This window comes from Gavia stellata, chromosome 9 (assembly GCF_030936135.1).
Source record: "Gavia stellata isolate bGavSte3 chromosome 9, bGavSte3.hap2, whole genome shotgun sequence".
In the NCBI taxonomy this organism is placed as follows: domain Eukaryota; kingdom Metazoa; phylum Chordata; class Aves; order Gaviiformes; family Gaviidae; genus Gavia; species Gavia stellata.
In genome coordinates, this window is record NC_082602.1 from 20097871 (window position 1) to 20242049 (window position 144179).

Sequence of the window (144179 nt, forward strand, 5' to 3'; positions counted from 1 at the left end):
TCTCCAGCACTGTATAACCAGCTACCTTTTGGGTGATTTTTTTTTTCCCCAGAGGAACCCCCATCCAAGGAGTCATGGGTCTGCCCACCGCATGCTCCTACCTAGTTAGAAACAGGCTCTCTCTCTTTGGGTTTATAAAAGCAACTATACCATTCAGCCATCACCACTATATAATGACTCCTAGATAAGCCACTTGATTTTCAGCAGCACTGTATCTTCATAAGTTTTCAGGAAAGCTGCTGGCAGCTTTTGTTCACTGACTGACCAAGGATTAGGAGACATACTCAGGTACTTATTTCTGACCACCCATCTCTCCCATCTATAGCCCTGCCTCGTCTTTTTGGCTAGAGTGATTTCTCATTTCAGAGGCTTGGGAGTATGGGCTCTGCTCCATACCTTTCAGCAAGTGTGTGGCACTCCTTGTGCACAAGATGGTGATGAACTTTATCTCATCAGTGCCCCTTATCTTCTCCCCAGCAGCATAAAGAATCTGTAATTTAATCACACAATTGTTAGAGAGATGCTTTGTGTGTGCAGCTAGTAAAGGAACAGTTTGGCTTAAGGTACTGCTAGCATAAAGGGGTTTGAAGTAACCTAAAACACTGTGTGAACTAGACTTTCCTGGAATGGTTATGAAAACCCTGGACCATGCCTTCTAGTCGAATTGGAGCACCATCTCCACCCTTTCCAGCCCTCCTGCAGCAGCTGGAGCAGCAACAATAGTTATGAGGTTTCTTCCTTACGGTGGAGTGGGACAGCAAAGAGTATCTGTATACTTTCACATAGAAAAAGCAGCTGAGCCCAAGCCCAGCTGTCATCGCTCCTCTTTGGAACAGCAAGGCTCAGCAGTGCAGGCAAAATTGAAGAACCCCAAGTTGGTTCTGCTTGAAGACCACCCCTCCCCAAACTATAGGGGTTCCAAACCCTCTGCTGACCAGGACTCTACTGCCCACTGAAGCACTCTGAAATTCAAGACAGATGGGATGCAGGCATATCACTGATCACAGAGTACCTCTGCATCCTGGACAGCCAGTGCTGTGTCCACGTAGAGAGTGGCATTGTCCCTCTCACCCTATGAGAAGAAAAAGAAAGGCAACCATTTTGTCTCATGAAGATTCTTCCACATATGGATCACAGCATACATTCTGGGCAAAGATCAATTATCCTTCTTAGCTATCTATTTCTGCAGAGTACTCAAGCAGTAATGTTTCAGACAGCACAAGCGCTCACTCCTTCACTGAAAGGCACTGAAATCAGTCATATGAAGCAGTGCCAAAAATTGCTAAGTTATTCTGCTGCTAGGCAGGAAAATTCGGAATACATGATAGGATAAATGCATCCAAATGTACTCAGCATTGAGGGGACAGACCCTAGAAGAGTGGTGAATCATAGTTGAGGGTCATTGTTTTCTAAGACCCTCCTAGAGTGCAGTGGCTTCACGCATACGTAAAAGTGAGGTGTCTCCCTGCAGCAGAACCGACTAAGTTCCCAGCTCTCTTACTGCTGCTAAGGGAGGGGGTTCCCCTGCTTCAGTCACATGGACTGGATCTGTGTTTCAGCTTCAAAGTGACACGTTTGTCTCTGAAGTTTATCTGGTGATCACGACTGTAGTACCTCTTCTATTGCATGTCTTCTCCAAAAAGGAAGAGAAAAATGTGAACATCTTTATACCCTCATTTCTCTTCTCTAGCATTACCTGAAGAAGGCAAACCAAAATCTGTTCAAAGTAGCCACTTGTTTCCGATTTTATGTCTTCTTCCAGATCAGAACCGTATTCTACCCAAGGGAAAGAGAAGGACAAGGGAAGGATTTGTTATTTGGGCGATACAGTCAGGATATTACCAGTCCCCCAAGTACACACACAATAGCCTGACACTAGTCAAGAAGGTCACTAGGGAAGAAAAAAAAAAAAAAAAAAACAGGGCTGAGATCAGCTCACACCCTCAGTGATACCCAGATCAGCATTTGCATCTGACTGAGTCACTAGCTCCACTGATGTCCAAGGCATAAACACAGAGCTAATGTTAGAGATATAGTTTAAGGGACCAAAGAGATACCAAATATTTACAAATACATATTTGATACACTCTAGATAGGAATTTATTTAACGGGCAGAAAAAGCCAAGTGCATAGACATAGATTTGTTTGCTTTCTGACAATAGCCTGTGTGGCCAAGCTGAACCAAATTTGTGATTTGCTGACCTTTTCCTCTAGCTGGATGGAGAGTTAGAAAGGGATTTGCAAATTCTCTCAGCATAGCCATGTTCTGTTTGCCAGGCTGAAAGCAGAGTTAGGTTGCACCTTCTTGCTTTTAAAAAATCCCATTTTCTTGCTGACAGTGCTAGTTGGTAACACCATTCCTGCTGTGCAATCAGGCAGTCAACACATTGCTCTGACCACACAAATCAGAACCCCAAGCACTTTACCTTCTTTGTACGCCTTGATTATCTCTTTGATCTGTGCTTTTGTCCGGGATGCCAGGATCTCTATGATAACACCTTCACTTGTTCCTACACCCTTTAATAGAAAACATAGTGGAGAAATAAAGGTGGAGAAAGGCATCTAGTCATGGAGTGTAATTTATTGCTGGAGAAGTATGGTCAAGTGAGGAGTCAGGTGGCAACAAAGTGTTAGGCTGTATGCTGAGCTGTGAGGAACTGTCAGGATGAAAGCTGGAGACACAAAGCATATTTGGTTTGAACATGGTTTCTTTTATTGAGGTGCCTAATTCGTAAAGCATGATTTTATATAACCCTGTACTTCTGCAATGCATTTCTGGATCTGGGTCTTTGATGACAGTGCTAGAGGGATGTGGGGAAACCAATGCTTGCCTAGTCAGTCCATCTTCGTACCATTTTGATAGACCTGTCTGCATCTGAAACTTGAAAAAATACTGTATCAATAGGTAGGATCCCAGCCAACCCCAGCCTGGCCCTCACACCACCACTCCTTGATTTCTCAGAGGTTTCATGTCTCAGGGGGGGCATCAGGGCAGCAGCTTTGTGTCACTGAGCTCCATTCACGAGAGGCACGGCAGAAAGCAGTGAAGAGATGATTAGCTGAAAACTGTTATTTGTGGATGTTCATTCCGTGCCAAAGCTGAGTTCAGTTTTGCTGTTGCCTTCCCCAGGCTCTGAGACATGTATGTACAGAAACTCTCATACACCCTTAAATATTAAAGCAGCATTTTCCCCCAGATATGCATTAATAGCACAATTAACTATTTCTCAAAGGCTACCGCTAATAACAAACTTAATCATGTAACAGTCCAGTTACTATCCCTTGTGTTAATGAGCACAGTTACAGGAAATTAACACTGGACCCATGCTGCTACTTAAGTATCAGCATGCAATTCTCTTACCTTCATGGCATCGTGGAGCTCCTTGGCATCATACTTGAATGGGGAGTACATGAGAGCTACAATGAGCCTCTCAAAGTTGCCACTCAGTTCCGACTTCAGGCTTTCAATCAGATCCTGTGAAACACGCACCACACAGTTATGTAAAAAGCCTCGGAGGACCTCTTTACTGCCTAGTGCTGTTGCTATCCCCACGGCCTACAGCAATGAAGGTGAACAACAGTATTGTGTTGATAGTTTATCAGAAAAGGTCCTGGGACTGAAAAAGGCACCTAACTCCAAAATGGGATTTGTCTAGGTCCTTCCACATTCCCTGTTGTCCCATTACTCAAGCTTCTCCCAGGTACTAATCAATTCTGCAGCAGAGTAGGGAAGATAAAAATCTTCCTCCACCCTGCTTTACTCAGTGAGCAGAACCAGGCAGCTGAAGGCCTTGAATTGGGCAAGGGATTAAGCTTCAGACAGAGCCAATTCCCAAAGCCTGCATATAAACATGCACCCAGCACTTCTGCAGAATCAGGCATACAGTATGTTTGAAGATAGACTTCAAACTTCCCTTCACTATAATGCAGGTTTTTTAGGGTATGACTCACCCTGTTTTAGGGGGATGCAAGCACTCTATTCATTGTCCCATACTTACCCCCGCTGCACATTTGCTTCCCTTGCTTAGGCCCTTGCATAGCAGTCCCCCTTCCAGCAAGGGTCACTGGAAACTCCTGTTTCTCTGCTGACCCAAAAGCCTATATTGCTCTTTCCCAATACATTTCCTTCTTTCCCCCTCTTTAACTGTGACTCCCAGACAACTAGCTGCAGAGTATGGCTGGTGGAAGAGTTTGCTGGCAGAAGAGTTTTCCCGATAAAACTAAGATTTTATCAAAGACAAAGACAGCCACAGAAAAACATAGTTGTCAATAACCACAGTTTGTTTTCGTTTTCAGAATTTCTAAACAAATTAAATAAGTCTTTAAGTTGAACTTTCTTTGGCATTTAAAAGGGCCCCAAACCAAACCAATATTTTACTCAAAATTCCACTTAGAAAGGTATCAATTTTTGTTATAACTTAGAAAGCAATAAGAAGTTACATTTCAAGTTAAAACAGATTTTTAAAAAATATTTCTGGTCAAAATGCATTTTACAAAAAAATTACAATCTTTGGGGGAAAACCAGTTTTTCTGATGAAAAATTAATTTCACACATTCACCCCAGGCCTTATAAATAAATATTAATCTACTTATTTGTAGAAGACCTGCATATTGTTTACACCATGCTTGCAGGATGAACTGTTCACCCATTTACTACAGCCTGCATGCAGTGAAACAGTGACTGAATATGGCTTTGTTTTAGAAGAACCTTTCCAAACTGTCCTTTGAAGGATTTGGCAATCAGTTGACGCTGCATATTGCTCCGCTTGGTTAGGACATCAATTATAGCTTGTTCATCAGTCCCTGTGGAGAGCAACAATAAGCCATAAACACAGTGCACAGAATAAGTTGAGACTAGTCCTAAATCCCAACTCAATTATTCAGACAACCTTCACTAGTTCACTGTCTTCATAATATAGAAGTTTAAGTATGTATCAAGGAAACAACATTTTTTAGTGTGGAAAATGAAAAATTAATCTCTGGCTGCAATTTTCTTAAGGAATGGGTTTCAACTGGGCAATTATAAGCAAAACATAGAATTTACACATGTGGTTAGAGTCAACTCACCAAGCCCTTTCATGGCCTTGTACAGAGTCTGGGCATCAGGTGCAGGGTCGAAGTTTAAAGCACCTGTCACAGACTTGCCCTCTGCTTCACTCTGAAAGAAGAAGAAAAAAATGGGACTTTTCACCACTGCTTTTTGTCAGCTGAAGAAAAAGTATTTTGGAAAGTAAATTAGTATTAGTCATTGCCTACACACGGGGAAGGCACAGAAGAGTGGAGGGGTTGGTTCAAAGTGTCCCAGCAGAGCTCTGAAGAGAACACAGGTTTCCTGCCTCCAACTGCCTCTCCCAGCCTTCGGTTCCTGGCAGAAACGTGAAGTGCAGAGCATGACTGACACTGCTGCAACAGACATTAGGTGCAGGCAGTCTGGTAGAAAAAGCTGAGCAGGTTAGACTTTCTTAGTCACTCATTAAATACAATACTTCATAACATGTATGTTATTGTATTACACTGCTATTAGGAACTGCATTTCTCAGTGGTTTGGCGCAGGGTAGTTTTTACCCACAGTTTTTTGATTTCATGAATAGTCATGCTCTCACAGACCATTTGTCTAGGTAGCAGCTTTATTCTCCTGCTGCTGCTTCACTTGTGCCCAGCTGGTTTCAAGAAGGAAGTATCTCCACTGGAAGGATTTGGGCCAAGAGACGACTCTGAAGGAACAGATCCATCTGGAGAAGTGCAGGTTTGATGTTCCCCCCTGAACTAAGCACCAACTACACAGGAATCCTCCAGACAGACCCCTATGGCACTGCCAGTGCTACAGTCCCAGGGCAGAAAGACATGCGGAGACTTACTCCAGTCACCACAAGGTAGTGAGGCCATCAACCAGAACCCAGGCTTAAGCGCCTGAATTCAACAAAAGCTGATAGTCAAGGGACTGGCTTGAATATATTGACACATCTGTAACGATAAGGTCCTATGAATAGAGGAGTACGAGCGTTTAGTCATAGAGTTATCAATACTTTCTTCCAATAATGGACATAATTTTCTCTTCCTTAGCAGCAGAGAGAGTTAAGTTGCCCCAGGAAACTACTATATTCTCATAAATTTACTTGCAGGGATATGGTTAATATTGAACTAATGATATCAGTATGACTTGATGGATTTTTCAATGGGGGTGGCCTCAGAGTCAGGCAAAAAGCACCTTCAAATCAGAGCTTACAGACCAGAAGGAATCACTATGGTGGTCCCATATGACTTGCATAACATGGACCACCAAGTGCAACCCAGCAGCCTCCTGCTATAATGCAAATCCCTTCTGTTCTTACCTCCTGTGCTAAAGAGGGCTCTACCCCTCTTCTCCTAGAGTCTCATCTAAGTCCTCCACAGAGAAAAAGCCTTCAAGGTGATCCTTGCCAGGTAGAAATGCTTGTGGAAATTCCCTTCAGGACCTGCATTCCTGGTTTTTAATGAGAGTCTGAAAGATTAATGGCTGCATGCTCAGAAGTGCCTGTCAACAAATGCCAGGTCTAGCCTAGTGCCACAGCTGAAGCATACCCACACTGTGCTGCACAGATGCTCAGGCTGGCTCTGGGCAAACCAGCGAAGGTGTCCTTGTTGAGTGCTTTACCAGTAGATATAGCTGGCACATGCTTGCATGCTGGCCCCTTTGCCAGCCAAGCTCTGGGAGCAGTGACAAGCAAGCAACAGGCAATGATGAGTATCAAGACAGGCAGTATGTTCATCAATCAGGAAGATCTGGAAGAGGTCTTCACTTTGCAGAAGTTTGCTTTACAGCCAGCACAGAGACAGACTCTTGTGCTACCACACCCTGCTCCCAGCAGAGAGAGCAGCTGCAGAGCAGACAGTATCAACAGGAAACTTCTCGCTAGATGCAGCTTTGAGTCCCAATGACTATTGAGCAGCAAATTTGGTCGTGAAGCTGTCCCTGCAGAAAGAGCAATGACAGACTAAAGCACTGCCACCCCCAAAGGTTTGTTACCAGTCTGGAACAGGAGGTTTGGCTGAGCTGGCAGGAGCATTGCAAGCACTCCTTTTCTGCTCCCCTGTGAAGTCAGCCAGCACCATCACAACTGTCCAGAAGAGCAGGTTACTCTCAACCATCTGATTTTGCTCTTAAAAAGACAATCTTCTCTAGCTGCACGTAAAGGCTCCGGTGAAAGAAACACTCTGGACCTGTACCTGGTGACTCAGAGAAAGAGGGAGTGCAGAGCTCAGCTTTCAGTTGGAGACAGTGGAAACAACTTACACAACAGTCTTTTTCTTTGGTACTAATTCCAATAAACAGCCCATCCTGGCTCAAGTAGCACACCCATGACTCACTCATACACCTCATTCCCCATGTATTTAATTGTTCCAGCACAGGTACAATCACAACAGGTTTCCAGAGTAACTCTGTTCAGTTTGGTCTTGTTTCTCAGATGAATCAATCCTACAATTACCTAACTTAAACTACTCAAGGCATCTGTGTAATGCTCATCTGAAGATGAATAATTGGCACTAAAGCAATGGATTCAGTGTACCTTACAGCTGATGCTCTGAGAAGTTTTACCTCTAAATAAAAAGGAAGGGAATTAAAAGTTTTCCTACCAAAATATTTTCTAACCTAAACAGTAGTTTATTGAAAAGCTGGAATTTGGGGACAGGTGGGATTACAGGGGGTTTTTAGTGGAATGTTTCTGAAAAAGTTTCAGATTTTTTCATTCTGTTTGCATTTGAACTCTACTTTTTACGAATTGTTTGGAAAACTAAAACAATTTTCTACCATCCTTCCTTTGCCCTCTGATCTTCTCTTCATGCCTCCACCCCCTACAACACCAACAGGTAAGAGATTGCTGGAGCTTTCAAGGGCTTTTCTCCTTCTCCTTTTCTCACTCTAAGTTTTCAAAAGACTTCCAGCTTGGGGGGGTATGAAACAGATCAGCAGAAAGGGAAAAATTAAAGTCAGAGCTACTCCAAGCTTTGGAAAAAGTCCATTTTACTGTACTAAACTTCCAAGAGGAAATAGGGAGGCAGAGGGAGATCAGCACAAAGGAAGATTACAATTTTAATCTTTTTGAGGAAAAAAACCATCATGTTTTGAGATCAGGAAAGTTGCCTATCTGAAGGAAAGTAGGAATTGGCTTGGCATTCCCTAAGCCGCAAGGTGTTTTGGTTTTGTTTTGTTTCTCCAGTTCCCACCCCTCTGTTGCAAAAATTGTAACTGAGAACCTGAAAAATGGTCATGTCCATGCAAAGTGTTTTTTCCACTGCTTGATGATATATTGCACCTGACATACACTGCAAGACAGCTCTCCTATGCTTCCTGGGCACCTTTGCTGGCACCTGGCAGCAGAGGCCCCCTGCTCAGCTCACCCCTTGCACCGGCCGCTGAAACATGAAGCCTTCTTAAAAACAAGGCAGAGGGGGGGGACGCAGGCTGGATCGATGGGCCAAGGCCAGTGGTATGAGGTTCAACAAGGCCAAGCGCCAGGTCCTGCACTTGGGTCACAACAACCCCACGCAATGCTACAGGCTTGGGGACGAGTGGCTGGAAAGCTGCCCTGCAGAAAAGGACCTGGGGTGATTCTGCAAATCTTTCCAAAGATGGCCCAAAAGCAGTTCGGAGAAAGCCTGTACACTACTGGCAGTGGTGCTGGGCAGGCAACTGGACTGGGAAAGACTTCTCTAGCAGTATTCCTGCATCACATGTCTCCAGCAGGTCTCCTCTAGGCCTTGGCTTATAGGTATCTGGAGATAAAGTCTGGGGGCAAACCTGGCTTTCCGCATAGGCTAATGGGAGAGCTGCCATCGATGGCAACAGAGCTACGCACATCGCCAGAGCTGCCTCCCGCCTGGCCTGAGCCATACCCTGGAGGCTGCCTCAGCACACCCCACGAGCATCCCCCCATCCTGCCACATTCCTCCCAAAGCCACAAGAGTTTAAAAGAGAACACACACAGCATTTCTGGCTCCTAGCAGACAGACAGGGTGTCCAAGTCCACATTGTCATTGCAATATTAAAAACCCACCAAGAAAAATGACACTGTGGCTTGACCACATCTACCCCCGTGACCACAGCCTGCCAGCATAACAGGGGACCGAAACGGGGACAGGCTAGTGCCCTGAACTCAATGCCACAAGAAAAGGGAGTGGATGAAGAGCCTGCAGCTTTCAGACTGAACGCAGAACGAAGCTGTGTTACTTTGCTGCTCCCCGGTACTGTCTCCCTGTGTACACAGGCACACAAACACCCCTGCACCACTCTCAACTGAAGGACCAAGAACAGTCTGCTCTTCTTAAAGCCAGCAGTCATGTTAACACCTTCCTTAATCAAGGTTTTGGAAAGTGCTAAAAGCTATTTTATAGTCAGAAAAAAATTAGTAAATAGGCCTGGCTGATTTTTAAAGGGAAACATTTCATCCCCACACAGTGCCTGATGCAACTTATAAGTCAAGGTGTCTTACTTCAGTATTTCCTCTACTTACCCAGGCCTTCCACCATGCCATTGCAGTCTCAGTAGTGATACCTGGGTCTGTTGGTGAAGAAAACCACACGTATGACACCTCACAGTTAGGGAAACTGAGATTTGAAGGGGGTGGAGGGAGAAGAGAAGGAAAGAGAAGTTCTTTTCAATAAACTTACCACAAGAAAACTGGAATAACTGTACTCCTCAGGAGGATTATACCCTCTGGAAGCTGCAGAATATAACTGACCTCTCTGGGCTGGGAACATGCAGGTATAAACCATTCTTATCTACACATTTCATGGGGCAACGCCCTCAGACATGACTCAACCTGTTTTTTCACATATGATCTCACAGAGAGAGATCAAGTTGCTTAATAAACGAGGCTTCCCTTGTGAGGAGCCCTACATTCAACCTCATCGACTAAAGCTCATTGTAATTTTTCCACTGCTTCTCCCCACACACACCCTTCCCCACTAACATTTTGGCCTCTGGCACTGACACAACATGCAAATCACAACCAGGTAATTTCTCAGCATTAAACTCCAGTGAGCCTCAGTGAGTTCTGCTACAACAGAATAAGCCACTCACTCATTAGTACTGACGCTATCTCTACCGATGTGGAACACAGCAAAACAGGACTCTAAAAACTTAACAAACTCTCCTCCGTCCTTCAAAAGTGTATTAAAAAAACCAACAACCAAAAAACAACCAACAAACACAGCCACACCCCACACCATACATGTCCTATATCGTACAGTAGAGCTCAATAAAACAGCAGACTGTACAGAGACTTGGGAGGTCCCCCCACCCCATACCTAGACTTGAGCATGGCATGAGTCAAGAAGCATCTCTAGGCTAACATAGGACTGGCACATTTAAGGCTAACAACTTTTGGTAATGCCAACCCCAGCAAAGTTGTCACAGGGCTTGCACTAACTGCTGTGACATGTTAAGGCTTAGGAGTGGAGTGTGAAATGTTGTGGCGTTTTGGGGGTTTTTGTTTGTTTGTTTTTTCCTTTTTGTGTTTGTTTCAAGAAGAGCTGAACAGCTCTTAATACTTTAATTTGGAGAAGTGTTTCTGTGAGATCAGTTGAAATATCTTATGGTTATAGCAATATTTTCCTGTCTAGACTTTTGTCAGAATCCACCCATGCCACCATTTATTTATTGTAAAAGAAAAGCTGCCCTGATGGAAATGTTCCCACCAGCTATATCTTAACCCTTACTGTACAGGAGCTTTGTCCCTTCTCACATTTACACACCCACATGGGACACTGGGTAAACACCAAACTATGGACCTCTCTTATTTCCTTCCTACACACTGCTATTTCACTTAACCCATCAGGGTCCCCCATAGCCTGGGAAGCTGCCCTGGCTATTCCCAAGAGAACGAGCTATGCCAGCTGCTCTACCTCAAACACATCCGTCATATGCCAAGGGCAAGTTGTGAAGGAAGAGGCCTTGGCATAATAAGCGTGCTGCTAGGGTCTGCGCTGGCTTGGTTTCTAGCCATGTTTGAGAAGCAGGTTCATCAACAGAATACAGCAAGGAGAGCTCACCAGTGGTCCTTCGTTCCTCTTCCTGCAGGTAAGGTGGATTCGCAAGCAGGGTAGATTTGCTTTTGCCGGATCCCAAGGCTGTGCCTGGCTGGCTACATATGCCTTTTCCCTGTGTTGGAATTTAATCGGGTCAGCTTGCCATGGAGGTCAGCTTTCTTGAGGACTCCAAGGACAAAGAAGCCCTTCTAGACAGAAAATCACAGAGTCACAGCAAACAGCTGTAGGTGACAGAGGGAAGCAGAGACTAAATCAGACAGAAAATGGGAAAAAGCCCAAGTGAGCATTCTTGCCAGCATGAACTAAAACGGCTGTGGAGGGACACCACAGGGGATTTTAATGCAGAGAAACACTGGCCAGATTTTAAGAAATCAATATGGGTGGGCTAGGAAAGGTCTGGAGAACCTGAACCCTTCAGCAATGCTCAGAGCAGTGCTGCACAGTCTTAGTACTTAGTACTCTTAACAGCTTTAAACATGAACACACTCATCTTCACTACACTTCTTGTCCCTCCCTAACATATATGCTGTGTATGTGAGTGAGCTTATCTGTGGTTCATTGCCCTTTACTACTGCGTACCAGAGAGACACATACATCTTTTACAGCACCAGTAAGCTATGTAAGGCACAACCTCACATATAGCTCAGTAATTACCCTCAGGAACATGCAAAACTTCAGAAAAGGGACAAAAGATGATGCATATGTTCTCCCAAGTCTCACACACACACCCGCCGCACCCCTGCCAGACATTTTTGCATCTCAGGTCCTACTCCTTTTTGGAAAGCTAACTCCAAATGCACTAACAAGACTGTCAATAGAGACTCTGCCCAACATCATATTAAGGTGGTTAGAATTTGACTCAGAAAGTGATCCTGTTTGCTTGTACTGTGGGGTACTTGTGGTACTCCACAAAATACAGTAATCTCTCAGCAAGATGGTTACCTGGGCAGTGGATCAATCATGCTGTGGGTACAGAGAGATGTAAAGTGTCTTCATAGTGAATCTTTCTCAAGCCTCATCCACAGGCCCCCTCTAGGCTTTCAGAGAGCCCCTGCTCCTGCCATTATACCCAGCACAGCCATCAGCCAGCAAGGGTGGGCAGAAACCTCCAGCAGAAGAAACACATGCACCATAATCAGGTTTGACTTATGGGTTTTTAAGCCATTTGTTCCAAATCAATTTTCAGCTAGACAAAATGAAGACGCTACCAGGATACTTTGCTTTTCTTGACTCTGCCCTTGGGACTTTCCAAGCTTGAATCAGTGACATTGGAGCTGCCCCTGATACACACTCAACAAGTGCGAGGAAATTTATAAAAGAAATCACAAGCAGGATTTTGCTCAATCTGTTTCAAACCCCAAAAATATTTAAGGCATGAAATAAAGGTGCTGATAGCCTTAGAACAGTGCTTTACCAGCATTGTTTCAAGAAGCTTTTACAACCCATTAAGTTCCGACTGCTCTGTTTTAGGTCAAATGAGAGCAGTCTAAAGGATACTCCAATTTAGATTGAGGGTGACTAAAGTCTTCTAGGACACAGAGGCAGCCTCCTTTTCTATCTGTAGGTTTCTGAAGTCTGGCCCTGTGCCTAGAAAGTTTCAGGCTAGGAGCTTACTGCTTTGCAACATGAAAGCTTATGAAAACCAGGTTCTCAACCGCTCAGCAATTTCACTTACTCCATGGCTTTCACTTCTACTAGAACTTTTTCAACCCTAACAAGAACAGCACAGCCCATTGGGAACGTCACCCCAAAGTTTGTATTTGTTTGTTTTTTCAGCCAGGAACTTGGAAATCAAGTGGAATCATTGTGGAAACAACAGACCAAACACACAGAGATAATTTTATGCAAAGCAATAATCTGATGAATTGTATAATGTAACTACTTAAATTTGAGGAAATCAGAGCTCACCCTTCAGACCAAACAGGAGAGAGATATCCTGTTACAAGACTAAAAGTTTAATAATTTTTTCCAGTCCAGTCTGTAAGTAATACCATGTAGAACTGTCGCTCTGATGAGAAGACAGTTCAGCAAACTGCAGAACTTTCTTTTATACATAAAAGAAATCACCAAACTCATGCAGTACTATGCTTTCCAGGTATAGACATAACCCCCTTGCTTACAAGTCTTTTAGGTCTACACCCATTATTAACAACACTATGCCGTACCTTCCAATGACTTACATCAGCCTCTTGCCCCAGCAGCTGCTGTGTTTGCAGACAGACTTGCACTGTGCAAACTATACTAATTTCATCCTGCAGATTTTAAGCCACTAAGTAAACAAGTCCAGAGACCAGGCACTACCTTCTTCATCTGCTTCTACTACTCCCTTTTTTTTTTTTTTCTTTTCTTCCTGTTTATCACTACTTAAATGGATAGGAGCAGCTGAATGCCCTCACAATTCTAAAGAGCAGATGCCCTTACATCTACTAATCAGCTCACCATCACCTGAAATCAGATCATTATATGGGAGAGCTGTGTAAATTTGCCAGCATGCCAATCCAAACAAAAAGTTATTGTCTGTCTATGAAAGAGGTGTGAGCTGGGGAAAACGAGCAGGTGGGGAAGGCAGCAGTTTTGAGTAAGGAGAGCATCTGTAATGCAAAAGTGAAGTCACTAAAGCCTAAAAAAATTGTACTCACATACCTGGGAGCTCAGTGCTCACCCTGCCCTTTCCTCTTGTGCCTTTGAACCATCTTTTACAGTGAAAATAACCCCAAAATAGGATTATTTCCATTTGAAAATCACTACCGCAGCTTAATTTTCCAAGTTTCCTTTACTACCGCAAGAGGCCCTGTGCCAAGTATCATAAGAGAAAATTCATGTCTGTATGTTGTGGGGGGTGTTCAATCACTGAAGCGGTGAGTGAAAACTCAGGGCTTGATTCCCCTCAGCACCTTCGTAGCCCAGGAGGACAAGCCCTGGGGTCAGCGGGGACAGCCAGTGCTGCAGGGACTCTGCACAGAGCTTTGCACAGGGTGTGTCGTGTGTGTCGACTTCGCCTTTGCAGAGCACCTTTCCTGCACAGGGCCCCTCTGCTGCCGGTGGGAGAGCCGGGGTGAGGCACCAAAACCAACACAGCAGAGCACCTCCCCTTGGCTTGCTCGGGCTCTGCTCTGCTTCTGGCTGGCTCTGGCTGAGCATTTTTCTGCTCATTCCTTTCTTGCGCTAGGCTGGTGCCAAGGAATTCCTCCCAGTCGCCCTGACAACCATTCCTCACGCAAAGGAGGCAATTGCTGCTCTTGTTTAACCCCAAAGGCCAACAAAGAAAGCACCCTCTGAATCAAAATGGGCAAAGGCCATGATAGGGACATGACAGAAGCCAGGAGGTGACATGCCAGCAGCGGGTGGTAGGCAGCATTCAGGAAGCCTTTGGATGTGAAATATTTTGTGCATGTCCCCACCTACCTCTATGGGGATTGTTTTTTGCGTAGTCCTTGATGGAATAAGTACAGGTGTCTGTACACAGTTAAAGACAGTCCTGCTGCTTGAAATGACCCTGCGATGGAGACAGACTTACACAGAGCAGCCTAAGGGAGAAAAGAAAAAGTCCCTGGATGTGTCCAGCTGTTTGTAGCAAGGCAGCAACTTTACTGCTTGCATTGATTGCCATGTTGGACAGCCTTTCTTGGCAAGATAGCTTTTCTCCAGCTTTTACACACTTATTAGTAGTGATGGAGACATAAATTACTTTTACTAGGGGTAGAAAAATAGCAGGTTTGCTACACTGCTGGCATGGCGTATAACGTAGGTGTCCAGCCTTCCTGATCAGCCAAGATATCTACCAATATCATTATACAGCCAAGAGCCACAAATTGCACACTACCTAGCTCAGAGACGAGATAGAAGCTTTTGGTTTGGGACAGGAGACAATAATAACTCTTCAGAAATCCTGCTGTCCTGCTGAGGGCTGGGGGAGGCTGGACACAGCTGAGACGAGGGGCCACCACTTGATGCCATCCTCTGTAGCCCCTACTGACTTGCAGCCCTGACTACTCTGCAACAGGAATTAAGCCAGCAGCCCCTGTCACAGGCTCACCCTGATGCTGATCATGCAGTACTGCCCCAAAAGCAGCAGCTGCATCTGGATGACTCGACGTCCACACAGAATTCAAGCATTGTGGAGTGATTTGTGCTGAAAGAGGTTGAGGTTAAAAAACAAGAGAACACGGTGTCACTTCTGATTTCCTGGTAAAATTAGAGGTAATACTAGTGCTTCAGGGAACATCCAGCTTTGGCATTGACTCCTTTTTGATTGCATTTAGTGTTCTTTTTCACGTTCTTTTCTACAGCTAGATTTGCTTTGAGCTTTGAAGTGGCCATATTCCAGCCCAGAGCTGGCTAGACTGAAAACAGCATCCCGGAGCATGCTCCTTGAGATGCTACTAGTTCGGCTAGGCTAGGAACGATGGCTTGTAATTGCTCAATGGCACAGTCTGGCAACACTGCGTAGTAGTACTATGTCTGGGTGCTAGTACCAAGGGCCTGAAACACTTCACTTCAGACCATGGCCCTGTTGACTTTGAAGATGTAGGGAGCCAAAGAGCAATTGCTGGTTTAAAGAGCTCATAAACTATTAGGGCAAGATGTTATTCTGACATTGTCATCTAAAGAAACAGGTATAGGTTGATAACTAGGAAGAACGTTTCCATCTGGTGCAGATGTTTCTCCGTGTTCCTCTGTCACCTCTAAAACTGGTGGAAAGTCTCTCAATGATTTCAGTGAGTGCTGAGCCAGACCCATGGCCTTTTGGTTGACTTTGTTTCCCCTCCCACTGTTGCAGAATTGCAGTGACACTACTGAAGTCAGCGTGGCCATGCCAGTTGCACCAGTAACACTGCAATTGGTATCCGGACCTCTATTTGTGTACGTTCAGGTGTCTTGGTGGACATAGCAAAGGCATTTGTATCCCAAAATCTTGACAAAGGAAAACAGAGGCAAAGAGACATGAAATACAGCTTTCCTCTCTTGGGACATGACATTCAGTCTCTACTCAAGTACCTATGATCTTCATCACCTAAGCAGGTCATTGGGGACACTTTACGTGAGCACTCACTTGTGCTCATGGGCAGAAGCAAGGCTTTGATAAATGGGTCTGCCTCTGACAATTTGTCATTCAAGGTATAGGCAGGTCGCTGAGCCAGATCTCACAGCAATGTGGACACTTACACATCCTCCCCCTCACTGGAATGCCAGCTTCTAGGACCTGTTGAAGAATTCACAGCTACTGGGAATGTGTGGGGGGGAATTTTTTGGTTTTGTATTTTATTGTGTGCCTACACAACGACTTTCTAAGAGAAACCAACATACTTCACAAATTGGTTTTATAGTAACAAGAACAGAAATCAGGGCAAATAATCTTAGAGAAGACTTTTGCATTAAAGGCACTAAAAATAGCAATACTGCTGCTAAAACAGCCATCTCTCCTTAAGCTGAGGGCTGTGGTCTAGCAGTGTTAGTTAAAAATCTTTCAAGTGTTCAAGTTTTTTCTTTGAGACCTCTGCCAGATATGGATGGGTGGTCTAAGACAAGCCCCTCTGTGATACTGAGGTGATTAGAGTCCACTGGGTCAAACCAGAGAGGATGTGTTCAGGGTCATGGAGAGAGCAAGAAATCAAAACGAGCTCTCCCAAGAGCCAGACTCACAGTGCCACAGTGTCTCAATTGCAGAATGGCATGAAGTATTCATTCATGCCTCAACAGACTACATTGTGTCCCAAATGGTGGGTTATTTTCTGCACCAATTTGTGTCACAAAGGTGATAAATGAGGGCTGAACATTTCAGACATGAAATCGTTGTCATCAGCTCATAGATCAGCTCAGTTAGGTGCAAGAACCAAAGAGGATTGACAGTCAGGGCTTGTTCGCGTGGAGGATTTTACTCAGCACGTTTCAGGGTTGAAATGTGACTCTTTGACAGTGACATAGCAACCAGGTCACAGCTCACCAGTGAGTGTGCCTGCATGAAGTGCAGTGTAGAAAACACAGCACGGGCTCATGCACGGTGCCGCATTACCACCTTGGCTCTGTATGGAGGCTGCAAGAGGCAGGGGCATGGCCAAGGAAGGAGTGGCTCTGAGAAAAGTTAAGGAAAGAGAGACTGACCATGGAAGGAGCTGAGGAGGGACCAGTTGTGGCAGAGGTCTGTGTGTGCTGGAAGCAGGAAAGGTGGCAGCCCCAAGGCCTGCCCTAAGCTTCCTTCAAGGGTCAGCCTGCAGTGGAAACAGAGAGCACTGAGCAGTGGGATTACCAGGCTACAGTTACCAAGCTGCAGTTCTGCTATTGAATGGCCCAGAAACGCTGAACCCTTCCTGGTTCCAAGAGCTGAACCTCAGTGGAAGCCTTTAGCCATCAGACCATTTTTAATTGCAGAGATCTAGTCTGGTGCATGATGCATAACAATAGCTGCTGTTGGCTTAGGAGACAGTCATCTTCTCCAATGCTGGGCGTTAGGGAAAGCATCACATTGCTGCAGAAGCTGTGTGATGCCTGGAGGATTGCTTTTGTTAGGTCAGCATGTCCAGTTCTGGTCCTATGAGTTTCTGGGAATCTCAGCAAAGATTTGGGCATTTCCTATATAAGCAGGAGAAGTACTGCATTGCATCGCAAGTTGATGATAACTGCAAAACAAATGAAAACCCTTATCCCAGGGGACATTTACAATTCCCATTTCCAATTTCCATTTCTGGCAAAAGGCAGTTCTCTCTCCTGATGTGAGTGTGTGTGCATGTGTCTACATGAAGCAGGTCTATCACACAGATACACATCTGCATTAAGTACCTTCTAAGATTACAAGCATGCAACACTATGGACAAAAGCAACCTGATCTACCAGGGTGAGCACCTATTTCCAGCAGCAAGCTGTTCCCTGCTCTGTAACTGTGCAAGCCCCAGCAGAGCAAGTGGACCTCATGCTCATGGTGGCTCAGATGGATGCTGGTCGGTGGTGAAGGTGAGGAGGACCAGAGAGAGAATGGCAGTGATGTTTTACGGCCAGGGCCTAACTCCTTGGCAGGACAGATGAACAGAGAGCACCTGAACAGCGTGTTCACTTTGTGGGTAGTAGATGAGGCTGTTGATGGAGGTGGAACGGCCAGTTTAAGCAGGGTTTCCACAGCAAAACCAGCTTGAAACAAACTTCTTTTGTTTTGAAGCAATGCCGATTTTCCACTCTGCTCTGGAGAAGTCCGAGCGGGCTGCTCCGCTGCGGGAAATAGGCTGTCGAGTCCTGCCCTCCAGCGGCAGTCCGGCCAGGCCTGCCCGCCCGGCCACCATGGCCACCGTCCCCTCCTCAGCCCCGGAGAGCCCTGCGCTGCCCTTGCCAGAGCACTGAACGCTGTCAGCGGGCCACAGCCTAAATGGCCACTCTGGGGTAGTGCCATGTGCCGTAATGTCCCCGCGCCTGTGTGTGGTGACCTCCCTTCTGCAGGTGACAGCCCTGCCAGGGAGCATCTCCCGGCTGGCATCAATTGGGGTCTCGCAGCATCCATGCTGGGAAGTGGTCTGTCAGCCCTCACAGGACAAACACCCATCAACTATTTCCTTGCTGCGTGCAGCGGGAGGGTCAGGATTCCCACCGGCGAGGAGCCGGGGAAACGCTGTGTTACCAGGCCCATCGATGAGGCAGGAGGAAGCGCTGGGGGGGATTCACCCCTCGGCAGAGGGACAGGGGAGGCTGGGGCAGCCGGGGGCCTGGCTGGGATTCCAGTCCCCACATCTCAAAGCGACGCCCAGCCAGGGTGACAGGGGTGCAGTGCAGCTGCAATCGCTTACAGCCCCTTTTCCAGCGTGGGCCGTGGAAGAGCTCTGCTCAGAGCACGGCCTCCACAGCAGCGTCAATCACCTCCTTCTTCGTTGTGCTGAAAGACAGGCAGTGACAGAGCATCTTGGGGCTCACCGGCAACCCTACAGTAACAAGCCAACAGGCTCTGGGGAGCTGACATTTGCACCCAGCATGTTGGCTGAGCAGCAGCTGACTTTCAGGGGCAAGTGCTTCTCTGCAGCTTGTCCTCTGCATACAGCTCTCCAAGAGCTGTTTAGGAAAGGGGCTGCTGGGGTCAGATCCTGGCAGAGAGACATCATGCACTTCGCTTGGCTGCAAACACACCAACGGGCTATTTTTACACTTATTTCCTGCTGGGTTGGGGCTGCTCCTGACCTACCAAAAATACTGGAATGCCAGACATGAGTCATACGCATGGGAAGCACCAGGAGCCTCTCCCGCCTCTTCCCCCTGCCCCAGGGGGAGCTGCAAAGGTACCCAGAGAGGAAATCTGGCAGCTGCTGAGTCTGAGAGGAGCCGCCATAGCTACAGCTGCAGCAACTGCCTGGCCAGGAGTGCTGAGCTGTACAGTTCAAAGAGCCAGAGCTGGGCTGTCTCCTTACAGCAAGGGAAACTGAGGCACAAAATGGAGGGCAGAGAAACAGCCAAAGCCTGATTTGCCTGCTGTAGCATCACAGGAGGGAAGGAAAGGCTTAATCCTGGCTGTGCTACTCCACAAAAATGACTCTGCAGAGTTGGTGAACCCAGGGGTGCTCCGTCAACTCCTCAGAGCCCCTCTTGGCACCAGCAGGCTGCAGCTCAGGCCCCCCGGGAGCAGACAACCACTGCCTGTGCATGGCTCAGGAAAAGGAGAAGAACAGGATTCACGTGGGGTGCAGAAATTTCACCTTCCAGATACACCTTCCAGGAGACCATGGCAGAGCTGCTGTCTGAGGCCACCTGGGAAACATCCCGCCTGCTCTTCCCAGGGTGGTGCTGGGTCCAGCTGGCCTGGGTTAGAGGCAGACCTGCTCCTTCGCGTGGCCAGGAGGGAAGTGAGCTATTTCCTATTTTGACCTGTGAGTCACTTCAGTAATGCAGAAACCATTAGTATTGGCAAAAAATAGACAGAGGGCTGGGAAACTCCAGAGCCTGCAGAGAGCTGCAGTTTCTCCCTGCCCACTTTTTCCCCTAGAGAAGGACAAGTGCTGCGAGGCACCGGTAGTACCTGGCCATACCTACTAGCTTGGGAAGAGACAGACCCCACCAGGGTCTCTGTGACTGTCCTTATGGATGGGCTGTCACTCGTGGTGTCTCAGACACAGGCTGTGTGCATTCCTGGAGCAGGTGGCTCCTGGTGACCCATGGTACACCCAAGTCTACTGTCATGATGACGATGGCTTGTAAGGGTTATTAACTACCTTCTGAAGGCACCTATCTGCGGAGGACATTGCAGCATTTCCCAACTGGCACCAGGCCCAACAGCACCACCACTGCACTGGCACCCCCTTAGTGCCAAAGATCCCAACACACCTTACACAGGTGGATCAGAAATCCGGAAAAAAATAGGAAAAAACCCTAAAGCTGACCAGCACTGACCCCTACATCTAGGCATGTTCACTTTTAACTAAGCTATTCCTGATGCACAAGGAAAGAGAGGCACAAAGCAGCCGTAGTTGTGTTTTTGAAAAGGATGAGCTGCCACATATGCTTGCCATATTTTCCCATTGGTTTTGGTTTGCCAAATACGCCTTTGGCGATGATGGGGAACCTTGGGACTCCTGTTTTCAGCTCAAAATATCTTCCTACATACTTAAAAAAATGGAGACTAGAAAATATTTAAGGGTACTTAGTATTTTACCTTAACAGTGCATGAACCATGATCAATAAAGAAAAGAGTCACTTTATTTAGTAATGTGTGTCAAACGCATGTGCGTTTATTACATGTGGATATGTCTTGACTGCTATGTTCCCCTGTGCCCTCTGCGAAGAGTCATGTTCTAAATCCATATCCCTCTGCTATCAGAGGGAAAAGCGTATACCTCCAATGTGAGGTGTTCTGGGTCACAGGACATTTCTGCAGGGCCCCTATTTCTATCATGAAGAAACAGAGAGTCTGCAACCGAGAGTCAAGGCCCAGAGTCTCAGCAGGATGCAGGAGGACACCATCATGGACGAAGGGCAACTCAGCTGCTACGTGACAGTGACAGGCTGGCATGAGTGGAGCTCACTTCAGTGAACTCTGTGGCAGAGACACAGATGGGGTTATCTAAGGACCTTCAGTGAAGTATTTATCCATGCACAACAATCCTGCATCTCTGAAAGCTTAAAAGGAAACATTTCTCAATCTATGTCACAGGCAAAACTCTTCAGCAGGATGTTCCCTTTCTTTCAGGGAACTCTCTCACCTCATCTCATTGTCTCACAGTTCTCCTGAGATGCAGTCAGAAATCAGAGTAATACCTGGGTAGGAAACTTCCAGCGTACCCTCCCTTGCTGTGAAAAGGGGGGCTCCTCAATGTGCAGGGAGGGGGGAACTTTGCTGAAACCCATGAAGCTTGAGATGAGTCCTAACCCAAAGGGCAAAGCATGTTCACAGAGCAAAGATCAGAAAACTTCCAGCACGGGCAACATGCTCTGCCTGTGGTTTCTTAAGGAATGGGAAGATAGGGGGAAAGGGCATTCTTTCAGTTCCTGGCTCAGATTGCTGAAGCCAGTAAAATTCTTGCTGCTGACTTCCATGCAGCCAAATAAGGTATGCTGGTGTATGTTCACATGTAAATGCCACTCCTGAGACTGGAAGTATGTTTGATGAAAGATGCTAAATCAGCACTAGAGGCTATTTATGGACAAGTCCGTAACCAAAGCCCTGGATCTGCACATTCCCAGTCTCTGGGGAAGTTCAGGTCAAATCTGAATTTTGTTGTCTCAGGCATGCATAAACTTAACCAGCCACAGCTGCAGCCAGTGTCGGGTTTTGTTAAGGCAGAACAAAAATGGCAAGCTCCAGGACCGCTTTTGTTTACCTGATCTCTTTCGAGAGCCCAAGCCTGCCTTTTGCATAAGAAGCAGATGGAAGAACAAAAAAGAGCGAAGGCCACAAAACCATTCTGGGTGAGCATTGTCTTGTCAGCTTGGGGTGCGGAGCGAGAGCAAGCCGGGCTCTTTGTCAGAGCCCCTGACTTCACCAGGGAGGAGCACAGCTCCAGGCAAAGGATTTCGGCTCCCATTAGCAGCATGACCAGTTGGAGCTGCCGAAGGGAGGGGGGTGCCCAGCTCAGCCACAACTCAGCTCCCACCTGCTTTGCCACGATGACTTCAAGTGTCTACCAGACCCCCAAAAATCAGTGCCCGCCATTTTTGCAGATGAGGCTCACATGGGCTCAGGGGGCTGCGTGCGTGCAAGGACCATCTTCCTTTCCCATTGCACACAGGGCTGTGGCTGCCATGCTGGGCAGACTGAGTGCGTAGCACAGCTCAGCCACTTTACAGCAGCCTTGATTACCCATAATTGCAGCCTGCTGGGGCTGGAGATTTTTGTGGCCTACCCCTGTTGACCTTCTTCCCTGTCTTATGTTTCCACCAGCCCCGCACACCCCCAATCCTCAATGGGGCTTGAAGAGATACAAAGGAAGCATTAGCAGCAGGGAGGGAAGAAAAAACTAGCTTCAGAGACAGGGAGGGAGAAGGGGTCTTACAATCCAGTCCTGTGTCCTTCAGGCAAGACTCCTAAAAATCAGTAGCTGTATTTGAAGCCTGGTGACACCAGTGTTTTTATAGGTGTTGGATTTGCCATAGAATTTCTCTTTGCTAAAGTCTTGAGCTCTAGCATGTTATCTTGCATGGCTTTTACTTTGTTGTTTCTATGTGTTAGATGACTTCTCTTCGAGATAGCAACAATAAGTTCAGATCCTGTCCCATGTGTCAATCAATGTTTGAGCACTGACTCCAGTGGAGTTTACTCATCATTTCTACCCTGCTACCTGAGATCTGAAAGGGTTTCCAACAACCAATGGCTTACCTTTGAATTAGGCAAAGATTGAAATTCTCAGGCTAGAAACAGGAAACTGAGGCACAGAACATACACTTGTCTCTAGTCAAATAGTGAATCAGCAGCAACATGGGGATGAGAATTCTGATAGCCCAACCCCACGTTCTCCTCCTGACCATTAGACGGCTGAGCTGATTAGAAACCAGGTACAGACAAGCTTATCCCCTCGTAAAATAACGCTGCAATGAAATTCTCTGTAGTGTTTAACCAGTAAGCACTTTTATTGTTGATTTTGAATCCATTAAGACTACATTATCTTGGATTATAAGACTGGCTACATCTCCCACATTTGCATGCGGCATTACATTTGCAAGGTTTTCTCAGAAAAATGGAGCAGGCGCATTAAATGCATAAAGGTTATATGATTATAACACGGAAGCAGCATGTCAGTTACAGAAATTTGTACCACATGTACCAGTAACAAACCCACACCCCCATGTAAAACTTCTTTGTCCCTCAAAAATCCAACTGCTTCCTCTGTCCCTCATCTCCATGCCCCAGCTGACTATCAGCCCACATCCCCACTGTTTCTGAAAACACACATCTTTTTCTAAAAAAAGTTTAGTACAGTACAGTACATTTTTTCCCTTTAAAACTAAAATATTTCTCCTTCACTACTCCCTCCCCCCCAATGAAAAATCTATCATAATCTACACATCTGTTCAAGCACTGTTATATGTTAGGAATCTCTATTGCATTATTCAAAAGTATCAGATCAGTAACAAACTTCTAAACAAATTAGGATGACCCAAAAATTCCCCTTCCCCCAAAACTACAGAGAACTGAAAATGCTATACTGCATTATCACACTTGCATGCATGTATCCTGAGCCACCTGTATTTATTCACCTTAAGCCCCTTTTAATAAATAACTGTCCAGCAGTAACATCCAGAAGTGTGCTGTCTCCTCCAAATTAAACTCTATATTTACAGAAGTAGGGCTGTTTTCTCAGTGAAATGTGTTTTTAAAAAAAAAACAAAACAACAACAATAAAAACAGCAAACGATTAAAGAGAGAAAGCATATTACTGATCGTGTTGTCTAAAGACCAACAGGAGTAAAAAGCATTAGGAGCACCAGGTGCACATGCATTTGAACTGGTACAGTTCATGAAATAATGTAATTCATTGTTATGCTCGCTCATTCAGATGAGGAGCTGATTCTTTTCCTTTGTTTTTTTTTCCATTTTACATTTAGGACCGTCTGCTCTGCAGGCTACTCCCACAGATGGCAATACATGCACTGAGGTTGAAAGATGGCCATAAATATGCTTTGATCAATGTGGTTCTGCATCAGCTTTAAACACATGGGGTTTCCCTCCCCACTGCTTTGCACCTTGTGTCATTTCACATCTGTGCTACGTGTGAGCCAAAGATCCCCTGAATCCACATTTTTCTCTTGGATTTGGGGAAGCATTAGATACTCACTTTTTGCAAGTTTCAAATGATGCTATATGCTGGAAAATACAGGGGAATGATCCCACATGAGAACATTTCTTAGCAGTGTAACTACTGTAATCACAACTGACACACCAGCATACCACAACAAACATTGAAATATCAAGCCAGTTGTTAGAGGGATTTTGTCCCTTCATTTACTTTGAGCCAGCTCTCAGCTGATAGACACCAGTATTACTGCCTTGATTTCAGTTGGCCTATGTTAATTTACACCAGGTAAGGATCAAGCTCAACAGATGGTAAAATAGCAACCAGTTTCTCCTACTGGTTTGTTATAGTGCCTGAGATCACTGCAAATGGGTACATTTCTACACAACCAAAAGGCTTTTCTGTAGCCAGTGCAGCATATTCAGTGCCCCCACCTTTGCAAAGGCAATTCAGTTCAGCTTCACTTTCTCTTCTTCCCGCTTTACCGGCAAACTAAACCTGCAGTGCTCCCATCACAGAAGCTGCAGCCAAAACTTCAGTTACACACCAAATGCTTAATCGTATGTAGTGAAAATGCTGGGAACTCCATTTATGCTGAATCTAATTTTCAAATTCATGGTGTTTCCTGCTTTATCATATACGGATCTGATCACCTGGAAGCCCAAACCACTCCTATACTCTTTGCACTTGCAAGTTGTGTAGAAATTGTCAGTATCTGTTATCTCTGCAAGACTAGCTGTTCCAGTAAAGAATATTCCCCTTGACTGCAAACAGCAGACATGTTGGATGTGTGATTGTGAGAAGCCCTCCCTAAGTCAACACCTCCATTCTCACTGGAAGTGAGTCAAATTCTACCAACATTAACATCAATGCAAATCTGCAACAACTCGACTGACCCTTCTCAAGATCTGTACAGATGGAAGACAATACAAAATCTGGCTCCCAGGCTTTTTCATTAGCTAAAGTTTACTCCTGACCCATGAGTTCAACTTTATTAGCAGATACTAATTCTGTAAGCAAGTTTTCCCTTGCATTATTAGATCATTTGTGAGCTCCACCATTGTTTCAATCTCATCACTGCCTACTGATAAAAGACTTGGCATCTACAGAGCAGTGGTCTGCCCCACTCCCACAAGCAGCTAAACCTCAAATGCCATGTTTTGTCCTGGCAGGGGAATCGGTTTTATTACCCTCTACCATTTCAGTTCCTGGTTAGCTTTTGTTGGCTAATTGTTCTTAGACAGCAAACATTAAACGCTGTTAGCTTCAACAGTACGTACACATTACAACTGGTCTTAGACCCAGCAAGTTTATTTCACACAGGCTTCCATACGACCAAAATAATGTCAGCCAATGATCTCTGCTTGTAAAGCACCTTCCCCCATATCCAGTTCCTTTCACCGGTGTCAAAAGTGGAGCTTCACCAGAATTGCAGTGGAAAATTGGGCATGTTTTAGTTTCACCTTTCAACTGAAAGAAATGGAGATAAGTAAGTGATGACTGTGAGTCGCACTGGCTGCAAAAGGCCTTTCCATTTATAGGAGTGCTACTCTCCAAGCAATTTTTGTAAAGGAAGAGAAACCAAACAAAAACCTAGACAGTTCCCACACGAAAACACAGACACACGCACACACATACACACACACTTCTCTCTCCTCCAAAAAGAAATCCATTCACATGGACCAAATTATGCAGAACCTATTCAAGTGACTAAAAAGAATGAGGATAGGGTTGAGTGCATCCCAATTCTCCTTTCTGATCACAATGAAGTCACAGGTCAGCAAAGTATTTGGGCATAAGGATGTTCCTCTTGACCTGCAGGACATTTTAATGCATGCAGAAGTGCTTTGCTGGCTCAGGCCTAAATTAGGAACAGCTCCAAGGCCAGCTGGCACCCACGAGTGTGATTCCACTACCTGCACCAATGTACATGAGGTAAGAGCGTAACTCAAGAGAGCAGAGCAGTGCAAGAGCAGAAAGAGGCTCTGTGGTTCTTCTGAGTTTATCTTTGACAGCCTCAGCTGCATACACACGGCATGTCACAGTGATCAGCATAGACCGATGAGAGCTTGGTATGGTGTTCTGCAAGTGGGACTTCCACTGGAAATAGTAAGCCTGATTTCTATTTGTACCAGTGCAACTTTATATGCCTGTAACAACTGCATGAAGAGGCCTTAAACCTGGAGTAACTGGACGATACAGTTAGCGTTTTATCTTGGACTTATGTGCCAATAACTATTGTGATGTGCTACACACCCACACCTACACACAGATGGAGAGATAGGTATATGCTGTGTCATAATGCAACATAAATATTATTTCTACAACTATCCTAGTAACACAGCCAGTGCCAAAGCGAACCAGCATAGGGATTTGCAGCCACCCTCTCCAATACAATATAATAGGTAGTGGTGGAGAAAAAGCAAGCTCAGGTGTTATTTTGATTCACTAGGGAATGATCTGGGCACAACCCACTCAGGTATTGCTTAGTGAACACTATTCATGGGCTGTCCCACAGTCCCGCGTCATAAATTCCCACCTCTGTGTGGGTGTTTACATCACTTTCTGATGACACAGAGAATTGAGGTCATGGGCAAGCAGACACAATGTTTGGGAAATCCTCTAGCCAAACATTATATAAAACAGGGATAAAAGCTCATACTGACACATCACGCCATGCCTCTCAACCACAGGTAGACTGCAAGGTTACGTATCAGTGGGATCTGGGCTGTCTGAAGAAAGATCTACTCATAGAGGAATTCATGTTTGAATCACAAGAGGATCTTGTTCTGCTTGGCAGTAAGATCAAAAGGAAATTTATCTAATTAAATAGCAATGGAATCAGTCCCTCAATGCTGCTGATATAAACAACACATGCTGTTTGCATATCACAACATTCATGCTCACATTGCTTGTATATTTGCTCAATTTTGGACCATGTCTTCTGTAACCGAAAACTAAACGCCTAGCCAAAACGTTTTTCTCAAAATTCCTCTGAACTTTGAACAAATCTGAACCCAGGTCTTGTTCAAGGTTTGGATTTCTAGAACCAATATCTGGCCTTCAGTGTCTACCCCATGCAACCAAGTCTAAACATATGCAGAGATGGCAGGCTCAAAACTGATTTTCTCAAGAGAAAAAGATACCTCTCTTCTACGCTAGATTACTGTTGCTAGATTATTAGCACATAGTCTCATTTTACCTCATTATTGTTATAGCTGTATAAACTTTCATGGAAATTCCACCTGCAGAACCAAAGACAGAAAGTTATCTGCAATTATTGTTCCATATTAACATCTGGATGCAGTACCGTTGGGGAAAAGAAAGCAAATTCCTCAATGAACTATGTTTAACCAACTTGCAGGTGGCAGCTATCAAAACAACTGATGCACGTGTACCAGCTAAAGTTATTAATGAATGATCTGACATACCAAGTCAGACAAATGTCATATGTAAATAGATCTTCAAATGTATACATACAAAAGCTGCTACTGTATCTACATGATCATTTTGGTTTGTTTCTATACCCCATAGCTCTGAATCTATCCACTGAATGTTTACTCAGCACGTGTGGTATAAATATATTCATACACTAAAATTGACACTTGGCAATTTTTCTTTTTTTTTTTCTTCTTTTTTTGCTGACCAGCAACAAATTCTGATATCTTTAACTGTAAACCAATACTCAATAAATATGCTGTGTTCAGCAAAGAGACATGTTTTGTCGATCAGGGTTTTGCTGCACTCTAAGCCATGGGCTGCGGGGGTGGGCGCGAAGGAGGAGGTCCAGGAGGGGCTCGGGATGGGGGTGGTCCAGGAGGTGGCTGCCTGGAAGGGGGCTGCAGAGACACAGGAGGAGAAGGGTTTCTTGGAGCATTGTTGAGAGGAACATCGTCACGCCGTGGCAGCTTCGGTGGTGGGCTGTAAGGGGCAGAGGTTCCATCCGATTTCACCCGAGTGAAGTTTATGCATCTTCCCTAGAGGTAAAGAAAAATTCATTATTCATAAAAAGCAGGTGTTTTGATTCGTCAGCAGCTAGCCAAAGGGACTATAAGCAGAGAAGCCAGGCTGCATTTAGAGATCTTCATCCAGTATCATCCACTGGGTCCTAGATATGACGTTCAGACTATGCTGTACTGAAGGTCAGCACTAGAAACCAATGCTTTCCTTGGGTTTCAGAGCTCCTGCCTACAGAGAATAGCCTAGGACTGATTTAAACCAAAAGGGACCCCAGTGCAACTTCGCTCACACGTGCCCACTGCTCTGCTACTAGAGATATGCAGAACATGCCTAAAGCCACAGCTCCACCAAAGTCATGCCTGCCTTGGTGAAATCCTTGACTGACAAAGCTATGCTTGAAAAAAGCTTATGGCAGAGACAGGATTATACCAGAGGAACAACCTTAGCAAAGACACCATCTCTAGCTTTCCTTTTCACCGTGATGCTAGGCTAGCTGGTGTCCATGCTTTGAACACTACAGTGGGATAGTACATCTGTCTTCTGTGCTCCAAATGTAGATGTGGCTTCCCTCACAAACACCAGCAAGGTGCGGGACTTGCACAAAGGGCTCTCCGAGTGTGTTTTCAGAATGGATGTGGGATGCAGGCAGGCAGGACCTGATGGGAGAACTGTGGATGGAGATTTTAAAACAGGAGTAGCTTGGGTTTGAGAAAACAGCAAGCACTGGGGATGTCCTAGTCTACTACGGGCTAAATGCAAATATGTCAAGGTTTCTTTTAGCCAAAACAAAGCTTTGCATAGGTTCCCACTAACCAAGTTCCAGACAGAAAGAGAGACAGACCCCAAAGACCACCTAGCCTTCCCTGTGGGGAGCAGCCAGAGGCTCCTGGGCACTTCAAAACCTACATGGCAACCTCAGTCAGACACCAAGATCTCTGCTGTCTGCTGTACTTGTTCCTCCCCACAACCGCTAACTTTTGTTATGAACTGTCCCACTATTTCTGTGGAGGCCTCATGAAATCCTGCAGACACTACCTTGTGTGAGGAGATGCAACACTTGGCATGACCGCCTCCACTGCCTCACCTATGGAGGTGGGAGGAGATGCTTATGCAAGAACCCAGCTGCCACAAGCTTGGCAGAAGCCTGCACCTGGAAGTCATAAAGGCCTTTCATCATCATGTACAAAGGCTGGAGACAAAGACTGCCTGAAAATGCAGGAATGACACTGCCAACAGCCCACTTACAGGAGCTGGGATGTGGTTTCCAAATAAGTAACTGTGGGCTGGAAAGCACCCATCCCATCAGTGATGAACGCCGTTTGCCAGCACCTTTTCCTTTGTGCAGCAGTCCTGCTTTGTTCCATGTAGCAATCATCCTAATGAAAATGGCCTCTACAGTTCAGCACGGAGGGGAATGTTACCTGTTTCTCTCTTTCCAAGGCAAACACTAGCTGGGGGGAAAGGAAAAAACCTGTTTGGTTTGTTTAGAAAGTATCTGCCCCAGAAGGCATCTTGCCTCCATTGTTTTGAAAGACCCACAAAGCCATGGTGCCCAGCCAGAGGTTTAGGCTGTACGCAGGAATCAACAAACCAAATTCAGCTCAAGGTTATGCTAACATTCCCCAAGCAAAATTCAGGAGAAGGACTCCAGATTTAGAAAAGCTTTTCTCAGAGCTAAGCAGCTGTAGATCACAATCCCCACAGCTACCAATGAACAGGGGAATACAAGAACTCACACCAGCAACAGATCACTGCTAGCTCAGTGCTGCCTGGCATAAGGAAACTCTGAAGGTGTTTAGGAAATGGGCTGAGTTTCTGTGGAAACCCCACAAATCACAATTTCCCCTGAAATCCAGGCAAAAGCCATCACAGCTGAACCACAACTATGTTTTGTTAAGTGACTTCTGATGGCTGCACCTTCGTTCATAAAAACTATTCCTTTAAAAAGAAGGGAATCACTTAAGTCTATCGTTTCGCTGAAGAAAAGTCAAGCAGAGTATCAAGAGAAGCTTGTATAAACTCTAGAGAGCTCAGAAAATGATTCAACAAACGTACTAATGCCCAAAGGGTACCACCCTACCAATTACTTAGATTGGATGGCTCAGGGCTTCAGGAGCTCAGGCTGCAGCCAAGAGTTGTTTGAATGGGTGTGTTGTTGCCTCTACATGAGACATACTCTGTAGTTCTCAGTCCCAGCTTTCACCATCACCACTACACTTAAACAACAGCCTCAATAAGTAGGACAAAATCCCCTTTCTAAAAAAGCAGGCTTGTTACAGCAGACTTTGGTTATGAACCAAAGGGCCAGAGTCTCTGCGTGGAGTTATCAAAGGGCAAAAGCCAAGGTCTTGGTTACTTCTGCAACGAAGATAAACCACTGGATCAAAAAAACCCAAGTCAGTGTTTTACTCTACTCCGTTAGAGAACTCAAGTCCTCACCAGCATTGCAGCAAGCATCCTTGTCAGCTTACAATAGCCATTTGCATTCTGCTGTGCTCTGTCGTATTCAGAGCAAACTTGGAAATTCAGCAATAATTACCTCTATGCAGCGAACACTACAGATATATTAGATAGCTGTACTGCAAATATATTTAAGAAAACTTAGCCTTGATATTTAGAAAGTTATGAATTTAGACAGGCTAAATAATCACTCAGGACACAAAAAAAAAAAAGAGAGAAAAAAGTCAGAGGTATTCAGTTGCGATGCAACATATGTGGAGGGAAAAATTAAGAACAGAACAATCTCCCTCATAGTAAATGCAAAGCTGCAAACCCAGCACTGGTGCTTTTGCCTACAAGCCCTTCCTGCCTCTCTGTTGTGTCTCTCTCCCAAACATCAATTCCAAATATATTCATAGTCTATAATCAAAGGGGATCCCATAAATCTGTTTGCATTACTTTCACTTCAGTTAAAGTGATAGGCGACGTCAAACTGCTGCCAGTTTCTGCCACACTCACTGATTTGTCAGACAGATGGGTAATTTAAAGGCCATGTGCCGCATTGTGTCATGAAAAATACGGTTGGGTTGGGAGAGTCTGACAGATAGAGGCTTAGATGATCGATGTATGTATTGTGACACTTCCTCACAAAAGATTATCAGTGTTAGCCTACAATCTCATGTATCAAAGACTTCTGGTGAATACTGGAACAAATCCTCCTATGCATCTCAAGTAGCCATTGATAAAATGAGGCCGAACTCTTAGCCAGTGTTAGGATTAGCAGCCAAAAGGGAGGAACAAATGATAATAAATCATAAATCATAGTTTGGACTTACTGAGTCTATTTCATCAAAGGATTTCTAGGTTGAAGAATTAAGCCCTCCACTCATCACACTTTCCTAATAACAGAGTGCCACAGCTATTCTACCTAACATGCACGTCCCTCTGGGGTTAGTTTATAAAAAAATCCATTATGTTTCTCAAATAAACATGCTAACTATAGGATTTTTAATATTCTGTGTTTGAAAGAATTAAGTAATTTCCTCTCCAAAGGCATATAAAGGCTTTTAAACCATAGAGAACATGGACAGAAATCAAGTATCCTGCACACTCACCTATGCTCTCCCTGCACAAGGGATTAACACGGATTAAAAGCCACCACCACTTTAGTAGTGGTAACAGTATTTTTTTCCCTGAAGTCTGGTATATACTAAGTGTTTTAGGGAAGGTGTCAGAGTTGCAAGGTGCAGTAACAACATGAGGATCTCAGGCACAACAGCTGTCGGGAGATGCTTTATTGTTTTCTAGGAAGCAGACAATCTGTGTAAATCCAGTTCTGTCCGGTTTCAGCCCTGCTCCCAGTACAGCATCCCTCAGATGGTGCGACCCGTACCGCATACTGTCATTCAGGCACCAACTGAAGGTCAGCAATGCGCCATATGGAGTTACGCCCTTACTTCAGCTCACATCTGCACAGTCTTCCTAATGCACAATTATTTTGCTTCCCCATATGTCCATCCACTTGTTAGGCTCTTGTTATGTGGCTTGCCAAATTGGCTTTCAAAAAGTACAAATACTGAAGCAGCGCGATCTGCCCTTGTCCCGACTCCAGCTTTTATCCCAGTGTAACAATCACATATGCAATTCAGGCACTTTGTACTTCTAGGCAATGCCTCCTTGACCACCTAGGATGTGTTTTTGTGTGTGGTTTAAGGGGGAGAAGGAAGGGAGGAACCTCTTGAAAGCTGTGACATCTTGTTTCTGGGCTACTTTCATCATAGTGCTCAGTACATCATCCCTCAGCGCTTGTTCCCCCAAAATCTTTAGCTACGACTCAGCAAGTTTTCAATGGAAAGGAAGACTGCTAAAAGGATCCAGGCAATTCAAGGAGTGCCATAGGCAAGTCTCTTCACCCATGATACTAAGAGCACTTGAGCAAAAAGAATTTAAAAAATCTGCCCCATCTGCCAGTAGCCGTCCCTTTTCTCTATTCATTTTAATACACGCATGGATGTTTATTTAACAAAAATCAAATCCAGTTTCATCTCTGGCATGCACAGAGTGTTTGTGTACGCAAAAGTACGTCTGTTTCTTATTTTTAGCTGCATTAGTTAATCTAATAAAAGATATCCTTCTGGTTACAAATTTTGCTTGAGTTTTCATTCACTTTTGGTTTTGCTCATGGAGTCTCAGTGCTGCCATTCTGACTAGCAGAGGGGGATATCTGACCGAGGAAGAGTTGGCTTCACTTAAATGTTTACTGAAATTTCTTGGTCTTTGACTTTGTAAGAATATGATACTTACCTTTACATTTTAGAATGGATTAAAATAAAATCATTCCTTTGAAGTTTGAGCATAGCAATCCAAAACACTGGACCACCAAATTAAAAAAATAAAGTAGCTCCCAGTCAAAGGTATTACATTTAGGATGCTGAAATCTGAAATGAACATAATTTCCTTGGGCTCAAATGAGTAGTCACCTTCCTCCCCAATTTTGTTTATGGAAGTCACTGGGATGACTCTGCCAGCTTGCTATGGATGTGGTTCATCAGCATGTAGCTTCACTTCCTAGATATCTATCAATAGTTCAGTGTAGAAGTGGAGCTCTAAAACTCAAAAGAATAGATTCAAGTTTTTATGCTACCTACAAAACCACAAGAGCAAGCATCTACAAAAAGTCAGAATCACTTTAGCTAAGTGAAGGTTTTGATCCACACACCCAGAAACTAATGGGTTATATACCTTTAAGATCAGTGACTTTTGCAAAAGTTGAATCTTGGAAAAATTAGAAGACAGGGATTACCCTGTCCTCTAATAAAGAACAAAAGTGTTCTAGCAGAAACACCTACCCCGAGTATCCTAAAACAGCAATGGTATGGGAAATTTGTTTGGCAAATATATTTATGAATGAGGTAGGTTATGGGTAACAGTAATTTTATAGAGAAAGAGCTGAACCAAGGTGGTACAGAGTTCCCACTATGAGAGTTCCCTGGGCAAGTGTCGGGATTAGCAGCTGGCTCCTCAGGAGCCAGGATCTATGCGCATCAGCCTTTGCCAAAAGCTTCCTCACACTGCACTGCTTCATGCTGACTGTGCGCTGAACATGTCACGGCTCATTAAAACCTTCACGGATTTCCTGGGAATTGCACTGATTACCCTGCAGCATACAGGCTAGAAATTAGTGAGCCACTGAAACAGTTTGTCACGTAAAACCTAAGCCTGCCTGGTTTTCAGGCATATTCAAGTAACTTTTACTAACTCCCATTCTTACATTTGGGACTCAGATATTGTTTTTGTGATGAAAAATAAAGTATTGGAAATGTCAGAGATTCCCATATCAGCAGTTTGGTGGCTAATCATGCTTTCAGGTCAATAAATATGTAGCTTATAATTAATTTCTAATTATTTATTTAACAATTTTAATAATCACCATTAATTATACTATGGTTATTGCATTAATCATTAACAATTATTTTATTAAATTGTAATTAATTTTTATATGTAGGCATTTTAAGTTATTAGGTCTCAAATCAAAACATTAAATATCATCAACATATTTGTTTGCATAAGAACCTGACTCTTCAAATATCTTCCAGTTTAATAAGTCCTCTCTTGTCAATAACAATTTTCTTGGGATCTGTTTGGCAGCTCAGCACTGGTGCCTAAAATGATGGTAATCCAAAACTATGAAGAGACAAGAGAAAATGGGGTTGACTGAAGAGAGGAGGATTTTAAAAGTAAGGTCCAGTAAAGTGGCAGTGTCCAACAGTAAGAATACAATTTTCTTTAGTGCTGCTTTTAAAAAGGAGAATCAGTTCAGCCCGTTCTTTATCCAATGTATTATATGGCCTCTTTATAAGTAAACTCGTATCACTTCTGCTCCCTCCTTCTGTGATGGAGTTATTGGAGGGGAAGGAAATCACTGCATTGTGGGTTGTGAATCACTCATATTGTAACAGTGAGGACCCTATAATGGCCTTAGGTACATCAGATAAATTCAGACTGAAAACTACAAAATGATGAATGCAAATGCACAAGGATGATCCAAGCAGCAGCAGAAAACTCTGTTTATAGCACAGTGTGAGCTTTAAGATGTGGGAGGTAACAGAACTTTAAACAGGACACATGTCCTGACCCAGCTGAGGCATGTGCGGATCCTTCACACAGTCCACAAACACACTCTTAAGGCACAAAATTTGCTTAGTTCTCTTACTTTTAGCAACCAAACTAAACCACCCACAAGCCCCAGTCACTGTCTCACTGGTGCAGCACCAGGGAGAAAGGGCACAGAACGCTTTTTCAGAAACTCTGATGCCTGAGTCACAAATGAGAAGATAGCTGCGTACAGACCGGGAGCAGAGCACACGGTGACAGTGAGACATGGGTAAGCAATGCCTTGGGCTACTGACACATTCAGAGAAAAACTTGTTGACTTAGCCAAAGCATGGCCAGAAAGCCCAGGCAAGAGGCGAGATGCCTGAACCCCTTCTCACAGAGGCAAAGGGGGCAAAGCCTTGCTTTGTAAAGGGGCTGGGAGAAGAAATACTTCAGAAGCCCAGTATGCCCTCAGACACCCTGGCTATGGGAGCCAAATAGCTGAGAAAGTAGGATTTATGGGGTGGGGAAGGGAGGAGAGAGCACAGGAGCTCTTATTTTGACACCAAGTGTGTGATAACCCTACTCAGGGGATCCCCCAGGGGCCAAGGAAGGTAGGTTGCCAGGGCAAACTCACAAACAGGCCCATGGCATGCACCGCACATAACAGTGGCAATAAAAGTCATCTTTTGGTTCACTTGCTGGCCAAGTGAAAAGTCAATAACAACCAAAAGTCTTCATTTTTCAGGTAGAAGAAATATGTCAAAATAAATTTCACTTGGGCTTGAAACGTATATGTTGTTCAAGTCAAAACATCTTTTCTTTGAGTTTCAGAGAGAAAAGATGTTTCAAAACAAAAACTGAAAATATTGAGACTTTTTCAAGGGTATTTTTTCCACTTCAGCTAATTCCACTAACATGCAAAAATATTTACAGACCATCTAAAGAAGCAGTTTTTAGCCAAAACAAAGAGAGTCATGTGGAAAACGGTGTCCAGATCTACTAGGGAATTAAGATACACATAGGAACTGTTTTGCAGTAAGATTAATAGCTGCAGTATCCCAGGCTACTGTAGCTTCGTTAATCAGAATACTGAGAGTTGAATACAATCAAGTACTGATAGGTTCCCAAGACATGCATGACTGCAGACACTACTTCCCAGTTCACAGTCCCAACTGTGCATGGCACTGCTTGAAACCAGGGGTGGGTCCTCTGGGAGCAGTCTATTCAGTTAGTTTGAAGACCAGTACAGGAATACACTGAAGAGAAGTGGGCTACTTCCAATCTACCCCCGGAGAAACTAGCCAATAATGAGGAATCTGAGGGAGGAATAGCTCAGCCAGGGAAACCGGCCTTGTGAGCTAGGACCAGGACCCCTCAGAAAGATAAACTTTGTGCTGAACACATCCCCACCATCCAGCTCTCACATGCCTGATACCACTTTTCCAACTTAGACACACAAGGAAAGTGACATGGAGCAGGTGACATGGAGAACCCATCCCAGTATTGAAGACAGGGCTATTCAAATAATTTGTATCACACTCCATTCAGCAGGGAGCTGCATGTTGTTTCCAGCCCTGCCTTAGCAGGAACATGCAGCAATGGGCTACAGACACCTCCTGAAAGAATGGCCAGAGTGACAAGATATCTTGCAGGAATGCACAAAACATCACATGTCTCAGACCTTGCTGAGGCTGTGGCTGAAGTGCAGCTGTGGCACAGTGCAGATCCATAACAAAGCCTGTTGATTCTGAACCCTAAAAAAGCTGAAGTGGCAAAGGGAACAGAAAGGGTAACACTGGGCATAAGGTTAAGGTCTATCAGGCATACTTTATATTCAGTACCGATCTCAAAGTACGGTCACGCCAGACCAAATCCCACCCAAACCTGAGAGAAATATCTTAACCTAAACCTGCACTCACAATGCACAATTTACTGCCTTCCTCTTTTCTGACAGCTTTTATGGATGAGGCTCCCAGAGTGGAGGAAATGAGGACAGCCACTGTCAAGTCATGTCATCTACCCAAGGTTATGCAGCAGCTTTGGGAGGGGGAAAAAGGGAAAAAAAAAAAAAAAGGTATTTACAAGTTCAGGACTCGTGACTCACATCCCTTGTTTTAACCACAGCACCACACACTTCCACACTTGAATGCTGACCAGACTAGAATGTGGTTCAAGAAAAAAACAACAGCGGTTGGTTTGCAAAAGATTTTTCTCTTTCCTTTGGTGTTTTCAGGGAAAAGGACATTGCATTTGTCCACCACCTAGAATGGGGAGGGCTTTGGAGCATAGCAACAAAAGCAACAAACATTTGCTGGGTGCAACAGGCTCAGCCTTGAGGTATTGGCGGCTTGCTGGGAGAAGCAAATTAGGCCACAAAGGAGCATAACTGGTCTTGCTCAAACTGTAATTAAGTGTCATTGTGCTTTCCAGAGTGAATTATTTGATTGTCTCTTCAGGACAAGCTGGGATTATGGCGTGCACAGAGGAAGAGCACAATGCTCTTTACCCGCCTAGGGTATAGGATAATGCTGGAGACTCAGAGATTTCTGGTGAAAATGATTATTATTTTTCCTTGCCTCAGCCAAAAATGTAAGATCCTGGCCCACCACACAGAAAAGCTGCCTCTTTGTTTAGAGTCTGGAAACAGATAAAAGTATCCCCAACCCACCTCTAGGTAATTGGCCCTTAAATGGCTCTGCTGCTACCTAGAGCAAGTAGATGGTAAACCCACAGTTCCCAGGTTCCTCTGTGCTTACCTCACAAGGATTTTCTTCTCTTGGGATGAGACTCATACACTTCATTATCAGTGCTGGCATATTTACAAAGCACAGAAAACCTCTCCTTCCACAAAAGCTCCTATGTTAAGTTGGATGGAAGAGCTCCTTGGGACACAACCACCTTATTATTTCTAGGCATGAACACACCGGGAAAGCAGCTCAAGTACCAAAGTTGTGACATGGAGCTCTCCTTCCCATTTCAGGTATTCTATAGAGACCTAACACTCTATGCAAAGATATGCCTGCCATGTTTCCCCTATGCAGCTTGACCAGTCTCTCAAGTAACCAGCTCTGCATTTTGAAGTTACTCTTTTCCATGAGCACCCCATTGCCACCTCTCTCACACAAACTCTGTTATACAGCCTGGTACCAACTTGCCAGAGACAGTGGCCTGTCCCCCAGCAGTAGAAAAAACCCCAGGTACACCTCCTCTCACTTTTCAAAGCTCTGCTCCACTCAAGAGTGCCTGGCCTTTAGCATTGCAAGAAGGGACACTGCTCTTGATAGGCATCGCTTCTGTTTATGTAGTTTCTGTATATCCCACTCCTTAAAGTTATCAGCCAGTGAAGACTGAGGTGTCTACTTGGGTAATTATGTTCCCTAGAGGAAACCCAAAAAGGAGGGGAAAAGAAGGGATACATTCACATGCCAAAAAAAAAAAAATAAATAGAGCCAGAAAGATCTTAAAATGCTGCAGAAACCACCAGTGTTGCTGCAAAGAGCGTGAAGTATTTGCAGTCTTGTTGTTCCATGAACAGTTCATATCTGAGACTAACACTGGCATATAAAACAGGAGGATTTTATTATTAACCTGAGGTTTATGTTCAAAGCAAGATTAAGTTAAGATTAGGACTTAAGAGACATAGCTCATAAGCTCTTCAGGTTGTGTAGTATCTTTGTGTTACTCGTACAATGGCAGACACAGTGATTTGGGTTTTCTTCTGGTACCACAACATGAACCACAGTAGTTTATACAAGAATAGAGGCATCCAGAACTACAGCTCCTCTGTAGAAAGTAATGATAGAATACCTTTTGATTTTTAGTCATCACTCTGTACAATAACTTCAGTATGAATAATAGTATCAATACATCACCTTACAGCGTTTTTTATTTCTAGAGCTCATACACCTTCAGAGGAAGGTCACAGCATTACTCATTCTGCATATGAGGAAAACGGATTCCTACATAGTTACTAGAAGTATGTAAGCAGAGAGCTAAGGAAGGATGGGTAGGTTAATTTCTGGACTGTTACCCAACTCGGAAGACAACGAGGGATGCACAGCTCCCAGCAATCCAACTGAAACAAGGTAACAGGGGGTTCAGCATTGATCCAGGGGTGCTGCCAAGAAACCAATAAACATTGGCTGCAGCATATCTGTTCATTTGCATGTGCAAATCGTGTATCTGTACATGCAGTCCTAGTAAGCAACTGCATGTGTATTTGTGCACTTGTCTTCTCAAAAATTATGTACCTTCAATTGTGGGCTTCCTCCTAAGCCTCAAGATACTCACCTGACTCCAAGCCAGGCCCACATGGCTTAGAGTCGTACTCTTAAGTACGACTGTGGAGCATCAATGAAGTGCTGCCTGGAAAACTGTGATAATGACACGCAAGTGCCTATTCCCCCAAGGCAGACATGTCAGAGTTGCAGTTAACAAGGGACTAAGTCATCATTTCTTATCCCAAAGTCACATTCCCTATAAAAAACTGAGAATCAGACCTGATGAACCTGTTCCTTTACCATAAATACCGAAGAAATATCAAAGTGGCACACATGCTTTAAAAGTAGCAGAAGAACCCCCTGTCTACCTAACAGAGTCCATCTATGAAGTGCTGTTAGGAACATGGTCTCATCCTCCTAGAATTTACTGTTCATCTCATTTATCACTGTGGAACTACAGTGCAACAGAAATGAAGTAACTTACATCAGCTACAGCCAGGGTCTCCAATGTCACATCTCACTGTCTTAACCACAAGGCCAATCCTACTTCATCCTGCTGTGTGCTAAGCGGCACCAGCCCTGGGATTTGTACCCATCCTTTAGAAGATTGTCTTGTGGTTGTTGTCACTGAGCGTGCCTCTGGCTCCCAAAGATGTGGACAGACTGCTAGTTCCAGCCGAGGGCAGACAGGCAGCATCTGTCCCCAAAGCCTATTTGTGAATTCTTCTTCCACATCAGAAATAACATGATCCTGGCACAAGTGAGAGGTAATGACAGTATGTGGGCTTCTTGCAGGTCAGAAATTCATTAGTCACTGATTACAGGTTTCCAGCTGCCGTGCTCAGCACATCCTGGGAACTGTGCATTAGGACATTGGTCCCACACCAGGGAGCTTTTTTCCCCATGCCATGCCTGCTACAGCAGGAACGAACCTTACAGATACTGTTGTCCTTTGCAAAAAGAAAAAAAAGAAGTAAAACAGAAGCTACAAGTGTCACATTTTCATTGAAAGTGACAAAGTGAGATCACCTCCTGTGGCAGGCAATGTCTCCATCTCTTTAATTTTTCAGCAGCCCATGAAGGTAATTGGCTCCAGAAAGGTTAAGCAAAGGGAGAAAAGCCATAGAACCAGGCAGCAGTTGCTGATGAATACAGTCTGAAGGAGCTCGGTGCTGCTTTTCCAGCATCCCCTGTAGCTCTGCCAATTACTACTTGGGTGATTACAACACATCTCCAAGCAAGTGGCAGGGAAGCCGATTAAAGGCCATTACTCACTCTTGAAAATAATTAATTAGAATGAGGTCTAAATAGCACTGGTAGGTGGGCAGCTAGCGTGCAGTGACAGGTGGGTGCTGCCATCCCTGTGGGCTGCATTCAAACTGCTGACCACCTGTAGGTAGCAGCCAGAAAGTAATTACTAGTCATTAATAATCCATAGGCTTGGTGTCCCACCATTCATCTGAGGAGTCCCAAGTGCCTGGCAGGACTTAACTAAACCTCACAGCTGTAAAGAAGGTAAATACTGTGTTCTCATGACAATTTTGCAGTTGGGAAAACTAAGGCACATAGACATCATGGTCAGCATTACAAGGAATCATTCAAAATTTGAGGGTGATCAGACCTTCTGAGCTTTAACAAACCTATCGGCTTCAGAGTGATCACTTTGAAAAGGATACACAGAATAAGGAACCCAAATACTCCTGTTCTCATTTCAGAGGCTGGTGTTTAAAATTCCAGCTGATGTGCCTTGTTCAAAGTCACGCAGTAACTCAATGGTGACAACTTGAAAGGACCCAGAAGTCCCGGCTTCCAATATGACCAGCAGCTCATAGTTTGTGAAATTTCTGGCTGCACAACAGCCTTTTTACCTTCAGTTTTATGGAACAAAGAAGGAAAAAAGGCTTTCAGATTTTTGTACAACAGCCTGCTTCTAGTCCCCCTTCCCCAGGAAAGGGCTTTGCATGTGCAAACCACAGGGTAGTACTGCTAAAGCATTGCTTTTTTCTAAGTAAAGTCCCAGGAGTATACAAGGGTGATGATGGTGACAGCAAAATCCAGTCTACACTCTCACTCTCTGTTGCAGGTAATTTTCAGTGACAAAAATGAGATCACTTTCTAAAGCTTTAAAGTAACCAAGAGCAATTCTGTCTGGGGGGAAAAATGTCTTTTTTTTCAGTTGAGGTTTTTGGTAAACCAAGCCTCTGAGAATTTCCTGTGACAGTATGTGCTGAAATGCAAAACGGAATGGATTTGCTGAAAGCAGCAACTAGGCAGACTATTTGAAAGAAGCATCTCACCTTCTTCTCTGCCCATATTGGGGCTTTTAATGCTTACTTGCTGGCATTGGTAACAGCCCCACTTTTGATCCATGAGGCCAAGGGGAAGAAGACTACTGACAACCTGTCCCACCAGCTACTGTGGTTTCTATGAGATACTTCAAGATAGCCAGACATTAATATTTGCCAAACTCCAATCTTCATAGCAGCCCCTGCAAGCTCAGAACCAAGCTCAGGAGGACACCAACACAGTGATGGGGAAGTCCTCAAGGCAGCCCGACTATCTTGAGCAACACATAGCTCACCAGGCCATGTGGCCACTGTGACATGCTCCCTGTTGCTGGATGAGCAATGTCCCCGCCTCAGACCTGTCACACAGAATCATTAAGGTTGGAAAAGACCTGCAAGATCATCAAGTCCAAGCATCAACCCAACACCACCATGCCCACTAAACCATGTCCTGCAATGCCACATCCACTCGTTCCTTGAACGCCTCCAGTGATGGTGAATCCACCACCTCCCTGGGCAGCCTGTTCCAGTGCTTCACCACTCTCTCAGTAAAGAAATTTTTCCTAATATCCAGCCAATCCCTGTCTTGGGCCAAAACAGTGACTGCTGGTCCTCTAAGCCCCAAATTTCTGGGGGAGGAGGGGAAGAGTAGTAGCCTAGCTCTAAGGGATCCATGACTGCAGCAGTAGCACAAATGCCTATGAAGGCTTCACCTTTGTACATTACTGCAAGGAAGAAAGCCCATCAATCCACAGCAGAGCCACTAGCCCTTTTTCATCTCTTTGCTTCCCTGCTGATGCTGTCTGAGAGCTCAGCAAAAAGTCATCCCACAAATAGCAGCCTATCTGCTAATGATGGGGTACAGCTAAGTGTGTTTATCCCTTGCTGTCCCATCCTGGTACAACAGAAGCTCCTGCTAGGGGTTACCTGCAGAAGTCGAGTGAGCGGAGTCCTGTGACCCTTTGCTAAGGTACTTGCTAAACTAATAACCAATTTCAGTAGTGGTGCCGTGACATGATCTTGAACGGAGACCAAGAGGAGGAGCTGTCTGCAGAGGCAAGCCAAACACTGTGGGCACAGGTCCCAGGAGAAGGGGCATCAGAGCTTGTGCTTGGCTGGTTTTCTTGAAATAGGCAGTTCCAAAAAGCACCTGTGATTTGCACAGCCAGTCCTATTAATACAATCCTGCCTAATACTGATGGGTCATCCATTCTGAGATCCTTTTCTTGATAAGTCCATGGAAGACACAAGCCAGGGCAGGGGAGCTCTCAGGAGCCTCAGCCAGCTCTGCAGCAAGGCTGTAATCCAGGGCGTGCTACTACCAGCAGCTCAGTTTCTGCAGCGTGAGAGGAACAGGATAAGCAGGCTGGTCACCAGCGCATTGCTCCCAGAGGGCAAGACTGCAGGGCACCAGTCTGTGTCACCAAGGGGAGGTGCAGGAAAACAAGGACTGAGAGAGACAGCAAGGAGAGGGGTCTGGAGCACAAGCCTTATGAGGAGTGGTTGAGAGAGCTGGGGTTGTTTAGCCTAGAGAAGAGGAGGCTCAGGGGAGACCTTACCACTCCTGAAAGGAGGTTATAGGGAGGTGGGTGCTGGTCTCTTCTCCCAAGTAACAAGTGATAGGACAAGAGGAAATGGCCACAAGTTGCATCAGGGGAAGTTTAGACTGGATATTAGGAAAAATTTCTTCACTGAGAGAGTGGTGAGGCACTGGAACAGGCTGCCCAGGGTGGTTGAGTCACCATCCCTGGAGGTTTTTAAAAGACATGTGGATGAGGTGCTTAGGGGCATCGTTTAGTGGTGGACTTAGCAGGGTTAGGTTTACAGTTGGACTTGATGATCTTAAAGGTCTTTTCCCACCTGGACGATTCTATGATACCACAGAAGAAAGTGGAAGGGAACAACTAGGGCAGAAGTCCAAGGGGGGCATAGGTAAGGAAAAGAGCAGGTGGTTTGGTAAAAGCAACAGGATCATGATGAAGGAAGAAATGAGGATGGATGGACAGCAGCCCTGGCCACCCAGAGCAAAGGACAACAGAAAGACCCTTGCAGCAGTCAGCCCTGTATTCCTGCACACATGCTTCAGCCTGAATTTCCACTGCAAGGCTCTCACACACACTCTGGAATGGGCTTCACTATTGAAGACTCAAAAAAATACAAGCAGTGCCAATTTTAACTTCACTTCATGACGGGAGGGGGAGAGAAGTCATGATTGGAAAACCTGGGGTAGCAAAACTGCCTTTGCTGTATGGTTTGCAGAGCCAAAGAGAAGAGGGCTGTGTTGTGGGGGAAGATGCTGAACAGCTCTGAAAAAAATGTCTAACAGACTTCTGCTTCTCTGTGACAAAACCAGATACATTGGTGAATATACCAAAACCAACATATTTTGTTTTCCACCAAAACTATCACAGAAAGTTTTTCTACAAGTATTTTTCAGGTTTTTTGGGGAGAAAAGCTCCCAAACCACAGTACTCATTTTCAATTGATGAAAGAAATTACACTTTTCAAAAGAGTTTTTAAAGAATGTTTCAACATCAAAAAATTCTCCTTTGTGATCTTTCCTCTGTCCCAAGAGCCTTGTGAAAAATATTTTTCTCCTTGTACTGTGGATGTTCTCTTCTCTATAATTAGTATTTTCATTATGCAAAAAAAAAGTGTTTTGCTATAATTTCTCCCAATGGCTGCAAAAAGCAAACATTTGCCCAACTGAAGCAATAAAAAAAGAAAATGAAAACTCTTCTTTTCAATGGAGGTAAACTGTGAAACACAAATTTGCAAAACGTAACTTCAGTGAGTTATCTTGTTCCAGTGGGAAACAACCTATATCTCTGGTGATCCCTGAAAATGTAAAGATAATAACTTGACTGATTCTGGGAAATTCAGAGATAATTTTCTGAGTTATGAATCCAAATGCCACTCCCAAAACAGAGTTAAAGTGTGTTTCTTTTGCTTTCTGAGCTCTAAGTTTTCCTGAACAATCAAGACAACTATGAAATTACCTTAAAATCAAACAAAAAAAGGCAAACCAAAAAAACCAAAGAACTCTTCCCCCTGTCCCCCCAAATCTCTCAAAACCCCACAAAGCAAAGCAATCCCTCTCTCCAAGATCACCACACAGTCACTGGCCTCTGGATGGTGCAGTCTAGAAGAACACCATGCATTGAGACATGTCAGGCTGTACTTTCATGTCTACCCAACAGTAAACCAAAATCCACTGACTGCTGTCAGCACACCTTTGTGTCACAGCAGTGACCTTGTCCCTGCCTGGACTGGGTCGAGCGGAGCTGTGGACTTGCTCCTAGGGCTGCCAGGCTCCTCCAGCTCTGCACAGCCAGAGCTCCAGGCTCTCCACACTGCTGGTCACTCATAGCACTGACTATCTACCCATTCTTCAGCCACAAAGTAAGTGTGTGCATGTGTGTGTATACTCATATATACTTATGTGTACATACATGTATATTTATACACTTCCCCCCCCACCAAAAGCCTAACTCACAAGGAGCCAATTCTCCACTGAGGGATTGCTACTAGAAAAGTCAACCAAACAATAAATAATAACCTTGCTCTTTTCTGTGCTAGCTTTCTCCATGAAATACAGGCCTGTGATGTCTTTTTTTTTTTCTAAACAGCAGAAGGATGTCTAGTCATTTTTTTGTTTCACTTTCAATATTCTTCAGCTTTAGTTAATTTCACAGGCCAGGGAACAGAGATGATCCTATTCTTCCACTGAATCTGGCTCAATAGGATTCTTTCCACCCTATTTCCCAGATGTACATTTGGTTTTTCTAATGTTCTCCCTGATACAATAATCTTTCAGCTCACTCTGTTTTACATTGCCTCTTTTGAGCCCCTCGTTATCCCCGCAGCAGAGCTGGAAGGCAAGAAACTGAGGAGCCCTGTTTGGAGCCAGCCCCCTGCATGTTTCTTGACCATGCAGGCTAACAGAGGCTCTGTTGTGCTCTGCACTGATAGAAATGTACCAACTGAGGGAGTGAAAGGCAAAGGATAGATTCGTATTATACAATGTTAGTGCTATCAAAATACAGCTGGGCCTAAAGAGCCTATTCAGAAGCTCTAGATCATGCTTAAAAAGTAAATAAGGTGTCTCAAGCACAGCTGCCTTGAAAATGCAGCTTAGTGAAACAGTTAAGACCATTTTACAAAGTAGCATAGGAAGCTGAGTTTGTTCTCTTAGTTTCCTTATGCACCAAAAGAAAAATGGAAGAAACTAAACTTTAAATATTGAAGCTGCATGTTTGGTTAATAACTAGACAAATGCCATAACGGTATTTTGCCAAAAGCCAGAGGGGTGCAACTTATTTGCCCTAGATGATGCAAATTAGGGCTACTTTTAAAGTTGGTTATTAGATGTGAAAGTCACCCAGGCAAACAAGCCCAGCACAAGGGCCTCTGCAGCACTCCTATCCCAGAAAAGCACTTTATGGCCCCTACTACTGCTGTAAGTCCATAATCCCTTCCCCTGAGACCAAAGGTGATGAAATGTACAGACTCTGGCCAGAAAAGGGCCACAACGGGGAGAAAGATGCTGTGGTCTCTTCTCCGTCCTCCTGTTTCGAAGTGCCACTGCAGAAAGCCAAATCTGAAGGTGCAACAGCCCAAAGCAGCAGCGCTCAATTCTTACGGAGTTGTGCCCCCAGAATAACAAGGTAGAGACAACCCTACCAGTGCCAGGCTCTCACGGGGAAATTGTGAGAGCTCTGAACTAAGCTATCATGAGTGACCAAATGGCAGCACACAGACATCTCCGTGGCTCTGAAAGGCACAAACTCCCTGCTTCCTTCCAGGAGGAATCTACTCCTGACCTATGTTTTACCAACAGACTATCAAAGCAGGAGATACTCTCTGCCTACATGTAGGATATGACCAAGAAATGTGTCTTTGCACAGAATTCTACAGAAACTTTATTCTCCGTTAACTTTGCTATAATTTGTTTCTTCATCACCAGTTCATGATTCCTCTCATTAATTACTTAACTCTATCATTAAATCTGAGAAGCATTTTTATGAAGTTGGGTAGGAAGGATAATTACTGTTGTAGAACTACTACTGCATATTAAATTCAAAACAAGCAGTCCCCCAGAACCCACAAAGAACCATTCCTTTGACTTCAACATGTGTGCCCAGAAGAAAAGGCTAAGAACTTCTATGGCTGAAAAAGGTCTTATACTACTGGGGCCAGCCAGCTTCTTCCTCAGTCTGCTCAAATCGTCACAGTGGAGGCATTGCTGTTGATCTTTTGGGGAAATACTTTTAAATAGATGCCACAGCAAACATTTTAACTCATTTTGAAATCTCTGGTTCTTGTGACAAGTTTTTAGCCATACAGTAATGTGAAAAGAGACAAGCTCACAAAAAAAAAAGAGAAAAAAAGAGATGGGGTGGTTGGGAGGGAAGAGCATTGGTGCTGCTAACGGAGAAGTGACATGCCAGTGTGTTTGTGACACCTTACCTTATCCCCTGGCTGCGGTCTCATGAGAGAGACTTGATCATAGCCTCGTCGAACCAAAGCCCACAGTGCATCAAGTTTGCCCTGGAATAAAAAAAAAAAAAAAAAAATAATTACATGACCAAGAAATTTGGGGAAAACAGCATGAAATTGAACTACAGGTGAGTTGATCCAGCCTTTCTGTATTAAACTGTCTGCACAAACATTGCTCCTGTGCCCTTGCCCTCTGTATACTGCTTATCTGGACAGCCAGGAAAAAAAAAAAAAAAAAGACCTCAATGGGGTAACATGTACCCAATATGCAATAGGCCGAATTCAGCCTGCTCAAAACTCACTGAGGATGACTGTAGTTTAATGTGAACAACTCCCCTAAAAGGCACAATTAGACAGGCGTTACATTAACAAAAGGCAGAACAACAGACATGCTGTACTGATGGGAGGCAAGCTAGAACATGGATAAACAGCCACAAGACCTAGGCAGGCTTTAAAATTCACAGATACTTTCCAAACAATAAATTCAAGCACTGTTAAACTGATCTGCAAGCATGGTGGGGAGCGCGGAGCTCATCCCATAAAGCACTAGTTTGGGACATGGCCACAGGTCTCTGGGATGAGCATGGTATGCTGCTCCCTTGGCCTGTGCTAGCCCTCCAGCTTCCTCTGTAAGCGGGGTAACAGCTCTGCCCTGCCTCAAGGGTTGTGTGAGGATACATACATTAAAAGACAGGGAGACACCAGATACTATAATGACACAGGAGAAATGGGGATGAAAGTGTGGAGAGACTGAGCGACTTGCCCAAAATCAAACACTACATCTTGTGGCTGAACTAGAAGGGAACAGAGCTGAATCCCAACCCAAGGCCTTAGCCACAGTGAAATCAAAGCAAGGACAGCACACTTTTATCTGATCCTCTTTGTATACTGCTTTGAGACGGCACAAAGCAGCACCCTCCCTCCCTAAGAGTCAAGATATCTGCTGTTGCAATCCACGCTGTGCAAATGTACCTGAAAAGAAGGTGTGAGCTGAGGGAGGGAAGATCTCTGCGCATGCCTTCCAACACCCTCCACTCTTCCTCAAAAAACTACGGCAACACAGTGCCAGGTAAAATGCATGTTCCAAGAAATGGGCAAAGTTGAGGGTTACTGGCCATTTTTCTAAATCAGCTCTCCCAGCTCCGCCGAAAGAAAGGCTGTGCTAAGGAAGCGGGATGTAGTAACATGCATGACATAAGAGACTTGGTAAAACTGAGGGTCAGACACATTACCTTGATTGGAGTGTACCACTTCCGCTGGGAAGGTGGTTTTCTCACATGGGGCTTTTTCGGCTTGGGTTCCCATGGCTCGTACTCCTGTTCTGGCAACTTAATAACAGCATTTTTAGGCTTCTCCAACTTTGCTCCTTCCTCTGTTGACCCCTTGTCTCCCCATCGCACCTGAAGTCAGGAGAGCACACTGTAAGTAGAGACACTACAGCAGTCCCCACCAGCAGGTGGTTTTCACAGACGTTAATCTAGTTCCCATCAGATGACCCAATGCCACCAGACATGAAGCCAAATTTATGAAGGCACCAAACTCCCACTGTAATCAGAAATACACATTTAAGAGTCAAATAGTCTCACTCAAAAGCTGCTTGAACTACTAGCCTTTGCACTTTCCAGTAACCTAAGGTGTTGTGGGAATTCACAGCATCCAGGGCAGATTAACCCACTTCCAAATGAAATCTGAAGCACTCTGCCCAGCTCTGCTAGGACACAGGTGTCATGTGCTTCTCATTGTCTCCTGCAAAAAGCAGGCAGCAGCACCAGGTGACGGCAGGCGGTCTTTACAGCTAGTCCTAAGCAGCTCCTATTGTTCAGTTCAGAAGTGAAAAAAGGGTCAGTGGATGAGTACGTGAATGGTTTAAGAGCATCAGCCCTCAAACTCGTTCAGCTGCTACTAAAAACAGCTCTTCCAAAGATGACCTTGCACAGCCACAAGAGAGGTGAGTAACTTTATCTTCAGATACGATACACTACTTATTTCAAGCTGAAATTCTGATTTTGTTGTTTGGCTTACATCAAACAGAAATGTGACACTGCATTCAAGGGTAATATATGATCCATAGGGTTACTCAGCATCGAGGATAAAATTCTCCCAAGGAAAACGGTTAAGGATATTAAGATGCAACACTTCACCTGCAGACTTGCAGGGACTTGCTGAGAAGCCATTGCTTTCATTTGTGTGCCCTAGTTTGGTCCAGATCTTCAGCTAGCTTACATTAACTCGTCTCCCTCAGCTACTACTTAAATCTAGTGGGAGTTTCTGGTGTGACATCCCTAAAAGTCATCATTAGGCCCTCAGCTGATACAGGTGACTGACAATTCCCTGCCTTATATTATCCATGATTAGGAATATTGAATTGATTTCACTAACATGCTTATTTACAGGAGTTAGAAGCTGATCACAGCATTATCCACTGACTCCCTGGAATGTACATGCCATAGGACAGCACAAGGCAAATTCCTTTCACAGTAACACCTCATTTTACACATGGCTTGTGCATAAATCCCAGGGCAGGATTTGATTCATTGGCCAATTTCAACACAGATGTGTTTTTGTGCATTAGGAGTTAGTGTTTAACAGGAAAAAACCCCACAAACCCAAAAGAAAAAAAAAAGGAGGGAAAAAAAGAAAAATCACTGGTTTAAATTCTCCAAACCAATTGCTTCCAGCCAGTCAGGCACACTGTAGATGGCACCCTCAAATACTCAAAACCAGTATAACTCTGCCCCAGAGAAGAGAACTGGACCCAACTGCACTGAAGGGTTGATTCAGTAAATTAAAAATTCTTTTGGTGCTTATCCATTTCTTAACCTGCAAATTTTCTCTGGCTCATAATGCTAGATTCATTTAATTATTCATGCAAATGATGGCAGCTTGATGTCTGTTACTTGGACAGCAGGTGCAATCAGGTGGACAAGCCCTAATTAAATCCTAGTCTCTAGTCCATCAAGGTAGCTTTTTTAAAAATCACATAAAACCATATTGCTACAATTTATAATTAAATGTGCTGATTTTTACAACACTAAAGAACAAGCCAAATACCTCCATCCTCTTAATCCCACCAACACCTCGACCTCCATAATAAGATGCGTCCACGGTTGGCCACTTTTTCTTTGGCAATCCATCTTCATCATCTGATTCCTATGGGAAAGACAGGGAAATATTACTGCTGTTCTCACATAAGCAGCATAAACTATGGAAAACAACTGAACATCCTATGGTCCCATCCTTGGATATCTGGCTTTGTGGGTTATACTTATTTGCTGACAAAAAACAAGAAGTCTCTTGTCTCTGCAGCTGCAATTTCGACTAGGGAAGCCAAAGACGATTGCCTATTCCTCTCTCCAGGCAGCTTTTATTTAGTCAAATATGCATTGAGCTTCAAAATCACAACTGACTTGTAAGGGAAGGCAAAGTGAAGATGAATCGTACATTATACTGGCTTGCCACTATGCTATGCAGAAAATGCAGCAATCAGTTAGCCCAAAGAAATCATTTATTAATAGTGCTTTTAGAACTTAATGTCACCTAACAGGGGAAAAAAGCTACCACTGTGAGTTTTCTAACATGTGCATCAGACCCTTTTCTCATGGCAGCTGTAACCAGTTATTCAACGCTGCTTGATTCTTTGTAGAGTCTGGTTCAAGCTGTACAGTTTGGAACCAGGGCTCAGACTGGAGCATCTCCAAATTGTCAGGAAGCTCAGATCCAGAGTTTTTGCCCGGCAATTATAAGACTGCAGATTATTTTTCTGGAACATGGGAGAGTCTGAATCAGGGTTTTAATTCAGGTTTATTGTTCTGTTCTTGCTTAACTAAAAGCTGGCAAATGTTTCTGGTTCGACAACCCTGGGAATACATCTCCAGCTCTATCATCTTGAGCTGATAGAAGTCACTGGGATTTCTCAGACTCCCTATCATTACGCTGAGTCAAGGCAGCTGAAAGTCACACCATGACACTCTCCAAGTACACACGTAATTGAGGGAAGGGGCCAACAAGCTTCCTACAAGACCATCTTCATTCCTCACACTCTTTAATAAAGACAAATAACTACACCTCATGCTGATACGCAGATTTTTCATCGGTACAAGTGTGTTTCTGGAAACACTGCCTGGACTTAATTTTTACTAATAAAAAAAACATAAAATCAAGTGAAATCCAAATACTAGAGAAGGACAGAAATTATTGTCAGATCACTAGGTGACATTTTCTCAAAACTGCCCTACATGTTTCTATATGAATGTAAAAGGAATTTAGAGTCCAAAAGCCAAGAATAGCTTTTAAGAAAAAATGCCTTGATTTTTGTTTGTTCATATCTAACTCTTAGGTTATGCCTTGGAGAAAGGTATTCCCATCAGTTATTCAGTGACATCTGATCTCTCAGCTATGGCTCATGGGTCAGTTCCTCCAACAAATTCTTTAGTATGGCCAGGCATGACTACAGTTGACATTTCCATTAACTAGTAAGGGAGTTTGGGTTTGATTTTTTCAGTTTGTTTTTTGGTTGGGGTTTTTTGTTGTTGTTTTGTTTTTATCCCAAGTCAGGGAAATAAATATACAAGGAAGAAACTGTGGTTTGGTGTTGAGTTTTGTTGTTGTTTTGGTTTGTTTGGGTTTTGTTTTTTTTTTGAAGAGTATAACAAACACAAAAACAAATTTAAGCCCATTTTGTGCCACATCTAAACTAGTACCCAGTGAACTACATAAGCAGTTTTAATTAATTTATATTTTATTTCATTGTGAACTTGAGCACTATATAAAATATCCTGCCCCTTCCATTGGATGTAACACAGATTTCAAGTCTTCAGGTCTAACAACCCCTATTGCTGGCAAGCCTGACAGTAGCAGGACACAGTAATAGCTGACATTTTTCCAGCTGATAAAGGATTTATACGAAATATCCCCTACACTGAACACATAGGAAAGCAACATCAACAGCTACCACATACATTTTGAGAAGTAATGGAAATCTAATGCTTGTGGTTTAGAACAAGTTTTAGATAACTATATTCAGTTGTATAGCAGCAATACCAGACTACATCAGCTAAAGGGCAGGTCACCATACCTAGGGAGGATAGTGCTAAGTATAACGAAACAACAATCCATACCGGATAAAGACAAGGCCAAGTAAAGGGATGGATAACATCTGTGTTCTGTGTTATTCCTGGAGGTTTACGTCAGCTCAGAGTCTCTTTGATTGCATTTAAAATCTCTGCTGATCAGAATAATCGCAAAGCATCTGGGAACTCTGCTGCAGGGGTGCGATGCTCTCTGAAACCTCCTTCGAACACAGCATGGCTGCAATTGCATGCTTCATGACAACACTAGTCACCCCAAAACCAGCATGATTTTTGGTGCATATTCTAAAGTTAAATCGTCACAGTGCTGCTGCCCAGGACCAGCAACAGGATCACATACACAGTAACGGTGGCCTCTGGCAACCTCAAAACAGCAGCTGTGGTTGCCTCCTGATATTCACGCCAAGTTACAGCAAGTTAGTAGCAAACTGTAAGCTTCTCTTGTGGGTTAGGCAAGTATTTTTCCATCATTTAACTGTCTATGCCTAGGAAAGAAATAAAGGCAGGCATGAGTTTTCTCTGAAGATACTTCCATTTATTACTATTATTTTCATGAAATTAGTACAGTGAAACTAAGCTGAGGTCAGGATCAGTGTGTTACTGTCCCAAAAAGAGCTAAATACAACCCTGCCTCAAACAGCTCACAACCGAAACAGAGAAAGGCTAAATGTCCTTCCAAAGGTCACTCTGCAGCAGAGCCACAGCCAGGGCAGGCTCTTGTCTCCCTCTCCTGTAGCAAAGCCACAAGAATGTGGCCTTTGCTGTCCTCTCTTCCAGCTGCCAGACTTCGTTCCTTACTCCCAACCCAGGCTAAACTCCTGCTGAGAACAACAGCAGCTTTACTGGAGGAGGGATAACTTTCAGCACAGCTTGAGAAGCACAGATTTGCCTACACGCCTGTTTGATGCGCAGCAGAAGGAACAAAATACCATAGGAACTGTTGGTCTGTGGACTTCTGAGTTATGCAACTATTTTCTCTGTGGAAGGAAATAATCTTCCTGCATGTATATAAAGAGGCCAGAAGGCAGAAATAACTGTCCTGACCAAAGAGACTTCCTCTCACAGCCTTCAAGGTGTCATTAAGACACCTACAGGGCTGACGTTCCTAGGCAGCACAGTACCCTACAGTAGCTGCAGACAGTGCAACAACTCAAAAGTAGCATACTTACAGGCTCTGGAGGTGGTGGTGGTGGCGGCTCCTTGATCACCTGGAATATATGGAGAAATCTGAGATAATGGAAGGTTCATCCATCTCAGTGCTATGTCCTCTCTGCTTTCTCGCTCATATCACAGATGGGTTGCCCTGCTCCATTCCCTCACATTCAACCCTCTCATTAGCCCCATTGCTTTTCAGCAGGCATAAAATAAATGCAGATGAGGAGCTAAATCCATCACATTGAACTATCTGATTAATCAAGAAGTGTTCTATTAAGCAACTCATCATACAGCTCCATATTCTGGTAGTTCTGCCTTAAAAGTGTCAAAAAAAAGCTACTGCAAAATATTCACTCAGAATCTGCAGCTCCTCCGAATAAAAAAAGAAACTCTAACTCTTGTCTTTAAAAAGGACCGTAACAGCTTATACACATATTAGTAAACCAGTTCCATTATACTTTTCTGCAGCAGGTTTCAAATCTTTTTCTAAGGAGGTCTTGAAACCTACAAAAGCTTGGACCATGTCCATGAGCTCACTTAAACTTCTCATTCAGTGTCAAAATCACACAGGCCTTGCAACATTCAAAAACCCAGACCGGAGTGACTTCAACAAGGAATTTGATGAATCAGGGTCTTACAAACCTGGCAGCATTTTTCTTAAACAAAGTTAACCACCTACTCCAACTCTTTAACTCTGTGCTTTCACAGAGAAGAGATGAAAACCAAGACAAAAGAATAAAAACCTGTACTTACCACCGTGCAGCAAAGGGGCCAGAACCACCATAGAAGAGCCAGAGCCAGCAGCAGAAAGAGAATTAGGAGAGCAATGAAAAGGATGGTCCCAGTCAGCTGCAAACAAGACGATTACTTCTGAGTTATCTGTGCATATCACAAACAAGGCAGGAGCCCTGAAGTTACACAATTAGACTGGGCAAAATGAGCCAGGTTTCCCTCACTATGAGGTCTCAGGTAGATTGTGCAGTGAATCAACTATTATCATTAGGGTCACATAAGTATTTTGTGCAACAAATGACAAATCTGTATTTGAAGTCATGATTCAGGGAAGCACCTCCTGTATGCGGTGTGTATATATATAATTTATGTACAAATTTATGGTATGTTTATATATAGTCCACTAGATTCAAGGGTGTTAAACTCGTATACAAACCATTCCCAAATCTGTGCTGACAGGTCCCTTAATACTGTCAGAGGGGCATTGCAAACTACATGACCACAGACTCTTAGGTGTGCAGAGTAACCTTTCATTACTAGAGATGCAGAATATGCAAATGCTGATATTCAAAGAATGGGAATATTGGAGCTAAGAGCTTATGGGTAACTGTTTGCATGTCAACAACACAGAACAGAGCACAACTTACTCACTCAGCCTCATCAGCTCCCAAGCCTGCCTGCGTTGCCTCTTAACTCAAACTGCACACACAACCCCAGCCTGAGTGATTATGTAAACTAGTCCTTAATGCTGCTGGTTCTTCATATGCTTCCTAGGGCTGGTTTGACTATTTTTAATGAGATGCTGTAATCATGATCTTAAGCATTTCTGATTCTTATATTGCATCTATTTCTCTGCAGAGAATGGTGGGACTCTGGAGCTGGATAGCTAAGGGTCTACATTCAAAAATCAAAGTTAAATTTTCAAAATTACTAGAATCCAAAAAATTTCAAGTGTTAACACTTGAAATTAGCTTTTCAAAGCAGCCAGGCAACCAAAGAGAATCACAGCTCTGATTTTCCTGGGTAAATCTTAGTGGATTCTTTGCACTCAGAGCATTTCATGTCAGTGTGTTCAGAAGAGGTATTAACTCTCTGTATTGCTCTGATGACTACAGGAAAGCAGGTCTTCATACCTTGTTTGGCCCCTGCAGAACATACAGAGCACGTGGCTTTTTGGAAATTAAACATTTGTTGCAGACGGGCAGTAGCATGCTGGGACATGCCATTTCCTTAGACTGCACTGGGCTCTGGGATGAGGTTAAGATTAGCTCTGGTGCTCCAGCCATTTCTTTTACACTGGGAAAAGAAACCTCTTTAGTGGTAGATTTTCTGAGTTTGAGAAGAGGTCCAATTCACCAGAACAGGGGTACCAGAGAACAGGCAAAACCTGGCAGCAAACTAGCGAAGAGCCTGGGACTAGGAAGATGTGAAAAGAGCTTGAAGAAAAGTCTGAATAAGGCTGAGGGAATAGGAGCTGGCTAGAGAGGAAGCTGTTAAAAGATTTTCAAAGAAGGATAGGTGGGAGGATAAATGAAAAGAAAGCAAATGCCAAAGACGATTTATGGAGGAGAGGAGAAAGTCTGTGAGATTCATCTTATTAAACCTGAAACTACTTGCTGAATTCCCATGACACCAGAAACTGATGCTTAGCCCCTTCTTACAACAGTTCCCTTCACATGTTCAAGGCAGGACTAACAACCACAGCTCCTATTCCATGCTTTTAGGCGGGTATCCCAGTATTCCATATCTCTGTGGCACAGCATCACCATCCCTCCCCTGCTGTGTGTCTTCTTGTTATAGATGCAACAAACTGACTTGTTTTGGGACACACTATTTAGCTCACCTCATTCATTTGGTCAGGGAGCAGCTGAAAGCCGAGGTGGAGCGCTGCAACATGTGCCAGAGCCCCTAACTCAAAGCAGTCCTGTTAGAAGACACACCACCCAACTGCAGTTCAGTGCTGCAACCCCCCTCTCTGGCCCTCCTATGGCCCCATGTAGCACTAATCCATCTGGAAAGCAGACACTTGGGCGGCATGAATTCCCAGCGAAGTCCGTTTGCTGAGAAAAGGATGAGTAAAAGTCAAGCATAACTTTTAAGAGGTACTGCTGCACTCAGAAAGAAATCCACGCATAGCAGCAATACAGTGCATGAGCCACAGATGCACATACCACTGCTGCTGTTACTCCAAACACACATTACCTCCTTGTTTTGTAGCCTTTGTTCCCAGGTGTTGCTCTTCCCATGCTAAGTGCTCATATAAATCGCAGAGACATTTGACAGCAGCAGCTCAGGAACTGCTGGCAGCAAGAAGCTAAAGAGTTCTCTTTTAATGATTAAATATACAAAGCATTGTAGTGAAGCTGGACTTCAAAAAGGAAATAGCAGGCATCATGCAGCTGAACAGAAATAAGCACAGGGATCACCCAGAGGCTTTAGGAGTAAAGTGAAGATACTTACTGTACAGAAAGGATAGAACAGCCAGCTGGGGGGGGGAGAGCTGAGCAGGCCAGCTAACTGCCACCCACAGAAAAAGAAACAGGAGAGGAAAGGAAATGGAGGGAGTCTCTAAAACGAGAAGAGTGAAATGCATGAAATTAAGACAAAGTTGGAAACTGAACTGCCAACCTCCCTGCTTAGGGGATGTAACTGGAGTGAGACAGTCTTTCTTTGTATCAGCTGAGAATCAGGCTCCCTGCCTCCTTCACATTCAATCTGCAAAAGGCTGGTTAAAAATTTTCAGATTGACAGGCCTGGAGATTGGATTCCTCTCTTTATCCTAAGGCTACTGAGAGTAAAGCTTCCTCCGTCCATGTTCAGTCCAGTAGGAAGCTTAGCTAGGGATAAGACTTCAGTCTTCATCAGAAATAAACTACATATGGGTAACTAAATGCACCAGTTAACACTTGTGTTTCACTGCAGATTCAAAAGGTTTTATTATACCCAAGGTAGAAGAGAGGAATAAATTGTGAAAATGTCAGTCTTCAGTGCAGAAAATTTGGAGGAAAGTTTTGGAAAAATAAAAATAATCAGGTGAAGCAGAAAACACATCTCTGCTAAATTCTGAGCCCCTGCACCCTGGACTGTTCCAGCAATCTGGTGCAAGTTCCAGTTACTGCCTCTATCTTCATTCCTGCCCTTCCGTTCTGCAGCTGTCAAAAAGGCCAACAATGATTACAAACCAATATGACAGCGTTTGGCATAGGCTATAAAAGTCCTTTTGACACGAACAACAATAAAGCTCAACTTTGATATGAAGTGTTTGCTATCAGGTACTTCAGCAAACTTTGTTTAGTCCACAAGCACAAGGCCAAATCTTTAGCTACTGTACTTGCTTGCACCAGCTCTGGGCATTGCCTATTTTTACTCCACAGCAAGGAAGAAGACTGCTTATCTAGTAGTCAGATTCTTCATTTTGACAGTTTGATTCTAAAATCAGATTTTGATAAAGGATCACTTCTAGCTGTTGGTCCCTGACACTCCACCTGGGGATAGGTGGTCTTCTTGACCAGGAGATGCTCACATCATAGCCATCGCTGTCCCGCAGCAGCACATTCTCCCTTGGTTGGGCTGAGCAGCAACCTTTTATCAAGAAGCTTATCCCAGGATCTGAGGCTGCTATCTCTTTCTGGTCATCCCCCGTGACACCAACAGAAAAGCAACCAGCTCCTGTCACTAAAACTGTAAAAATGCCTTAGTGAATCCTGAACTAGTAAAGGCAAATTATGGTGGTCTAAGAACAAATGCTGTAAGCTCCAACCTAAAAATAGCCATGCAAATTTAGAGGACCTTCCATGCTGCAGCCCTTCCAGATCCAAGTCCTGGCAGTTGCATCTTTCACCCCAGATCCTATAAGGGATCCCAGAGCTCAACAGGGTGTTGATTCTTGATGATCCTTCCCTCATTTTCCCGGATTCCCTTGTAGTCAAATCCTAGCTTTGAGGATCTCTTTCCTGGGATAGGAATGGGCAGGGTGCCTTTTGTTGTAATTTTTTATTCAGTAAATCTATCATGATCTATGCATCATCAATAACGATTTAATCTTAATTAGCCCTGATTATTTTTCAAAGAACTGCTGGGGTCCAGTCAATAACCATGATGCAGAAGCTGTAGAGAGCTCATGCTCACTCAAGGAGGCTTTGCCTGAAGAGCCACCGTCTCTTTCTAAGATCTCATGGTTTCTCTGTCAAGCCCCATTGCAATTACTTACACACTGTGTGCTGGTGATGCTGACAGAGCTGGAGATGAACGTTAGCCCGTTGTTCATGCTGACTTGTAGGAAAACCACCCTAAAGCACAAAACAGATACACTTATTTTTAGTGTCATCTTTATACCCATTGTTCCCTTTATTCCGGCTGTGTTTTAGCCATTGGCTTATGAACACGCATGGATAAAATGTCCTGCTGAGTCAAGGCATTTCCATGGCTTCAGGTGCTTACCTGCATTTGTCTCTCTGCTTGCCCAGGAGCTACCCTTATGTTGGCTTAATTGAGTTGGGGCATATGCTCTTTATTAAACAACCTCCATCCCACCTGGGGCAAAGGGCACTAGGACAGTGAGTCATAAAAAAAGTCTCAGACGTTTGCAGTACTACCCTAGATAGCACAAGAAACTTCAGGCTTTTTTTTTTTTTAAATCCTTTCTGCAGCTTAAAGAGCCAGAATGTGTTTTCTTTTATCTCCAAGTAAATCCAGAATACCTGCACTGAGGTCAAGGGGTAAGAACACTGAAGTGATAGAGAAATTAAAGAAGAATCTGGCCCTAGCCATTCTCCAATATCAGAGAAAGGGTCTGAGGAAAAAAAAAAAAAAACCAAACAAAATAACCCACAAAAACCCCACCAAACAACTTTCCCTCACCCACAAATAGGAAAGGAGAAGGAGCCATTTCCCTTCACCTCCAGTACAGTATTTAAGCACCCACAGGATCACGCAGGGGGAAGGTAGGACCTTGTGCCATGTCTCCCAGGAGTCTGCAGGATTACAACAGCTCAAAAATACCAACACTAGCCAGAGCAGGGCAAAACACAGGAAGCAACATCTACAACAGCAGCAAAGGAATTCAAATCAAGCATCTCTTTTCAATCAAAATGAAAAGTTTGCCTGGAATTCAATTACCTTTTGGTCTGAAAAATCAGGATATAGGAACAGAGGAGAAATCACCATTCTATGATATGGGACCATGGTCCAACAAGGCCTTTGGTTAAGCTGTGCTAAAGACCCAACATTGAATAGAGCTATGCTGGCTCATACTAGGAGAGGATTTGGCACAAAGGGGAAGGAGGTAACCCGACCACACACACACAAAAAAAATTATTAGCTTGGCACTTTGGGCAAAATTCTGAGCCCTTGGGTCAGTGACATCCTCATCCAGAAATCCCCTCTCTCTTGACATGTGCTGGAAAGCAATACTTACTGTCCAGCATCTTCTATCACTGGGGCAGGACAAAGTAAGTAAGTATCGTGAACAACGGTTGGCTTTTCATCTGCAAAGAAATTAATATAACTGTCAGGGATGAAAAAAAGAAATTGTCCCAAGCAGGCCACCCCCTGGAGAAGCACTGACACCAGAAAGCCACAGATGAATTCAGTATATAGGCAAGTACCAATATTCTCCAGTGGTACTGATTACAAAGCCAAGAACCAGGATGACCATTCTCGTTGATGCCAATATAATGTTATCAGGCTAGAGATACCACAGCTAAGAAATGGAAGTACATCGCTGTCCCTGACAGGAGTGATCAGCCATTTGGAAGCTAGCTTTGAGCAATATTCATCTTGTCTATATGGCAAGTGCATGCAAACTCTACTCATACTGAATAGTCTCACCTCACAAGTTACTCAAGGGGTCAAAAGTATAGGGTTCAATTTTTGCCTACCCACTTCCAAACACATACACTGGAGAAGCCAAGGCTGCACTATTTAAGCCCAGGGAAAAGGAACAGCAGAGATGGGGTGGAGCTGAAGTGGACAGACACCAGAAGAAAAAACAACCACCCATGGTTGATCATACATGGGAGACAGGCAGAGAGGGGCCACAACTGATGTTACTGTGAGGACCCATCCTGCACTAGCTGCTGCTTTTCCTGTCCCCAACCTCCCCTCTGTGGCAGCATCATCCGGAAACAGCCCATGTTTATAGAGGTTTGATTCAGGCAGAGTCAAAAGCAAGGCCATGGGTGTTTTCCTCCCTCCCTGCGCTCTGCAGCTCCAAGAATCGGCAGTGCTAATCCTGTTGCTTTCAAAAGGCACATCCAGAAAGCCAAGTCCCATGAACACAGGGAGGAAGCCCAGCAGTAATCCTGCAATGCCACTCTGCTAGAAGTGTGTAAGCTGAGGCACAAGAGCAGACAAGTCACTGCTGTGACCACACCTTAGCTCCAAAAGGGCCAAAGCAGCTAAGGTGCTAGTCCAGAGAAAGACTGGTTCACAAGAGTCCAACACAAGTGAATTAGGGGCTGGTAAAAGCTGCCAGCTTACTTAAGTCTTAGACGCTTGATTACTCTTTCTACCCAGGAGAAAAAAATTAACTCGAGCAACAACAGGTATGAGAGTTGTTCTTTCATGCTTCACCCACCCCAAGCACAACCGAAGACAAAGCTCATTTCCCAGTTTTGGCAGGAATGAGACCATGGAAACTATAGTGATATATTTTAGGGCCAGTCCAAGGGGAAAAAAGCCAGCCAGCATAGATCAGTGTCGCATCACAACATCTGTTGCAGACCTAACCCAAGGAGAGCACAGCATGGAGGAGATGTGAAATTAGGGTAGTTTTCTTCCTGTGTACTTCCAGGCCTGGGTTAGACCTCACTGCGTGAAGTTCAGTCAAGGTGCCAGTGCATTAGGGACAAGGAAGGAAAAAACCCAAAAGTCTGTCTACCTAGTAAACCACAAGAAACAAATCCCTGGTAAAGGGCATCTGTAAGTGGAATGAGAGTAAGACCACCAGAGTTTATTTAATGCAGCCTCCACGTAGGCAACTGGGATGGGAAATGAAGGAGCAATTCATGTGCTCTCTCTTGTAAGTGAATTCACTGCTAGGGAAGGCACCAGTCTGACCGCAACAGGATATGAAAGCCTCTACTGTGCTCAGCCAACAAGGGTAGCACATACAGAAACGGAGCGAAGCTCCCCTCCCCATGCTGCACTTCACCCTGCCAGACATACACTGATTCTCGGGAATAAGAGAAGACTGCTGAGAAACTGGACAGTCAATCTTTTTCGGCCGTTCAGACCTTTGCCTGGCTGCTGAGACAGCAAACAAAAGACCCTGTTTAGCACAGCGATGACAGGGAGTTTCCATGTTACATGCTCGCTGCGATGAGACCAGCAACTGGCATCAGAGAGGAAGGGAGCAGGCCTGGGAGGGCCCTGCTTTATGGCCAGTGTCTCCCGAATTGGTGAATAAAGAGTCTGAAGACACCACCAGAGGATCAAGACAGCATTATTTCTTTTTACTGGTGATGAACAAGGGAATATGGAGCGATTTTATTTCTCCCTCTTAAAACCTGATACCCAGCCCTCACTGGCTGTATGCATCACCCACGTGCACCATTACAATGATGCTGAAACTCATTGTGCAGCAGCACACCCCGTGTAAGCCCTCATGACACAATGCCCACAGGTCACAGGATTGAATGAAGATGCATTTCAAGCTGCTGTTAGGTGTCAATCCCTACTCAGCTCCCCCCACATCCACTGCAAGGACTCCCCCAAAATGGAAGAGAGGTGGGCTGTGTCACCTCTGTCACTCATGAGGTGACACAGCCACAGGGGGCACTGGAACCCACCAGCCTGCAAACTTACTGATAGTAAGGCTGTCGTTGAGCTTGAAGCTGCAGAGTACCTGGTCGATATTTCTTGCATGATAAAAGCCGTTGCCTCTAACCACAACTTGAAATGATTCTGTAAGTAAGAACACAGAAAAGTAATGAAAAAAGGTGCAAATAGAGCATTTCCTTCCAGAGTGATCTGAATTACAACATGACAATGGCTGTTCTCTGTCCTATGCCTGAAACAAAACATTCACACTGACACTCTCAATGCTCAGCAGCAATGGTCAAGAGTGCTGTAGTAGCACTGGTGCTTCACAGAGCAACATTTGTCTCAAGGTTGCTCCCGCAAGCATACCACTGACTCTCAATGCTTTAAAGATGCCACAGTAATACTGTGAGCCTGACATGGCTGATGTCATCTCATGGTTCCTCCATGGCTTTTGGGCCAGATGCCTTTGCTAACCATAAGCATCAGTCCTTCCTCCTATCTCCACAGCAGATTGCACTTGGCTTTCAGCAGCAGCTCTGTTCAGACAGATGCAGACAAACAGGACTCCCCTCATAACCCCCTGTGAATCAGACAGGAAGCTTTACATCTGGTACAAGTCCTGGAAAAATACAATCTTTCAGCCCATACAAGAACTGAGCTTGCGCACAGCCCCGTTAGCATCTGCTGCATGTGGGAATAACTAAAGACCGAGGTGCTGCAATTTTCTTTGTGCTCTTTCCCCACACCCCTGCCCCAGCAGCAAAAAACACCAGTGGCACAAGAAGAGACCTGCCACATCAGACACACTGTCTGCCAGCTAGAGAAAGCACTCCTAAACCTGCCCTTGAGCTGCTTTCAACTTCTGTTGCTTCAGTCCTGTTGGGGGGGGCACCTGTGATTTTTGTCATTACTGTGATAAGCAACTGTGATTTGTTCATTCAAGCAGGAAAAGCATTGTCAGTTTTTTCAGCCAACCTTTCAATGGTCTTTCTACTGATAGAGCAGTTTCACATCTGAGTAAAGCCAGCCTAGGAAGGCTCCTGTCAGAAGTGAGATCCCAGCTACACATGCCCTCCACTGTTGGCACCACTGATCATGTTGCAGTGCACTGAGCTTGCTCACACACCTGAAAAATAACCCTCTATTTGTTGCCAGAGAGATCAGTAAGGTGATCTGCCTGGCTGAGCATCTGCTGGGAACAGAAATGTGCAGGAGAAGGGAAGGGACAGAGGCAAGTGGTGGTAGCATCAGGTGAGTTTGTCTATCGTGAAACCTCCTCGACTCAGTGTACCCAGGACAGTTAGAAACAGGAAAGGTAATTTGAGGAAGAAGGTATTAAGAAGCCTGGTTTGGTTTCCTATTCTCCACAGCAAGCTTTTAAAATTATTTATTACTAACCTATACGGGTAACACTTCTCAGAGCTCTGATAACAGCACAACACAACTGTTTGTTGCTCTTCCCTCCCTTTTACTTTACACAGGTGGAGCCTGACACCAAGGCACAGTCTCCTCCATCTTGGGGCAAGCCCAAATTGCCAAGCTAGGCACAGGATGCAGCAGGAGGGGAAGTGGCAAGGGAAACTTCCCTCTAGGTCAAAAAATGCATTGTAGCTGCTATACTGACCACAGAGATAACATTTTTAACACAGGCAGGTGGAGAGACACATTGCAAATTTGTTCTGTGCCAAATGTATTTTTGAAACTCCCTTTGATACTACAGCTGACAGGCGAGACCCACGCACACAGCAAGGGAAAGCCCAGAAGTTGTTGCATTTTCACACATAAATCTCCTGCTTTAGCTGAGTCCTCCACAGAGCTCGCTTACACCAGCTACTGAGCAGCGTTTGAGACCAGCCCAATACCAGGGGGATACACAGGACCAAATAATCTTCAAGCTACACATATAAAAAGAAAGAATAAACTGCATAGAAGTTCTCCACTAGCAGCAAGTAAAGCCATGAACAAGTCCACATGTGTTATCAGTTACACTTTGACCAACATACTGAAAATGAGAGGAAAACAATGTTGATAGGATTAAAGGGAGCAGTACCTAATTTTTAGTGATATGAGATCTGGCTTTTGATAACATGGCAGTGCATCATATGAAATGTTATTTGTATGCTTTGGGGGAAGGACTTGTTATTGGGTAACACTACATGAGGCCCAAAGGTGGCTAAAATACATATTTAGCTTAGTCTGGCTGCTCTTCACTATCAAGTTACTGCAAGGCAAGCTAGCATGAGGATGTGGAGTGCTTTAACTTTCCCATACAAACAGCTTGTTCTTGCCAAAAACACATTCTCACTACATTGAGGTCTAATGCAACTCTGGGTAAACTGGACAAGGGCATGGACCAGTTACAATCAAGCACTGGAAACCCACACTCTGGTTTTCCTCACGGTAACTTTCCTTTAGAGCAGTGCTCTGAACTGACACCGGCAGTAAGGAACATGGGAATCGGAGAAGATATTTTGGGAGGGGAAAAAGAAAATATCTACTGGAGTGCATATTAAAGTGAAACACATGCTTTGGCACTTTGCTGAAGAAAGATGATCAAATTTGAGACTTCACTGAGCACATCAAGAGCCAAACACACAAAGCCAGCATGAGAACTTGGCCTCTTTTTTAAGAGAAGGGTTATACCTCCTCGTTCCCACTGGGGGTGGAGGGCACTTCTTTAAACAAATAAAAATGGACTGTAGCGCAGATTCAGCTGCTTCTTACTCCAGGAAGAATCTGGAGTTACTCTAAGTCTGATTCATGCCTTGAGCCACTCCACATTTAACTCAGCTGACATGCTGAGAGTTATTCTTGATGAGCATCCCTTTTTTTTTTTGCCAGCAGAGATGAGAGTCATGGCCAGCCCTGGGGGCAACCGGGCCTCTCCCCACCCACCAGAACTACCTGCTGGTACCATGCATTACCCCAGACTTGCTTGTAGCTAGCCCACTCCACAGTGACCTGAACACCCAGCTAAGATAACTTTTTGTCTCTCAATGTTATATTATAAAAGTAGCTTGTTGAAATAAAACTGCAGGTAGATTTATTTTTTTTTCCCCTCTCCTGAATGGATGGTCTTAAAAGGCAGCAACCACAAAAACATAATTGATAGCTATTGCAGTGGCTTTAAGAAGAGGCAGCAAGTAAGAGACTTTTAACACAAAACAGCAAAGGTAAAAGCTACATCTAGAAGTTTAGTCTTGTCAAGATAGTTTACCTCTCCTGCCCTTCTTTCCACCGTCACTGCCACTCCGCACAGTCAGTTGTGAATAACTGACTCAATAGTAACTTGTCCACCAACACAAGCTGACAATATAGTCTCAATACCAGACTTGCATGGAAATGAACAGCTGGTACTGGATTTGGTGGTTGTTTTTAAGAAGTCTGCCCCTTCAGATGCTCTGGAGCATTAACGTGTACTGGATGATGGTCTGTTGAAATGGCTAATTCCATTTAATTTTGCACCCTGGCTCTGGCTGCGTCCTTTTCTTCCTTAGTTACTGTCAGATCGTAGATTGTAGCTTTTGACAAGACAGCGAAGGGAAAAAGGTCAGCACTGAAATAACCAGGCGGCGCTGGCAGCGAGATGGTAGGTTGAAGCTGGTGTGCGCTGGCTGCGCTGTCGGCTTCACTTCTGTGACTCTGATGAGAAGCTGACGGCTTGCATCCACACCTGGTAGTTGATGTGGCCAGTAGGATGCCACATCCAACAAAACCTTTCAATCACATCTGCGTACCGTAAGCATAATCAAAGCAATGATGCTGTCAAACAGGATATGAGGCACCTCCAATTCGGCACTGATAGCCTGTTTACAGGCTGCATGTCTTGGTCACTTTAAATCAGAGGGAACAGGAAGGACCCAACTACATTTCTCCACATCGAGGACGATAAATTTGCAGGGTCAAAAAACATTAAGCATCAGATAGCTGTCATAAAAGGACAGGATCAATTTGTAAATGGATGTGTCAGATAGCTTCATCACAGAGTCTCACATGGAAATCATTTCATCAGCAATTTACTAAACCTCTGCAAGTCAAAAATGAAGCCAAGATCACCAGTAATCCCCAACACAGTGGTAAATAGGAGTTGCAAGAATGGTTACAAGGAGTGGGTCAGAGTCTGCTCTAAGCCCTGATCGTGACTGGCTTCCACTGAGCAACACAAAGCCCTCATGACCTCATACCAGATTCTAAAAATTAGTAATAATGCTAAATAAAAGCCAAACTGATTATCACCTCCTCACTCAGATAAGTTTCATACAAAAAGCATGGACAGAGCCACATTTCAAGGCTGTAAACAAGAAAGCTTCTTTGCTGGAGAATGTGATAATATATTGCACTCTTTCAAAAGGGCTACTATTTTTTGATCAAAATTTTGAAATGCAAATTTCAATTACATATTTTTTTAAAAAATAAATGAAATTCTTCACTTAGAAAAAAGGAGGAGGAATGTTGCATTTCTAGCAAATGCTATGTTCTAATTTTCAGCCAGTTCCAAATGCAGGTGTATATATATTTTTATATAGGGTTCAATGGCTATATATCTTACGTATACATTATCAGTAAACTACGTTAGTAATTACCCAAATTTAAAATGCATTAAAATTCTGAGATTACTTCATAGGCTTCAGTATTTTTTATGTTAAAGTTGAAATAAAGTACATCAAAAAAATAAATCACATTACATATAGAGTAGAACTATATCTGACTGTCCAGTGAACTGGATTCAGGATCGGGATTCGCACTACCATGAAAAATGTTGTTCAATCCCAGGAGATTCCCTCCAGGGAACAGTGGTGCACACAGCTATAAAGATGAACCTCTGGCTAGGTGGAAGTAAGTGGGATAATGAAGGATGATAAAGCCAAGCACAAGTGTACATATTGGTAGCCTCATGCTGTAAAACCTCTTGCAGGAGTTCATTTCAGCTAAGGCTTGCAGGACTAGAGTTATAATAAAAGCTATTACAGACCTGATTCTTGGTGCTAAAGACCATTTAACACAACAGCATGCACCATTTGGAGCTGCAGTATTGGCTTCCTCCTATTTTCAAGCTCCCTGCTGCTGTAAGCAAACCTTCAGGCATGCGAGACCCAAGTCTTCGTGCCCTGGTGATTCAGCACCACACTTCACCGTGTGCCAGCCTTTGCTGGACAGCTTTGTCAACAGGGACAGAACAAACCTGAGAATTTAAGTGAAACAAGTGCTGGCATTTTGCTGAATCAGCAGCAATACACAGAAACTGGTTCTGCCTGATTTATGTTGGTCTTATTTGAAAGCCACAAAGGCAATGAAAAACTTTTACAGATGCAAGTAATGCAACTTTTTTTTTTTTTTTAAGGAGGGCAAACTATTTTTAAGTGTACTTGTGTATTTTTAATCACTTTTGTGATAAACTAGTTACCCAGCAAGCTTGGCAAAAAATGAAGTCGTTTGAACTCATGAATCAGGAATCAAACTGATTCCTTTTGAAAAAAGAAATTTTACTCTTTTTGCTGAAATATATCGATTTTTGAAAAGGAAATATTTTCTTGACATTTTCTCAAATACTTAGAAAAATATTTTCAAATTTCCATTTGAAAAAATTGTTTCAAATTCAACTTTCCAATATTCTTAACATTGTTCCAAACAATTACAAGAATACTACTGAAATACCTCCTATTGGAACTCTCACATTTTCATGTAGCTAAATGCAATTTTTGTTGAACAGGAAAGCTTGCAATAAGCTGCTCCACAAAAAATTGCCTGGCATGCAATAAGCAAGCAAAAAAAGAAAGGATTTATTACTGTGAAATAAAAGAGCTTTGAAATGTCGAAGCTTTAAAAGTGGTGTTGATCAACTCCACAAGGAGATTTTTAAAAGCAAAATCGTTACTTTTTAAATTTTTCCACAGACAAGATTTTATCACAAATGTCTAGTCCACAATTATATATTTAGGAATAGTTCAAAAGATACAAGGATATTTCATTTTAAATTGAATACTCAGGGCAAGATTATATTGTGATTGACATGTGCAAACAAAGAGTGAACAACTACTCTTCTCTGTGATATTTATTAGATTTTTCTTGAGTTTCCTATTTTTGCCTGTTTTCAACATCAGCTTTCATGCATCATTGCCATTTTATTTTTGTGTGGTCATTTTTACAGTGTATAAGGAAATGAACACAAGATAGTAACAGCAGATCTAAATAACCATGCTGTAAACTGTACCTTCCAGCAAACTTACGGTGTCATTCTTACTCTGCTGCAATAGCCTCTTAAGTAGACAAAAAATACAGCAAGTGAATTGCTAATGTAAACCAGAACAAATCCAAGTTAGATATACTAGACATGAACAGCATGAAATTATCAACAGCTCCTCTGTGCATTCTTCACAGTCACCATATACACTAACAGTTCTCTCATTGCAAATAAGTAAAACATTAGTACTTTGGAAAATACATCAGGTATCTTGGCCTATACAGTTAATTATATCCGATTCAATAAACCTGAAATTTCTGTGAATGTTTTGCAAAATCTTGTTCTAACTGCTGACGAGTCCTAGCAGATCCCAGGAACGCAGTCTTTCCAGAAATTTGTGAGACATGCGTAGACCCTAAAACACCTCTGGCAGTCTGACTTCATATCACTTCTGTCTTCTCCTTCTCTCAGGTATTTTAAAAAGCAGTATCCCAAATTCCCTGAGCGCTACCTCAGCCAACTCTCCAAGCTGGCATTCAGCCACAGCAGCTAATGTTTATCAGCACAGTTTTTTTTCTCAAGCTGAGAAGGGACACGCAGAGCTTTAGCCATGGCCCAAGGGGACGCTCTAACACATCCACTGGCTTCAGCTCCGATACCACATTAGGTAGTTACTGACATTTCATCACTGTCATTCGTTTGTCTTATCACACTGTTCTTGTGGAAACTTACCTCCTGCACAAACACTCGATGGTTCAGCTGCTAGGATCTCAATGCAAGATTTCTTGAGAATCTAGAAGATTTAGATAATGGCATTTTTGGTAATCAATCATTTTTACCTATGCTTTATTAATAGAGGAAAGGGTGCCCTTTTCTGGGTTTCAGAATACCCAACTTACTGAATCAATCGTTCCTCTTAGGGCATAAAAGCCTCCCGTAACTGGAAAAACATGATCGATGCTGTCAGCAATTGTTGACAGCTGCAAAGAAAGACAATTATAAATCATGAGGAAAACAAAATTACAGTGAACAAAACAGGGCCCTTTCATACTTGCTAAAAGACATCATACTGACACGAAATGATTTATACCTCAAGTAATTAAATAAATGCCTTCATATGATGCTGTTACTTGTGCAGTAGTATAACAGAAAAACAAAACGTGAAGAAAGCAAGCAAAGTTACCTGAGTTTCATTGAAATCTTTCACTCCAACACAATAAACAATAGCTCCAAAGCTTCTGGCTCTGTTGGCCTAAATAAAAAAAGCCATTAAATGCAAAACCATGTAACCAGTGGAGCCAACAGTAAATGCCTACAGGTTTGACATAAGGTAGTTTGGGTAAATGTGAAGGTGACTTACTTCTTGTTCTGCATAATAAAACTGAACGTCTTGCAATTCTCCATCCGTCAGAGCAATGATCACACTAGCGGTCCTAACTCCTACATGGAGGATAGTTAACAGATTGCATACGTATGACACAAGGTTCAGCAACAAAAAGAAAGTTTGAAGTGAGACATTCCTTTTTGCTGACAAATAAATACAAAACCATAAGGCCAGACTCTCAGCCTGATATGCATGGACTTTATTTGAGATATATCAGCTGAAGGTCAGATGCATAATAGCATGCAATAAGCCAAAACGTGTGCACCTTCATACCACAAGCATCACTGAAGGGGGAGTACTGCTCTAACAAGGTCCACGCACAAACTTTCTGTTCTGCATAAAATATAGCACCTACCGAGATAACATCTAGACGTTTCATGTGGAGAAGTGGCAAAATGGATCTGCCGAGAGGGAAAGGTTTCCTCTCTTCTCTTGACAAACATGTCTCTACACAAACCTTGCCCAGAGATTGTGGTAAGAGATACCTCTGCAAAAGGAGCTTTCCTGCCATCCTACCTTCCTCTACGGCAGACTTTGAAAGAGCAACCCCACTAAACATGGCATGAAATGTGCTTCTATAGGGGGTTCACCCCTACACTTCTCGAGCAACAAGAGCTGCCAGTGAAGTTCACAGGAATTCTGTGCGTGTTAAAACCTTAAGATCAGCTCCATTAGGGAAAATTCATGTCTTGTGATAAGACATTTCATATCCCACCTAAACTTAAGTGAAAAGGTTGCATAGACTTTGGATAGCTATATATGTAATGCATTATAGAATACAATGCTACCTAGAAACACAACATGTTAACAAAATTAAACCAAATTAATATGCAAACTATGTTTCAATCAACCATTCTGCATCCATAATTCTTAAGCAAAGTAACTAAAACACATACATTTTACTTTCAGGGAAGTATTTGTTATTTTTTCAAAATAATCTGCTACTATTTCAAGTGTCTTTCCCCATACTGTCTGAAATTAAAGACTGATTAGTTCTGACAGGTTTCTTATGCCATGCAGTCCTTCCCATGTCATGTCAGACAGACATAAATCTTAAAAAAAATGACCTGCAACTTGGGGGCGGGGGGGGGTGGTAATAGCTTGTATTCCCATATTCCTTTTTTTTTTTTTCCTGCCCAGCATGCTTGAAAAAGGCTGAAAAATTGGAGATCTTATTTTGTTTTCTTTTGAACACTTGTTTCTTCCCTGGTATTTTAGCTTATAAATCCAGATCTCATCTACTCCTTTTTCCTTCCTAACCAACTTACAGAATAGTTGATTAGTTCTTAGCTATATGTTATGAAGAGGTAAAACAGTTTTCAGTTGAACTTCTCAGGACTCTTGATTTTGCTGGTAGAAGTGTCTGAGAAGCCATGCAGAGCTGGTGCTGAAGACTCTACACTCACAGCCTGTTTTATTAAAAAGGCACTGACCCATTTCTCCATCTTCCAAAGAGACCGTTAGCCCACAAACGAGAACAACCTCTCACACCAGGGTACAAACCAGGCAAGAAGTATTCAGTTTAACTACTTAGGCCTTCTTTTGGCACAGACAAAAGACAGAAAACATTTCCCTCTTGAAATTTAGTGAAAATTTATATTTTAGGAATGCAGAATCCCATCCCAAATCATTCACATTGATGCAAAAATCTTAGCTGATTGCATTCATACCTACACTAATGAGTACAAGGACTCGGGCGCACGAGGCAGACAGGGCTGAGTGCATCAGGACAGAAAGGCGCAGGAAAATCTGGGTATTCCTGTGCCCTGGGTGCGGGACAGGCAGTTCTGGCTGTAACGCTGTGGTCTGTATTCTGCACTGGGTCAGATCCGTGATCATACTGGTCTACTCTGGTCTTAATAAACCATGAATCACGCATTTAAAAGTAGAACTGTAGTCAAAAAGGAATGTAGTGATTGTGTAACACCAATTCCTTCTCCAACACTTCTCTCGGCCGGTTTACTGCAGGTCATATAAAGAACTATCATCCCTGTCTTTTCAATGCAGATACGTAACATGAGTGATATACAATGCCTACCTCCATAGGTTTCGTGGTAAATCTGCTCATTTGCCTGCAACAAAGTGTAGAATGTTGTTAGCTCTTAAGTACAGCAGCAGTGAGCAAAGCAAAGTTTATACGTATAAATCAAAGAAAGGAGGTACTATGATGTGTACCCTTTTAAATCCTTCATGCATGAACGTGTCTCCTCCAGGCACTTCATACTGAAGAATGTTGAGCCCTCGTCTTATGGCTTCCCTTTGGATAAGAAAAAACAGGAGGAAATATTTATTAGAAGTTCTTTTGTTGAGCTATTCCTGTATCACAGCTAGATTATGCACCCTGTCAGTACATTGCACAGAGTACGTACATACCACCTAAAACATTGGTAAATCCCAGATTTTTCAAAAAACACAATTTTTCAGCCAAACACCCATGGGAGCACAAAACCGGACATATGATACAATGTTAGGGCTAACACATTTTAAGGGTGCAATTCTGTCCCTGCTCCTTCGTTCTGGTACACTGTCAGGCAGGATAAGATTGAATTAAAGCAAATGACAGATATTAAACTCTGACAAACTGCAGATGGAATGAGAATTTAAAAACTTCTGACTCTGTCATGAAAACAGGACAAATAAAAACTCCGTATTCAATCAACCATCAGGACAGTTGGGATTAGGACTTTTCCATTATAAAGACAGAGGCCAAAAGATAAGAGAACAGGGCCAGAATGATGAGAATTTCCTATCCTAGACCAGGGACTGATCAACTTTCCTGGGGCACAGACTGCTCCCTGTTAAGAGATGGACTTTGATACCATAACCCCTGTTGCATAGCTTCTTGCTCCACAAACCCATACCTGTTAACCAAGAGGATCGCTCAGGGAAATTAATAATTTAATTGATCATTGAAAGACCCTGATCCTTAGCAAAGTTTTCATATATTAATGGAACACAAATAAGGCCAAAGCACAAAAATATTCAATAGACAAGATGCAGGAAGTCCAAACATCAGCCCCAGATGCTATGGGGCATCCTTTTTTTAGAAAGATAGTGAGACCCTCTCTAAGCTCCATTTTGCAACTGGGCATTTTAGGCAGCACAACCCCAATTACAGAGGAAGTGGGAGTCTATGTGGGACAAAGGTAAAATCAGGAGCTGGGATTGGGGATGTCTTTAGGACAAAAAGCACGTTTTTACCCTTTCAAAGTATAAAATGTGCTGAAAAGGCACACATGGTGATCCATACAGAGAACAGGAGTTTAGGAGAGGAGGAAACATTCTAATACAATGTTCAACATATTGCCACAGGGTTCCTGTCTACTTTCCACCTTGCAAAGAGCAAATCCATCTGGGAGAAGTAAGCAAGTTTGAGCTCTGTCACCAAGATACAAGATGGAGACCTGAGCCAAAACTCAGTGGAGGCAGCAGAAACACAAGACTCCTGGCAGGGTTTCTGACTTTGGATGAGGCCCTGGAGTACAAAATGGAGGGGGCGGTGTTCTTTCAAGGCTGCTCCAGAGCCCCCTTTATTTATAGGGTGTGCTGTACTACTGAGGCCCTCTCACACAGACAGAAGCAGTAGCAAAAGCAAGGGCTTTAAGCTGAAACGAAAGATAATACTTAGAAACACCTCCATGACAGGGATATCCATGTGTGAGGCAAATAAAACCCAAAACTATTTGGGTTTTTTGTTTTGTTTTTTTGGGGTGGTGGTGGTGTTTTGGTGGGGTTTTGGTTTTTTTGTTGGTGGTGGTTTGGGTGGGTTTTTTTGTTGTTTTCGTTTTGTTTGGTGTTTTTTTTTTTTTTTTTAAAAAAGAGGATTTGGTTGTGAAGGTGTCAATAAGAATTCTGCTCCAGCCTCAGACTCTCTTTTCAGTAAGAAGTCTGTCACTTGGCTGTGCAAACCACCTCTGGCACGGGTGCTGTCTGAAGGCAGCCCAGGAGAGGGGTGCGACAGCCTGGCAAGGCAGTGCTCCAGCACTGGGTACGGCCAGCTGCTGCATAAAGTTCAGGACTTCAGGCCACTTCAAAGGGCACCGTGGGACTTTCATACAGTCGTTTGCTCACCAACTCAGGGTCTGAGATATCTTACACAGAAACTGCCCTTACATTTGGGTAGTTGAGGACAGCAAGGACATAAATGAATCTTTGACTGGAAACACAGTTTCTCCCTGAAATAGTGCAAGAAAGAACAGACAGCCCGGTGTTGCCTTTCTCTTATAAGGCTGAAAAAAATGGTAACGGGAGACCCAAAGGCCTTCTAAGCCCTCTTCCAGATGGGAATGGTGGAAAAGAATTCAGTTGGTGCTACACTGAGGACCAAGACAGAGCTCTGAGTTCTGGTTTTAGGGCCATGCGTTGCTTGAGAGGAGGGATAGAGGGTATTTCTGGATGAATGCTGTGGAATACTTGCCTGTTTTCTGTTAGTTTCATGACTGTAGTGCCTCGTGAAGAAAAAACGATGAAAGACATCCGCAACATTGGACTGAAACAGAAGAAGCAGCCAGATCCACATCATAGACACACATTACTTCAGCAGATTTTCATTTGCTAAGAAGCAGTGAATGAAAAAATAAATTATATATATAGCAAATTAAAATATCATCTTGAGAAAACTTTACCTTATGAACTTCTCAGCTAGACTTTCCACAAAAGAGTAAATCTCTGTCCAATGGTTTCTGACACTTCCAGACCTGCATACAAAATGTAATTGATTACATTCATCTTATTTCACAGTGAAACTCCTTGTTCCACTCTGAATTTTAAGACTGAGCTACTCCAAAGGTTGTTAAGGACACAACTTCTCTAAAGGTCTATGGAGACGAGGCAGCTAGTTCTGTTGAGGCTTCTACAGCAGTTGTGTTGGAAGCTGTAACAGGAACCATCATGACAAAACCCACTGGCTCAAAGAGAAGTAGAAATAGGTCTGAAATGGTTTACCATACAATTTCAAAACAAGTTCAGTAACTCTTCCATCTGCTTTTGCTCCTTTTAACATAAAATAAAAATATTTTCTTCTGGTTTAATTCATTTTATTTGATTTAACTAAATCAACTGCTAACAAATTATTTACTTTCCTAGAGCACAGCTCTGCCTTTGCAGCCACACAAAAAGTCTTGATTGATCTCCTATTCTCCCAGAACGCGTGGGAGAATGTTTCCATGAATTACTGTTTATTTCAAAAGAGAAAGCTTTTGAAGTAATTCCGAAGGGAAAGGCAGTGCTCATAGCTAATTCACTGGACTAGCATTCTGGACAGTCAATCCCTGGCTCCGTTACAGATTTCTTCTGAAAACTTGGGCAACTTAGTTACATGCACAAACTTGGACATTCATGCTGCCATTCCCAATATATAAAACTGCATTACTGGCACTGTCTGGCTTTTTTCTGCTTAGTCTTACACTCTCAGGGACCCCCCCCAGTCTGGTGGGACTCTAACCTCAAACAGAGCCTTGCATGCAGGAACTCTACAGTAAATGATAGGTGATTTCTACCGTGTGGATCTATGCCACACTCTGTCAAGCCTTTAAAAAGGCTACAAAGCATGAGAAGTCAATGATTTTAAAAGCTGTGGTGTTTATGAGAGAACGGCTCATTCGCTTTCCTCGCCAGGCAAACTCATGTATCAGGTGTCTTAGGCAGAAAGATAAATAAAACAACAGCACATACAGAAGGATTGCAGGGGCTTAGATGCAGAACTAAACAATTTCTGAAGTTTAACTACTGTAAAGCAGTAGGTTTCCTCTAACTGCTGTTAGACATTTTTCTGGGCAAATGGATTTAAAAAAGGGGAGAAAATGATCCCGTGTTACAATTCTCAGTTCTGCCATGGGCTTTCAAGCGACCCTAAAGCCAGTCACTTCTGCCCCTGTACATGAGGTGCAGACCAGCCTACAGAAGCCCACATAATATGGCACTGCCTGCCCTGCAATGGTGCTGGTGGAGTGGAGAAGAGCACAGATAAAGGGACAAGGACTGAAAGGAGACCCCTGAAGTACATAAGCTAGAATAAGCTTGCTTGTGTGACCCTGTGCTTTCACACTGCTCTTCTGGAGAACTGTTGATTCATTCACAGAACAAACTGGATATCAAAGAATGAAGAAATTGCCAGGCACTGAGTGGGGGGCAACAAAGTACCAGGGACTGCTCGAACCAAGGATCTGGATCCTCTGCAGTCTCCAATTTATATGTGCTAGGCAACAGATAAAACATCATTATGAATGGTGCTGGCGCTATTAGCAAATGAGCCCTTTTCACATCATTAAAAAATAATCCATGCAGATGCGAGGTATGTACCTTCCAGAAGGGATCTGAGGCAATCCAACCCCTATAATTCTGAAACTCCCAGACTAAATCCCTAAGCATGCTAAACTCAAGCAGATTTTCCTTTAACCTGTGCAAGATGCATTTACAGCTCCCAAATTTTTTTTTTTTTTTTTAATTCTTTTCCCCCCTGGAGTTGGCACTTTCAGTTTCATTCTGAGCTTGTCATCTCACTTAAATCCAAGTCTTGCAGTTTCCAGTGGAGTCACCTCCCTACATGGAATAGCCACAGTTTCTTACTTGGAAAAGACTGACCTATTTTGGATGAGGTATCAAATTTCTACTGCCAGCTGCAGAGGCACTGATGCAATCCCAAAAATAAAGAAAATTCGTTGCTACTTTCTAACAACAACAAATCATCATTTCCAGTACCTTCTTAGGACTGTCAGAATTACTCTCTTTTTTCCTTTTTAACTACCCCTCAGGCAAAGAACAGCTTGGCAAAACAGCCTAGTCACTCAAAATTCAAGAAAATCATAAGCCACTAATGATAGAAAAACATGAAGACTTTTAAAGTGAAAATGCACAGATGAACTTAATACTGTGCACTTCCATGTACTCTGACTATAATGAAACACCCCTTCTTGGAAAGGGTACAGCCAGTGAGACTAAGAGTAACTAGAACTGGCTGTCATAAATCTATAGATGCCCACCTCTGAAAAGCTAGGGAGGTCTCTGTCATGGACTAGTCCTCATAGGAAGCATACTGTGCTCTCAGAGCACCTGGCTCTACATCACTGAGCTACAACGCTGTTGAGCAGAGGAACTTCAGCATGCCAGCAGGTCTCCTTCTCCCCTAGGAGGAATTCTGCATCCACATGTTGCTTATCAGCTGGGAAGTGCCAAGGCCAGAGAAGCAAGCCAGACAAGCCGTACTAGCAAGAAAATTTTACTTTTTCAAAATCTCATATAAAGAGTACCAGTGAAGTGGTCAGCACTTAATCACGTGCCCCACCACATCCCTCAGAAGACCAGGTATGTCACCTCCCACTGCAAATGATGCCCACGTGCCACCGATGGTGGTCACGTCAGACCCCTCATGAACACCAGTGGGGGTGGCCTGGCTTATAGAAGAACCTGATTTCCCACCCTTCCCCCCAAACTCACCTCTAAATACCCCTATTTGTAAAGTCTATTTATGTGCTGTTTCATACATATATTTATATATGTGTGTGTGTGTGTATGTATGTTTTGGAGGCTTCTGGGGTTTGCCCTGATTAGTTTCATCTGTTGCCCCAGAGGCCTGAACCCACAAAAACCAGCAACAGCAGCTTTAATAGCAGATTAAACAAAAATTTACAACAATAAAATGTTTGCTAAACTATATACTAAGTTGCCAAATCCTGTCAAATATTACTCCCAATGCTGACAAACAGAAGCTGCCAACACTATTGAAAATACTGAGGCATTTCACTGCTTTTGGGATCTTATCTTTCACACGGCAGCATCACTTTTGCTGGCAGCATAAACTAAGTTGCTGCTCTTCAAGGGTGGATCAGACTAGGAGGTTTTTGCCTTGGTTTCCCATGGCGAGCGGGAGTCTCCACGCATACTCTAAGCCCCTTTCTGACTGTGGCCAATGCTTGAGAGCCATACTCATTTTTAACTCCACAGTTACTGAGACTAGAGAGGCACAAGGTCTTTCAGTGATGCTCTACACCACACGTTATTCTTGGATGTGCACACAGCATGATTTTTACAGCATTTTCGGTGCTTTTGTTGTTTCCCTTAGAACCTTACAATAACTAAGAACAAACAACTCCTGAAACAGCGTACCTGTGCTAATAGGAGCTGGCATGTTGTCTCAAATTGCCATCAGTAAATAACCACAAACAGATTCCTTGCCTGGCCTGTTTGGCCATCAAATCACACACTCCTGTAAGATTCCAGAGGAACTGTGAAGACTTCTACATAATGAGGAAAGAATAAATTAAGCACAAAAAGGAGCTGCATTGTGCAGAAAAATCACTGGGTGCGAGACACACACTCATCCACCCTCACCAGTAACGGGGATGCCATGGGGAAGCGATGCAGCCAGGAACCCTACATATCCTGCTGTGAAGGTTTGTACCAGTGCATCCACCAAGCCAGTGCTGTGGCTGTCTGCAAAGAAAGGCGATGTTATAGCCAGAGCTATCTTGCTGGCTCATGCCTTAGAGATTTCCTGCTTTTCAGGTCATCACCTACCTGGTTCAACTCCTCACATTAATCAAAATGGCCGCCGTCACCCAGCTGGGCCCCAGCCTTCCTCCCTGCACTCTCCCCGCTGAAGAAGCTCAGTGAGCCTGATGTTCTCTGCAAAGTACAAAGCTCCACAAGCCAAAGACCTCTGTGGATAGTGACCCACAGCTTACGAGCAGTTCGTGTGCCTTTCAGAGTCAAGCGGGACGGTGAGGGTTCAGCCCTTGGAGGTTACATAATTCTCATGACGAAGAAAAATGCAAAGCAATAAACAGCTGCCACGGGGAGCTGAGTGCTGCAGAAAGTATTTCAGGGCCTGTTTCTGCTGCTGGTTCCACTGGGGTGAACGTGGAGCAGGTCCAGAGAAACAGCAGAATTTCCCCAGGTTCATACCTACGCAATTGGGATCAGAATTAGGCCTCAGTGAAGTGAAAAAACCCCCACAGGAGCCATTTGTTGTGAGCGTGCTCCCTGCTCCATGAGCTCTGTTCCCATTACACACGAGACAAAGAGAGGAGTCAGCAAACCACAACATAGGAAGGAATGTGCTCCCGGCCTCATCGGGACTCAGCTCGGACGAGCAGCTGCTGCTGCAGCTCCTGCTTCTGCTGTTTTCCTGAATTTCATACTGCTACCGCTTGATGGGAGGGGAAAAGAGAAGATCAGTGATTATTTCTGGGGGTGGAAGGAAGTGATGTGATTTCAAGGCTTGATTCTGCTCCTGCATACTTTGGAGTGACTCCTTCTAGCTTAGCTGAGCTCTGTCAGTATAAAAACAGTGAGTGTGTTAGAGTCATACCTGCCTCAATCTCTGGGATTCTACTGCTGTTTAAGAAGACAACAAAGTGTGAGACAGGCTGGAAACCTCCTCTTCTTTCCTAACAGGCTCCCAGAGGTAGTGGAAGCTGGAGCCCAGAGAAGTCAAGCAGCACAACCCTGGCATATGGGGTGCCACTTTCAGCCCATTACTTCAGGAGGCAAAAACCAGGAGGGTCAGTTGTAAGGTGTCTGTCCTAGGACACGTGTGATTCACAGTTACAGCTAAAATCACTGTCAGGAGCCTATACAGATAAACCTGGTGCAATATACATCAGACCTGCAGCTTAGCAGTGAAAGTTAATACCCCAGCACTACCCAAACAGTAAATATTTTTATTACCACATGTACACAGAGAGAAGGCAGCAGGACCCAAAGCGTTTCCTCCCTGCTGAAAGTGAGAAAGTGAAACCCCTTGAAGATACCGAGCTGCCCCTTGTCCTGTTCACCCCCCATGCACATTTGCCTCTGTTCCAGATTAGGCTGAAGGAGCAATTCCAGAGATCCTGGAGCAAGAAACAGACCCATTATTACTGATGCTGGGTTCAGTTTGAGTACGGTGTCAGGGAAGTACAACACCCATTGAGTTTGCAGGTCCCTGTAAGTCTCTGTCCCCTCGAGCTAATGGTGGCCCTGTATATGGCACATTGCTCAGAAACATGGCACTTTGTTGTTGTTATTTGGAGAGCTCTTTGTGGGCTCAACCGCACTGTAGACAACAGAATTCTTGCACATGGCTAATAACGGCTCTGCAGTAAAAGCAAACCCTGGGGCATCTAGTTTGTTGTGGTTTCAGACATGCACGCGCGTGTTCATCCACCCCTCTGCTCCCTTCTGAGCCAGCAGAGCATTCAAAGTGACAAGAATCCTCCTCTCCCAAACAATGCTTCTTGCAAGCATGGAAGGGACCTTGACTGGCTGATTCATGCAGGCAAGGAAGGACTAGTTTATATTATCTGCTCCAAAGGCAATTAGAAACACTAGCAGAGACAGCCATTCTGAGACAGCCCTCGCTTCGAAGTAGTTGTAACATTAATGGATAAGACAAGGGCTGGAATGGGGAGGGGAAGATAAAGAGAAGTGACTGGAAAATGGATTTCTTAGTCCTAGGCCAGCACCCTGAGCACAGGACCCAAAGTACTTGAATCCTAAAGGTTTCATGACCAAACCCGTTAATTTTATAGATAGCTTTTCTCCTGTAAAACTACTGACAAAATCTGCAGCAAGATTACTGACTTCTATAAATCGGCCCTCAAAACATTGCCCATTGCTCCTACAGTAATCCACCTAATCCACAAATCCTATCCACCCAGCTTCTATAGCTCTTGCTACATACCCAGCCACCAAAAGAGCACAAAGTGAAATTCAGAAGCCAGGCTCAGACTACATCCAACCACTTCAGATCTCCCTGTAAAGCTCCAGAGCTGCTCTAGGCAGCACCAGGCTTGGAAGACCCACTCTCAGCAACCCGGTCCTCTTCAGCACAACACAGGGAGCAAAGCAGAGTGCTCAATCCCAGTCACTCTGCAACACTCTTAAGGTGCAAATTATAACCATGAGCAGAGAGATACAGCTCTTGCACTGTCAATAACTCACAGGAGTCAATGCATCTTCTCCACATTTGAGATGAACTACACCTCATACAAACTCAAACTGCAATTCATACCAGCGTTTGGCCTGCAAGCTCAGACAAAAGTAATGAAATCCTCAATCACTGAGCACGCACAAACCAAAATCGTAGGTCAGTGGGAATCTTACGGTTTACTTCCTTGGCTCAAGCCCCAAATAAATCAGATTTAGTTACATGCATAAATAGACTGCAAATGACAAGCTGCCATGGCTTTTTCTTCCTGTTAACTGTACACATTTTATGTCAAATAACCACTACCCATTAGTTTTGCCTTGTGTTTTTTAAAGCATTTTCTTCTTGGGGCAGAGGGGAGGAGAATTGGTTTTCCTGAATGTTTCTTTCCTGCCAAAAGGCAAATCTGGCAGAATAACATCAGACAAAATACAAACAAATATAACCTGGTTCCAATAACACAGGTATGTATGAAGCTGAATAAAAATTTGCTTTGGAACATTCCAAGCAATTATACCTGGTTGTAGGAAAATCACAGCACTGGCTGTAATATAACCACAACAAAGAAAGAGACACAAAGGCAAAATACCAACAGATTATGTTTTGAAAATGGTAAAGATATTGCTTTAGGGCAGTTGGAGAGTATGAGAGGTGTCATGTAGATGATGTGGTTACATTATAAGGCGGGGGGGGTAGGAATCAGACAGAAAAGGAGGAAGACGGATAGACACAACTATTTTTAAATATACATGTATTGTAATCAATGCCGTCTAAGGAACAAAGCTGATACTTTTATTCAGGCAGCAAGTCCTCTCCATCTCAATAGGCAGTTGACCTGCATCAGGTCCTATATCTTATGATGAAGTCTGGCTGCAGTAGGTAGATATTCTTGCTTACAGAAAAGGGAATGCAGCAGTGTTTTAAGTCAGTCAATATGAGATTTTCAAATGTAATTAAATTAGGTGTCAGAACATGTGCTCAGTCACTCTGCCAGCAGTCCAATTTCCAACCACAATGTTGCTAGCCACACTCTTCTCATGCACTACGGAAAACCAGCACACAGAACAGCATTGGACCAAGATAGTGCTGAGAGGGAAGCTGCAGAAGTTCCCACAGGTCCAGCTCCGTCCTAACACTCTCGGAGTGGGACTATGTGGACACAGGAAGAAAGGCAGAGGGCTACAGTGAGAGCCTGCGGACAAAAAGACTTGCTCTCACTAGTACTTGTAATTCATGAGTGCTAAATTCATTCAAATCATTGGCAAGGAAATCATGCGGGAGGGGGAAGGGGGACACAAGATATGTTTACTAAACTCTTTTCTTTGTTTGCTTAAAATACAGCATATGTGAAAAAACAAGGTATGTGGAGATCAGCAATTCACTAGAGTTGCCTTAAAATTATAAAAGCTGACACAGAATAGCAGCTATGGAAATGCCTTTTGTTCTGATGGCTTTTTGGCTTGCCTGAAGTGAGTTAGGAAGTACCAACCTTTTTCCCACCGACACCTCCCTCCCCCACAAAGCTGGCTTTTCATGGGGAAGTTGGGGGGGTGAAGCGGGCACAGACCCAAAAGCCAAAACCAGGAAGGAGATGGGACCGGGTACCTAATTTCTCATCTGATCAGAGGTTGTGCTCTTCCCCACCAGCTCCCTACCAGTGACATTCACCTCTGGAGTGAGGCTTACCATGTTTAAAGGGAGGCAGCTGGAAAATGGATTACAAGCAAGAAGGCTTGACTGGCCACATTATACCAATGTCTTTACCAAAGTTGCTGTATGTAGACAGCGGTGCTCTTGGGAGCGCAGGAGGCAAAGCCAAACTGATGTGAAAGGCAATAGTGTTGTCGGCCAAGAGACAGGAGTACCATGAAGAGGTACTACCCAGAAGTTCAGGGGGAAGATGAGGACCAGAGAAAGGGTGGTTAGGCAAGCCCCCCCACCAAAAGAGTTAGAATCACTGCTCTAAAAGTAAATTGGCCAGGGCCTTACTCAAGACATTTGTACTGCCACGGTCTGTGCTGTGGAAAAAGAAAACATTTCCCCAAGGCTGTGCAGCTCATTTTTCCTCAAGATCCAAACGATTTCTTAGTAAACATCCCAACAGGAAAAATGAGAAGATACTTTCAGCTATCTCACATTCTTTTTCCTCCCCATTTCCCATCCTGTCCTACAGTGAAAAATAATAAAAAAATTTCTTCATACTTGGTAAATACAAAATACAGATAGCTCTGCAGCTCAGATTTGCCACATCAAGCATCACCAGGAGCAAATGTTTATGGCAGTTATAAAACCTTAACTTTAAAAGGGTTTCTATTTGTTGCACTAATAAACAATCATAATGATGCTACCAGACACTGTTATAATTAGAAAACACTAGAGGTCAGTCATCCTTTCTGCTGTGCAAGTGCATTTCAGTATGATTGCAAACAACAGCTGGATGTTAACAGCAAGGCAGGGATGAAAGAGAGTTATTTACATACCCAAGCATGAGGATGTCACTACAAGGCCTGAATAGTCAAGCAATCAAATCCCTAAGAGGACCTGTCCTTGGCAGTTTGGGATGGGACTGAAACAAGTTCTTCATGCACCTGGACAACCAAAGCAAATGAAACAGCCAAAGCAAGTGAGAAGTACTCAGCTACCCATTACATTGGGCTTAAGAACCATTCTTGTTTAAAGGTAAACATGAGAACTTTGATGTCACGTGTCACTTGATCTTACCACATGCCATAAGAGAGATGGGTATGCCAACTGCACAGTGTACTGCCTTACCTCATGCAGAGGGAGTGACTTAGCTGCCAACAGAAAATTGTCTGCTGCTTCAGTATGATACTTTAAAGCCTTCCACTATACCTCCAAATAAGCTCAAGCCTGAGTAACTCATGAAGCATAACATACAGACAGCACAAGATTGCAGACTCCAGGCAGTTGTTTCTGCAGCCAGCAAATGTCCAGTTCTTGTAGCTTCAAGAGGTTTGCTCATTTAAGCATCCCCAAAGACAAGGCAGTCCTAATGTGGCTCTGGCACAGTCAGTCCTAAGGAGGATGGTGGCAGGTCTCCCTCCCACACATGCTGCTTTTCCCTTTCACCGTGCCAGCTTCTTGGACATCCAAGGCTTAGTTCCACTGCTCTGATCTTGCCTATCCCACAGAGTTAGCATAAAGGGCTGCAATCAACTACAGGCAGGGAAAAACTGTAAGAAATCAGTGAGTTTCTTTTTCTAATTGGCAGCATATATATTATACCAATAACTTCACCAGCAGATGATCTTTTCCATCTGATGGTTGTTGCCTGCAGGATTAAATCCCCACAGACTCTGCCTGGCAGAATGAAAAGGAAAAATCATGCCCCCATAAAGTCATTGCAGTAACACACAGTGCTTACACGCATAGGGAGAAAGGTTTGTTGTCTTCTTCCAATTTCCCTCCTACAGATGTGAGATTACATGTTTTTATGAGGAACCAAAGCAAAGCAGATTTAAAGTCATGTTGGTTCACTCAGGCTGACTTCAGAGACGGGGCCTGTCATTCAGCTAAAGAGCACACTATAGGGTCACAGGATTAAACCCTTGAGTTTTCACAGAGCCAATGTTTCAATCCCATTGTTAGACAGCTAATTAAGACTGAATGCATTTAACTCCAGACTGGCAAGGCACCAATGAAGGCAGGCAATCCCCAGGCCTCGTGGGGGTACTCTGTGGTGTATAGGGCTGTTTTTTTCTGGGGATTCTCCCATTAGAAGTTAGCAGAATTCTTCACAGATATGTATCAGCATGGATCCAATTCTAAAAAAAAAATGTGTCCACTGCACTTTCAGATTCGACCAGCTGCTTCTGACTGGCTTCCTGCCTTCTCCCTGCCAGGAATACCCTCACCCTTCTCAACACTAATGGATTGTCTAGTTCCTTCCTGATGAACTGTCCCAAGATCCAGAGTCTATCCACTCAGTAAATCCTCCCTGCCTCCATAAAGATTCCTGTGCTGTGCCAGATGTCATAGAATACACCTGGGACTAAATACCCCCTCAGCACACCCCACCCCATCCCCACCCCTCCCAAGAACCACATGCATTCGGTTACAGCAGGAAGGCAGCATGGGACCTATGGCTCCTCAGATCTGGCACTCTAGTATTACCCGTATGGATTGTAATGCAATCTCATTGAGGCCAAAACCAGCTTTGCCACCACGTTGCCACTGACTCGGTAGGAGCAGGGATGGACTCTAAAACCACCCAGTGGCCCAAGTAACTTCTAATGCAGCTTTTTACTGAAGAGTTCCTCTTTCAGCCTCTCAAAGGTTATAAAGACTCCGTTTGTGACTGAAGCTGAAGAGAATTTCCCAACTGGAACTGAAATGCATGACTGACTTCAACCATAATCAGATTCAGTCTCCAGTGGACCAATGTACCAAGTAGCTAGCACCTAAACCAAGATACAAGACCTGTAGCCCGCTAGAAGAAAATGTATGATTTCATGTCCACAATGCTGAAGAGGAACTTGCTTACACAACAACTTTCTATCGCTTGACGTATCAGTAACTCTGAGCAAATCACTCTCTTCTCTGCCTTGATTTCCCCAAATACAACATGAGTGATAACAGCGAGCATACCAGTAAAGTGCTTTCTGAGCTACAGATGAAAAGTAGCATAGGAGCGCAGTGTGGTGACTGCTATGGGTACACAATGCCATTCTAGAGAAGGAAATCACACTGCAGAAGACAGATACTATGCCACAGAGAGAACCCATATTGCAATCACCAACATTTATCATTACAGGGAATTCAATATGGGAAGTAAGCATAACAACAGTACCAGTCACTTCTTGAAAGCCTGGCGAGAATGAATTTGAGAACTAAACACCACCACCCCCCGAACTCTTTTTAGACATGAAGGTTACTTCAGGAACATGTTCTTAGTGAAAGAAAACAAAACAATTACCACATGGTGTACTAGTGCATCTTTTAGAAAGGCAGAATGCCTTTGGTCTTCAGATCCTTTTGCTCTAAAAACAGGATCACTACTTAATGAGGCTTTTTTCTTCTTCTTGAATATGGCAATATATTGGCTCCTGAGTGATGGTGGCTTTTTGCCTCAGGCAGGCTGTGCAGAAGGCCTGATGGACTGAACAGTTCTCCCAACCAGGAAACCACACAATGCAGCCTTCATACCTGGCTTATGGGTAAGAATCACAAAGAAAAGGCTTCAGTCTTTCATAATACCATGTCACATCTAATACACCCTGGGTTACATGTAACACAACAATCGCACTGAGTATATGTGGGAGATTAACAATTTATTCCTTGAGTTTAACCCTTGGCTGTCAAGATGGAGCAGTGCACCAGGAGAAACAGAAATCTGTGCCTTCTCAAAAACACCTGTGGGTGCACCAGTTTACCACTCGCTTTGCTAGTGCTTGCTATAACATGCCGATGAATGTGAGCTTAACCATACCCTCCGGCCATACCTAAACTGGGCTAACATAGTTATTAAAGAAATGTATTTGCCAACCTATTTTAATAGATGTAACTCAAACACAGGTTTAGACAATTCCAAAGAAGTTGAGCAGAAACAACAAGTTTTATAAAACCTTACAGCGAGTCTGTAAAAAAGCAACCACTACATACAAGCAGTCTAGTCTTAACTTCAGGTAGGTCTGCACAGCCCTGGCACTGCTAAATCCCACAGATGACATCTCAGCGCGTAGCCCAAGTCTTGACACCAGACTCCAGGAATGCTGGGGACAGTGACCAACGTCCCCTCAAATCCAATGCTCACAGCCCACGGACCACAACCTGAAGGTGACCTGATTTCCCAGGTTTGCATGTGCAACTAACCCAGGATAAAGCACAGTGCTCCCCTAAATGATCTGCTTGGGAAACGTGCAGGTTTTGCGGAGCAAAAATAAGGATCCTGCCCGACACATCATGTTTGGCACCAGGGGAGGTGGGGGAAGGCACCCAGGGAGACGGGGGAAACAACGTGCCTGCTGCTGGAAGGAGGCACTGAAGGGTGAATAAACGTTTTTAAATGTGGCTGTCACTTACTTATCCAGGACGAAGTAGAGATCAAAGGCACCGTGACAGGAGCGCTGCTCTTCTTGCTCTTCCTCCTCCTCCGGCCGGGCGCAGGAGGCTAGGCTCCCCATTGCCAGCAAGAAGCAGCACAAAAACGCTGCTTTCTCCACGCTGCTCCTGCAACTCGCCATCTTCTCCCTTCCTTAATTCTTCCTCCTCCCCCAGTCTCTCTCTCTCTTGCTGCAGACCTTACGGGCTCTTCGGAAGCACGGAGGGAAGGAAGGGCGGGGAGAGGGGGGGAAGAAGAGGGAAAAAAAAAAATAAATCACTAACTTCTCCGCTGTACCCTGCCTGCTCAAGGCAGCCCTGCCCGCCGGGCACCGGACTGCTGGCTCAGGGCTGGGGGCTGAGCCCGGCCGGATGGTCCCCAGAGCCCCGTCCCCATGCCCCGCCGCTTCGGCGGCAGCCCCGAGCGGCTCAGCCCCGTCCCGCACGGAGAAAAGCGGCTCCTCTCGCAAGGGCCAGAAGCAGGAAGGGGCAGAGGGAGGGGAGCAGGAGGGGGGAGACAGGATCTTATGGGGGAAAGCTGAACCGGGACTTTCCTGTTCCGGGATACCGAGGTGGGAAAAGCTGCTGCGAGAGGGGGACCGAGGTTAGGGACCGCTGTGCCCCAGCCCCGCCGCCTCTCCGCGCCGCCCGCGGGCACAGGGCGGGCGTCCCTCCCTCCTTCCCTCTCGGACTGCCCGCGGGGCGCTCGGCAGCCGCAGCGGGGAAGCGAGCGCAGCCCCCCCCGCCGCCCGTGCGCGCTGCCCCGCGAAGGCGGCTCCGCGCCGGCCGCCCTCGGGGCAGGGCAGGGCAGGGGGGAGAGGGGCAGGGGGGACAGGGGCAGGGGGACTCCGCCGGTGGCGGGAGGGGAGCCCGGCCGAGGGCGGGGGCAGCCCAGCTGTACTCCGGGTCCTGCTCTGCCGCTCGCCCGCGGACTCTGGGAACGACAGGGGTCCTGAGACGACTGGGGCTGCGGGGCGTTAGCCGCCGGGACGGAAAGAAGTTGCTGTAGGAATGATGGGCGTCATTGCAAAACCTGTGACAAACCGGGGGTGGGGGGCGCTTGTGAAAAACTGAGTTGCAGGAGATGAGTGCAGTTAAAAAGGTTATTGCTTGGGGGTGGGCGTAAGGACAGGTTTTCAGGACTCTCTCCTGCCACAGCAAATGGTTTACTCATATTGGAGTCTGCACACATTCTGCAGGCAATGAGTAATGATGAAACGAAATCTCTTAATGGAGGCTTCGCACAGTAGCGTAATCACTCCCCGCCTGATACATACACAGGTTACAAAGCACTGCCCTGAAGAGCTGACCCAGCTCATCTGGATGCTGTCTCCAAAGTTTGAATAATTAGTGGCTTCCAGCCGCTTCCCCCTCCCCCACACCCGCTGCAGCCCCTAATTAATGAAAAGAGCCACGGGGAGGGATGCGAGCGGAGTCACTTTGCATGACAGAGTTGGGACTAGACGTTTCTCTCTTTTTCTTGGGGGGAGGCTTTTGAACGCGAGTCAAGGTCGAGGGAATCCATCCCCTGTGGGGTGCTGGCACGCTGCCCCATCGGCACTGCCCCCCAAACACCCACCGCTTTGCTGGGGGCCTCTTCACCCGGGAACCGAGCGATAACGCTCCAGCCAGGAGCCGCTTTTACGTGCCAACAGCAAAAAGTGGCACCTCCTCCCCCCGACAACGCCGGTACCCGAGGGGGCGCAGGGCCCACCCGGGCGGCGCTCAGCCCACTGCCCTGCGGGGAGGCGCTGGAAGGGCTGCGGGGTGTGAGCCGGTGGGGTCCTGGCCCTGTCCTGGGCCCTGCCGGCTCCGCGGCAGGTGTGCCGCTCCGTCGGGAGGCGGCGGGCTGCCCCCACGCAGCCGGCGGGCCCTTTCCCCCTGCGCCCGACAAGGACACGCGTGGACGTGGCGCGCCTGCCCCCGCCGCGCAAAGCCCCTTCCCCGTCGGACCCGGTGCCCCCTCCCGCAGCCCCTCGCGTGTTGTGTGCCGTGTAGGTTGCTGCCCGCAAGTCTGAAATAAAGTTTGCACTGCGGGAAAAGCATCTCGGTTTCAGTTCCCCGTTTCTGTGCTGGACCGAGTTCAGACACGTCCAACCGCGGCGGCGGTCGGGGATTTATCAAGAAAAGATTAGAGGGTCCACCGCTTTTCAGCCGCTTGCCCAGTTTTAACTATCCACAGCTAGAAGTCGAATGGAGTGCTCGAGCTAACCACTTTAAAGGGGTTTGTGCACTGGCCAGTTGAGACCCAGCGATTACTTAGATCATGGAGAAATACGAGAAACCCACATCCTCCCTGGTGACACTCACAAAAAATGAGCAAGCGGCTGCTGGGCAGCAGAAGTCCCGCTTCCTCCCGCTCCGCCGGGCGTCGGCCTCCACGGTGCCCACTAGCGTCCGCAGCCCGCACGGTCCCCGGGAGCCGCAGCCCCGGCACCGCGTCCCGGCCGCCCTCGCTGCCCCCACCCCGAAGCAGCCGTCCTCCCCCGCCGCCACCGCGGCCTTTCAAAACGAAATGAAAATGCTAATAGCTTCGGATTCCCTCGGTGCTTCGTGAACACCTGACTGCTTCGTAAAATAACGTGGCAGACTTCAAGGCAGTCTCCAAAGCAGAATGATAAGGCGCTACGAGGAAAAACTTGGCTGTAACTGTTTTCTGACAACGTGCAGTGCCCTTCCCTGATACTAATAAATCATCTTACTCTGCAAAGAGAGCGGGCAGGCAGACCCGCCTTCTCCAAAGGATACGCCGTCCCGGCGAGGGGGGCACGTTCTAGCGAGAGCAATGGTAGCCCCGCGGTGGGCGCTGGCCGGCGGCTGCCACCTTTGGTGCTCAGCCGAAAAAGTACCGGGCAATGTGGGAAAAAGTACCGGGTAATGTGGGAAAAAGTACCGGGGGAGGCAGGGCGGGCCGGGCCGCGGTCGCAGCCCCGCGACTGCCGGTGACCCGGGCGCCCGGGCTCATTTGCTCGCGCGTTGCCCGCAGGAACACCAAACCAGGCATCAGCTGAGCTGACCGTAGGATGCGGACCTTACCCTGGGACACAGGTTACCTCAGCGCACTGCCCCACAGTGATTCGAGCTCCGTAAGGCGGGCGACAACGTCTGATTGTCCCCCCCTACGCCTTCTGTCGCTAGTCGCATAAAGGCTGCGAAAATATAAACTCTGGAGATACGAAGTGCAGTGGGGAATTGTTTGTCTCGGTTCCCTGACATCCGCACCCCAAATCAGAAAGTGTTTCCAAAGAAGTATTACGGGATGCCACCGGCACACAAACCCGCCCCTGGGAGGGCGGTAGGATGCAGAACTTGCCCAGCCGGGGGTCAGCTGCCAACCCCCCCTGTGCTCTGTAACGTTGTTCGTTCTGTCTGAGCTGAATTTTAAAAGCAAACACAAACTCCTGACTTCATCCTCTTTAATCCCTGTAGCACAGAACACGTAGAGCGTGATTCGCTCTCTTTATTGGTATAAGATTACTCTCTAATTGCAGCGAAAATCCATCCTTTCAAAAGCATTAAAGGGTTGACGTTTCTTTTCCCAATACAAGCCAATATTCAGATTACATGGACACTAATCAAATAACCCGGGTTATTTCATTTGTCAACATGTTCATAAGAATTTTCTACCAGGCGTTAAAGGCATTTATATGGAACGACATCTTTCAAAAGCAATGTCGCTAGTCCGGATTTAGGGAATATTTGCTTATGACAAGACGTTTGACGGTTTTATTTTACATACCAGCTGTGCCGCAAATCGTTTCATACCTCAGACAAATTCCTAATTTTGTATCCTGCGAGTGCTTTCTCTGAAGCAGTAAGTCTCATTTTAAGCCATTCTTGTCAATACCTGCGGCTCCCAGAACAGCCTCGTGTTCAAAAGGTTGTCAGATGCTTTAAAGGACAACTGGCAGGAAGGCTTTAGGGGTGGTGGTGTTTTGTTTGGTTTTTTCCCCAACTTGAAAAGAAACTCCTCTTTCTAAAGTAGCGTTTCCAGGGGAAATCCCGTCGACCTTCTGAGCCCCCCTCGCTGCCCTTCGCAGCCGCTCCCGGGCTGGCTTCTGCCTCGGGAAGGGCTCCGCGCCGCCCGCGGGCGGGGAGGCAGCGGGGCCCGGGGGAGCGGGTCAGCCGGGGGGGCCCGGCTCGGTGCCGGCGGGGGGGCCGGGGGGCTGGCGCTGCGGTAGGCGTTTCCCAGGGTCTGCTCTGGGCGGGGAGCCGGCGCGGGGGAGGAGGATGCCGCCGTGCTGGGGCGGTGCGGCGGCGGGGGGTGGGGGGGGCTGCCGGCGCGGCTCTCGGGGGGCCGGGCGGCCCCGGCGGTGGGGTGAGGGCTCCGCGGGGACGCGGCCGTAGCGGGGTCCTGGGAGAGGGCTGCGCCCTGCGCGCCGGGAAAAGGGGGCACGACGGGGACCCCGGTGCCGGAGAGCCCCTGTGCGCGGAGAGGCCGCAGCGGGGCCCCCAGGTGAGCGCGGCCGGGGCAGAGGGGCCCGCGGTGGCCCGGGGGGCGGGCCCGGCGGGGCGGTCCGCGGCGGCCGCCCTGCCGCCGGCAGAGCGCGGGCAGCGCGCGGCGAAGCGGGCAGCGCCGCGCCGTGCCTCCCGCGCGCCCAGGCTGCGCGGCGGCGGAGCGCTGCGCTGCCGCGCTGCCCTCCCGGAACGGGTAAGGGCGGCAGAGAAGAGCCGCGGCGTTTCGGGCCGTGCCGGCGGCCGGTGCGCACCGAGGGGGCGGCGGGGGCGGAGAGGCGGCCCGAGGGGGTCCCCGACCAGCCCGGGCAGCGCCGGGACCTGCCGCGCCCGGGGCCGGGGCCGGGGCCGGGGCCGGGGCCGGGCCGCCCCGGGGGGGTTTGCCGGGGAGCAGGCGAGCGCGCGGGGGTGTCCCTTGGTGACTAGTGCTTAACCCCGACCTTCTCATCGCCCGCTTCAATGCGGCAGCGAGGGGCCCCGGGGAGCCCCCCCGGGCGGTGGGTACCATCCCGGGCTGCGGGGGGCGATGCGGCGGCGGCTCAGGGCGGGGGGGGAGGTGGCCCCCCCTCGGCAACCCCGAAGGTAGTGGCCTTCTCCCTCCCTCCCGGCTCTTCTCTCGCCGAGACCTGCCGAGCATCACTCGCCCTTTTTACTGGTTGCAGCACTCCTCATCCTTCCAGCTTCGAGAGGTGATCAGAGCATCGTGGCGGTTTTAGGTACTTCCTTAGGGTCTCGTTGCTTTTAAGAAATTGATGACCTTTCTTTGGAATACCTCACATTTGTATGCTCTATTTGTATCTAATACAAGGATATCAATGTTCCTTAGCAGAAATTTCCTACTGGTTAAGTAAGTTAGAAGCTGCTATTGTTGTCACTTTAAAATGTCACGTTGATCTTTACATTTGCAAATCCTTCCATGAAAAGGTTTCTGTAGGAATGCAGTCCACTAAAAATGTTGGAAGCATTTTAACGTCTTTATACCGTGGTAAGACAGGTACTAGTTGGAAGAAATGTCAATAAAAACTGGATGGAGGACGTGATTTTTAAATAGTTTTATGTTTTTAATATAGTTGCTCTTAAATAAAAGCAGTTGCACTCATGCATGAAATTTGGAATTTAATAATAAATTATTGCTCAGGAGCTATCTCTTATTTTTGGCTTTTAAAAATGCAAAATTTAGTGCTTGACAGCTCTTGTTACCATTTATTAAATATAATTGGTACTAGAGAGATGGATTTATTTAGGCAATAGGAAGATTGGGAGTTTAAATTTAAGATTTATTTCTTTTAATGTGTAAAACTATACCAAAGCGTAAGCCGCTCTTTGAGAAAGCAAATTTATTCGGTATTTAAGCACCTTCCAGTATTTCAAAGCAAAGTAGAGCTGCTTTATAGAGCTCTATAGAGATATCATCTTATAGATAAAATAGCTTTATAGCCATAGAAATATTAATCTAAAGTCAAAATATTACTTTAGCTTCTATTATCTGAACGTAATATAACCAGATGAGAAAGTACAAAAATAAATTCTTTGTAAAGAATAATAGATCGTATGGGAGATTTTGCAGAAGAAATTACTTGGCTAAATTCTAGTGTGTTATACGTGGATATTTCCATGTCTGTAATGCTGTGAATCAGTTAATATAATTTTCCTACAGCAGAGTCATATGCTACTTGCATATGCTATTAATAAACACCAGGTCAAAGAACAAAGTGTTTTGTTGGGAAACAAATTATTTTAGGTCAGACCTATTTTAATTTACAAAATTCACTTTCCATTAAAAGGTTTCTTTGCTTCATTGTAGTGTAAAATAAGTTGTTTATGTTGTTCCCCACAATTTCACATTACATAGTGTTCTTCAGCTCTATTACTTGCTGTACTGGAGTTGACATTATGTAATAAGTTTAGCATTAATATAAATAAGATTAATGTAAGTTAATGTTACTTACTACTGTTCAAGAAATCTCCAGTATTAACCATGTGAAAGTAACCGCTCTTAGTTTTAAAATACTTCTCTTCAAATACAGATGATGAACATCTAAAATTGCAAAAGATTATATGGCTGTAGGTATAGCTATACGTATAGTTGTGAATGCATGTATGTGTGTATATATGTGTACATATATATATGTTTATGCTTACACAGCACTATATTAGTTTCCTGTCAGAAAGAAATGTTTGAACAGGTAGAACTTTTTTTAAATTGAGAACTATGAAAAATAAGTGGCGGGACTGTTAAACAAGAGGGTACCTTATACATCTTGAACATCAATCAGAGAACGTGATTTCTTTTAGTTTGTGAAAAGGAGACATGAATGTGAACTGTATGAAGGGAGAGGAAAAGTGATTTGTGACTGTTTTCACAAGTTAGAAATTTTGGTTCAGTCTGGTTGCGTTTGGGTTGTGCTGGTTGGTTGATTGTTTCTCTGTTTTCTGTGGCTACACATAGGGAATGGTGGTTTCGTCTGCATGGATGCCTCAGTGAAGGAACAAATGCACAAATCTGTGTGAGAACAAATGTGTTAGCACAAATTGCCATGGTCGGGGCTCCTATTTACGTGAATCAAACAAGGATTTTGCTGAAAGTGGATACACACACATGTATGACAAGCAACTTTCTTACATTATGTTGACAGATGAATAGTTGCCTTCTCTGTTCCCCCTCCCATGGAATAACTTTGTTGCTTTAAAATGTGTTTTGGTTGTGTGCTTTTTTGTGTGTGAGAAAAGTAGAGGCATTTTTACATCTGCTTTCTTTCCCTTCCTGGGTGTCCCCTGTAAAATTCAATACTCCTGTGACATGTTGGGGCATTATGTGTATTGCTGGAATGGTGAACAATGCCAGAGCAGCGGGGGCAGAAACCAGACCAAGTCTCTGAGCTGACCCCTAGCACAATTCAGGTCTGGAATATGAAATACTATGTGTTCTGAAGTGAAATATATCCATACAGTGTAGTGCATGTACTATGCAGCTGAAACGATGTTAATTCATAACACTTACAGTCTGATATTCCTCAAGCCTGGCTGAAGAGTTAAAACATGCTCCCTTTATCCTACAGGAACCCTGGTTTTTAGGTCTTAGGCCTTGAAACCAGAAGAGCAAAATGGTGGATAAAAGTAATGCTTCCATCAGGCAGAACAGCAGTAGTCTAGTGAAGAGTCAGCCCTCCAGTACAGTGCCCTGCACACAAAAATTAAGTCTTTGAAAGCCAGCAGACTACAGAGCTGGAGTCAACTCCTCTTTATCCACAGGTGGATTTTCTGACTTATGAATGACTTGTACAAGCCAGTACCATCCCCCAGGGTCCATTAGATCAGATGCAATGCCAGACAGAAGCGCTAATTCTGCCTCTGGGGCCAACCCACCGGGAAAGGAGTATTGACATTTTGTGTGTCATGGAGCCAAACCCCTAGACCCAGTCTGTCTGAACCACTGGGATAGCAGAAAATAAAGATATTTCATCATTTCTAATTAGAGCAGCATGGTATTACTATTGCTCATTGCCCAGCTTGAAACATCAAGAGCCCTCCCAGTGCCTGCACTGCATTTCTTGTATTCAAGCACTGCGAGGTGTGGAACAGAGACCTCAGTGACTCTGTTGCTCATGTTCCACCAGATTGGAAACCTTCAGTTTACTACACAGTCTGCTAAATCAAAGAAGGCTTCACATGGAGCTATGCAGATACTGCTGCATCACACATCCCAGCAACTCAGTATTAACCAGGCTTTTCTGCTATGTGGGATAGTCCATTCCTCTCCTGCCTACCTCGTTTCCTGGCATGGAAGATAGTGGCAGTAGAAATGGGGGTTCAATGTGGAAATTTCCTAAGAACATAGGGAAGATTGGTGCTGAGCTGCCATTTCAAAGTCAGTGAGGGTAGTGTACATGACTCTCCTGGGAACTGTTCAAATCTCAGTTATTTTCTCACAAGCTAGATCTGGTGCTCAATCTCAAGCTGGGCTTCAGGTAAAGAGTGGAAATTGTAGCCTTGTGGTGTTCTTGGAGAAGTGATTCAATCCACATCTACTTTGGAGAGGCAGCTCTGCATGTCTGTGGGGCAGCTACCATGCATCAGGAGAGATCCCACTTCAGGTTTCCCTATTGTCAGAGAAAACAGGAAGAAACTTGGAAGCTTTTCTTTTAATCTGAAATTCCAAATGGCTCCTGTATTTCACAAGACTTGCTTAGGGCAAATGTGGAGCTTGAGGTATTTACTAATTTCCAAGCAGGGATTTTAGCTCTGTCTTCTTCATTGTTCCCACTGAAGTTTGAGAGTTTGTTCATAATAAAAAGATTTGGCAGCTTCATGATTCACTAGGCTGGGTATCCAGCCAAGATATAATGATGGTTCATCAAGAGCTGTCAGCTTACATTGCATGTACTGTGGATTTCAGGTGATGGAAGACAGTCTGAAGACCACAGAGCCTTGAAATAGTAAGAATTGGAGAACTGCTCTCTGAAGATATCATGACGATACAACAACAAAATTTTGAGGACCCCATAAGATTGGAGGTCTCTGACTCACAATAAAACCCCCAGATTGAACTCATACTCCAGAAGGGGCCAGATTCTGGAAGCTCATTGTAGACACCAGGCTCTTCACTCTGAGTTGCCTCATGATCTTTTTCAGGGGATGCTAGGCAGTGAGTTTCCTGTTTCTACCCACTATTTTTAGGGGCTTGTCAGGTCAGACTTGTGCAGCTGCTGTACAGGAAGCTGGGGATGCCTGAAATGCCAAGGGAAAATGATTTTCATGCATCAAGCTGTTTCAGTCCCAATTTTATTCCACTCTCTTTAGATTCAGTTCACCTCTGCAGTCAGCAAATTCCTCCTTGGTACATAGTTGTATTTCCTTCTGCTTCTTCCTAGATGCCTAGCTTAGGCAAGCTGCAGGGACAGAGTCCTCCTGGCAGTATAGGGGATATGTTCAGAGCAGCAGCACATCAAGGGCTGTGAGGAACGGAGAAGAGAGGTACTCACAGTATGCCCCAGTCATAGCTCTGGATAACAAAAACATTCCAGTCTCCACAGGTTTTGTTATCATTATCTCAGTTTCTTCATTAGTGCTAATTGGGCTGTTCTTAACACACAGATGGGAAGTGGCTCACTAGCAGGAAACGGCCCTCTTTGAATCCGCTTCCCCCTTGCTTCTATGCAGAACCATTGCTGGGATCCAAATTTGCCACCCATGAAATTGGGAGGACAAAAGAGCATACTCAGAGCTCAGGAACTCAAGGAATACTGTCTATGGGCTGTTTCTCAAAGATGGGCAGGATGCTAAACTTGAGACTCAGCAATAAGTCACACATGACTTCAGAAAGTTTTCTATCTTAAAATCATCAGCAACTCCTTCCTTTCCAAGGTAATCCAGGACTTTTGTATACTCTGCTTGAGATATAATGTCTGTCTGAGAGGTAGTAGACCCACAGCTGGCTTTGTTCATCCCAAGCAGGCTGGGAATGGCAGCCCATGGCTATATCTGCCTGTACTCTCCAGGTATACTTGTATGATTTTCTTTATGTATGTGGGCTTTTCAGCAGTAAATGTATGAAGGAACCTCTTCATGCCTGAAAGGAAACATTTCCCAGACCTGCGCCCAAGCTGAAGCACAGAAGCTCTGTCTTGCAGCAGCAGTGAGCTGAAGGAAACTGTTTAGACTTTTCATGCTTTAAAAGGACCTTCTCAGCTTGTAAATTAATAGATTTAGGAAACAAGATTGCAGTTTGTTTCAGGATTTATTTTGTGAGTTCTGGAATTACTTATCTTATCTTTCAAAACAAGAATTCTCCATTCCTTTCTTTGATTTCCTGCCAGTTTCCTTCAGTTTTAGTTTTGAGTCTTCTCCTTTGCAGTTCGTAACTTGAATAGAAAGAGAAGAAAACCTTGCACAGAAGGAAAGCAAATGTATAAAACCCAAGAAGTGGATTTTCTCCCTTTTCCATCTCTGATTCTCTTGGAATTCCCTTCATGTGTTAAGAATCCTCAGTTCCTTATAACAACAGGGAATAATAAATGCTGCAGACAGAAACACTCTGTCTGCATCAGCTCAATTCCTTTAATATCTGTAGTTTATTGTGCGTGACACGCATGTCTGATCATGGATTCCTCAGACCGGCAGACCTCCTATTGAAATCAAAGGCAGTTTTGGCAGTGGCCACAGGAATGCATCGGTATGAAGTCACAGGTTATGTGCTTCAGGGAAAATGCCATCACATTTTTGAGTAGAGAGGAGTAAGTTAAAAGGTGAAGGAAATCATGGTTCCAGTATTTACCATTTCTTTTTTTTTTCCTTTCAGTTTTGTTGACATGGCAAATGCAGGGCTAGCCTGTTTATGTTAATCCCTGCTCTGGAGAAAGTCTGGAATAGGTGTAAAAATGATTGGGGAGACTGTGGGATGATGCTTTCCAGGATCAAATACTTTCATTAGTTTTTATGAGTAACTTCTGTGCTGTTTTTTTTTCCAACTAGGATAATTGTTTTGAAAGTGATATCACTATATGCAAATTAAACCACAGTTAAAATAGAACGTGAAGGTGAAATAGTAGAAGCTATTGGATTTTTTTTTATCAAAGTAATTTAAGAGAAACTATTTTTATTATCCCCTTCTATTTATGATTGTGGAGAGCTGAACTAGCTAATTAAGTTCTGGCTGAAAAGTTTCCCCTCTTGCAAAGGTGATTCATTTTTTTCCTTCACACTTGCAAAGTCAATCATAATATTAAGCAAGGCTACCAGTGCTTTTATGACCACCAAGAAACATCAAGTGATGCCACAGTTCAATATTGTCACCATGGCAAGGAGAATCAGGCCAAGCCCTATGAAAATAGGAGGCAGGGGGAGTCCTTGCTCAAATTGGCCTTTCTACATTTGGGCGTTTCCAGACATTTCTTAGAAGATCTTGCAGTGACATCTGAAGGCCGTATAGTAGAAAATCAGGGATCTGAAATTCAGCTCAGAACTGTTCCTCTGCCCTTCATTCACTTCCCCTCTCTAGAGACGTATTTTTCTCATGAGGTGAGGGAGCTATGTAAAAATTTTTCAGGAAGACAGATGATGTAACCCTAGTTAGTTAATGGGATGATACGCAAGTACTAGGAAATAGGGAGAGAGGAGGAGAAGGCTGTCTGCAGGGTTCCAGCTTGGAAGAGCATTCAGGAAAACAAAAGATGACTAGCAATTTGTGTGCTGCTTCTGGAAGCAAGCAGGCTGGGAGCAGTTGCTGTGAGCACCATCTATTTCATGTGCTTTTTTGATGGAACATCCACAGTTGCATAATCCATAGGGAGCTGCCTGCCCATAGGTACTTGCTGTTTGACAGATCTGTCACACTTCTCAGAAATCAAGATGCAAAATCCATCACTCAGGGACATGGTATATATGTATCAGATACTCTCTGGGGGATGAAGAGTCCATTAAACAGCATGTCCCTAAACTCATCCATATGAAGAATTTGCATCTGTGACAGATAGAATATGGAGAGTACCCATCGTCTAACAGGTGATCTGACTCTAATGTGCTACTAAAGCAATATAAATATTCATTTTGTTTCACCCTTTGAGAGACATGGGTGGGGGTGAGCCCAGAAGGATAGAACTGCTTATGCAGAACATGAGCAAGAACAGCAGGATTATGTTGCATGAGGGGGATCATGTCTCTAGGAGGCAATGGCACTCCCAGCGTTGGCAGTTTGAGGCAAGCATATCATTGCCTGCATGATACAGAGCTGAAGATATGACCTTCACAAAGAGGCTTATGACAGAGTTCTGTAAACTTTACTATATAGTAGAAAAGGAGTGAATTAGTCAGATGTATGACAGCTATAGAACCTGTAAGAAATGAGAGTACAGCAGAATTCTTGCTCTTTAAAGGAGGTAGCCAAAATGTGGAAATCAGTAATATAAGACAAGAGCAATTGGTTAGGTGAAGTCTTGGAGAATTCTCTGTTACGATCATTTTCTCTGTCCTTCGCTCACTGTGAAGAATGTGAGCAATTCACCTACTTCAGCCTGTCGAAGAAAAATGCCAGGCATTCTAGTATACCTTCTCCATTTCTCGTTATGACTCCATTTGTAGATTCTTAATAAGTATGACTTCCCTTAGACTATGAAGACTGTTGGCAAAGATGTGAGATTTGCATTGAAACTGGATTTAGAATTAAAGAAGAGCTCAAGTACTGGGTTTGTGGGTTGGTGTAGAATTCTCATTCAGGTTCAAGTCTGAGGTTCCTGAAAATTAAGGAAAGTTTTGCAAAAACCAAGCATTCTTGGTTGTGGCTGAAGATTTGGCTTTAGATTATAACCAAATGAAAAACATGTAGAGGTTAGTCTAGATCCAAATCAAACTTCCATCTAAATTGAGAGGTATTTCAGATTTATATTCTGGCATACTTACACATGATCTTACTTTGTTCTAGCTCATTTCTGTAATTTGTTTTAAGTGCTGACGGTGGTGCTGCTTTATTTCAGCAGTGCTAAGCTATCTGCTGGTGCTCTCAAGCTATGAAGTTGCATTGACTGTTATGCAGCAAACCTTCTCCACTGCATGCTGCCGTAGTGTAGTCCCATATCTGCTGACACCCTTGGAGAATGCAGCAGATGCCCATCTGGCAGCAGTCGGATCTGACTTTGCACACAGTCATTCCTCGGTTATCTCTGGGTTTGCAGTGAGTGGTGGCAGGACTGAAAAGAGGAGAGCTGATTAGGGCCCTGGGCAATCTCATACCCATACCCTGTTGAGATTTACTCCTGTAAAGTGTCAATGAATATTTTACTGGACTTACTAGGGGAAGAGCACATGGCAGATTTAGGCTTGGGATACTGCTAAACTTCCCTGAGCTTTGCTGAAATGTCACCTCTGTGTGCATTTTCCAGACACTACCATCCTCAAACTCATGGGACAAAAGTAAAATCTATGTTAGCAAACTTTCTTAAAAAGTGCCATGCAGTCTGGTAAGTTTCTTTAACAGCAGCAACCATTAAAAAGTGATTTTAAAAAGTCTGCAATGTAGAAACACATTGCCTAGGTTGTCTGTGAGTGTGCATGGGTACTCTCTTTTATGCTGCAGCTGCCGAGTTGCACAATCCAGCCATAACATTGCAGTGATGCCTGTAAAGCTTTTATAGATACTTAGCTCCTCTTCACCTCTTACTCCTGTTCTCCGTGGTCCTTTTATCTCCCTTCAGCTCCTCTGTTGTGTTTCCTTTGCTCCACCAGAGTGTTCAGAAAGTAAACCAGTTCAATGTCTCTCTCTCCTCTCAAGTCATGTTTCAACACACAGTCTTTACTTTTGAGGAGGTCAGTATTTCCGTTTTCCAAGATAAGGGCTTTGGCTACCAGAGAACCCCCTACCACCCCTCACCTGTGCAGGAGGCAGGACTTGTTCCAGTATTGTCCTCTGCACTTTGCAGTGGTGATCTCTGAGCCAGTGCTGGCCCAGGTTGGAAAGCCCACAGGATGCAGCACATCCCTTTGCAGAGGTAGCAGCTCATTTTTGAAAGCAGTACAGTGACGCCTGCTTTCTGTTACCCCTCAGCTGATGAACTTGCCTCTGTAACACAAGCAGAAAGCTTGTCCATGCAGAGAGAAGAACTTTCTCATGCTATTTGGAGACTGTAGAAAAGAAAATTGCCTTATTCCTTCTGAAGATGTTGCAGGGTATCACCACTCTCCACTCCGAGTACCAGCAGCACATCTTCAGCCTACCTTCTGTGTTTCAAAAAGGAAACGCTGTAAATTTAAATTACACTCCCTCCCTGACATAACCCTGACCAGACCCTATTAAAAACAGTATCTTTGGAGGCACCTAAACTCCTATTTGAGCAGAGGGTAGCAGCGAGAATGACCTACTCATGAGAGAAGCGATTCATGCCTGACAGGGTGCTCAGAAGCTCCGGTGATTCAACAGGCTAACACCACCAGGGACTCGGGGGATGTCCTGCTGTCACTTTGTCTTGGGACACTGTGTTATACTGAGATGTTACACTAGATGGTGCATTTGACAAATTATTTGAAGAGATTCATCTGCCCATGCTGAAAGCTGCTAGCGCAAGGCTGACCGTAACAAACCCGTTTGCTGTATACACCCATTACATCCTTTTCATAAATTTTCACAAAGTTGATTCTTCCGTGCAAGAGTTGAACGTGACCATAGCTGTCACTTTGAGATTTTGGCATTTATGCCTGTAGGTTTGGGGGATTTTTTAGCCCATCACAGATCTTTGACAAATTCACAAGTCACTTAGAAACAAGCAATCCACAACAGCATATTGAGTTTGAGGGATGCTTGAGTTTGGATAGAGGAAAGATGTGCTAGTTAGAAAATATCTGATATTCCTTATTAAGCTGCATTTCCCCCATCCCATCAATCTAGAAGAATTAAATGGAACTGAAGATGTGCACATATTTGCTGGAGAATAAATATTGATTTATTTGCCCCATTTGTTTCTAATGAGGAGTGATGGCTTCCCTTCCCCTCCCTAGAAGGGAGGATTAGCCTGCAGGCAGTGGGGCACTGCGGGGCAGTGCGTACAGGCGGAGACCCCGATGTCCAAGGGATTAATGAGTTCCTGCCCTTCCCTTTGGGTGTGTGGAAGCCCTTCCGTATTCAAGATTTGGGGCAGGGGAGTAGGCAGCACAGCAAGCATTGCTCGGGACTGTTGAGACTTTCACCAAGGAGGTGAGAAGAGCTCTCCAGGTTGGAGGTGTGAGCTGCGGATGTGCTCTGGGAGCTGCCGGTTGCAGTTCCGTCTTGCAGGTAACAAAACCTGAGGGGCAACAGTGCTAAGGCGTGTCCTGCCCCTTCGTGTCTTTCTTTGGGACGTATATTAGGGCAGAAATCACTAGGTGGTGCTCTTACACATCAGTCTTACGCTTTTTCTGGGTATCCAAACATTTTCACTCTTTGGAGAAATGGTTCTCGTTAGGGTTGGGTTTATGCCAGCTCTTTGAAAGCTGCTGAAATAGAGGAAAGTAGCAGGCAGCAGTAGCTAGCTGGAAGGGAGTGTAGCTTCTTCGGACCCTTGTATCTGTGCTTCGGCTGAGATTTCTGGAGGAAGAGACTGCACACAGGTAGCACCCACCCTCTTCCTAGGAGAAGTGTGTGTGCTCAAATCCAGCATCCTTCCCCATTGAAAACTCAGCTTTCAGGGCCCTGGATTCCTGTTTTCTCCCGAGTCACACCAGTGCGCCAAGGCACAGCACTCTCCTAGTTTACATGGAGAAATTAAGATCAAATTCAGAGAAAGGGAAATCTTAGTGAGAGAAGTGGCCTTTCGGGGTCATAAGTGAATAAGTAAAATAATGCCAGAAGAAATTAGGAATTTCCTGAATGTGAATTCTTTAGAAAAGGAACTGGCTTAGGTTATAATTTATTTCTAAACTTTTTCTTATTTAGAGAGACTTTTAAGCATTTTAGATCTCAAATTTATTTTCTGATGGCTTGGAACTTTTATTTTTTGGTATTATTTAAAATAAATATGCCTTCACTGTTTCCATTTATTAAAAATTGGTATAGTTTAAATGGAAAGACACACATACATATGAATATGTTGTATTGATTTAGGTAGATCCTATATATTGTACAAATGCACACATAGATCCCATCATTCTGTTCTCATACCAGAAGTAACTTTAGGAGATTATTGGGAAACCAGGCAATGAAACTCATCTTTAGCATAAAGCAGAGACCCAGTCTATCCTTCTCTTAGTGACTAATATCTAGCAAGCCATCTGACCTTTTTTTTACCCTTTCACCTCCCACTCTTTGCCTTGATTGTCTGGTTTAGGCCTTCATCCTTCAGACATTTACTACTTACTGCATATGTAACCATGTATTTTAATATTTTCAGGGTAGGGCCTTAGATCTTGCCTACCAGGAGGAAATTATACTGAATTAACTATACTGTTTTAGAAATTGATTTAGTTAAATCAGTGCAACTCTCCTGAGCACTTTATATCACTTCAGTTTAACTCATGAGTCAGTGAGTAACAAATGAATTCTGTTGGCAGAACATGAGAAAGATTAGACTGGATCTTCAGCCCTTCTATCTCAGTATTTATTAGGCTAAGGCCTCTTCAGGGCTTGTTGCAGTTGTCTTGAATTTTCCCTGCCTAATGGACCTGATCCAGCTCTTGATGGCATAAATGAGGGTTTTTCCATGACCTCCAGCTGGGAGCTGGAGATGGCAGCTTAGAATGACAAATAACTTAAACCTGCCTCCTTGCTACATACAGAGTTCTCAGATTGTGGCTTATAATGCAGAAATCACCTCTGCTCTGAAAAATGTAATATTCTACTTTCAGGGCAAGAAAATTCAGCCCCTAAGCACAGCAATCTCACCTAACATTATGCTAAGAGTATCACCACGAAAAGAGTTATAATCTGATTTGATTTTCCCAACAACAGTAGATAAGTAAGATCTCACATATATGTTGAGATGGGATGAAAATAATCCTTTTGTCACTCTCCAGAGATTTTGTGCATTCAGGTTGAATAGACTCGGGACTCAGGCTCTTCCTGTTTTTGTACCTGCTTAACCAGAAACTAGACTGATGTTGTTCTTCCAAATCAAAAAGCATGCCTTTTTCAAAAGGCATTTAAAAAAGTGTTTGCTTTTTTTCTGTTGTTCTCGTTCTCCACCTTTCTTCACACTTCTACAAACTACCAGTAATAAATAAGAAGGATATCTGAGAATATGCTGAAGAAGAATATGCTGAGTTCCACTCACTGAAAATTTTGCTTACTGTTCCCAAAGCTTCTCACTCCTGGCTGTAGAGAGAGCAGTATAGCAGGAGCTGAACTCTTGGAGTGTCTGCCTATTCCAGAAAAGAGTAACTGCCTGGTTTACAAACCTAAGTTTTTGTTATAGTGCAAACTCATTTTTCTCTTTCTGATTGGATGTTAATAAAGCTGTAAATTCTGCAACCAACAATATCTTGGCATGCTCTAATAATTCACCTACAGCTCCTGGAAGTCTTTGTATTGTAAGTAGTGAAGCCCCCTTCCATTTCCATCTCTATTCCAAATGCAATTTCTTGCTTATTTTACAGGTTTATGATGGAACTTACTTCTTTGCCTAAATTCCTTTGGACAAGTGACAACAAACTTCTGCATCACCATTTTCCGGACATATTGGCTACCGTTCATACCACACAAGACATTCCCAAAGAAGTTGTTTTTGGACCATGCATTCTCCAGAACACCCTGCTGGACACTGTAGCTTTTATTGCTCTCAAGTGTTCTGACAGACGGAACATCCACTATGTATTTAAGGTAGGAGAAAGCAGCATTTAATGTTACTCATATCAAAGATGGTTACACTATCCCTGAGAAGGTAACTTTGCCAAGGGGTAGATTTTTGTTTTGTTCAGCACAACTAACAGCTCCTTCAAAGGGGAGAAGTAGCCAGTGCATTTCTGGTTTATGAGCTGTAGACTGCAGGGACTTCGGTGAAAACTGTTTCCTTTGCAGGAAGAATACAAAGTCCCATTTCTATGCTGACGATGGATGATCTGCTTCAGCACTGACCGGGAATAGGAGGAAAGAGGGACAAATAGTTTAGAAACTTCATGCTCAGCTTTCGTCCTTACAAAGGACAATGGAGGTTTATCAGGAGGTGTGACAGCCCTGTGAGAGCAGAGAGGGAAGACTGTGGCATTGCACTGATTCATGCTGGTGGTACATTCGCAGCATTTATTGATGGATCTGAGCAGCATTAACCCAGTTTGCTCAGTTATCCATAAAGTAAAATCACAATGGCAGTGATCTCAGCACAAACTGTATGAACTGTAGAAGATATCAGTCAGGCAACTAGTCCACACAATCTTCAGGCAGCCACAACTTATTGCTATTAGTACATGGACCTCCTAAAGTTACTTTAGGTATGTCTGTCTGTGTTACAGCTGCACTTTTCAATCACTACAGAGAAGCCACAGAGATACGTCTGTGAAACAAAAGGAATTGTCATGTAGAGAAAATCAGAAACCCCAGGACTGTGATGGAGTGTTAACTCTCCAGCTGTAGTTCCCAAATTTTTTTGTTCCATAGCCACTGTTTATTATAACATTTTCATTTGGACAATGCATATTTCTCATGCCGGCCTCTTACCTTGGCTTTCTTAGTCTTGGAGTGCATTTCAGTCACCATTGGTCTAGATGAAGACAGGGAGGTAGTGTTTTACAATGTGAGGCAAGCAAATTTCCCATGTGTTATGGCATGGATGGATCTGGAGACATCCAGGTTCTCCTAAGATTTCTGTGCTGTGGAGGAGAGAAATCCCAGGGAGTATTTGTGATACGGAAGATGCAGCTGTTGGGAGATACCTGTTTGACACTTTTCCTTCAAACAAATTAAGAAAGAGAAGAGGAGACTTCAGGGTTTGAGTCTCTGGCACAAGTTTGCTTGCTTGGATAGTGTTATCAGAACTCCAGGAGAACTATAAGCTCTTTGGAGAAAGATCTCTCCTGAAAAAAGGCTTTATTTATGGAATATTTCTGTATTTCTCCTGGGAGTTTTGGAATGACTATAGACTCAAGAAAGAGCGTCAAAGAGTTTCTACATGGGAAAAGCCCTCCAGAGGGATGACTTTAGTGTTTTGCTACATTTAAGCTAAGTAATTGTTATGGAGCCATAAAATTGGATGCCTGGGTTGGTTCATATCTCTGTCTTTTGGCAGTAAATACATCAAATTCTGTGCAAGTAGTTGTTTCAGATGCAGTTGGTGGTCCCATATCCTGTTAGCTACTCATAATTAAGAGTAAACCTTCCAGAAATCAGGAACTATCATTAAGCTCCTGACTCTGTGTGAAGACAATTAATTAGTAATTCAATCATGATGTTATGTTGCTAATATGGCACTGAGGTGCAAAACAAGAGATGGGTTTTGATGTGCTGGCTATGGTACAAACAGAATACACACAGGAATGATTTGGCAAGGTGGATTCTTTGCAGCTGAGGTTTGTGTTGATCATAGTTCAGCAGCACTTCTGCAAGACTTTGGGGAATATTATTTCTAAGAAGGGATTCCTCATCTTGGGCTTTTATGTTTACTCCAAAAGGGACCTCTGTGTTTTTTCTCTTATCCTCTTGGAGACCCTAACTTGAACTCCTTGGGCCAATTTGTATGCTTGGGCAAAGAAAATGCCTTGGCAACCGTTGGCACAGGTGGTTCTTTCTAGCCGATCATTTACCCCAGCAAAGCAAACTGGCCCCTTACAAAGCCGTCTGTCCCATTGAGTTCCTCTGCCCCTTACAGCTTCTTGTGGGTTTGACTCTGGGTTCCAAGGAAGAGTCTTATTATATCCCTTCTCCTCCAGCCTCTGTCAAGGAAGTCAGATTGCCTCCACAGCCCAGGTGTGATTGAGCCTGTTGGGCTGTGAAGCCTTTATCTCATATGTGGGTGCAAAGGATTCATCTGAGGGATTGCCGTCTCCAGAAGAGGGTGGACTTGCAGGGTTTGTAGTGTCTCTAAACACATGGAAAAACTAAAGCTGGTGCATGCTTCCAGTTGACAGCACCCAGATCTTATATTCTGTTCTTTACTTCTCCCCACCTTCTTTAAGCACTCTCAGCTCTTTCCTGGGAGGCCTGGTTCCTGGAAGAGCTGTGTTCCCTTTGACTTTGCTTAGAGCGCCGGGTGGATGCTTGGTATTTCTGAAACACAGAAACTAATAAATGACAGCCTCTGTCATAGCTATTAGTTACAACCACTGTGGGTGGGTGGGTGTGCTTGTGTTGCTGTCAGACTTTTGTATTTCTCAATCATTGTTAATTACCATGGCGTTTAGAGAGAACCAGTTACAGGGCATGCTAATTTATTTTCTCCTTTATACTAATTAACTCTTATCCTAATGGTCCCTTTATGTTTCATTCTTGTATTCAAGCTACTCATGTGGTCATACTTTTCATGGTAGGTAATAGTCAGAGAGAGTTAAAAAAAGAGAAAGAAATAGCCAAAATACTGTTTCTGATACAAAACACCAATGAATGGCTGCCCTGCAATTAGTGGAAAACAAAGAGCTATACATTGCTTGGGGTGAAATTTAGATCATACTTGTCATTAGACATTTTTCAGTTCCAAACTTCTTCCTTTCTAAACAATGACTTAGTGCTTCAAAAATTAGTTGAGGCTTTTTATGTGTGTAAATATTGCCCTTGATAGCCCTGTGTTTCAGCCTCTGAGCTATGAAAATCTTCCCCATCTTTCAAATACTGCAGAGGACATAGATCTGCTGTGGTAAACACCAAGGAAAAACCTATAAAGAAATAAATCATTCCCTATTCAGAGCAAATGCAATAAAGTAACTAAGATGGGAGCCACACATTGAATGAGGAAGACAAAGCCAAATGTTTTATAGTTATTATTTCCAGACCATAGTCAACCTGTGACTAAATGACTCAGAAGTCCTGTGGAGAAAGGAGTATATGTGACTGAGGACTATGCTGTAATATACACACAGAAGGGAAATTTAATTTGAGCAGTAGACTTAATATTATTTTTTTAACTTCTGAGTGCCTGACCTTGCAACCTAAGCAACATTTTTTAACTTAATCTGTTTGGTATTTCTGAATGCACACATACTGAAAGTAAATCAACCCCTCGCTACTCTCAGAAATAATTCAATGAAAAATATTGATGTGATGAGTTTTTATCTGTTTAGATACCTCAAAATGAATGTAATTGATTTAACAAAAGCAGAAATAGGAATATATAATTTTGTTTCTGAAAAAGGAAAAGGATCAGTGCTTCTGATGCTAAGTGCTTCTTAGTTGTATTTATTAAAATGTAATTTTTATGTAATTTAGCCAAACTTATTTATGCAGATGTTGCTACTTGGGGTGTTGAATCAAATAACCTAGATTATTCTTACACCTTCTGATCCATATCCTCTTATGTCAGTGAAAAACTCCACATCCAACTGCCCAGAGTGTGTGTTCGTTTCTGGGCTCACAGTGCACTGATCAGGGTCTGCACATCTCACACCCCCCAGACCACTGCACTCACACCTCTCCTGAGTCATATCCCATTTTCCCATGGGATTGAGACCCCTACTTACAGAGGAGCACACCTTCCGTACCTCTGTGGTCCCCACCTGACACAGTCCCATAGGACAACCTGCATCAGACAGAGGACAGCATCCTTCCCATGAGTGGGCAGGAGACTGGCCAACGTACCAGCCCTGGCATTGCCACGAGAGGTTACATGTGAACATCAGTGTCTCCTTCTCCCTCCCATGCAGCTGTATTCCCAGAGCTCTCAGCACTCACTTTCACTAGGAAAGCATTCTCCCTATCATGACTTTGGATGTGGTCACACTGGTGTATGATTTGGGCTCACAGCTTTGGCATACTGGCTATGTGTGAGGCAGAAAACAGGCTTTGTTCTTGAATTTGATGGAAATCTATTTTGGGTCCCAAGACCTGAAACTTCCCTTTTTTGTGTCCTGTCTCACAGGTAGATGTTACGTCTGTTCACAGTCCCACAGGACTGCCTTGGATGAGACTTGTACAAGCAGCTGCCAATAGCAAGGAGCAGAACTTGGAAGCTTACTTAGAAAACAGTCAATTATATTATCGCTCTACCAGGAAAATCAACAAAAATGAGGAGCTGCTTGTCTGGTATGATGAGGAGCTTTCCAACCTCTTGGGTTTCAATGGGATAAAAGCTCAGAGCCCCCAGAATGGTAAGTACCAAATTGTTGACTGCAGGGGTCACTGAGGACTGAAGTGAGTCTGCAACTTCTTTAGTATGTGGTGACCTTGTAATACAGAAAATAGCTGGTCAGCTAAGAGAAAAGACCTTTTGCTTTGGGGATTGAGCTGGAAGCACAGAGCAAGAATAAATTTGCAGTTCTCAATGCCATTTTCATTGTTACTTTCCAGCAGAGGATGGTGCGCTAGCTATTAATGCTGACATTTTTGAGCTGTGTAGTGGACGTCTATGCACCTTGGAATCCTAAAAGCCTAAAATATCACTTGGAAATATGCCTTTTTTAGCTCATTGAGAAATCAGGTACAGGCTAGTGTTCAGCTTTAATCTTGTAAATGAGCAGGGCCATAAAAATATTTAACAACCCAAACAGTACAGCATACAGCACAGTCTGCCTACTTAGCATGAGACACAGTGGGAACGAGGAAAATGGCATGATTTTAAACCTGAGCTGTTACTAGGCATTTACTGCTCTAAAAGAAACTGACTTGGCAATTGTTGAAAAAAAGATATCTAGATTACGGAGAGACCAAGCAAATCACTGTCAGGTCCATGCCAAGGTTGACTCCAGCTGTCATTTGCTCCAAACTTTGATCTAGTTAGGCTGGAACAAAACCCTTTCTACATTCCCTTTGGCTGATTTAAACACAGCTTATATAGCTTGGTTAGTAACGGTGTAGTTTGGTAAAGGTATGAGTTAGTAAATTTACATGGTAATGTACTTTCCTGTAAATTAATATTGAATTAATATAGACACATTCATAGCAGGAACCCACTACATCATTTAAACTGATTTCAGTGTGTTCTGTTAGCTTCTGTGTAGACGCACACTGTCAGCCCTTTGAATTTACCAGGGCAAAGTGTTACCTACACAAGAAACACTATATCTAGACTCAAGACTTTAAACTAGCAGGTATAATGTTCCACCCAAATCAGCAGCCTTATTTTCTTATCAAAAGTTCAATTTCTGTAGTTTGGGAAGTTATCTAAGCTGTGCTGAGCCTACAAATCAATGTATGAACTTTCCTATGTATCCCAGGCCTCAGGTGCTGTCTGGCATCATTTGCATTTAAAAACTGCTGTGTGTTGTGAAATAACATAGCATGGATACTGTTTACAAAGGTTAAGATGTGCAATACGTGTCTTGGTCACTGAATTATGTATCGTCTGTTCATGGGCAATCAATCATCCCAATGAACCAGAGATGCAGTACATCCAAAGGCCAGGAAACAGTGTCATGCCAATGCATGTTCCCATTCCTCCTGCCCATCACTGGCATTGTTTCACTTTGAACATTAATTTCTGTGCCACAGGCATCTGTGCCTTGAGGAATATAGCAGTTTGTGAAATGCGCATGAGTAAAGGCTTCAGGAATTATTGCCAGACGACTTGTGAAAGGTATTAAACTTCTAGAGTATCCCATGCAGAAAATAGAGGCCTATGTCAGGATCTTTGAGTCCAGGTCTAAACCACTTTATTACTTGGGTATATAGAACTTAACATTCAGCCTGTATTAAAGCCAGTGACTGACTTAGGAAATGTGTACCCAAATCTGGGTTCAGACTTCAAATTGTCATAAAGTCCATATGGTTTTATCTAGACCATTGTGTACTGGCCATTTTACATAATACAAACTTGGCTTGAGAGTCTAAACAAAAGCATTTCTGCAAGTAGCACATGGAGGCAAATATGAGTGAACCGTTTTCCATAGCAGCAATGGGCCTGATTCTGCACTGGCATTAGCTTTACCATGTGGAATCTTGTATGACACAAGACATGTTTCTGGTTTTTTGTTCGTGTCAATGACAGGGGTAGGATCTGCATCCATCTATGATTCTAACTTTGCAAAACTCATCATCTGTTGTCTGTTTCTGCAGAGTTGAGATGCCAAGAATGCGACCGAGTCTTTAAATGTGAGCATTCCTATCTCTCCCATGTCCGCTTCCTATGTGCCCCAGAGAGGAGCGCCCTGCTATGGAGAAACTTCCAGAACCCTAAGACTGAAAAAAGCAACTTAGCTGAGCAGACCACGAATTTCCACAGCCTGGCAAGGGATCTAGAGGTCAAAATGGCAGCTTGTAAAGATGATGCCCATGGTCTCACAGGAGAAAAGAGAGCAAAATCTGTAGAGGCTGAGAACAACAGGAGCAGGAAAACAGTGTTGCTGGAGAAAACCAATAATCTGAGTGAGGAACATAACTGTGGGGGCAAGGAAGAGGTTGGGGGAGAGCATGCATTGGCTGGTTCTTTCTGGAAGCTTAGTTCAGGGAGACAGTCAGCTCGGAAGGATGCTTTAGAGCAGAAGCAGAGCGCTTTCACTGAGGTCAGGAGGATGAAGGAGAAGCTGAGGAATGAGAGACCGAAGCAGCCAGAACAGGAGGATGGCATGGTCCCACTTGGTAAAGAGCAGGTATCAAAGGAAGTGTTGCTGAACTCCTCTGGTAGTGCATTCTCCTTTGTGTGGCCCACCAGAGCCCGAGGAGAACAGAAGAGTGCTTTCAGCAAACCCAGTAAGTGTCTAACAGAAAGAGCTGCAATAAATTCTTCTCATCCCATGAGTGAGTCACCAAAGAGCCTGGGGGAGCTGTCTGGCCTCATTGCCACCACAGACGTCATGTGCTGCAGCACTCTTCTCAATTCCAAGTTCTTTGTCAGTGATTTGTGTAATGCTCAGATGCTGCAGACAAGCATCACTCAGAGCAATGTTTTCCCATATACCGCAGAACCGTGGCCCAAACAAGCAGGAGGACAGTTACAAAACACAACCACCACTTCTTCTTCCTCCTCCTCCTCTTCCTTGACTCTTCTTCCCCCCACCTTCACGTCCTTTGGAGTGGCTGCCCAGAACTGGTGTGCCAAATGCAACCTGTCCTTTCGCATGACATCCGATTTAGTCTTCCACATGCGGTCACATCACAAAAAAGAATACTCCTCAACTGAATCCCAGTGCAAGAGGAGACGAGAGGAGAAGTTAACATGTCCCATTTGTCATGAGTACTTCCGAGAACGCCATCATTTATCCCGGCATATGACTTCTCATAATTAGAGCTGTGCAGACAGATCTTACCAAGGGACTGGGCAGGTTGGGTAAAGAAGGGGAACATAGTTCACTTGTATCCATTTCTTTTTGAGTTTACATTAATTTCTTACAGGAAATCACTGTTTACAATAATTTATAAGAGATGCTTTGCAAAAAAATATAAAATGTTTACAAGAGTCTGAGTGGGTTGTAAGTTTTGAAAACTCAACCTAGCCCTTGTCATTCTATTTTTGAGGAAATAAAATAGTGAAATGAATGCGCATGCAGTATTGATTTGTAAAGAGTTGAGAACAAAATTATTGTTTTGCAAACAGAGTTTTCTTTGCTTGTATTTGATTTGCTGGTGTCTGTGCAGTACAATGTAAATACAGAAGTAACAACCACCTCATTGAATGAGGAATCTTTAAGCACTAAAAAGATCAGAGCTTATATGCTAAAAGAAAAGAAGTTACTGTTTCTAGCAGCTTTGGTGGACTCCTACTCCTTTACGTTAGCTGAATCAGCTTGCTTATCAGATTTGTAAGTCTGAGTAAAAAAATTGTATCTCCCTGTCTCCTTGGCTTTGAAAGGGACTTGAAGTTAAGACTCTGTCTGAAATTTGTGATCGTCAACAACTGACCAACAGACTGCGAAAGCGGATGTGACTTGTAAATCAGTATATCTGAGCTCTGTTCTAGGCTCTGCCACTTTTGAAATTATCTTTTATGATGTCAAATCAACCTGGATCTGTATCGAAATGTGACCTGTTGTCAACAGTATTGTGCAGACAGGGAGCACAGATTCTGCCCTGATGTGTGCTTGCAAGATTTGTGTGACTTTAGTAGGCGTACAGATCTGATGGGGTTAGAGTCTGGCCTGTGGTTTTCACATTTTGGATATACTAAAGAAAGCAACTAGGGTATTTGAGTTACTATTAGCTACTGAGAGATAGAACCTGCACACTTTGAATGTGGATGGTAGGCTCTGTTCTGCTAACAGGTAGAAGAGGAATGTCCTTCACAAAATGACACAGGCATACATGAATTGCATTGCATTAGACAAGCTTGTCTATCTTCTGGTTTCTACATGGGCCAATTCCAGCTTATTTTTAAAGAAAGTGCCAGATTCTCTCTATATCCTGTCCATATGAGACATTTTTCTCTTGCCTCCTTTGGTCTGAGCTCTGCTTAGTCTAAGAAGCGGATGAGTTTATACTGCTCTGGGTATGTGTGGGGGAAGCAACAGTCCTGTCTGTTGTTACCACAGCTCATCTAGCTAGCCTTTCATTACTTTTAAAATCCATTTAGTGGCTTCCTCTTGATGGCTTATGACAACGTGTTCTTCATGCGAGCATTTATCTCTCTCTTGTATAGTATTTTTTCAGGTTGTCTGATATTTCCGTGGCCTGTCTCCAAGTCTCATCTGCTATTATTCCTTTTCAGATAGAGAATGATTAGAAACCACTCATTTCCCAGCTAAGAGTAAAGGACATTGCAATAGGCTCCTTTTATTTTCCACCATACTGATGATATAGTCCAGTGTTTGTCTGGTGCACACTGGACAGAAGTTTTCTCTGAGTTTCCATGATGATGCCTAGGCTGATAATGCAAGTATCAGTAAGTAAACACATCTGAGTGATAAAAGACAGCCTGAGAGTCTTAAGCTGTCAGTTGGGATCAACATAATACACTCATTGTCATCTCTTGGGAGATTTCTATAATTCAGGAGACTGTATTCTTCCCAAGATATTGCTGTTGAACATTAATACATGCCTGTTTCCTATTAACATAAACATTTGACTTATTGCAGGCCAACCATTGGCTGTGCACCCCAGCTTTATTTTCCCAACATAAAGTGATTAAACTGTTACATTATGCCTTTGAGTTCAGAAGACATAAATTAAGACTGGAGGTCTGGTTGGATTGTAACACAGCTTTCCAAGGTCAGTAGTGGAAGCTCTTTCACTGGAGTCATTAAAAACCAAAATGAACAAAAGCTTTGAAACATGGAGCACAGGGAACAACTTTGCATTGAGCAGAGGATGATGTGGTTTCCTTCTAATCTTTCCATCTCTATTTTGTGTCCAATAACATTTACTGTGTTAGGAATATATTTATGGCAAGGTTTAATGGGCCAGATTTCACTCCATCTGGTTTTATCTGGGTGCCAGCCAGTTTACTGTGAAGTCAGTGTCCATAAAGTGTAATGAAGGACTCCATGGTGTAACTGCATTCATATGTGGTTAGGGTTATAGTTCCCATTAGTAGTTTAGGCCAGATTGTGATCTCATTTATTCCAGTGCAAATCCAGAATAATTCCATGTTGCTACTCCTGATTTACATCAATTACTTTAAGATCAGCCTGGCCCAGTATAAATAAGACTAAAGATTTTTTGGTACCATTGCTGCAAAATGTTCTCTTCTGTACTTACTGAACCATGCCATGTTTTCCTAACAGTTTTATGGTTAGAAACCTAGCTTCAGATTTCTTCTGGAAAAAGACAAGACCACCTGTGTAATGTTCCCCAGTATTATGTTGACACATCGCTTCAACATTACCCTGTTCTAAGAGCCTGTTTTTCCAGTGCGCTACACCTTGCCCATCATTTTAATCAGAGTTAAGCAATACCAAACTTACCTGGTTACATGTTTTCACTGATTTTGTGTTGGTGTAAGTGATCTTGAGAAAGTGTGGAAAATCAGCCACCGATAAACAGTTGCTGAATCTCAAAACCTCTTCCAATGGTGTGTTAGATCTACATCCTTAGACGTTTCACTTTGCTTATGGTATGAGGCTTAAGCAAGCAGCAAGGCTACAGAGAGCGATAGCTTTCCTTTACGTCATGAAGTTGTTTTCTTTGGGGAAAAAAAAGTTACAACTCTTACCCAGTTTCTTTGTGGGCATATCTCAGCCACAGCAATTTACATACTGTGATGACAAGCAATGTATAAATGCCTTCTGAGCACAGAAAGGCAAGAGAACCAGTTATGAAAAGTGGCAGTGCTGATTCAAAATGCAAAAATCACAGAATCACAGAATCATTACGGTTGGAAAAGACCTGTAAGATCATCAAGTCCAACCAGAGAAGAAGAGGAGAGGTTTTTAATCAGCTTTATTTCTGGTACTGTCCTCACCTCCTCCAGCTGCAGGGGCAGCGCAGTTTGGTCCTAGCATGTAAAGATTGGGGATTTTCCTCTTGCAACATGGAAATCACACTGCAGACAAATGTGTGCAATACTGCTCTTGCTCCTTTGTAGGTGGTCACTGGCATAAAAGTTGAGCGAGCAAATTGCTTCTTATACTTGATTAAAGTGTTTTGTGAACTAAGACTTGTTTACACAATAGACCAATATGACGTCTTGTTGCCTACTATGTCTGTGCTGACATCAGAACAAAATAGCATAGATGCCAACAGAACCATAACTTGATTCCCTATGTATAAAACAAGCTCTTGTGTAAAGCCCCATGTGCAGGCAGAGGGAATGTCTTTTATGTGTCTCAAGTTTAACTGAGTGTCTCATCTAAGCTGGGTTACATAAACCAGGGGGCTTATCCAAAATTTTTGCAGATTTTATTTCTTTAAATGAAAATATTCATATTAAAGCTGAGTGAACCAAATATTGCACAGGCAGAAGGAAACCTAATGAGACAAAGAAAAACAAACTTCCTATAATTGAGTCATGCTGGAAGCTTTTTTCCCTTATGTCTAGAAGTCTGAACATTTAAATTGGTGCAGATGAAAGGAAATCCTGCTGGAGGAAAGGCACTACACTGGAGCAGGGGGTTCTGGAAGAAATGAAGGGACTTAAGGAATTTGTGAGGACTGCATTCAGTCCCAGTGCAATAGTGATTTTACAGCAGGGATCTGTGTCTTTTCTACAAGTAGAAATGCTTGGAAGAAAAAAAAAAGTAGGATTTTGCTTTTTAAGACAGGAGGAGATAATTTGAAGTCAGCTGACTGGTCCTTTTCCTGTCTTTGCTAGCAACTGCCTGTGTCATTTTGATCAAACCCCTGTTTCTCACAACATCTGTTTCTGGATCAGTGAAAAGGGACATAACACAACGCTGTCAAGCTTAGCTGTTCAGGTTGTGTTTCTGCAGTGGGTTGTGAGTTTACTGATAGGGAATGCCAGATTAGGATATTTGTTCACTCATTGATCCCTGTACTTTTTCCAATGAAGATGTGTTTGTCCATTGAAACGGCACTCAGATAGGCTTTTGAAGAATATTTACTTGCTTTTTTGGGGTAATTTTTCCCTAATTGATGCAGCCTATGGGCTCCCATTGGTCTACAGAGCATATTTTAAAAATCACTGGACTAAGGCAGCTTTTGTGGTATGATCAGGGAAGACTACACTAGAAGCACTCTCCAGAGAGCAAGAATGCATCATTTTGTAGCAAAAAAATGAATAAGCTGACTGCCATTTCTTGGTCAGAGTTCTGTGAATGCTAAAAGGAGAAAGATCATACTGCTAGGAGGCCTGCCACACCAACTCCTTTCTTCCTGTCTTTGAAAGGAACATGATTAGGATTAAACTTTAGGAAGTTATTCTAGGTGGGACAGTAAGGAAATGGGGCTACAAACTGTTGAATGTCCATGTCAGCTCTGGAACCAGAAGAGGCAAGGGTGGCAGTTTCAACATGTTTTGTTTTGTGTTGTGGAAGGTCATTTCCGAAATTGCTTGTCCTTCCCTAAGAAAACTTCTGTCTAACTTTCTCATTTAAACCAAAACCCATGGATTTTCTGTAACTAATTTTCTTTCATAATTTTGTGATGTTCCAACCTTTCAATGCAGTGTAATTTTCTATACAATTACTGTCTGTAGTTTTGTGAGGTCTGTTGATCACGCTGTGCTGTGGTCATGGCTTGGTTTGAGCTCACAGTTTTAGTGTTCACTAGAAACATCAAAAATACCAGGTGGAGCCAAACCTGGAGGACATACATACAAAGTTAGACATACAGCTCAGAATCTATGTCTTCCTTGACAATGTAGAAGAAGGTGGAAGATCCATGCAGAAAGAAGCTGTGGGAAAAAAAGAAAGTTCTTGACTGCATAGATGATAGAGATCAGCTTTAGTTGTGAAAGTGCAGGTTTAGGTTTCAGGGAAAGTTCTGTTACCTATCATAATTCCAGATGTTCTAGAAGTGTTTGGTACCTCTAAATGGTACAATCTCACTAGGTTCAGTGCCACTTGCCTAATTGAGTCCTGCAGGCTCTGCCTTTACATGTATTTCCTTTTTGCCAGTTCTGAATTTGCCTCCTTTCAACTTCACTGTATTAAAGTGAGATAAGATAGGATGTAGTTCATCTATCCTGCTTGTTATCTCTCCACTCTGAGATAAGAAAGCTGGTCTTTTCAGTATCTTCAAACAAGATGTTTCCTGTGACCCTACCTTGAGCAAAAAGTACAATCTAACACAACCTACACTACACTGCGTCCAGGTTCTAAGCTCATTGAGATGGGAATAAATATGACATAGCAGTTTGCAAAGACAGGAAAAAATAGTTTAACACACTGGCCTTTGTTAAGCCTGATAGTTTCAATGCCAATTAGCCAGCAGATGACCTATGAAATAGTAAATAATACTTTGTCAATTAATAAAATTTGTCAAGGTTGCACATTAATTTTCCAGTGAAATCAATCACTTCAGTGACCTAACAGTATTATTGATTTCAAATGGACTCACCAGCAAATGCATCTTCATTGTTTGTTTTCCCAACTGGATTCCAATTTCTAGAAATATTTATTATTTGTAAGTACTTACCATATTACTATGGGAAGGAATTATTTGCTATTTGTGCCCATATGGTATAGCTTTTTGTCCTTGAATGGACGGCTAAAGTTTTTAAATGTTGGGTTTAACAACACTATTGTTTGTACATGACAGCACAACTGATTGTGTTTAGGAAAACAAAGCAGTATATCTGGATCATTTAGATATTAAAGAGGCTTAAAAAACATTAGAAGAAATACATTAGTGTTGTTTACTCGTTCATTGACTACTCCAGTCTTTTCCATATTAAGTATCTTTAATATTCTTCATACATATATCACTTTACACAAAATTCTGTATGAGTTTTAACTCATTTAAGTATTTTCCACAACACTGACATGTTCAACAAGTAGCTAGTGCATAAAAATAAGAATATGAAAATGACTCAAAAGAGTCCAGGCTAGTGATCACATTGAGTGTAGTTGGTAAGACAAACAAGTAGTAAAAAAGATGGAAAGTCTGGTTGTTAAAATTATTTTCCTGTAAATACTGATAGAGATTCTCTGCAGTCAGATGTTTAACCATGATTTATAAAAAAATGGCAATAACTTACAAATGAGCAAGCCAACAGCAATGTGTAACAACTACAGACTCCGACTAAATTTTGGGGGACCATTTTCCTAACTTAATTGCCTTACAGGTGGCATTTTGTAGAGATGAGAAATGTTGAGATCTAGATTAGAGTTATATGTATTTCTAAATCATTACAAAGACAGATGGTTAGATAAAAATTATAAGAAAGACAAAGATGTTGTTCATTGATTAAGCTATGTCAATAACTCTGTTAGTTGCCTTGGAATACACTATTACTTAGTAAGTAACTTGTTAGCAGGGTGCAAAGGATATTTCTCTGCTTTCTTGTTGTCTTCGGAGCAGGACACACAGCAATCTGGTTTTGGCCTTAAGTGAAAATATATGATTCTTTTCCCTGACTCTGTTGATCTGAGCACTGAGTGAAAGAGTCAGTGTACTGCCTTTCTCCTGCTCATTCCCCATCTCTCTGCCAGATATTAGGGGAGAAGCAGGCATGCACCTATTAAATATGAGGAGTCTGGGCAACCCTGACAGACTGGGAATGGTTATTTTTGGTACATCTAGATGATGAAATGGAGAAGAGACTTAATTTAGCTCTTGCAGTTTGGAAAACAGACTTTCCCAATTACTGTTAATTCTTCTTTAAGATGTATAAATAGGAATGTACACGATCTCCAAAGGAGCAGAGGTGCCTTTTCTGTCTTTGCATAAATGCTTTGAGGTGGTTCACGTGCTTTCAATACTGACAGCTGGGATTTTCTAAGGGACCGAAGGAAATCTCTGTGATTTGAAGCTAATTCTTAAAAAACAGACACTGCAACAACTAACATTTACATTTGACCACAGGAGAGGAATCCAGAAACCCCAGTGAATTATCCACATGCCTCAGCCATGCCCAGAAAGAGCTGACTTCCACAGAATGGAGTAAAAAAGTCAGCATGTTGAAAAGGGAGTCACTTCGAGCTATGTACAGGGAACCACCACTGACCATAGAGCTTGAAATGAAGTTCCCACTCCTTTCTAGGGTTTACATTTGGGGAGGTAGTTTTCTTTCCCTAAGAACTTGGTTACTAGAAAACTCGCACAAAAAATGAGACTCCATTGTGAAGCCTCCCTCAGCTGATAGGAATTCAAATCCACTTCTGCTGCCCAGGACAGCACCATCACTGATGCTTGTGAATTATTCTGGGTAGCAGAAGGGCCTTGCAACTTCTCCGGTTGGAACTGGGCTCTTGTGCAGTAAACAACTCATGGTTTACTGAGCCAGACAGTTAAGAAAAGGAGGAGCACCTGTAGCCTGCCCATCCTCTCATATGCACATATGCACATACACATACACAGTGAGATTTCTGGGGTCTCAATTTTGCATCAGTTACCTAAATTATAGTTAAATCCTGTTCTGGGTTCCCAAACCTATTATTGGTTCAGCTCCTGAGACTGTAAGTCACTTGGGCTCCTTTAAAAATTACAGCCTACCTTTTTTCCAGGGCCATGTTCCCCCACTGGGCTATCTAGAGCTGTGCAGGTGAGCACTGAGCATCTCCTTTGCTTTGATGAGTGCTGTGTCAGCTGGTGTTTCCATGTGAGGAGGCACCCCTTTCCCTTCCCAAGAAGTGCCCTCTGCAGAGATGACTGATCTGGAGGTGGGAATGATAATGTAGAAGTTGGTATCATCTACTTGATGTGTCTGTGGGGAATGGCAGCCACCACTGGTCTGTTCCCCAATGATGAGAGCTCTGCCCAGTCTCTTCATTATGTATACAAACTCTTCAGCAGCCCCAGCTGTCACAGCACTGGTGAGGATTATTAGCCCCTTCTGAGAGCCATACCTCTCCCCTGCCAGAAAGGACAAAAAGCATCAGAAAATGCATCCATTTTCAGAGATTTATCTGCATAATGGAGCAAGCGAAGCCAAGATATGACACGCTTCGTTCCCTACCTGCTATTAACAACCAAAGAAGTTTGGAAATTTACTTTGTACCTATGATGGTATTAAAGCACTTTTTACACTAGCCCAGCCTCTCTACTGTGAAAATGACTGTCACCCTATGTGGTGCTCTTGTGCCATCAGTTTCTGGTTATGAGCTCCAGCAGCTGGGAGACCAGCTCATGGTTACCACTACTGGCTTTTCTGTGGCTTTGACTTTTACATGAGCTCTAGATCCCATCAGAGGAGTGGGATAGACAGGTGAGGAAAGCGATATTTTCCACTGCTCCAGTAGGAATACTCAAAGCTCAGCCAGCAGCATCTTCAGTTTCACTCTCATGTCTGCTCTAAGAACATGGCAGGCAGCATTTTATGAAATTATAATTATAGTGGTTTCCCACAGGCTTTTTATAGTCTATAAATGGAAGCTGTTGCATGGCCTTTGTCCCAAGCCCTTCAACAAATACCCGTTTATTATTAGGATCTGAGCCAAGATATCTCATTTTCTTACATAAACCAGCTGACAGGAGTAGGAGGTATTTTGCACCTTATTTTCAATATATCTAAACACACTAGATACTTTTTGAGAGCTTAGTTCTTTTGAAAAAGTGGCCACTGCATCATAACTGGGACCTGATAACTTGAAAAATACTCTGAATGGCTCTAAAAATGTCATTCTTTAAGTAAGTTACAGTATGACATATAATTCTCATACTAAACTGTAAGAGAGAGGCCAATAGCATGGTAATTAATTTTCACACCATCTTTGCTCTTCTCGTTTTACTATAGACATAATATCCATCAGAAGACCCTTTTCACAGTAGATATATATAATACAGGACCAGATCCAGCTTCTTTGAAGTTAATATGAGTCTGCCTGTTCTCTTTGATGGGAACTGGAATGTATCCATAGTAATCATATCCCTTAGCACAGTCCATCTCTGACTGCCTGGGAAAACAGATGGATCCTGAAGCCTGTGACAAAGTTTAACCATTTCAGCATGCTCCAAGCCAATAACTGCAGACACCATTGTGATACCTTTTTTGGTACTGTCTTAGCTTTAAAGGGGAAAAGAATGAAAACCAATGTTTAAGGCTTCTTAGCACTCTAACTGCACTTTATGAGCACTGAAGAGCCCTGTTTCTGCAGGGTGCAGCATCCCTTCAACTTCTATGAACAGCGAAGTGGGGAGGGGGGGGGGTGTGTGTGTAATACATTGCCAAATGCTCCATACTCACTCAGATGTGCAAAATGTGGTGTTTTTCTTTCTCTCTTGCATTCTCTGGACAAACTGGGCTATTGTAGGTGTTTTCATCTACTGAAATAGTGGATTACACAGGTAGGAAGTGAGGAGCTACATACAAAACTATGTGCGAGTATTGGAAGAGATATTACTAGAGATCTAGGCAGCACAGGATTTATTTTTATTTTTGGCAACTTTTAAAAGCAACAAGTCACAACTGCTGTACACAGTATTCAGCTAAACTTCTGGGGACCAGTTTACAAACCTCCGTGCCTAACATACCCATTCCTAGGAGCGATAAACTGGTATTTATAGATGGTATTGAGGGACATGGCTGAAATGCACATTTTTGTTTTTACATTCTGTGCACAGCTTGACCTAATCGTGGCAGTTGCTTTCACCAAATGAATTATGGTGTCTAATGGCTCACTTTAAGATACACAAGGAGGGACATCTGAAATGAAAAGCTACTCTAAAAAGAAATTGTCATTTTACCTTTGAGTTGTGGATGGGTCCATATTTCCTTTACTGAGTCACTGGGTCTGTCGTAAACTTTGTCCAAGAGAATTTGGTGTCCTTTATCAAAGAAGTATGAGCACAGGATTGCTATGGAAGTGGTGGAGCCTCCAATATTGTACCTTTTCAAAAATTAAAAATATTAAGGAAACAATTGAAAATTTGTGGCAGACAGTAAATCTCCCTTCCAAGTATTGTTTCTTAACATCAGTACTGAAAGGGCTTATGGCTACATTTGGATACATTTACGTTCATTCTCCCCTATCAGCATTTGCACATTTATCAGAGAAACAAAATGCCGTCTAAGAGTGTTGGACTGTTATTGCCCGCAACTGACTTCAAAAGCAAACAATAAAACTGAATAGTCTATTTTTTTCTTGATTCAACCTGGAAAAAATTCAGAAAGTAAGCAAAGACTCTTAATCTGCAGAGAAACATCAGATTCTTGTTATTCTTCTACTCTGAATAACTCATGATGTTACTGACATAGGCAGCATGAGTAAATACCTAAACCCTAATATCTAAATGTAGATCCCAATGTAAGCAACATAAGTTTGTAGAACTGACATGTTCTTATTTCCTGCTGCACACAATGAGAATACTTGGTGTTTGGTACCTTATAAGATCAGGCCATTTCTTTTTGTGCTTAAAGATAGTATTAGCTGCTTCATTTAGGACCGTCATGTTTGAAAACTTTGGTTGTAGTTTAATTTCATATAAGTCTCTGCAGATTAAATTCACTGAAGAGCCTAAGTGTCATTGGAGAATCCCTACTATGAGTACACACAATGGAAGACCAAATTATTTTTTGTCTGCCACTTTTCACTAACAGTAGAGCATATACAGCACTGGGAATGTTTGTACCTTGCTCACTAGCAGGAGATAGATAGATAGAGTGATTTCCTGTAGTTGATGTTATGAGTGCCTGGCTCAGACATTCCAGAAAAAACCTGCTCGAAAATGAGTTTTGCTCAGTCCAGCCCATAACTAAGTTTATTTCAACTCCAGAAAAGGATTAGACAATCCAGGAGGCCTCTGTCCCAAAGAGTGAAGCTACCCCTTTATTCTGCAGCATTTGGGAGCTGTATGCTGGATTCCCACTGTGACTGGCTAAAACTGAAATTAAGTCTCTTTAGTGTGTCCTGGATAGCGCTGTGCTGCCAGGAGGTCCTCCGGCTGCTGCACAGCCCAGGAGGCAGCTAGACCCAGCAGAGCCAAGTTTCCTGTAGCTGCCATCACGGCTGAAGTGAGTGGGGAGCAGGCAGCTAGAGCAGTGCTGGAGAGCTCTTCCTGGGACTCTCTTGCATGTAGGACAGTGAAACTGCAGAAACTTTAGTCAGTAATAATGACTGAGCAGTTGTTAGAGTTTTAGCTTAACTCTCAGAGGCAAGTACTTCCTTTATTACAGACTTCTTGTGTGACATTAGGGAAGCTACTTAGTTTATCAATGTCTCTTCTCAATGCTGTGAAGGTTAAAAATATGAAGTTCATGAGTGGCACAGCTGTTCCATGAAGGGGAACTGTTAAGGTGAGAGACATTATGCATTATGGTTAATCCCATGCAAAATTGAAATTATCAAAATATGAAGTTCATCAGTGGCCCAGCTGTTCCAGGGAGGGAAACTTGTAAGATGAGAAACATTATTCATTATGGTTAATCCCATGCAAAATTGGAATTATCAGCCTTGCCTTAAAATCATAAGATTGATTTAGGGAGAATGTCAAAAGGTAAAATGTTTGGGGTCTTTTTTTTATATGCCTTCAGAGACTGGATATTTTGTGTGCACTCAAAGGGCTGGAAATACATTAAATATAAAAAAACCCAAAGCAACCCAAGAAAATAACTATAACGAGACCATTTGGTACCTGGGACATGATTTCACCTTTGCTGTTTTATCGCCCCTGGCCCTGATATGAGTTTTAGCTTGGGAGAAAACCGGGGCAAGAAAGAGGAAAGTCCCAGTCCCATCTCAAATCTATTGGAAGATGGTGGTGCCTTTGCTGAATTTGAGTTCAGTTATGGGTGTGTTTTGTTGGTTGCTTCCCTGCCTCCTCTGTGCTCACACAGTGAGATCTCTCTCTCTGCTCTCATCACTGTGCTCATCTTTTCCTGCACATGCTACAAATCCCAGAAGAATATTAAGATTACCAAATATTGAGGCCCGCATGATGACAATGGACATAAGTGGTTCTAGCATTAAAACTGAGTTCTTACAAAGGCCTTCTTTTCTTTAGTTGATATTTGTAATGTCCTGGGCTCACAAACATCAGCTCTGGACCAAAACAAGGGAATGACTTACCTAAATATTGTATGGGAAATGTATATTTGTGATATTCATCTGCAACAAATGGATGCCATCTTCTGGCTCATAAGATTTGGAGCATTGTTGACACACTGGAGCGTCCAACAGAATCCTAAGCTGAGAGCAGGCGTATGATGCCGTAGCTTTCCTAAACTGAGAGCAGGTGAATGATGCCGTAGCTTGCTGCAGCAGGGTCTAGGAGTGCTACAGTACCTTTGAGGCAACAGTACCTTTAAGCCACCTTTGTGCTCTGTGCACAAGGGTCATTCTGTACAGGGGTGATTGCCCAGGATAATTTAGCACTGCAGATGTGGCAAACTAGATGTTGTAACACAGCTTTACGCATGGTCTGGTTTTTTGACTGTTCAATCACTTGACCACTGCCTGCAGTAAAAGATTTAATTAAGCCATATATATATATAAAATTAATACAAGGCACATGCAGAGTTAGATTAGAAAAAAAACAGAGAAAGAAAACAGATGTGACATCCAGGATTGTGTTCTGCAACATATTCCCTAAATTTGCCTATTTAGTTCCAAACATCTCAAGTGATGGTACAATTTATCTTGAGATATACTTCCAGACTGTTATTGTTTTCCTTGGCTGTTTTCCTTTTCTCATTTAATCCCAGCAATGTTAGCCTGTAAACAGGACAGTAAGCCATGTAAAGCTAATTCACTGTTACAAATAAAATGCTGTTTTGAAAGAGCTTTGGTTATTTGCCATTCAAAGGTTTACCTCATGTCTATGATTAATGCATCTGTGTGAACAATTTTCTTCCAAACATGCTCTACCAGTAGGTCGGACACCTGGGTTAGAAGTTCACAGTCTCCAAACATATCGAATCTCAGATAGCCGATGTTGTTTTCAAATACATTTGTGTGGAATGAAAATTTAATCAGATCTTCAAATACTTCTGGGGAAGGGATCTGAAAGAGTTTGGAAAAACAGAACAAATCATTTGCTGGCACTGATAGCTTGGCACAAGATTTAAAAAGAATTATGTGGGTCAAGTTTAGTCCAGGTGGGACATATGTGAGGAATGTGACCAAGTTTGAAGAACATAATGAATAATATTAAGATTTTTGCATATCAAACATAGGTTAGCATTTGCTGCTGCACTGTTTGCCCAGTATAGGGTGCATCAGTAGCATGCCCAGAATCTGGATCAGGCTCCTATTTGTCAGGGCTCAGTCTATTTTTCAAAAATACAGGAATTTACTTGGACCAAAGATGCTGAGAAGGCTACAAGAACCATCTCCTGGCCTGCAGCATAGGCCACTATCCCAGGCCTGCCACCAAGCTCACTTGTTTCCTTCAGCAGTTCTTTCTGAATAAGGCACTTGGGACTTTTGTAGTCTCTTGATTGGCCTCAGCTGACAAACAGCTGCAGGCTGCAGTTGAGGTTGGCCCCAGCTCCTCTTAATGAGGCAGTCCCTGGGACAGTGAGGAACCTGATGTGTTGGGCATGTGCTAGATACTCATGAGGTAGACGTGTTAAATCTCTCATATGGTGGCCATGTGCCTGGAGTCTCATGTGTTACACTGTGATTAATTTAATTTTTTTTTTAGCTTACGTTATTAAATAGCAGAAATTTTTTTAATAGCAACATGTAGCCGACTAAGAAAGTTATCCTACTAACCCTACATGCATTGGAGTCATAACCTGCTCCTATTGCCAAACCTCTGTTTTGCATGCATCTGTCTGAAAATGAAAGAGTCCCCGTCAGCTTAAGGAGATAAGGCTTTGGGGTACATATGACTTATGTGACCTTCAGCAATTTGGCCTATTCTCCTCAGGGTTGCTGTAAAAATGAGTTTATACTTGCTTTTTAATCAGCTGCCCTCTGCCATAGCTCAGCCCCAGACAATCCATACTTTTAAACCCAAAAGAACAAGGAGTCAGCAGGGAGCCATGTGCTAAAAGGTGCTCTCCCAGCCTGCGATATGCCGCAGAATTTAGGAGGCATTTGGGCTTTCTGCATCTGTAGACGAGTCAGGCAATCTCCTGCCCTACACTTAGTGCTCTCACCTGGGGTTGTGCTCCTGCCAAAAGCAGGTCTGCCACAGCAGAAAGAGAGTTTCCAAGGTGTGTAAATGCAGCTGTACTTGACACAGCTCAAGCACATTACTTTTACCTGGGGGAATATTACCAACTGTACCACACTTCTGGCTGCCCTGGGCTGCTTCTTCATTCAGTGCCTTCTGTATGCCAAAATTGCCAAAATTTCAAACATTAATTTAAAAGCCCCGTTGGCCAGTAGTTGTTGATCTGATGGTGAAAGCAAACTCTATTGAGTCCTTTTCTGTACTCTTGTTTCTCACTGCGCCTTGTGAAAATAACCACTGTGCCTGCACTGTAAACATATCAGTCCAGCACTACTGAGTTTGTCATTTCCAATCCACTTCCCCGTGACAGCAATGCTACTTGATCTGCCCACTGTGCTTTGATTAACAAATCACAGTTTTGAAGAATATATCCAGCATGCATTGCATTGTTCTGACAGAGCTTATATCTAGTTCAGAGGTACTGGTCACCCCCAGGAGAAAAAAAATCATCATTGGTGACATCTACAAATAAAATTGTTGTGTTACTCTCAGCCACTTACTAATGATATTTTAACTGAACACACAGGTTTCTTAGCTCAGTCTCCAACAATAATTGCTAGATGCATATCCATAAGCATGTTGATTAAGAAGAACCACTCTGCCTATTGCAATTTTTTCCCTACTTGTTCTTTTATTGTGCTGTATCACATCTTTGTTCACTGAGGACTTCAGTACTTGCTGGCAGTGTTGCTAACTCTTGGAAATTCATTACAGATTTCAAGGTGGGCAGGTTGCTCTTAAAGCTTCAGGTCTTATGGGGTAAAATGAATATGCAAGGATGTCAAAGAAACTCTTCTTCATCTTCATGGCTGCAGGAAAAAGTATGAAAATATATCTATTCTAAAGGATCCAAGACCACAAGCCAGATGAAAAACTCTCAGAATGTGATTTTGGGGCACTGGGGAAAGCCTCCTAATTTTTAAGCAAAAAAGGTGAGGAGGCTGGGACTGACAGAAGAGAGAGAGTTACTGTCCTGGAAAACTGCAGGTTCATGACACTAGCACATGGCCCATGTGCTGCTGGTACCTAAGGAGCTAAGTCTAACTTCAGAGAGTAACTGCACGCTCTCCTTTGGAAGGCAGGGCTCTGTTTGCAGACCAAGGACAAGCTGGGACAGGATGCAGCTGAGAGTAAGATCCTGCTGCTCTGTCAGGCAATGTTTACATACAAATAACTTGATGGTTAAATAGAAACCCTCAGGTGCCTGAGTAAGAACACTATAAGCAATGTGGCTAGACTAAAGGACCTCCAAGCTAACACCACTTAAGCCAAGGAAGAATTGGGTTTCGTTAACTATATAGGGTCTCCAGCCCTATTCTGCAGTCTCCTTCCACAAGTGAGTGGCCTAACTGGAACAAGTAATGTGACACAAGATAGGACCTAGAATGCTGCCCTGGAGCATGTGAATGGAGTTTCTTCACTGGTTCTGCTACTGACACGTACTCCAACCATGGGCAAACTACTTTTCCAGCTGTGCCTCTCTTCCCTCTTTTCTCCCCTTTCGCCTCTCCCCCAAGTTGTTTTGTCTATTTAGATGGAAACTGTATTTCCATAGCTAATTTTGTGCTGACCATTGTAATATAACTCCGATTTCCATTAAAGTTGTTAGTGCTGTCAACTGCCAGCTGTTAAAACATTATTAGCCAACATCTGGTGTCACTGCAAATCTTGAGATTGGTTTAAGAACCATGAGATCTTAGGGGCTGGGTGGTGGGGTTGCACCTTTCTTTCTTAGAATAACGTTTGGGTTCCTATGTACCCTCACAGGCTGGAATGGAACCATCCATCCTAGTAGGTCCCCCAGCTCAAGGACTGAGCAGAATTAGCTATATCACTGACAGCCAATTCTCACTTGCTCTTAAAAACATCCATATCACTGGGTGATTTCCAGGCAATCCAGTCTAGTACGTCACTAGCCTTACTATTACAAAGATGTTTTTAACATCTAGTGTAAACAGTCTAAGTTCACTACTTTCTACAGTTTAAGTGCATTACTTCTTGGCCTATTCACCATGGACAAGGGAACAGATTATTCTCTTCATATTTGAAACAGCCTCTCATGTACCTGAAGACTGTTTTCATGTCTCCTCTTAGTTTTCTTCTCTCTGGAATAAACAACTCAAATCTTTTAAACTTTTTCAAGATGATTCTTATTCAGTCTTCTCTTTACTCCTGTTCCTCTTTTCTGCGGTCTCCCCACTTGAGCCACATCTTTCCAGAAAAGCATTGCTCAAGACTGTGCGTAGTATACTCTAGCTGAATTTTCTTTAGAGCTGAATGTAGCAGAAGACTTCACATGTCTTACTGATTATATTCCTCCTTATCCATTCCAGTTTGATGATTATTATTTTTTACTGCAACAACTTGACTCTATTGACTTGTGTTCAGCTCATGAACTCTGAAGAACCCATACATTTTTTAAAGAACTCCCCCTAAACAACCTGTTTTCCTCCCAGAGTTGTGCAGTCAATTACTCTCACCCTAGAAACTGTGTAAGAACCTTCCATGTGTTCTTATTTAACCTCATCCTGCTTTTCACAGATCATTTCTCCATTTTTTCCAGAACTGTAGCTTTGAATTCTAATACTGCTCTCCATGGCACCAAGACAGCCAGGATGGGGGGGTTACCACAAACAAAAGCTGAAACCCTCCAGGATGGTGCTCTGGAAAGGATTAAAAGAGGTTATTTAAGGCTCTCATTCCCCATTGAGGGAGTGCAAGGCAGAGTGAGAAGCTGTACTTTTACCCCAGAAAGGGCGGCGCTGCACAGCAGTGCATAAGCTTGCTCTGACAATACACAGCTTGTAACATACTCATTGCAAGCCAGTGAGCAGTTATTTTCTAGTCAATGCCCTGGAAGATTACATTTGAAAGAAAAATTTGAAAACACGATTCATGGCTAAATTTTGATTTTCATCCAAAACCCATTGAAAATTCTGAAAACTAATGGCCAAATCTACTGTAACATTGATGACAATGGAAAAAAATGAGCACAAATGGATCTCTTTGGTGGGATTGTAACTGCAAACGTAGCTGCATTGAGCTTGACTATCACATCAGAAGATAAAAGTACTAGCCAAAGAACAAAAGTAATTAACAAAGTGTTGTATTCTTTTCTGCACCAAATACAAGAAGCAAGCATGAATTGCAAAAGTTGAAGAGTCAATGAGAGTTAAACACAAGACATTCTTTTTGCTTGCATAAACTTTTATAGTTCCACTGACTTTACTGTAGTTACGTTGATATAAATCAGCATTGCATGGGCCCAGAACAATTTTTTTCCACCTGTTAGCAATCGATGTAGCAATTTGATTATCTATCTTGACACTTTGGGGCTGAGAATTTTGATTTCACTCATTAATGAAGGGACATAAGCAAACTATACTCCTTTCTGGTGAAACATCTGTAACTATTGCCTCCTTCAGTAAGGACAATACTTTGCTTTAGATGCATATTACTTATGTGGGAAAAGGGGACTTCAAATGCAGGAATAATTTCTCTTTAGAAAGGATTCCTTTTTGTTTTTTATTCTGATCGTAATTTTCAGCTGCTCATCTGAAACATTAATACAAAAATTCTCTTAGGTGTGAAGACTGCATTAAAAGTATTTGGGCATTGTCAAGGGGCCAGAAGAGTCACTCAGGGAGACTCTTGTCACTTAAAATTGACATAACACCTTTGCCAAAATCAGGCAGCAGTTCTTCCATAAGTAATCTACAATACTCAGATATTCATGAACACAAATGTTTCAATATGGAAAGGAAGGTATGACTGGAGGGAGAAAGAGGCAAACAGAAGAATAAGAAGTAGGGATCATTGAACTGCACATCAGCAAGTTTACAGAGCTCAGCCTTATAAGCAAAACGCTTTTTTGTGAATCACAAACAATATATACAGCATTCGCCTCTGGGAAGTCGGACTTTGGAAAGTGGCATTTATGCAGCAGACAACTCCAGCTAGCATTGACCTTGCTGCTGTCATAGAGGAGACATGTTCACTACCCTGTATTATGCTTCAGCAGCTATTCTAGTGTAGCAGATGCAAAGGTCTACATGCATTTCACTTGTCTGTCTCCTATGTCCCATCCCATCCTTCCTGCAGTTATTCATCATCACTTTCATTTAATTATGTTGGATCTGCTTCACTGTCAAGGTCATTATCAAGAAAATCCCACTGTCAAGGGAAAGGGTGGCTTGGAAGGTAGGTAGCACAAGAGAAAAACAAATGCAATTAGTGCCATCATGTAAGCTTCACTGTAATCTTAAGGCATTTTCTCTCTGGGGTATTGGTATGGGCTATTTCTGAAATGTCCCGCAGAAAGCACCCCTCTTGGTCCTGCAAAAGTAAGGCAGGAAATGAAGGTACTCTTGCTGCCCAGTGCTCTCTAGAATAGGTGAATTTTCTTTTACCTCTATCACAAGGAAAAGCCTTTACTTCAGTAACTTCAGCATCTTCATTCACTCACCCTCTTTTGCCTTAAAATGTCTTAACATTGCTCTTTTGTCTTTCTTCCTCCCAATTTCCTCAAGCACTATGAGGGAATGCATACGCCTTTGGAAACTATTTTAGCCTCATAAGAGACCTGTGCTTCTCCTCTGCAATTTATCCATTATTTCCCCTTGAAGAAATCACAGCTTTGTCCCAGTTTTCATCCACACTGATGCGATTTCCTCTTTATGGATGTATCCCCTGACCTCTTCCAATCATTTTGCTTGACAAAGAACTGAGGCAGACAGAGGCATCAATTAGTATAATGGCATTTCCTCACTAGCTCTATCAGGATCAGAATTTTCATGTCATGTGACAAATAAGATATTTGTCCTGTGCATCCTGTTCTTAACATTCAAGGTCTGAATAAAGTAAGTAAGGTTTGAACAAGTGAAAATATCCAACAATATCCATTAACAGTCTTCAGTGAAAACAATGACTAATTTGCAAGATGGGGCCACTTTGTAAAATGAGGAGAAATTATGATGTATCACTACTGATATATTGCTAATAATTTAGCAGGGAGCTCTGTCAAAAACATCTTGATAGTGACGTTTTCTACACCCAACAAATGTAAGAAGGAAATAGAGTGATGGAATAGAAAAATCCTTTAATTAATTATTTCCATTTAAGTTTAGAGGCAAGAATGGGGCCAGCATCTCTTGGTTAACAAACTTGACAAAAATGTCCTCCTTTGGCAATGCTTAGACTTTGTCCTTGACCTTAGTGTTGGAGATAATACCACAAAGGTCATGCCTACTTTAAATCATGCATACCAGAAAGTTCAGCAGTGGAAGCCCACAGATTTCCTCCCCCAGGAAACATTTAATAGTTACCTGACACTTGGTATACTCTGGTTCATTGCAAAGGCAAATGCATTCTCTTCAAAAAGTAATTTTATGAGTCCCTGGAGAAAAGACGTCTCTAATAGCCATGCTAGAGCAGTAGACAGAAAGGAGCTAACTCTATCCAAGAAAGAGATCAGGTTATCCTAACCCTCCCTTTAATTTGAAGATGGAATTTTAACAAGTGCTCCTGGGACCTTCCTCCAGCACAACAATGAACAAGAAAGATTGCCAAGGCAGACCAGTGTATAAATACCCAGGCTCAGAACAAAGCACAGACTGTTATGCAAACCACACAGCAAGGGCAAAAGTAGATTATTAAAAATCAATTTCTCCCAGGGGTCACCTAACTTCCACACAGATACTTCTTCCAAAGTATTTCTAGGTCACTGGGAAACTGTCTGATGCCGAGCATGAGATACAATCAGTACAACTTTCCACGGTCACTACCAAGGGAGTTGCTTGTTATTCTGGTGTAATAGAATTAGAAGTCAGGTACAGCAATTCTATATAGAAAAATCCATTAAAAAGTATGTGGCTGCATGCTTTCTGGGTGTATGCGTTTACACCGATCCAACCCAATTTCTCTTAAATTACAAACTCGGTTTCTAACCAGTGGATTTTTGCATTAATTTATTACAGCTCGAAAAGCCCTAGCACTGAAAGAGGGGGGACAATGAGATATCTTCCCTCTAACCATGAAGCCCTGCATCAGAATCTTAGCTTGTGGCAGATGGCAACAGAAAGAGATTCACAGCCTGAAGGTTGTTATCCCCAAAATGCATGCATCCAGAAATACCATCTGCTACCACGAGCTACTACCCTGACTTGCCTCAGTGTCAGAGAGAGCTCAGCCTCCAAAACCCACTCAGGCACTGGTGTCTCTAACAGGCACAGGTAAATCCTGGTGGGTTATAGTATGGGCTAGAAACGAGATATCTGACTCAGTGCTCCCATTCTAGCTGGCATCAGTATAGCTGGGTACAAGAGAACTGTACCTGTTTTGGTATGATCCCTGGGATGCTGTCCTTGGCATGTTCAGGGATGTAGAGTATTTTCAGGTGCTCATCATCAGAAAGGGCTTGCAAGTTGGCAGTCACCTTCCTGGCCAGCTCCTCTTCTGTATTAATCCTTTTATAACTGTCTTTGTTGATGTTCTTGGTGAGGTTGGATGCTATAACAGTCCCAATGTCCACAAAGGCATAATTATCTGCCACAAGTTTGCCTACAGTTTGCAGTGTCTGTGGCACCTGGGCACGCAGGTTGGCAATGTGCTGAGCTACAGCCATGGCTTCACTGGCCTGGATGGTGATGTGTGGCTCCACCCCAGACACACTCCACACTTTGCCAGTGACTGGGCTGAGCACCACTTGGCTGGGGATGGAGGCATACAGGGAACTGTTACCAACACGATAAATGCCCACTGAGAGGGAACCACCTAATGTGGGCTCACCAATAACTGTGGCCCGGTGTAGATCCTTCATAGAGCGAGTGAAAGCTTCAGCTGCTGAGCCACTCATATGGCTTGTTAGGATGTAGATGTCCTTGAGGGAGCCATATCTCTTGCCGGTGACTTGGGGGAGAGTCCACACCTCTGTGCTGCAGGAGGTACTACGATCGAAGACAGTGTAAAGGTGTTGCCGAGGCTCAGGCTCAAAGAAGTAGGAACAAAGTATTGGGATGGCAGTGGAGTAGCCACCTGTGTTGTACCTCATGTCAATAATCATGGCATCTGTGTCCACCAGCTTGTTCCATACCATCTGCACCAGCTGGGGCCCAATGGCCTTCACTGTTTCTGCCTCAGCCATCATATCAAAGCGAAGGTAGCCCAGGTTGCCTGGCAATACCTCAATTTTGAAAAGTGCTTCAATAATGTAGCTTAGCTCCTCAGGGCTGGGAATCATGTTGGGAAGCTGCTCTTCTGGTGTTGGTTCCACATGGCTGTGGAAGACATGAAGCCGATGGTCGCCCGAGGCCTCCTGCAGGTCACTGGTAAGCTGGGAAGCCAATGTCTCAAAGTCTACAGCTGATCGGTAACCTCCTTGGGCCCGTTTGGTGCTGAGCATAGAACTGGCCTTACCAGCCACTTCTGGGATGGCATAGTGAGCCTCTAGGAGTTGCCCGGTACCTTCCAAAAGTACTCCCATGTTCTTGTGGAAAGCTAGCACCTCTTCAGCCTTCTCCAGTGCATCCTCAGCCAACACTATGGCATCAGGCACAACTCCTCCACCCATCCAGCTTTCCCCATGGTTGTCAATGAAGGTGATAACAGGAACTGTGATAGTTAGGCCGCGCGTTATTCCCTGCTCAGGCTGCAGCAGAGGGAAGGTACGGGTGTGTGAGAGGCTTCCTGCTGTGATCTCACCAATCAGTGTGGCACGGCCCAGGGACTGCATGAGGTAAGCAAACTCCTCAGCAGCTGTAGCAGTGTGGTGGCTGGTGAGCAGGTAAATGCCACGCTGAGCCCCATAGGGCTGGCCCAGCAGTTCTGCCTGGCTGTGGTGCTCCTGTGTGTGGTTGGTGCGCCTGTCATAGGTTGTGAAGAGATGGACAGGGCCAGCATCAGGATCTTGGAAATAGGAGAGTAGCACAGGCACAGCAGAGGAGGAAGGGCCCCCAGGGTTGTAACGTAGGTCCATGATCAAGTTCTCTGTATTTTGGAGAGGCTCCCACACTTTGTGGACAATGTAAGGTCCCAGCTTAGTAAGCACAGAGGCATCAGCAAACTCATCAAAGCGCATGTAGCCAACATTGCCTGGCAACACTGACACCTTGAAGACAGTATCCACCAAAGCATGCAGCAGTTGCTCATTGTCAGGTAAGTTGGCTGCCACTGCAATTGGCTTCTCAGCAGGGGCGGCAGCAGCTTCACCTGGCATCATGACTCTGACCAACAGGCGGGGGTCTTCAGATAAGGTCTGCATCTCAGTGTTGAGCTTGGTGGCCAGGTCCTCTGCTGACTGCACAGAAGAGAAGTCAGAGGTGACGAGGTGCCGCAGCAGTGCTGGCACCCGCTCCACTAAGCTGTAAGAGTCCTTTAATATGTTTGTGAGGTGGCTTAGGGTGCCAGGCACTGCTCTGCGCACTGCCAGGATGTCCAGGGATTTCTGCAAGGCTTGCTCTGCCTCAGTAGCCACACATGGCATCACACCACTCACCTCCCAGCTCTGTCCACCCCCACTCAAGGGGCTCACAGATCGTGACACAGGAACCATCATATAGAAATTAGAGGGGCCAATACGCAGCTTCTGGATGTCCAGTGAGCCCCCAGCTGTCTTCTCCCCAACAGTGATAGCCCTGTTCATGTGCTTGAGGATGTAAGCCACATCTTCAGCCACTCCTGTGGTGTGGCGGCTGATCAAAACAATGACATCCTTGTCTTTGCTGTACCTCTCTCCCAACACCTTTGGCAGTGTCCATATCTCTGTGGTGGTGTTGGAGGGCCGATTGTACACAGTCTCAATGTGCAGCATCTTGTCTGCTTCATGCAAGTATGAGATGATGAAGGGGAGGCCAGAAATCTGTCCCCCAGTGCTGTGGCGAAGATCTATCACCAGGGCAGATGTCTCTATCAGTGTCTTCCACACTTTGTCCACCAGAAAAGCTCCAACTTCCTGCACAGCTTCCTGTCCTATGATATAATCAATCCTCAGGTAGCCAACATTGCCCTCCAGCTTGTCATACATGACCACATGCTCAATAAGACTCAGGAGTTGTTCACGAGTGGGGGAAGCCTCAGCTTCTTGTTTGGGAGCTGCATGCAGTGATGGCTCAAAGGAAATCACCAGTCTTGGGTCATTCAGAGCACCTTGCACTCCAACTGTCAAGACACTGGCCAGCATTTTTGGATCTGAGATGTCCAGGATCTCCCCGCTCTTGATTGCTTGTTCAATGGCTTCTTGCATTCCCACTAGGTTTTCAGGATAGCAGTAGTTATCCAGAAGGACTTTAGCCATGTCCAGCACTAGAGCTGGCTGAAAGATTTCCTCAGCAGGTATGCTGAACGTGATCAGTGCTGAAAACAGGAAGAAATGCGTCCTGATCATTTTTTCTTTTTATGGAATAGAAAAGAAGGAAAGAAGTCAGAAGTTCTTATTGATCAAGATGAACGTAGCTCTCCGATGACTCTCTGTGAATCACACTGAAATCCTTGTGTTGAATCCAGGTACACTGAACAGCTAAAAATCTTTTATCTGCATTAAACCTTTAATCTCATTAAAATGGAGTGCATCATCCGAAGTGCACCAATAAATGAAGTTCAGCTCCTTACTACTTCACAGCCCTCTTATGAAACAGCAATAAACTTCAGTCATCAACGAAGATCTTTCTGGCAGTTAATTGTTTTCAAAAGGTAATGCATTGCCTGTTATAAACTGGTCCTGGCTTATCCTGACAGTGGATTGCTTAAATAGAAAACTTTAATTTTAAGCACAATTAGAACAGCAGTCATCCACTCTTTTATGTTTATTTATGAAAAGCTTATACCAGGAGATTCTTCAGTGACTTAGTCGTATCAATATTTAATATTTTTTCAAAAGTTCTTGAAAATACATTGTCTTTGGTGTTTTTCAGCCTGAGCTGCAAAGGACTGTTATTACATTCTATGACTAAGGGCTCCAAACAAGGAACTCTAGACATTTAGAACAGCTCATAAAATCCAAAGTAATGACAGCCTGTTAATTTCTGTGCTGGAAATTGCCAACATTTTAAACAGGACTTTGAAATACCTTAGCCTCAGCATAATACATCTAAATCTGAGGTGACTTTAATCTTCATAATTTGCACTCAATTAGGATTTACTTGTAATACCATTGAGTAACATATGGTCATGTCTGATGACAGCTCCCAGCCAATAGACTTTAGGCTCAACATACCAAAATAGAACGTGGGGGGTTGTTTTCTTCCGCTCACCATGTATTTGAGACCCTATTGTATTAAGAGTTTTAAAGAGGATCAGAATATGCAGGATGCAACTGCAGGCTGTACCCATGTGAGTTGTCAACATTTGGAGCTCCAGTATGACATGCGAAAGACATACAAGAACAGATTCTTGGCTTTAAGTCTGAAATGAGTTGCTACTCCAGCCATTCTGCTTGCTGGAGGTAGCTGCAAGGAATACACTAGGGAATCTGGGAAGAGCATGTTTTTGTATTCCTTTCAAAACGTCACTTGTTGCTACATATGAATGTACAGGGAGAGAAGAGTCTAAAGATGGTCTACCCTGGCTGGGTGCACTCTGTTGGTGTCATGAGTGAAGCCTGCCACTCACATGAGCAAAGTTTAGTGCAGTCCTCTTTCTGGGTCATTCATTTGTAGTATAAAGGAGTTTTGTGAAGTTCATTCCTTTAACATGTCTGTATAGGAATAGTCTCGTTTATATATGCAGGTACTATTTATTCCCATGGTTGATTTGTATCTGTGTGTATGTAAATGTACAAATATAAATCCATCAAAGGGAACAACTAAATTGTTCTAAGAACCCATTAGAGAAAGGACTGCTCTATGGCAAATGCTGTAAAACTTGATTTTATAATCACAGGTATCTCTGGCAACAAGGCTGTGCGATCATCTGTAAAAAACCCTAGTTTAAAAGATGTTGCCACTTCCCTTGTCAAAAGAGAGTCCTAGGATACAGTTGAAATTGTTGTTGATAATGTATAAATAAGTAATTAAGCTCCAAGTGTGCCACAGCAACATTCTGTGTGCTTCATTGGCAGAGAAGCAGTGAGATTCAGATCTGGTTTATCTTTGTAATTTTGGGGGTGCTGTTCTATATTTTGACAGTGTGTGACAACCATCACAGAACTAACTCCAGTACATTATCACCAGTTTTAATTGCTCTTTTGCTTTCTTCCTGCAAAGAATAATCCAACACTCTAGGACAAAGGTAGCTGGAACAAAAACTCTCCAGCATAACCACACTTTGTCCAGAAATTTACTTTTGAGCTACAAGATTTATTGCCAGAGCTGCATTAATTCCTCGTGTGGCCAATACAGCGGACAGGACCCTGGGCAAACCGATTGCTATTGCTTTTCTAATCAACGTACCTTCTGTCTGTCTAACTTGGAAAGCTTTTGGGGCAAGGGATCTCTTTTGCTACATTAACGTCTACCACATACCCTACCTTTACTTCCAACCTCTGATAGTGTGTCTAAATGTCATTACCACAGGAATAATTGCACACATTGTAGTGTACATTAAGAGAATAAATTCAAGAGACAAGATATTGTGCTTCATGAATCCCCAACTTAATTCTTAAGCACCCTGTGCTCTGTGCTCTGACTAAAGCAGGGGATGTCTGAAATAAAAATATTATGAGCTGAGATTGTGTAATTAATGCATACGACCAAGAGGGGGATGATACACAGATAATCTTAATTCTGACATTTCCCACTTTGGAGTGCTTAACATTTTAATGTTACTTGCAATTTTTGTGAGTTCCAATATCTTTTAATTAACTTGAAAGGGAAGATATAGACTAACTAATTCTGTTATGGTGGAAACAAAGCATAATGATAAAGAAAACATATGTATAATCTAAAACAATGAAGTAAAAATGTGTAAACGTGGAAGGGTTAGATATTTTGCCTGCTGGGCTGGGGGGTTGGGTTGTTCCATGGTCCCCTTTTTTGTTTCTTATTTCTTTCTTCCTTTTACTGCTGCTGGGTGCTGGAGGAGGGCATGCCCAGGAGCCAAGGAGCAGGGTTACAAAATGGATCCATTGTGACAGGAATTGGGAAAAAAAGTACAATAATCCATGTCCCTAAGAATATGTCAGGATGGATCTCTATTTCTGTCTGTCTGTACAGTAGCTTTAAGCATGCAGCTTTCTATCCCAGAAAAAAGAAGGACATTGCATGTTTATGGAGTTTACATAGTACTTCCTTTTTTAATCCTTCAGTACATAGTACATAATGGACACTTATATTTACAGGAAACTGTTTAACAAGTATGGGATAATGGTGGAAATAAGGTTAAATTATTTACCATAAAAATTAGAGAAATTAGTATTTTCTGGATTTCTTGAAAGTAATTTCATTCTGCTGTTTAAATCACACCAAATCTTAAAAACCCCATTTTTTTTAGAAGGGCCCTTTTTTTCACGGTATTCCTCTCTGCCACTTTCTGCTTTTAGAATAGAAATTAATATAACTTGAAATGACAAAACATTACTCAAATTACCTCAGTTTCAACTTGCTGTGCAAAGGGTGTTATAGGGTGTTACAGATGTTATATACGAGGGGTTAACAGTCACCTCATCTTACTCTGTATGGAACAGACAGACTAATTGCCATGAAGATCATACTCAGAAGGAGACAGTAACTAAGCGTTTTTAATCAGGATATGTGCCAGATAATTACCTTCCATATCTAAATGAGTTCTATATATCCACTGCTAAACTCATCATATGATAATTTTTTTCCTAGCATTTAATGAAGTATTTCCACAGATTCACAGTATTCTCCAGTGAGGCCTTATCTAGAGATTAAAAATAATGAAATAGCCCTTTCCTGCCTGTGATTGCTGTAAAATCATAAGATTAAGACCAGAATTTTTCTGTGTTTTTCTAACATTTATTGTGCATTGTATCATGTTCTAAAGATTTTAATATTAGAAGGACTGGAAACTGTAGCTGAGGTTTTTATGAAGCTAGGGTTTTGAGAAATATATACAGGATTGTGATCAGTTTTACCCAGTAAAAACCAAGATATGGAAACACTCCACAGCTCAGTTTATTCCTCAAGTTCAGATGCATATTATTCCTCATGCACTTTATCACTAGCACACAGAAAAAAAAACTAGCTTTGTAATGTAAACGTAAAATAAATGTTTTTCTCAACATGCATGACTTAAAAAGCTAGGACAGTGGAAAAAAAAAAACCAGATCCACACCGGATCTGTTCAGTGATCTATTTCTCTTGTCCTGAATTCAATGTGACATGTATCACTCACCGCTGCCTTGGTAATTCTTTATAGATGGTGTTAGAAGGTAAGAATCCTTCCTTACGTGGTGTGGATACTTCAGGCTTTGGAGAATGACTATTTACTTACTCATTTCTTGATACATATAGCTTAAATTTTCATCAAACATGTTGTTTAATGCAAGTGTGTTCAGTGAACTCTGAGTACCTAGATCCAAAATCTAACTCTACCATCAATTCTAATTTCTAATATAACCCAAGCCAAATTCCTTTTTTGATTTTAGTTTTGAGCTGAACAAAATAGCTCAGGCCTAGCTCTAACTTTTATAACTCATAAAACTTTATGATCCTTTAAAATCTGTCCACAAGCATTTCATTTTCTGAATTCCTGTAGGTATGAACTTCCTACATACTCTGAGAGGAAGTATTTTCTTTTATCTGTACCAGACTAGTCTCGATGCACCGTCTGCATCACTCAGATCACATGCTAAAAAGCTTCCACAAGACCGAGACTAAATGTTTTGCTATATATTTTTTTGCCTTATATGTTTTTCTCCAATACTCCCTGGTTCTGATCTGCAGCTGATCTCACCATAGCCTCATCAGGCCTATATAAACAATTTGGTCACTGATAAACTGCAGTAGCAGGAGGCTCATCTGAAGATGGCAGCAAGAGCAGTTTTTTCACTGGCAGAAATGCCAACAGGATAAAGATGAAATCTGGAAATAAACTACTTCTGGCTTTAGTAGAGCCTTCTAATACAGCCATATTTTAAATCACATGTGAGAATTAATGTAAAGGTGATATTGGGCTCCTAAATACTGAGAAGCAGGGTTTATTAGCTCAAGCACAGGACTATGCTAACGAAATATTTAATGCTTCCAGGACTTTGGTAAGTATTTCTAGACAAACCTCCACTGCCTTTTATAGATGTACAAGTCTGGGTCAGTGCTACTTCATGGCATGACTGAATTGCATAGGTATGGTCTAAAACTGTCTTTTTTGCTCTATTCTTGTATTGTTTGTTATAAAGGGAACCTTGTCCCTGAGTAGGCTTTCTAGGCCCCTGGGTAATACAAATAATCAATAATATCACCCTTAGATTCCTTTATAATTCGCATGCCAAAAGAGGTAATGTTAGGTTTTTGCCCCTAAGTCTTTCAGTTCTTATGCTGTATAAAATTAAAATTAAAGCTGTTGGAAGTTTTATTTCACTTTTTTTTTAATATTGAAAGCTTTTCATTTTATGAAAATGGAAATAACACTTCAGGTCAGTTCTTTAATGATTATATTTGCAATAAGAAAAACTTAAATCCAAAATGTGTTGGATTTTGATTTTCTTCTGTTAATACTCCTTTTCCCTTCCCTTCTCTCTTTTTACAGTGACCAAGAAAGAGAAAAGGAAAAAAAAGGATGAGAAGACAATTTATATTTTTATTGAAAGACTGGGGGAGGGTAGAAAATGTATATTCCCATTTTGAAACCTCTCTAATTTCAGCCAGGAGCTGGTGGAGAGTCATCACAGCTCACAGAGCACAGCTGTGATAAACTCACATTGACCAACTCCACTGAACAGATGAACTGCCATATTCTAGGTAAGCAGAAGATTCAGGAGGGCTTCAGGAAAATGCATTGCAGCTATCCAACCTGAGCTGATTCAGGAACATAGTTTTGAATTTTGGCAAGTAATTTTTCAACAAAAAGGGGAAATTGATGTGCGGTCCTTGGAGAATTGGTATATTATGTGTTTGCATTATGTTGTCTGTATCCTCTAGATCCTACATTTCTGATAGATTTACATGTTTGTTCAGCATGGTGCACCAGAGTGAGCCGATAATAAATAGTGAATATTAAATACTGCATCAAGAGCCTTCCTATCCTGAGGTTATTATTTGAAACAGTGAGAACTCCAGCCATCCACGGTAGCCTTTGTTTAGTGGGCAGGCACGCGAATGGCTGCCACCAAAGCGATCCAATTCCTAGAGACTGTGCTGCTGAGGGCCTGACACCTCTGGCTGGTCAAACACGTCCTGGCGCTGTTGTCCACCATGCTGATGTAGGATGGAAGTGCCCAGCTGTTGGCATCTTAAGCTACCTAGTTTGTTGTGGAGAACTAGGTTTCTCTCCCATTGCTGGATCAGAAGTTTTGTTTGCCGGCCCGGTACCAAGGCCCTGGCTGCCAGGACGTTGCGCACTCAGCAATTTTGGCATGCTGGGCCAGTGTCAAGGCTTTTGTGAGGGCTAACGGCAGGTGAGCCTTCGTGAGGGGACTGGCTCAGGGCACCCCCTTTTCCAAGGTTGCGCTGAAGCCATTCTCCTGTGAGGCTTTTAGCTGAATTATGACTGATGGTCCAGAAGAAGCTTTACGGGAGAGGACAAAAAAACTGGAGCAGCTCTGAGGCAGCTTGGAGGGATGGTGTGTTGCTGAGGCAGCCTGGAAGAAGCAGCCAGTGCAGAGATGGCAGCAGGGCAGCTCGGAGACATGGAGAGGGCAAAAAAGGCAGTGGGCACCCCAGAGGAGGAGGCAGGAGACGCCTTTAAGCTGAGAGATTTTGAGGTACTATGTGAGGGAGAGCAAGAAAATGTGTGAAGACGGCTGCAGAGTAATGAACGGAGCTGGCGCCGAAGCACCATGCAGCCTGAAGATGGCGCCGAGGCAGCACGGAGGCCCCTCACAGCCCAGAGATGGTGCGGCGGGGCAGCCTGGAGGCCCCTCACAGCCTGGCGATGGCACCGAGGCACCATGGAGGCAGGGTTTAGAGAAGGCACTGAAGGCTGAAGACAGGCCAAAGATGGCTCTGAGGTGGTTTGTAGACCTCGGCCAGCCGCGGGGCAGCACTGAGATTTGTGCCTCAGGCATGTGCAGTTAGAGCCTCCAGCCTTGCAGATGGATGGGCAGAAGAACTCTTTGAGCCCCTCGTTCTCTAGAGACTGTGGAGGGACCTGCCCTGTTTTTGTCTCTGCTAAACACACAACAAGTGGTACGTTGGGGAGTTAACACGGGGAGAAGGGAGGTGGTTAGTAGTCAGATGCAGTGTCCTGTGAGCTGTTCAGAGCACCCAGAGGGGATGTGGAGCTGTTCTTACGCTGTTTGAGGATAGGGACTTTTTACAAGGGCATGTAGTGATGGCACAAGGGGTAATGGCTTTAAGCTGAAAGAGGGTAGATTTAGATTAGATATTAAGAGGAAATTCTTCACTGTGAGGGTAGTGAGGCACTGGAACAGATTGCCCAGAGAAGTTGAGGATGCCCCAACCCTGGAAGTGTTCAAGGCCAGGTTGGACGGTGCTTTGAGCAACCTGGTCTAGTGGAAGGTGTCCCTGACCATGGCAGGGGGGTTGGAACTGGATTATCTTTAAGGTCCTTTCCAACTCAAACCATTCTATGATTCTATGATACTATGATTTACTATTTGCTGGCGTTGACAGCATGTTCTGTGTTCCCATCTGTACTCTTCAGCTCTCCTTTACAGTAACAAACTTCAATTCAGTGCTGCCTATGAGGAGCTACAGCAAGGTACTGATACCTCCTGGAGCTCACAGTGGACCATGTGGACCTACATGGTGCATGGCCATGCACCTATTTGCATTACCTATGTGGTAATGGCCAGGCTCTGAGGAGGCTGCAGAGAAGAGTCAGCTGTGGTCTGGGAGCAACGTTAATTGTGTTAGAGCACATTTATGTCTGAAATTATAAGCCTTTTTGAGAGGCAGTCTAAAACCTATTATTCTGAATATCAGGAATTGGCAATAGCTTAATATTTCTATATTGTCAGGATCTTTCCAGTGTAAAGGTGTCTGAGCAGATACCAGCTGAACACCTCCAGACTCCCATGAGGCCATTGCCTCTTCCCCTGTGGAAAAGAATAGTGAAAATGGAGATCTTTTTGACGTTTAGTGATCACTGGTGTTGTGTTGTTAAGTGGTAAGTTGTATCTGCTGTTCTTCTGTGTTGGGAATGGCACAGAGGAGTGGATAAGACCAGAGGACATTGTGCCTGCTGTGTACGCAGGCAAGGTGGGAAGCTATGTAAAAACAGCTATGTATAGCAACAGCTATATCTCCTGACCAGCTTCCACCAGCTTACCATGTTTATCTATTAAGACTGAAGTGCCATAGGGTAGCCTTAAAATTGGCTGTGGAGTCAGCTGGTGATTCTGATGTTACAGGGCTGTTACACAGATAGCTAATGGGCCTGACAAGGAGGACATGCTCCAGTCACGTGTTTGTGTTAAACAAAAAAGTTTTAATTTTATCTGTGCCTCTGCTGGACAGTGCACAAGCCCCAGCCTGCTCCTCAGTAGCAGCAAGCTGCTGGTTGATGTTCGGAATCCAGTGATGAGAGGGGGTTTTCTCAGTGTCCTGTGGGGCCCATCTTGAAGCAGGGGGCAAGGTGCTTTGCATGCTCTTTGCAACTTGTATATTCTCTAGCACATCTTGGCGACCTGGCTGATTCGTTGCATCCCAAAGCAGTTAAATGTGAGGGAACTCGAGCAATTGTTTAAAATCAAATGTTCAAAATTACATAAATCAAGCTGCTAAATTTACAATGCAAAATGAAACATCAATTTGACACACACTTCAGCCATGCTGTAGGTAGCATCTGTAGTCACTACTGGGTTCTCATTTCTTCTTGACGCTGATCATCACCCTGTGGAAAGGTTCATGTTTCGTTTTACTACTGTACCAACCAAAATGTTAAGCCGATGAGAATGTGATCATTAAAGCTTGGCTGGAAGAGCAATTGACTTTTTTGGTTAAAATACAAAAGCGACTTGTATTCCAGTTTTGGGACAGGATCTGTAGAGCTTCTCTGAAATTCTGATAGCATAGCTAGGATCTGAGTTTTTGAGCGAAAAATGGCTTTAGGTCTTTTTTTTTTTCCTCCAAGTAAGCTTGGGAAACAAAGATCAACGTTTGACTTCAGAATGTGAAAAAAAAAAAGAAGAAAAATTGATTCTTAAGAATTTATCTCTCTGAGCATGTGGGGACTGGTCTTTCCCCTTCCCCACTTTTTCATTTAATTATGGACAAAGTCTTGTATTCAGTGAAGTCGAAATATAACTAGGACCTTGTGTTTAGATGACTTAAGGGCACATAGCTACAATTACCTTGTTCCACATGTGAGTAACTTCTCTAATGTGATCACACCAAGTGCTTATTTGGTGGTTTCTTTTGCTTGACTAAGAGAAGTTGTGCAAAATGTCATGAGCTTAGAAGACATGAACAAAACATGGAGAGAATACAGGGAGTTCTGAAAGGAGGAAGACATAATGATGACTGTAAGATGACAGAAGCCAGTGGGGAGTGGTAAAATGAGAGGACTGCCACAGGAAGCTT

At 43.7% G+C, this 144179-nt stretch overlaps 5 protein-coding genes across 7 annotated transcripts in view; 2 read left to right on the forward strand and 3 right to left on the reverse strand.

Moving 5' to 3' along the window:
- LOC104262390 (annexin A8-like protein 1) overlaps nucleotides 1-9527 on the reverse strand; it is a 13407-nt gene extending 3880 nt beyond the window's left edge. The window contains exons 1-8 of one of the 3 annotated variants that reach the window (XM_009818748.2): nucleotides 9492-9527; nucleotides 5068-5158; nucleotides 4709-4803; nucleotides 3362-3475; nucleotides 2427-2517; nucleotides 1697-1776; nucleotides 1013-1072; nucleotides 397-490 (exon numbers count right to left, since the gene is read on the reverse strand). In XM_009818748.2, coding sequence (XP_009817050.1) covers nucleotides 397-490; nucleotides 1013-1072; nucleotides 1697-1776; nucleotides 2427-2517; nucleotides 3362-3475; nucleotides 4709-4803; nucleotides 5068-5158; nucleotides 9492-9512 — 646 coding nt within the window. In that variant the 5' untranslated portion in view covers nucleotides 9513-9527. The remainder of the gene's footprint in view (nucleotides 1-396; nucleotides 491-1012; nucleotides 1073-1696; nucleotides 1777-2426; nucleotides 2518-3361; nucleotides 3476-4708; nucleotides 4804-5067; nucleotides 5159-9491) is intronic. The other 2 variants (XM_009818750.1, XM_009818749.1) reach the window with 2 other exon arrangements.
- Nucleotides 9528-27900: 18373 nt separating this feature from the next.
- Nucleotides 27901-86134, reverse strand: ANTXRL (ANTXR like). The gene is made up of 18 exons (XM_009818751.2): nucleotides 85974-86134; nucleotides 73651-73722; nucleotides 73443-73514; nucleotides 71201-71282; nucleotides 71064-71097; nucleotides 69002-69081; nucleotides 68825-68893; nucleotides 68541-68621; nucleotides 68374-68434; nucleotides 61503-61601; nucleotides 59113-59182; nucleotides 57907-57985; nucleotides 53718-53813; nucleotides 52979-53017; nucleotides 49774-49872; nucleotides 47955-48122; nucleotides 46693-46773; nucleotides 27901-28198 (listed from the first exon to the last, which is right to left on the reverse strand). Exons 1-18 carry the CDS (start codon nucleotides 86132-86134, stop codon nucleotides 27968-27970), a joined length of 1674 nt encoding a protein of 557 aa, XP_009817053.1. The 3' UTR covers nucleotides 27901-27967.
- A 17369-nt stretch (nucleotides 86135-103503) lies between these two features.
- Nucleotides 103504-108404, forward strand: LOC104251522 (PR domain zinc finger protein 8). The gene is made up of 3 exons (XM_059821328.1): nucleotides 103504-103719; nucleotides 107900-108128; nucleotides 108328-108404. Exons 1-3 carry the CDS (start codon nucleotides 103504-103506, stop codon nucleotides 108402-108404), a joined length of 522 nt encoding a protein of 173 aa, XP_059677311.1.
- Nucleotides 108405-110222: 1818 nt separating this feature from the next.
- ZNF488 (zinc finger protein 488) lies at nucleotides 110223-111200 on the forward strand. Its single transcript, XM_059821329.1, has one exon. It carries the CDS (start codon nucleotides 110223-110225, stop codon nucleotides 111198-111200), a length of 978 nt encoding a protein of 325 aa, XP_059677312.1.
- A 7790-nt stretch (nucleotides 111201-118990) lies between these two features.
- Nucleotides 118991-134962, reverse strand: RBP3 (retinol binding protein 3). Its single transcript, XM_009814874.2, has 4 exons — nucleotides 131915-134962; nucleotides 124213-124403; nucleotides 121150-121292; nucleotides 118991-119319 (listed from the first exon to the last, which is right to left on the reverse strand). The coding sequence occupies exons 1-4, from the start codon at nucleotides 134960-134962 to the stop codon at nucleotides 118991-118993; spliced, it is 3711 nt and encodes a 1236-aa protein (XP_009813176.2).
- Between the last annotated feature and the right edge of the window lie 9217 nt (nucleotides 134963-144179).

Bases quoted from the DNA above. Each gene is read 5' to 3' on its own strand.
- RBP3 (XM_009814874.2), bottom strand. From the start codon at position 134,962: ATGATCAGGACGCATTTCTTCCTGTTTTCAGCACTGATCACGTTCAGC. The intron at 124,404-131,914 runs GTACAGTTCTCT...AAACTCTTTCAG, and splicing joins CAGGGATCATACCAAAACAG to ATCCCTTCCCCAGAAGTATT. The intron at 119,320-121,149 runs GTAAAATGACAA...CCTTTCTGGCAG, and splicing joins GACCCATCCACAACTCAAAG to GGGAGAGGTATGGCTCTCAG.
- ZNF488 (XM_059821329.1), top strand. From the start codon at position 110,223: ATGGCAGCTTGTAAAGATGATGCCCATGGTCTCACAGGAGAAAAGAGA.
- LOC104251522 (XM_059821328.1), top strand. From the start codon at position 103,504: ATGGAACTTACTTCTTTGCCTAAATTCCTTTGGACAAGTGACAACAAA. The intron at 103,720-107,899 runs GTAGGAGAAAGC...CCTGTCTCACAG, and splicing joins ACATCCACTATGTATTTAAG to GTAGATGTTACGTCTGTTCA. The intron at 108,129-108,327 runs GTAAGTACCAAA...GTTACTTTCCAG, and splicing joins AGCTCAGAGCCCCCAGAATG to CAGAGGATGGTGCGCTAGCT.
- ANTXRL (XM_009818751.2), bottom strand. From the start codon at position 86,134: ATGGCGAGTTGCAGGAGCAGCGTGGAGAAAGCAGCGTTTTTGTGCTGC. The intron at 71,098-71,200 runs GTACACATCATA...ACTTTGTTGCAG, and splicing joins TGCATGAAGGATTTAAAAGG to GCAAATGAGCAGATTTACCA. The intron at 28,199-46,692 runs GTAAGGTGTCAC...CTTTACCTCTAG, and splicing joins GACCGCAGCCAGGGGATAAG to GGAAGATGCATAAACTTCAC.